This window comes from Myotis myotis, unplaced genomic scaffold (assembly GCF_014108235.1).
Source record: "Myotis myotis isolate mMyoMyo1 unplaced genomic scaffold, mMyoMyo1.p scaffold_m19_p_15, whole genome shotgun sequence".
Lineage (NCBI taxonomy): Eukaryota > Metazoa > Chordata > Mammalia > Chiroptera > Vespertilionidae > Myotis > Myotis myotis.
In genome coordinates, this window is record NW_023416319.1 from 30,155,991 (window position 1) to 30,300,169 (window position 144,179).

General features: G+C 37.6%; 1 pseudogene; it reads left to right on the top strand.

Moving 5' to 3' along the window:
* The first annotated feature begins 56,518 nt into the window (after window positions 1–56,518).
* On the top strand, window positions 56,519–57,860 carry LOC118670317 (annotated as a pseudogene).
* The last annotated feature ends 86,319 nt before the right edge of the window (window positions 57,861–144,179 follow it).

Genomic DNA, 144,179 nt, shown 5'->3' on the forward strand with positions numbered 1-144,179 from the left:
ACAGGTTTTCAATCAACTCATCTGCTGATGGGCACTTAGGCTGTTTCTAAATCTTTTTTTTTTTTTTAATATATTTTATTGATTTTTTACAGAGAGGAAGGGAGAGAGATAGAGAGTTAGAAACATCGATGAGAGAGAAACATCGATCAGCTGCCTCCTGCACATCTCCCACTGGGGATATGCCCGCAACCCAGGTACATGCCCTTGACCGGAATCAAACCTGGGACCTTTCAGTCCGCAGGCCGATGCTCTATCCACTGAGCCAAACCAGTTTCTGCTGTTTCCAAATCTTAGCTGTGGTAAATTGTGCTGCTATGAACATAAGGGTGCATACTAGTATATCCTTTCTGATTGGTGTTTCTGGTTTCTTGGGATATATTCCTAGAAGTGGCATCACTGGGTCAAATGGGAGTTCCATTTATAGTTTTTTGAGTAAACTCCATAATGTTCTCCACAGTGGTTGCACCAGTTGCATTCCCACCAGCAGTTCATGAGGGTTTCTATTTCTCCACATCCTCATCATCACTTGTCATTTGTTGATTTGTTGATGGTAGCCATTCTGACAGGTGTGAGATGGTACCTCATTGTCATTTTGATTTGCATATCTCAGATGATTAGTTACTTTGAGCATGTTTTCATATGTCTCTTTGCCTTTCTTATTCCTCTTTTGAAAAGTGTCTATTTAGGTCCATTGCCCATTTTTTGATTGGGTTTTTTATCTTTCTTTTGTTAAGTTGTATGAGTTCCCTGTAAATGTTAGAGATTAAACACTTATCAGTGATAACGTTGGCAAATATGTTCTCCTATGCAGTGGGCTTTCTTGTTGTTTTATTGATGGTTTCTTTTGCTGTACAGAAGCTTTTTATTTTGATATAGTCCCATTTGTTTATTTTCTCTTTAGTTTCCATTGCCCTAGGAGCTGTATCAGTGAAGATATTGCTTCAGCAGATGTCTGAAATTTTGTTGCCTCAGGATTCCTCTAATGTTTCTGTGGTTTACCGTCTTATGTTTAAGTCCTTTATCCATTTTGAGTTTATTTTTGTGTATGGTGTAAGTTGGTGATCTAGTTTCATTATTTTGCATGTATCTGTTCATATATTTAATTGATGCCATGAATTGAATGACTCCCCATTTTGTATTTATATATTTGACCACTAACCTGAATATCATTAAATTCTAATATTATCTCTGAGAGTGACTAGCTAGGCAAACTTTGCCCAAAAATATCATTTGTGCCATAGTTTCATTACCTATTATGTAGGAAGAAAAATACCAGGCTAATTTATCTAGTGAGTCTATTTTAATAAACTAATTAGAGGCCCAGTGCATGAATTCATGCACAGGTGGGGTCTAGCCAGCCTGCCCTGATTGGGGCCAATTGAGCCAGGCAGGCCAGGGGGAGGGGCCATCGGCAGTTGGCTTGCTGGCCCCGCCTCCTGCTCAAACTCCAGGTCAAACTCCGGGTTGAGGGGACAATTTGCATATTAACCTTTTATTATATAGGATAAGTAAATATATGAAAGATTTTGACATCTGAGAAATAATGCACTTAAGATAATTTATTCAGTGGTCCTTTAAGCATATGGATTTTTACTTTTCCTTCACTGAAGTAGACATTATTTCACAACAATGCCAATACCAAAATACTTCCTTGGAGGGCCAATAAGCAAAATTAATACTGTTGAACTTGCAACCCATGCTATTTTCTTGAGTTCCATTGTAATTTGTGGTTCTGGTGTGAGTCAATAGGTATATACTCAAGGAAGATAAGTAATACTCAAAGCTTTTTTTTCCCCATAAGTAAAATGAATTTTAAAAATGTCTTTTGGCAACCCACTGTTAGGAAGATGGTATTGGCAATGGAAAAATAGCTTCAGAAACATAACTATACACTTAAATCTTGTACCTGCAGTAGAAATAAATGACTGAATGCTTTAAAAAAAAAAAACTTTGCTCCCTTATAGTAATAAAAATTAAAAAAGGTATATGGAGCCAACTTTCCCAACTATGTCCAAAAAGATGGCTATATATCTGCAGGCTCGTAAACTCCAGAATAACAGATCACAGAGCATCTTAAAGAACAGAAGTACACACATTCCAGGCTTGTCACTTGAATTCAAAATTGCCCTGATTCCAAAGTTCTGCTTCTGCTTAAAACACACCAACAAAGAAAGAGTAACAATGACATAAAAGCTGAACATCTGAGGGGTACAAGGGCTTTGAATATTAACTTTCTTTCATAGGTTCCTAATATAGATTTTTACCCACAATGACAATTCTAATTTTATGTCACAAATCTAGGATAGGAGGCTGTAAAGTTACTATATTTTCCCCATAGTGATTACCATGTATTTATAAAATGTATTTTCTGAATTTTATGTTAAATTGTGGCTCCCATATCCCAGCAATTATAACTAGTGATTTTCAGTGGAGATCGTGGTTTCTTTGAAATCAAAATGTCTGAGGACTCTAGGATTTTAAGGGCATTTTCAGGAATTTTTTTCATCCTTGATATTTTGGGGATTTCTTCTTTCCTTATTAGCTGCCATCATAATTCCAGTGTTCGTGTATAATGGTTCTGGGTCATAGTGATAATTCTTCCTGGAAGTTCCAGAGGGGGTTGGGACGGGGAAGAATGAAATGGTGGCATACGCATCTGACACTGAGCCGGAGAGGAATAGAATTGTCTTTGATCCAAGATATTGGTGCTGGCCAAGGCAGAAGGAGAAAGCTACTTTGGCCTCCTGAGAAGCGATTAGGGGATTTTGATGATATTCATTTTCTCATTTGAGATTTGCTATTTTGGCAAGTCATATATGGGAATTAATGGATAACTCATTAGTGAAATTCACATTCAGAAATTCAGATAGCAAATAGTGTGTTCTTGACCCTTTTAACTGAAATAGATTGGGTTGAGCCCCTCATTCCACATTCCACTAAAAGTCCTGCATATTATTTCAGTATTACATTTTATTTTAATGGCCACTCTGGCTCTGAGTTTCTAGATCTCAGTAACTTTTTACGTCCCACACTATTTCCTTCATTTTACTCTGCTCCAACCCTTTCTGGAAATTAACCAATGTTCATATTTTTTCCCCCAAACAAAAGTCATGCAAGGCATTTGACTGGAGATTTCGTATACCACACAGCACAAATAAAAATAAATAAATAGCATTACATTTAAAAAGCCTTCAGCTACTAAGTAAAGGCTACAACCAGTCACCTCTTTTAAGGGTCCATTCTAGTTGGGGTGCTAGAATCCCTCTCTCCAAGTTAATACCCTTCCAATATTCCTTTACCGATCAGTTTATCTTTTCACAGTGCATATTTTTTATCTGATCCTTCATTAATATCTGTGTAAAATAAAGTGCCAGCAATGCTAGCTGTACATGAGAGTAGCACAGAAGAACAGGCAGAGGTTTTTAAATGTTGGTGTATCTTTGACCCCAAACTCCCAAACACTGAGACAGTGACTGTAATCACTATGGTGTAATTTTTCCCCACTTTACTAGCATAAGACCTAGTCATGCAAAGTTTTCAGAAGGGAATGATATTGGTCTGGAAAAATGTGACAGGTTTTTTCACTGGTCCTGCTGATTCCACATTTTTATTACTAAATTACATGTTCCAAAAAAATCTTAGAAAGGATGTAGCCTCATTGTGTCCACATGAAGATGCAGAAATGAAGAGGGCTTGATCCCTTTCCAACCCATCATACTGCAAATATGCAAAAGTCTACAAGATGTTCTGAAACATTTAGAAGACAAAACCATGCTAATAATATCATTGATTGGGTTTGCAAGGGAACTCTCAAAAGTAAGAGGTCATTTCCTCGGGCCCTTAAAATTATGTTATTTTTTTTTTTTCTGATGAGGTCAAGTTCTAAAATATAATAAAACTTTTAATCCTAATTCCCTTTAACCACCTCAGAAACCACTAGGAAGGCACTAATGAGTGAAAATGTATTCCCAGTAGTCAGAAAGAGCAACCAACTCTGAAACAATGTGTTGTAACTTCTGCAGCTGTTACAAACACATTGGAAAGTTGTTAGTAATTAATTAGTAGTTTATGAATATTTGAAGTAACATTTCAACCATATTTGATAAAATCAAGTTGTACTAAAGGCCTGGCATAAGAGAACATTAGCTACAGTACACATATAAAATATGTATAAATAAATTTGATTTTAGGGTGAGGGCACACAATACAATACACAGATGGTGATCATAGAATTGCACACTTAAAATATGCATAATCTTATTAACCAATGTAACAACTACATTTAATTTACAAAAATAAATAAATTTAAGTGTATTCACTGTAAGCCATGACTCATCAGTGAAAAAGGAATCAATTTACTATAGTTTTTGAACAAAATATTACCCTGTAGGATAGAAATTATCAGCATGTGTTTCACTCAATATGGTTTTGTGAAACTTTCCTTCACTTATATATGCTTGTCCTTGATTTGCTATGTCTTTTGAAAAGCCACACAAATGTTTCTCCATTACACAACTACATTTCAACTCAAAAATGTTCCCCTGTGGGCAAGTCCTAATTAAAAACAGCTTTTCCTGGGAATCTACAGTAAAATAAACTAATTAATATGATTTCAGATAGCTTAACTCCTTAAGTAGTTTACTCATGAAAAACAGTGTTAAAATTGTCACAGTCACAATATATTTTCTTTGTGTGTGTATATATATATACATAGAAACATGCATATGTAAACACACTATATATATATATAATATATATTTTATAGTATAATTGTCTTGTTATTTATAATATATGCATATTATTATACATGTTATATATATTTGATTAGTAAAAACAAGTAAAATAGACATTGAAATCACTAATCATTAAATGATATTCTAAGGCAACCTAAAAAAATATGATCAGCAACATTCAAATAACTAGGCTTTTGAATTCTTGAGTTGGGACCGAAAGCTGAGAAGAGCTGGATTACCAAGTAAATTGAAGAAAATTTGTTCCAGGCTATGCTGGGTATAGCTGGCTAAAAAAAAAAAAAAAAAAAAAAAAAAAAAAAAGAACAGGGCTTTTATTTTTTTTTTTTAATTTTACTTGTTATGACTATATTGGGACATTATTGGCATTATATTGCATCTACTTTAAGACTGCTGTTTGACAGTTGTTGACATATACATAAACCCATGAAACATCATCATAGTCAAGACAATGATTACATCCATCAACTCCATAGTTATTACTGTGTAGTGTCTTGCTGCTTTAAATATGAAAGTATGTCTCATTGGATGTCAGTCATTGTGAGTTGTACCTACAGCATCATTGCTGGTTTACTTGAGCATCATTCCAGCAAGCAGTCACATTACTTGGAACTAGTGTGATTCTTTCTGAAAAGGCTTTTTTTAAAATTTATTAGCTCTGTCCAGAGCAGTGTTCAGTCTAGGACTAGTTATCCCCCAGTACCAGATAGTTCCCTTCCTACCTAACCAATGTAGAGTTTCTTTCCACCCTGGAAATGAGAGTGTTCCACTCTGGTTAGATAGAATGTGAATTATTCTTGCTCCCTGTGAGCTCTGAGGAATATCCCTCTGTTCTTTGCAGGTTCTCCACAAAGCCTCAGGCTGTTTCTTTACATGCTGTGCCAGTCAATTTTCAACTGAAGACTTAGAGAGCACTCATAAAATCTTTTGGTCTGTTTCTTTGGAAGCTCTTTCCTGTCCAGTACTCTGTCCTGTGAACTCGAGCCGCCTTAGCTTTCTCAGTCATCCACCTGTTTCCTAAACTCAGAAGGGTTACCAGGCATTACCTGGCTTTCCCTGAGCAGTGCAGATTGGATACATCACTCCACATCCTAACACAAGGCAATCATAGTTCTCAATCTGTTCTCCTCTCACCGAAATCACTGTCCTGATATCCAATTTATGAAAAGTGGTGCTTTACATATTTCATTTCATTTATGAGTTGTTTCATGTAGAAGTATAAATCCGTATCTATTAAATTCTACTAGTTTGAAGCAGAAACCCCTCAGGTTGATTTAATTTTCAAAGAGGTTTTTCTTGTTTTCCTGTACACGGTGCAATGTAAAATCTTTCATATCTTCCTATTAAGTCTTCAGTGAAAAAATCAGTTAATAACAAATTGTTGATGGTAAATGTGTTTTGACAATGTCCAGGAACTCTTAGTCCTACTTCAATAATTAGGATGTTGATGCAAACTTCAAATGGGCAAGAAATTTGCCTTATCTATATATCTCCAGAATCTATAATTACATTTATACCTAATAAGCACTTAATAAATAACTGCTGAATAATGTAAAGATGGCTATGGCTAAAAAAACTAATCCCATAGAGATATATAAACTTAACTGTTCAGTTTAGCAGAGATTTCTAAATATAACTTGTCATTAAGATACATAATTAATTTAGCCCTGGCCGGAGTAACTAAGTAGTTAGAGCATAGGCCTGGGACCAAGAGGTCCCAGGTTCAATTCCAGTCAAGGGCATGTACCTGGTTTGTGCGTTCGTTCCCTGCCCTAGTCAGCGCCCATGTGGGAGGAAAACAATTGATGTGTCTCTCACACTGACCTTTCTCTCTCCCACTCCTTCCCTCCCTTCCACTCTCTCTAAGAAATCAATGGAAAAAGTATCCTCAGGTGAGGATTAACAACAACAACAACAAAGACATACAATTTAAAATATCTGAGAAATATTAAAGCTCCTCATACCTACATTTGCTGCAGTTGTGAAGCTAACAATCATACCTTGCCCCTGACTCCAGACACTTGTTAATTTCCTAATGTCACTAAACCCAGGTACACATGTACTCAAGAGGGCAAATTTTATAGGTCTAAGGAAGAACCTCTTTAGCTTCAACTTAGAACAACTCTGACAACTCTGCCCACAGGGCTTCAGTCTTGAAAAAATCTATTGAAGTTATTTTGAGCTAGACTGGGACAGTAATTCAAAATACATCAAATTACCATTTCATGACCTCTCACATCCTAAAGCACGATACGGCCACTTACGAAGCCATTTTTAAAATTGTTTGATATACATAATAAAATACGCATATCCAGTTAGTAAATACAGTTCTTAGGACTATTTTAAGAGAAGAAGGTGAAGTAGAACCGTAGAAAAATGACAGTGATGAATTTAAAATGATGGAATTTATAAAAGAAATATTCCACTATTAAATTTATAAGAGTGAATGCTTTGTAGACACATGGAAAAAAGATATAACTAATAAGTTAAGAAAAAAATGTACAGAACATGAAAATGTATTTGTGATGCTATGTTAGAATATATATGAATATGAATAAGAATTAGAAAGAATTGCAGAATAATAAAAACAACTGATTTGTCAAGGTGCACAGAAGGTGGACAGTTCTTTATACCCAAATACATATTTAGAGACTAAGTTGTTATGAAAAGGGCTGCTTGCACATCAAATATAGATTGTAGAGGTAGGTTTAATTTGGGTTATATTACAAATACAGAAAATTAGTTTTCACTACTTAAAATCTCTCTCAAAGCCATTGCTTACACATGAAATCAAATATTAACATTTTTCTAGGCTACATAAAACTATTCATATTTGTAACCCAGAGGTATTTTAATTTGCATGTATGCTTGGGGCATGAGTTTCACTCAAATAAAGTGTTACTATTTTGTATGGTTAGCCCTAGAAGGCTTGGAAAGCCTTGTTTTATGCTCCTATTTCATCATGTGGACTGACAATAGCTTCAGTATTGCTCAGGGTAAGTATAGGAAACAAGTGAGAGTAGCCAAGCTTCACCATTACTTATATAAGTGCACTGCTGAAGTGACAGAATTAGGACTAATTTACATAAAATGTGTGCCTTGTTTTATGTGAAGGAAATGTAAGCCTTACTGACAGCATGGCAGTTACAATCATTTCAGGGAGTAGCTAGCTTTAGATCACCAAGTTAGACCTTGAGAAAAGAAGCACACTTATGTGAGGAACAGATAGGCAAACAGGTAAATACACACACACACACACACACACACACACACACACACACACATATATCCACACACATCCACACACACACACATTGGGCACACTACCCCAGCTTGAAGTACACACAAACACACACACACACACACACAAAACAAATACACATTAGTAATACCAAAATAAAACTCCTGATTACTAAACTAATGTCTCTAAGAATCTAAAATAAAAATTATCAAGTGACTAATTTATGAGATAAATATACTACTTTAGCATTTATCTTCTAAACCAGAAATAAAGCAAATAAGCCACGATATGCTGAAGAAATTCCTAAAGCATACACATATGCACACACACACACAACAAAGGGACAATGGCATAGTCTGAGAGATGAAAACAAATATATTTCCAATTAAAATCACACATGGTAATTTAACAAACTTTGGTAAAACTCAGTGACACACAAGAATACAATTCAACAAATGGAGTATTACACAATTCAGCACTGTATACTTGTTGACTAAGAAGACCCCATTTATGTTGATACTATCTTATATAATAAAAGGGTAATATGCAAATCAACCAAATGGCGGAACAACTGGTTGCTATGACACACACTGACCATGAGGGGGAAGACACTCAACACAGGAGCTGCCCCCTGGCAGTCAGTGCGCTCCCACAGGGGGAGCGCCACTCAGCAAGAAGCCGGCTCAAGGCCGGTGAGTGCCTCCGCAGCAGCGCTAAGGATGTCCGACTCCCTGGTGGGCCTAAGTCATCAGTGGACATCCCCTTCGGGCTCCCAGGTTGCAAGAGGGTGCAGGCCAAGCTAAGGGTACCTTCCCGCTGCCCCCCCCCACACTGTGCACCAGGCCTCTAGTATGTCTATAAAACATATAAACATCTTAATGTGAAATATATGTGTTCTATGTTTTGCTTTAAATAGTATCCCCATGCACCCTGTTTCTTTCATAACATTGAAACATCCCAGCCTTCTATGCCTAATGAAATGCTTCCTTTGAACACAGTACTATACACGTATATTTCTGTCAAAATCCTTCAAAGTTGTAAAAGGTTGAGTAACTTCAGAATTTTGAGCAAAGACATACTCTTTAATATAGTTTACCTTTATCATACAATGAGGTTACCTGGAAATACTACAGGTAATGTTGAACTCGAAATGCATATGAAAAGTGAATAGGAATTTGAGAGATTGTTTCATGAATATTTATTTGGTTTTCAGGTGAATCTTAATTCTTGCCTTTATAGAATGTTTTAAAAATGGATAAAACTGCGTAACACAAGTACAGGTATACAATGGCATAGAATGGCTAAATGATGCCTCCAGTCAAACCTCACAAGGCAGGAAAAGCACACATCTTCATTGGGACATCCCCTAATAATGACTGATTCCATCAGTTAGTATTCTGAACAACTACTGCACGCTGAGAATTTTCCTACGGGCGCGTCACCAGCGTTCCGCATGGAAAAGAGGAATGTCTCCAGTGTAATATCCCTGGGTCTATTTGCTTCTTGTTCATAAAACAAATGCAAAAGGAGCAATGTTACTGCATATGTTGATCATTTGTAAACTGCCTTTTATTTTAGAATTTTAAAGATTTTTATTTATTAGGTGCCTACTGCAGGAAATTCTAACTTCACTCATTGAGAACTGTGTAATCTTGCACAAGTTACTTACATATTTTTCTGTTATATTTATATAACTTCAAAGAGATGTTAAAAAGTACATCTATAGTATATATCTCTATATAAATATGTTTATATTTTTATAAATATATATAGTATAAATATATTAATATTTGTAAGTAAATATATATATCCATACACACACACACACGTACATGAAAAACTCTTAATAAATTATAGTTGTTATCTTTTCCTTACTGTTGTCAGGAAACAGTAGAGTTATAGATGTGTGAACCAGCTATTCAAACAGTGTGAAATAATCGAAAGTCATACAAAGTGCTATGGGAGCACATAGCAATGACACAATAGAAACTAGTGGATGGATGTATAGCAAGTGGTGGGGTAAGAGAAGGCATCCTGGAGGAAGTGATTTAAGAGATAAACTTTGAAGACAACTAGTAGTTAATAAAGTAAATGAAGGAGGAGCGGGAGAAAAAGAGAGAGGGGAAGAATTCTTTTTTTTTCTTAAAAACAAGGGCGAGAAAGAGAGTGGCCAAGTTTAAGTGAGCTATGGTATATATGATAGAAGTGAACTGAAAGTTGAGTATGGCTGGAAAACACTGTGTAGAGCAGATCAAAGGAACATTTCTAGGAAACAAATAAAGCCCTATCCTGAATTTCCTTGGTATTTGTATACCTTGAAAATCAGCACACTGGGGATATCTGAATTATTAAATGATTACTTTGTCATTTGCAGGATTTAGAATCCAAGTTCTCTCTAATGGCATTGTCCTTAAGTTGAAGTGAGACATACAGGGTAATTCTGTACCCACACACTATCCCTTCCACCTGTAACTGCACCATGGAACTCCTAAAGTATATGACAACACCTGGTTACTCTGAAGTAAGCAGTCTCTTAGCCCAGTCATTATCTTTTCAAAATTATGACAATTGTCCGGATTTCACTAAATAACTAATATTGAAATTTGAGGAATTAGAATAAAATTGCTAGAAGGCTGAAAAATGATTTATCATTATTACTTTCAAAGAAAGAAACCCAAATGTCAAATCCAGTCTTAAAGTTAATCACAATATTGGTTCTAGAACTGCTTGTTTAAGGGATAAGTGACGCTGTAGAAAAATACACACTGAGAATTTACACAGGTGCATTAAGCATAAATTACCTCTAATTGAACTTAAGTTTTTCTTAAATAGGGTTAAGAGGTAGTAAGGTAATGAGAACACAATGAGTCCTTATGTATATTTATCATACAGGTATCTGATAAACCCTCACAGAAACATAACTACATAGGCACATGTTCATTTAGATCAATAATTTTCAGGACAATATCTAAAAGTATCTATATTATGTACAATTTCAACTGCAAAGAAGCCTCTTACAGCATTTATATCTCCTTACTCCAATTCTTCTCAACTTTTGTTATCTATGACATGAATTAATGCTTGGAAACATATCAATCATATATGTAAATATATTTTGATAATATATTTTTAAAAGAAACCTAAATGCATTAAATGAAGTAAAAGGATTTAACTAAATTTTCTAGTGTGAAACAGTAGGCTGAAACGAATAAAAATATATGTAAAAGACCAATATAAGATCCCACATTGAATCAAAAAAATAAGCGCACAAACTAGCAATTGTGCTTGTGAAGTGGGAGTTGGGCTTTTAATAATAGTCAATGAGTTGGCTATGTATTATAACAGATACAAACCTTGTATTCTAAATGAGTACTTAGAATTAGGCTCAAGATAATTTTATAATAATAAAACTAATAATAACAACAGTAACAGTAATGCCTGACAACTGCATGAGTGCTATAGTAAAGTTAATCTGCACACTGACTTTATGACATCTTATTATCACCCCCATTTTACAGATGAGAAAATAGGCACAGAGAGATTAAGTAACAGTTCAAAGTCACAGTTAATACTTAGCAGGGAAATTTGACTCCTAAGCAAAATGCTACATTTTAAACGTTAAAAGAACATTCAGGAATTATTTTTTATCATGATAACATTACGTGAGGAATCAATACTTGCAATGGAAATTATTGACGTTCAAAAGTGACTTCAGACTTTGAACAGCTCTCTTGGGAAAGAGGCTGGACTTGTTTCTATGGCTCCAAGGACAGATAAGGACTCAAAAAGAAGTACATTCTTAACACAGATTTATAAAGAGAGAGATTTATAATGTGCTAGCTGCATAAGATGAGTTTTGGTTAATGATAGATAAAATTGCAGAATTATAGAGTTCAAGGGATGAAGTGTAGATAAATGCATCTTCAATAATAGTGACAACATTTTTGTACTATACTTAATGTTTGTGAAATCTGTAATTGACCTCTTTAGCCTCTAAATGGGCAATGATGTGGTGGCCATCCATTATGGATTTAAAACCTTAACACCAACAGGCAATCCATTTCAAAAGGGACATTTATGTGCTCAAAAACCAATTAGCATGCTCCAAGTATAACATTTGCATATATCTGCATCTAATTTTACTTGATGTACTTTCAATTCAGCTAATGAAGATAAAGAAGCTATGCTCTTTAAAAAATCTTTTACCAGGCAGAACATTTCTTATTCTATTCCATATCTCATGCTATTGAGTTAACATCAAATCATTTCCCCTAAGCAAACAAGCAAAATCATATTTATTCTCTGTATTTTCCTCCAATATTATGTATTTAGTAATACAATTAGGCTGCCTACTTTGCTCAAAATATCTGAATAATTAATTATCCACCTTCCACTCATTTTTAAATATGATTTTGACACAATATATGCATTAATAAACTCTACACTTGAAATTATTTTTATTTTAGCGGCATTATTCTAATAGGTAATTTCTATAATGTATGTGCATTAAAATTCTACTATAGCATGCCATGATGACCTTGAGCTTGGTGTTTTTTTTTTACAGACTAAGGATACAGTATATTCAAATAAATGAAAATCTACTCAACTGTTTATAGAAACAAATTAAGCTCACTTTAAATATGAAATGAAACATGTAGCTCTTTTTAAAATATATTGATTTTAGAGAGAAAGAGGAAGGGGGATGGAGAGAGGGAGGTAGGGAGAAAGAGAGAGAGAGAGAGAGAGAGAGAGAGAGAGAGAGAGAGAGAGAGAGAGAGATCAATTTATTGTTCCACTTATTAATGCATCCATTGGCTGATTCTTGTTTGTGACCTGACTGGGAATTGAACCTGCAATCTTGGCATATGGGAAAGAGTCTCTAACTAACTGAGCTACTCAGCCACGTTTGAAACATGTATGACTTAATATAACCCAAATCCAATTGGGCCATCTAGAAACATGTTTCTATCCATCAAGATTTAAAAAAATAAATAAACAAATAAATATTTAATAAACAAATTGGACTCCAGAACAACTTGAAGGAAAATGTATCTATAGTATAGGTCTCCTCATTGGTAAACATAAAGGAGATTTACATGATGCATCAAACAAATACTTTAAAAAAAATCCTATTTAGATATATTTCCCCTTCCCAAATCTTCTCACCTATAACAAGAGAGAAAATCTCCAATTCCCCACCTACTATTATCAAAGTATTCCCTTTATGGGCATATTGCTCACCAGTTAAAATCCTTTTCTCCCTGCCATACTATTTACCTACACTATAATGGATATACATCTCTATCCTCACTTAGTTTACCCAATACCCCACTCCCTGGCAAATTCTGACAGATAAAGTTCTTCATCTTGTAACTTCTTTAAAGAGGTATTTGCAAGTTACCATTTGAACTTTACTATTTTTATATTCTGAAAACAGCTATGATATTAATATTAGTCAGTACCTCCCAAACCAATACTGGCTAATGTTTCAAAGTAATAAGGCTTTTTTTTATAACAAGCCAGAATACCAAGAGAATTGATAATTATATAAAACCATTAAAAGGCTCTCCTTAGAAAACCTATCTTAACTGTAACAAACTATTTCTTATATCAATCAATTCTTCATTTTTCCACAGAATCATCCTATCTAATAAAGAGTAATATGCAAATTGACCATCACTACAACACACTAGATGGCCACCCCCATGTGGATACAAGATGACCTGCAGGGGAAGGCAGTTGTACAGTTGTGGGCGATCAGGCCAGCAGGGGAGGGAACTTGGGGGGACCCAGGATTGCAGGGGAGGGGAGTTAGGGGGACCCAGGCCTGCAGGGGAGGGCAGTTGGGGGGGACAAGGCTGCAGGGGAGGGCAGTTGGGGCCGATGAGGCCAGCCAGGGAGGGCACTTGGGTGCGACCAGGCCTGCAGGGGAGAGCAGTTGGGGGGAACCCAGGCCTGCAGAGGGGACACTTAGGGATGACCAGGCCTGCAGGGGAGGGCAGTTGGGGGGGACCCAGGCCAACAGGGGAGGGCAGTTAGGGGTATTTGGGCCAGCAGGGGTGCAGTTAGGTATCAATCAGTCTGTCAGGGGAGTGGTTAGGGTGTGATCAGGCTGGCAGGCAGAAGCAGTTAGGGGCAATCAGGCAGACAAGCAGGTGAGCAGTTGGGAGCCAGCAGCCCTGGATTGTGAGAGGGATGTCAGACTACCCGTTTAGGCCTGATCCCACTGGGCAGTTGGACATCCCTTGAGGGGTCCCAGATTGGAGAGGGTGCAGGCTCGGCTGAGGGACACACACCTCCCCAGCTGTGCACAAATTTCGTGCAACAGGCCTCTAGTAACAAAAAATATTGTGATTAGCCACCAAGTTCTGCACTGTTTAATTTGTTTACATATCTATTTATTTTGCCTATCCCTTTTTATTCTTTCTGCCTCAATGCTGCCCCCCCCCTGTAAAAAAAAATTAAAAAAAAATAAGCATAGGGATATTTCAATGAAGAGCCACAAAACCATAACAATCTTGAACAATACTGTGCTCATACGTTCAAAATTATTATTCATACATTAAAGGGATTATAGATATGGTCCAAGCAGTGTGGAGAGAATAAATATGATCAATTCAATTTTGCTGTTTATTTTTTCTCTCAGAATTTAAGCATAATATTGATAATAATCTAACATATATATGTATATCCTATCTAATAAAAGAGAAAGATGGTAATTAGCGTACGACCGCTACCCTTCCCATTGGCTAATCAGGGAGATATGCAAATTAACTGCCAGCCAAGATGGCGGCCGGCAGCCAGGCAGCTGATTCGAACAGGGAGGCTTGCTTGCTTCAGTGACGGAGAACTCCGACGTGCCCCGCCTGACTTGCCGGCCTCTCAGCTGCAACTCTAAGCAACAATGTTGAAAATATAGAAGCTAAAAAAAACCCAGAAACCTGTTTTACTCAGCCGGACTTCAGCCAGCCGGACCGCAACATTGTATCAAATGCAGATGGTAAACAAAGGCCAGAAACCTGTTTTCAGCAGCCGAGGCCTCAGAGCTAAAGCTGGCCCAGAATAAAAAAAAGAAAAAAGAAAAAAAGGAGCGGTTGGGAGTTTCAGTCACCCGTGAGCCTGAAAACGGCCCTCAGCCCCTCAGCCAGACTGGCCAGGCACCCCAGTGGGGACCCCCACCCTGAAGGGTGTGTGACCAGCTGCAAACAGCCATCATCCCCTCACCCAGGCTGGCCAGGCACCCCAGTGGGGACTCCCACCCAGATCCAGGACACCCTTCAGGGCAAACCAGCCAGCCCCACCTGTGCACCAGGCCTCTATTCAATATAGTAAAAGGGTAATATGCCTCCCGGCACTGGGATCAGCGGAGCCGCGAGGCCTCCTGGCACCGGGATCAGCGTGACAGGGGGCAGCGCCCAAACCCCCGATCGCTCTGCGGCTCTGTGTGTGACAGGGTGCAGCACCCTAACCCCCTGATTGGCCCTGCTCTGTGGGTGATAGAGGGCGGCGCCCAAACCCCCTGATCTTTCCTGCTCTGTGTGTGATGGGGGGCGGTGCCCCAACCCTCCTGATGGGCCTTGCTCTGTGAGTGACAGTGGGGAGCTCCTCAACCCCCTGACCATCCCTGCTCTGTGTGTGACAGGGTATGGAGCCCCAACCCCCTGATGGGCCCTGCTCTGTGCATGACAGGGGGCAGCACCCCAACCCCCTGATCCGCCCTGCTGTGTGTGTGACAGTGGGTGGTGCCCCAACTCCCCTATTGGCCCTACTCTGTGCGTGACGGAGGGAGCTCCTCAACCCCCTTTTTGGCCCTGCTGTGTGTGTGACAGGGGGAGCTCCCTTACCCCCTGATCAACCCTGCTCTGTGTGTGACAGGGTACAGAGCCCCAACACCCCTGATGGGCCCTGCTCTGTGCATGACAGGGGGCGGCGCCCAAACTCCCCAATCGGCCCTGCTCTGAGCCCGACCAGGGGTTGCACCTAGGGATTGGGCCTGCCCTCTGCCACCCGGGAGCAGGCCTAAGCCAGCAGGTCGTTATCTCCTGAGGGGTCCCAGACTGCAAGAGAGCACAGGCCGGGCTGAGGGACCCCCTCTCGCCCCCCCGAGTGCACAAATTTTTGTGCACCGGGCCTCTAGTATGTATATATATATATGTATATATGTATATATGAAACCCTAATATGCAAATAGACCAAACAGTGGTGTAACCTAACAACTGTTCTCTATGATGTACACTGACCACCAGGGGGCACCCACGGAACATGGTGGGTGCCAGCAGCAGGCGGCAGAGCACAGAACATGGCAGGTGTCAGCCACAGTGAGATGGTGGAGCAGGTGAGCAGGGGTGCCAGAACAAGGTGGGGCACCGGTTGCTGTCATCAGGACGAGCCTCTGGTGGTTACTGAAAATTCTTTGCTCCTGCATGCCATGGTCCTGCCCAGCATTCACAATGGCTGCCAGCTCCAGCCCCTCTCGCAACTGCTGCCGGCGCCCAGCGCTGGCCCCGATTGCTCGGCACCATCAGTGAGTGCGAGCAGCAGCTGCCAGCCCTGATCACTCCTCAGGGTTTATCTACCTGCCCCTGCTCCTGAGGGGCAATTGGGGCAGCAGCTGCCGCTTGCACCTGGTGCTGGTGCCGACCCCAACTGCTTTGCATCATCAGTGGGTACGAGCAGGGCCATTGCTGTCAGCACATGGGGGCAGGGCTGCCAGCAGTCAGGGGACTAAGGGCTATGGCAGGAGGGGCCGGGAGGGGGCACGGAGGATGGGCTGAGGCCCACCCCTGTGCCCACCGCAGCATTGCTGTCCACAGTTCCTTTCAAGTTGCACGAATTCGTGCACTGGGCCCTTAGTGTATTAATAATTATGTGCTGGCCATTGGTACTTAACTTGCTCAAACTTCATAAAATCCCTAAAGCTACAATTTATTATCCCCCTTTAGATATAGAAGCAAACACTCCAACAGCTTGAGTATTTTGGCCCCAAATTGCACAGCTACTATGTTGTAGAGTCATATCACAATAGACAGTCTGATTTTATAACTCATATTCTGAACAATCCAGCAATGAGTTAAACTATCTGACTAGGTATGCATTAAACAAATGCTACCAAAAAAAAGCCAATTTAAATATGTGCTAAAACTAATGTGAATATTGCTCAATTTATATATCAACCCTTAAATTTGGGGGCTACTATTATCACAACTGCCACTTCAGGAAGTTATCGCCTTAGAATAGTCAGACATGAATAAAAGTATAATCGGGCAGTTCTTAAATTGATCTTGCTATTTCTGAACAATAATGATTCAGTTCTATGCCAAGGTTGAAATATGAAGACTGAATTATAATGTGAAAACCCTGACAAAAAGAAGAAATTTTGAAAAGATCCTGTTATTAAGTAGTTATTAAAAAATAAGCACTGTTCATAGTGTCTCATGATTTTATAATAAATAACACGAGGGGAATAAAATTTAGCAAAGCACTTTTCTTAAAAACAAATTCATTGTTCTTGGAATAACTGTGTTTGAGTATTCACAGCAATGCAGGGTTACTCATGATACATTCAGTCTCATCCATGAACCCATTTCTGTCAAAGTCTGAATTTATTGTTAATCTCACTAAATTCTATGATAACATCTGCAGATCATGTTGATGTAATTCTTAGAGTGTAAGGTAAGAGGATGCTGTTAATGTGGGCTGGTATTGATCATGTGAACTGATTCCAAATAGGAAGATATTATTTATTTTGGTTAGATCAAACCCCTTTGAAAGACCAGTTTCTAAATTATGAAAACTTGTGTCTCCTCTCTATACATCTCCACACCTCCCAGACTCTCCCTTTGCCCCATATAAAGAGAAAGAATAAAATTGATAGATGTGCTCCAAAGGACTCCACAAAGTGTAGTCCTTAGAATTTGCCTAGAGTCTGCTGTTACAAAGAGGCTTTTACCAATATGGTTCCTCCATACTAGGCTGAACCATATAAAATTGCATATATTAGACCATATTTTTAACTATAAAACAGGCAATTGCCTATGTTTCAGCTAATCAGCTGATGTGTAATATTAGACTTGTATAATGAATTCCATGCTTTAGTTGACTTTTTAATGATCTTTTAATAAATTGAAAGAAGGTAAGGGCTTTCAGCTAGTGGGAATGGAAGCTTGATGTACACATGTTCATATATGTGTGTTTGTGCACACATGCATGTGCATATATTTATGTGTAATAGATCTCACACACATAATGGTATATTTACATTTAAAAATAATATCATGAACACATTCTTACCATCTCACAAGTTAAAACAGAAAATTCTGCATTTTAATATTAATTAAAGATTGGTTCTAAATAGTGTTGAGCCATAGGAGCAGCTGATTTAAAATAAATAAGGTGAATTCAATCCATTTTTTAGATTCTTGGGGGATTTATTTTCCTCAGTAGTTTGTCATGTGGGAAGAGATTTGGAAGAATATCTTTTTGTCTTATGCTCACATGCAATGCTCTCTGCTCTCTTGAAAGGAATGCGGCCTTGGAAAAGGCTTGCGCCCAGCCCTAATTGACAGAAGGCATGAAAGTGGAGGCTGGGGGAGAGGCTTTGCTCTCTGGGACTCCAGGGAAGTGCAAGGTCGCTTTCTGCCAAGTTAGTTAAGTAAACAAGGCAAGTCTTGAATTTTCAAGTACCACACAAGAGCAAAATACTGCTAAAAATTGATCAGGCACTCATTATTGAGAAAAGTAACTTGAAATGTGTCTTGGAAAATATAATTCCCGAAGAAAAATATAAGAGAGAGTTTATTATCTACCTTTAGTGTAGTATTTCTCTAGATTAAGCCCTGAAAATTCAGCCCTGGCCAATGTGGCTCAGTTGGCTGAGCATCAGCATATGCACCAAGAGGTCTCCAGTTTGATACTGGGTCAGGGCACATGCCCAGGTTATGGGCTTGATCCCCAGTAGCGGGTGTGCAGGAGGCAGCTAATCCATGTTCCTCTCGAATCCATGATTCGATCTCTCTCTCCCTCTCTCATCCTTTCTATCTAAAAACAATTTAAAAAGAATAATAAATAAACCCTAAAAATTCAAAACAAATCTGGATGTGAACTGTTTAGTAGGAGAGTCAGTTTTTCTATACCATTGTTGGGGTTATAAATTAATAAACATATTAATAGATAGAAAATTGGCTAAGTCTATTAAGCAATTATCTTACACAAAATATTTAGGTAAACATATTAGTCATCTTAATTGCTCTTCATAACAACCATGTGAGACAGGTGCTATGCATATGTATATTATATAGGTAAAAAATCTAAAGTCAAACAAATTAGACAAACTCATGTGGATAAGAACTGATGAAACTGGGGTTCTATCTCCAGCAGGTGAACTCCAAAATTTTGTTTATAACCACAAATTTATAACATCTTGTAATTTTGATGTGCCTTGATGATATATCATGTATTTTTCTCATACTTATATGTATAAATATGTATATACATATAGATGTTAAATTGAAATAAAACTTACCATCCCTAGAACAACAAAGCAACAAATTTTAATTACCCTAGAAATATTTCACACCCTTCACATATATATGTATGTTAAATTCAATGTATACACATATATTCATGCATGTAATAGCAACAAATGTGAATATTCTCAAAAATATGTACCATTCTCCCAGAAATGCAGAATGTGTTTGATAAGAACTAGTCATGACTTTTTGAAAGTTGACATACAGAAGCCCCAGAGACATATGAAAGCATGCTCAAAGTCATTAGTCACCTGAGAGATACAAATCAAAATGATAATGAGGTACCAGCTCACACCTGTCAGAATGGCTATCATCAACAAATCAACTAACGACAAGTGCTGTTGAGGATGTGGGGAAATGAACCCTCTTGCACTGCTAGTGGGAATGAAGAATGGTGCAGTCACTGTGGAGAACGGTATGGAGTTTCCTCAAAAAACAAAAAAAATGGAACTCCCATTTGACCCAGTGATCTCACTTCTAGGAATATATCCCAAGAAGCTAGAAACACCAGTCAGAAAGGATATATGCACCCCTATCTTCATAGCAGCACAATTTACCATAGCTAAGATTTGGAATCAGCCTAAGTGCCTATCAGCAGATGAGTGGATTAAAAACCTGCAGCACATTACACAATGGAATATCATGCTGCTGTAAAAAAGAAGGAACTCCTACCATTCGCAACAGCATGGATGGACATGGAGAGCATTATGCCAAGCGAAATAAGCCAGTCAGAGAAAGACAAATAGCACATGATCTCACTCATTTATGGAATATAATGAACAACATAAACTGATGAACAAAAACAGATCCAGGGACAGAGAAGCATCGAGCAGACCATCAAACCTCAGAAAGAAGGCAGGGGAGTGTGTGGGGGATGTAGGAGGGAAGGAGAGATCAATCAAAGGACTTATATGCATGCGTATAAGCATAACCAATGGATACAGACACCAAGGGGGTGAGGGCTTGTGCTGGGGGGTAGAGTGGGGTGAGTGGCCAGGGAGAGGCCAATGGGGGAAAAAGGAGACATATTTAATACTTTAATCAATAAAAAAATAAATAAGTAAAAAAAAATTGTAAATAAAATATATGCCTGTCACTCAACAAAGGGTATCTGCAAATAAATTAAAAACAATCTGGGTGGGGGGGGGGGAGGAGAATCAGTCATGATAGTGTTTCTTTTTTAACTTGTTTTTGCAAAGAAATCACTTTTCAGTTTTCAGAATCTATGTAAGAATAAAGTTGTCTTGATGATATTGCTATGTCTATATTGCCCATATCATAATTCCTATTTTTCATTATTTTGAAATAATATTTTTATTATTGTGCTTCTCCAATTTATGTGTGATTTGGAAGTTTTTAATATATAGAAAAATTCAATGTATTGAAGCATTAAAAATATTGAAGGATTTGAAGTATGAAAATATTCAAAACATGAGAAGAAACAAGTTGTGAGCACAGTGTCTAGACTTTTTGTAACTCCAGTGTCACTTTCAATTTGATTCTTCTTCAGAACACTGATTTCTGTTTAGTCTCCATGTGAACTGGGAGAGGCAGTACCACATCTAGCTCTAGGATGAAATGATACATGATATTCGGCTAGTCAGTACATGCAGGTCTGTCACAGGAATGGTCCACAGCGGGCATGATCTCAGTCAGTCTAATTAGTGTGTATTTTGTGCTTTTGCTGGAAAGTTGGGGATATAGGTAGTCTTTCTTGATGCTGTGCTTGAAAATTTGGTGTGCAGATAATACTCCTGAAACCAACACTGACATTATTCTACACTCAAGAAAGCAGTCTGAAGTCAATGTGAATTCCAAGGAAAGGGATAACCAACAAACCACAGAAAATTAGAGTCAGAGCCCTAAACAAGCAATCTCGGAAATCTATCCAAATTCTGGATTATTACAATAATATGCATCAATGTATTTTGTTAATTGTTTAAACCTGTTTGATGGTTATTATTTTATTTAACTAAAAGCATGATAGATGTTAAAAGAAACAACTAGAATCTTGAAGATGTAATATTTGAAAAGATACAGACATGAAATTGGCCTCATTTAAATATAAAGCAATTTCAATATTCATATTCAATGCAAAAAAATAACTTTAGCAGTACATTTAAAAATTTATTATCTTCCTACACCTAGTAATCAGCATATATTATTTGAAGATGTACAATATGATCATTTGATATACACAAAAATTTTAAATGATTGCCACAATAAGATTATTAATAACTAGAGACCTGGTGCACAAAATTTGTGCAAAGTTATGGTCCCTAGGCCTGGCCTGTGATCAGGGCCATCTTCCCTAGCTGCCCGAGTTGGCCCCACTCCCTGCCTCCACCCACCCTCAGTTCCCCATTCCCAATCGGGAGATCGGAGCCTTATGGCCCATAGAAGTGTCCAAAAGGTGGTGAGTGCGCCTCATATTGACTGGTCCAGTGGTCATTCTGGTTATTTTTCCATTAGGGTCAATTTGCATATTACCCTTTTACTATATAGGATAGAGGCCTGGTGCATGGGTGGGGCCAGCTGGCCTGCCCTGAAGGTGGCCCCATATTGGGGTGAGGGGTCCAAGCTGGGGGGCGGGGGCAGCCTGGGCGAGGGGCCATGGGTGGTTTGTAGGCCGGCTACACCCTTGGCTTTGTCAGGAAGCAGCAGTTCTCAACCTGTGGGTCGCGACCCCTTTGGGGGTTGAACGACCCTTTCATAGGGTTCGCCTAAGACCATTGGAAAACACATATATAATTACATATTGTTTTTGTAATTAACCACTATGCTTTAATTATGTTGAATTTGTAACAATGAAAATACATCCTGCATATCAGATATTTACATTACTATTCATAACAGTTACAAAATTACAGTTATGCAGTAGCAACAAAAATAATTTTATGGTTGGGGGTCACCACAACATGAGGAACTGTATTAAAGGGTCACGGCATTAGGAAGGTTGAGAACCAATGGTCAGGAAGGATGTCCAAATGATATCCAGTCTATCCGGCCTAATTAGCATATTGCTCTTTTATTAGTACAGATGATTTTAAATGGCCAGTTTAATGTTCTTAATATCCAAGAATCTCAACCTTGAAATAATGTCTAAGATGGAGAAACTATTACTCAATTTTTAAAAATGGAGTGTCTATTATGAACAAAGTATTATGCTAGAATGGTAAAATAGACATAAAGATAAAAATGAAACACTAAATCTCTAATCCTATTAATTATATATTTTTTTTAGTTACAAATAAAATTTTGGTTTTGCTGTCTTTGTAATACACTGGCATCTCTCTCAGACATAAACATTCTGAAGGCTGGACTTTCTTCATTCTCATCTTCCTTTCTTCCTTCCTTCCAGTATTTAAAAATTCTATTCATGAAAGAATGTGTCATTGGCTGAAAAATTTATAATGGATAAAATTATTAACTGGTAGGAAAGGAAGAAAATGGCAAAGGATTAGGAAGGTAATCACAGAAAGAGAAACTATGAATAAGTGTTTGGTTTTGTTTTTTCTTTGATTATGAGAATTTAAAGTATAATTTTTCTTTATATAAAGCTAATTTCCCTCTTTATATTAATGCTGACCCAAGCAGCAATTAAATTGCTGTAACTTAGAAAAAAGTTACCCTTCAGATCATTAAGATTATATTACACATATCAATTTTATTGCTATGATATTTTATTGCCATATTCATTAACAAAATATTGCAGGTGGGATGCTGTTAACAGAGTTGAAGGAAAAGATTTAAAAACAAAAACACCCCAAATATCTAACAGGTACAACCTTATGTAAATAAGCTGGAATTTATTGCAGTTGGAAAATACAAATAGGTTTTAAAAACGAGTTTGAATAAAGTCAAACTACAAAATTCGATTTAAATGATATGGTCATGAGGTTTCACCTTTACCAAATATATATACAGATATCTTTAAAAGAGAGCAATCTACCTTCTTTTGAAAATAAAAATTCCATCCACATTCTAACTTCTCCTCTACCACAATGAGGTTATATAACTCATTGGTGATTAGATTTTAACGGGGAAACTGGCTTTAAAAACTGACCTACACTAGAACATATTCCTACCTGTTTAAGATAATGAATAGTGAGCAACCTATCTATCACTATGCAATAGCCTAAAAGACAGCAAGGCAGATTCAATCGAAAGCATCTCAACCTGTGGGTCTTAATGGTGGCCCGAGCTTCATAAACATTGGATAAACATTTGCAATGCTTTGTAAGTAGTCTAAGCACTAAATAAACAGTGTGAAAACACATCACAGAAATTCAATAAGGAGCTACTCAATGATGGATCATGTAAATCTATTTACAGAGCCTTTATGTTTATAAGATTTGTTGGAGGAATGTTGAGACATTTTGTTGAACAGCTTTATTTCTTTGACTGGTGTGTGTTTTCTCATTGTTGTTTAAGGAAAACCCCAAAGTATGGTTTGCAGTTATTTATATTAATTTCTAAATTCGGTAAAATGTTCCACACTATATAGTACAACTCCCCTAAAATCGAATTCTGAATGACCTCTAGCAGTACACAACTGGATATAATTTTTCAGAATATATGGTGCATCTGAGTAACCTTATCTCACAATCATTTGCACTTATTTTAAATTTATTATGTTTTTGTTTATTTTTGGAGAAATTATATCCATGCCAAATTCAACAATAAATAAATTTACATATGTATCTAAATATTTTTTTAGCATTTAATATAGGGATTTAGATTGTATCTGTTTTGGAAATCCTTTTATTTTTTTAAATTAATACTTGCCCTAAGTCTTTAAAATTAAAATAAAAAATATTAGAAGAATCAACTGTGTGGTGGGAAAGCGACAGTGAGTAAGGAATGGAAATATGTCACAGCATCAACATGTTTGTTTTATGGCACTGTTTGCATGTGCGTATGTAAGGGAATCAGAGTTCAAACTGACTATTCCCAAATATAGACTTTTTAAAAAAAATACATTTTTATTGATTTCAGACAGGAAGGGAGAGAGAGAGATAGAAATATCAATGATGAGAATCATTTATAGGCTGCCTCTTGCATGCCCCTACTGGGGATCGAGCCCGTAACCCAGGCATGTGTCCTTGACTGAAACTGAACCCGGGACCCTTCAGTTTGCGGGCTGATACTCTATCCACTGAGCCAAACAAGCTAGGACCCAAGTATAGACTTTTAAATAACTTCCCTGTTTTCTATCTTGAATAGCTAGGATATTCTTCCTTGTTTTCTAATTTAAAAAGAAGTTTAAGTTTTGCTCTACTTATATTACATAAATTATATAATTAGATAGTCACTAATATCCCAACAGACAGATATATTTATTTATTTTCTATCTTGTCTTTCCACTTTGCAATCCTAGTGCCTCCAAATTCTCAGCCTCTCAGTTTCCATAGACTGTCAGCCCATTTACCTGTTGCATTTCAGGTTGTGACTTCTTTCATCTTACTAAACCAGTTATGAATACCTTACCTTCCGCCTTTGAAAATAGATTAATTTCAATGATTTCACTTTTAATTATTTTTCTAATTTAAAAAGAAGTTTAAGAGGCTGCTATTATTATATGTGGAAATTTACGTATTTGAAATGACAAATGTGTGTATGCACACACACACATACAAACACACACACTATGATCAGGTAGGAACAGTATTAAAAATAACCCCTGTATATCAATTTGTAGTAGAAGTTGCAATCAAGATACAGCCAGTCAAAGGGTAGATTTAGAGAAAAGTGGTGAGAACAGGATCGAGTAAGACAATAACTAATTTTCCGAGATGGGGGCAGGCAGCATAAATTGAAAAATATCAGAAAGTACTTTGGGAGCCCTAGCTGGTTTTGCTCAGTGGATAGAGCTGAAAGGTCCCAGGTTCGATTCTGATCAAGGGCACATGCCCGGGTTGCAGGCTCGATCCCAAATGGGGAACATGCAGGAGGCAGCCAATCAATGATTCTCTCTCATCATTGATGTGTCTATCTTTCTCTCCCTCTCCCTTCCTCTCTGAAACCAATAAAAATATATTTTTAAAAAAGAAGTACTTGGAAAAAGCAGATAATCCAAGAGATGGGATTAAATAAAAATCCAACCTAAAAACACATAGCAATGGACTGATGTAGTAGAGGCATCATCAATGGAATAAAAATTCAAGTTTCCATGATAACAATAACTAATATGAGCCAAGTTTTGCTCTACTTATATTACATAAATTATATAATTAGATAGTCACTAATATCCCAACAGACAGATATATTTATTTATTTTCTTTAAATAGAGGCTGAGTTTCATCAGTCTGTTCTATGCTTCCATGTCTCTGGATATATTTTGTTTGCCAGTTTATTAAGTTCACTAGATTCCACATATACATGAGATCATGTGATACTCGTCCTTCTCTAACTAGCTTGTTTCAGTTAGCATAATACTCTCTAGGTACCTCCATGCTTCCTCAAAAGGTAAGAGATCCTTCTTTTTTTACAGCTACATAGTAAGTAGTCCCTCGTGTACATGTACCACATCATTTTTATCCACTCATCTACTGATAGTCATTTGGGCTGTTTCCAAATCCTAGCTATTATAAATAGCACTGCCATGAACACAGGGGTGCATATATTCTTTCTGTTTGGCGTTTCCAGATTCTTAGGATATATTCCTAAATAAATCTCAGAGAGAAGGGGGGTTAGGGGTAGAAAGAGATTAACCAAAGGACTTACGTGCATAGAGGAAGAACTCATGGACACAGACAATAGTGCCTAAGCCTGATGGGGATGGGGGGAGAAGTTGCAGGTGGAGAGGGTCAATGTGGGAAAAAGGAGACATCTGTAATACTTTCTACAATAAAGATACATTTTAAAAAATAAAAAGAGTCTGAGTTTAAAAAGTTAACTGAGATATAATTCCTCAAGGTATAATTAAGAAGAGGTAATTCATATAAACTTCTTTAAATATTCATATATGATCATATAAGGTCTCCTGACAGTCTTAATAGACTATGAAAAAAGTTGTATAAAATGCTTAGTCCTTTCATATAAACTGACCTACACAAATTAAAAACAACAAAGAACTAATGCAAAGCTTTCAGGCATTTTTAAAAAATTGAAATAAGAGAAAGATAAATATGTACCCTATGTACCGATAGTGAGATTTATTAGGAAAATTAGTTTATTAAATAATTTCATAAATTATGCAACATACATGTATCACTTCATTGATATCGGCATTTCCTAAACCAATGAGTAGAAAAAGCTTTTTCAATGACATATCACATTTCACAAAATAGTGTTTATAGACAAAATATATATCTGGATTTAGAAAATGCCCTCTAAATTATATTACATTTCACCTAATGATTATTAGTAATATGATTTCACATATGAATCCCAAAATAGGAATTACATTCATCTATATACTTAACATTCTCAACTTTGAAAAGAAAAAAGAAAAATAAATTCATACACTCAAAATAAGTTCTTGGTTTTCACCTTCCTTTTAATTTTTACCCAGTGTTATTTGTGCAAAGATGTTTTTAAAATTAGGTCATATATATTACATATTTACATTAACCGCCATTGCTAATTATAAATTTTGAGATAATCAAAAAGATGTTTACATCCCAATTGGGTACTATTTCAGTTCTGCATGGTTTCTGGCAAAATATAAGTCTCTCTTCCTTTTAGTATAACACTGGATTGGTCTCTAGTCAGGTGAATGACAAATTATTGAATCTGAATGTTAAGTACAAAGAAAAAAATACCCTAGGGATAGCAATGTTGTTTTAGTTCTTTTGTGGTAATTTAAGAAAGAACATTAGGTGGTTCCAGTTACCTGCTCTAAAATATTATAGCAATTCAAAGCTCCCTGAATAAAATCTACCTGGTAGCAAGTAAAAAATTTCCTAGCAATAATCATTTGTGAAATAAAGCTTCACAATATTCTTTGTTTTTATTTCTTGTTTTGAAGCCCCAATTTATTTTCATTTATTTTGCATTTTAAATGCTATTGAACATGATTTGAAATGACACTATGTACTAAATGCATAATTATTTGTGAATTTGTTGTAAAATCAATTGTATTGTCCAGTCTCTTTCATAAAGTTCTAATTCATTGCACAAAAAGGCAGTATCAATAAATGGGTGTAATTTGTCTTCAACAACATTAATTTAATCTAACAATGATAACCAGATTCATATGAATACAGTATTATACTCATTGAGTAGATGAACAAAATTATATGAGGAAAAGTTGTCTTCTCTATCTTAGAATTAGAGATCATTGAAGAAAGAAAAAAGAAAGGCATATTGACTATTTTACATATAACTAAATACTTTAATTTAATGGGTCATAAAAAGGAAACTGATATAAAAATTGAAATTGAAGACTATCTTGGCTTTGCAACCAATTATTAATTTCACACATACATGGTCACAGATTAAAAGATGGCAGACTGTAAGATGGATTTTCTGGTTTCCTGTCCTGTATTATTTCATCACAATGATGCTAATGTCTTACATGTTTCAGGCATTTTTCATTTCAAAAAGAGTAGCTGTGATAGGCATGTTGACCTTCCCAACATATCTATTATGGATAAATGAGAGGTGCAATTTGAGGAGGCTTACCTAAAATTACATCATTTATTTAGCAGTAGAGCTGAAAATAAAACAGATGTCTTTTAACAACTTTACATGAAAGACAGAACTGGATGTTCTCCAGTAAGACAGTCATGAATGGCTGCTGATCCATGTCCCTTGTGAGGCAGAGTCTTGAGGCATCAGCCTGATATCATTAATAACCTGGTTATTATTAGCAGGAAAGGAATAAGAAGACTAGACCACAGAGGCATGCCGTTTGTACAACTTTCCCAAAAGGCTACAGTCTAACACTCTCCAAGCTTATTTCCTGCAGGTGGATGGGGAAAAGGACTGACAAACACAATTTACTTGCATGCCCAGAAAGGTCCTGGTGATGTGGGAAAGTTCTTACCAGTAAATCACACCTGGGGAGCAAGCCAACGGCCAGAACAGGCATGGCCACTGCAATGGTAGGACCTTCAGGACAAAGGGAATACTCTCTCTTGGTTCTTGCGCTTCTGTGATCCTGATACTCTTGGTCTCTTAAGACTCCTGTTGAAGGGAATATACTCCCCTGAGTTCTCCCACATGAGTCACAAGCATGTGGAATACACTCAATGGACTGATGGACTTCAATTAGCCTGATGCTACATTGGACTCATCTTTACCATAAATAGAATCTCTGAACATGGGCCCTGGTTTGAACTCTGTTGAATTGCCAACTATCCCTTCTCCAGAACTGGTTTAAGGGACATTGGATTTTGCCAAACAAGAAATGTAATTCCCCACAAATAAAAATCATGCATTATCCTATGGGGGCATCTGGAAGTGCCCCTAAATTTCTACTCTTAGAATAACAAGGCAATACAGATATAGAAAAGCGATTCTAGGGGAGAACCTTGCTGAATTCCAATAGTTAAAATACAATTGAATATCAATTTTTATTGGCAAAAGAGAAAGAAAATGTGGTATACTAGTACATGGTGATATGTAAGCCATTATATGAGTGTTTAAAGAAAGAAAAGGCGACCAATTTTGTTGAACTCTGATGTGAGTACCAGTAAGAAGTCAGAGAAGTGTCTGTTGTATTTGACAATCTGAACACAACTGGAATAGTGGCACTGACACCAGATCTGAGTGGCTGAAGGATGAACTAGAGGTAAGAAAGTGGTAACAGGCAATACACACAACACATCTGAAGAGGTCTGCTATGAAGGAAAAAGTTAAGAGAAGAAATGCTGTTGGCTGTTAAAATGCCAGATACAAGATAATACTCAAAGGCAGCTAGAAAAGGTCCAGTAAAAGAGAGAGAGATCAGTAACTCAAAAAATAAGATAATCTACATTAAAATATATGAATTTTATAATTAAATAAGATAGATTTTACTTTAACTCATGAAAATATTAACCATTTCTCATTCAACAAAATAATAAAAGGTCAGAACTTAGAGCTAAAAGATGTTTCTTATTTATAGCTATTTTGAAAAGAACATTTTTTCCCAAAGTTTTCCATCTGAAATCTAGTGGGCCTCTTGTACATAATTTTGCTGTTATTTAAATTCACATTCACATGAAAGAAGTGAAGGTATAAACTGAAATGTCAAAAACATTATACCAAACACCAAAGAAAATCCTCAGAAGTTGAATCTTTTCAAAATTTAAAACTAAGTAGCTTTTAAAAATCTGTTTTCTTTCTATTCATTAGAATATTTTAGTCCCTCAACCTAGCTTCTTCTGACCCACTGTCATCCCTAATTAATGAGGAACTATGCACAGGAAGTGTCATTTTACAAAGGCAAATTCATAAAAGCAAGTACAGGTCTTTAAATTGTGATATTGGGGCATTAACTTTCGATGTCAAAAATAGAATCCTGGAATCTACAAAGCAGTTGTCTGATATAAAGAATCCTTAAAGAGAAAGACAGATTTTTCCTATAATATAAACATTTTAGAAAAAATATATAAAGAATATAAAGTATAATGTTCTTCACAGGTTATAAATACAGTACAATTAGTAGAGATCTCTATGAGTTCTTATCAATTTATTTATTTCCCTATTTTCAGGTAGGAAAAATGTGAAATAGAATTTATTTGAACTCAAGTGTTATTTCAACTGGCATTAAAAAAATTGGTTTCAATATCAGATAATTTCAAAATAAAATAAGAGTTTGTATAAAATGCATGTGCATGTATATATAGTTATGTATATGTAAAACATAACTATGCATACATATATACACAGATATAACTATATATACATACACATACATATGTACAAATACAAATATATGTATATACATCTATACATACACACACACACAACTATATACATACTTCACACAAACCTATACATAGATATCATTGTCTTGGGAGGAGAGTAGCCATTATCACTATGAGCACATGTACAATAGCAAATTATTTAGCATTTTCTGAAAATATTTTTATTGATTTCAGAGAGGAAGGGAGAGAGAAAGTCAGATAAAAATATCAGTGATAAGACAGAATCACTGATTGGCTGCCTCCTACATGCCCCCCACTGGGCATCAAGCCTGCAACCCTGGCATGTGCCCTTGACCTGAATGGAACCTAGGACTCTTCAGTCCGCAGGCCAATGCTCTATCCACTGAGCCAAACTGGCTAGGGCTGGTATGTATTTTTTAAGGAGAAAATAATCTAAGCTATAATCATTATGTAAATGTTTGCTATATGTGCCCCTTTTGCCTTTCTCACCTCTTTTCTTGAATTAAATTTCCATGGATTATATGTAATGACTGGTATTTCAATATACTGCAATATAAATTAATCATTTAGAAATAAAAGAGTGATTTTGTAAATTATATTCAAAATCATATTCTTCCACATAGAACTAAAAAAAAACAAACAATTTATGGTTGGGTGGTTTCTTCATGACATACATCCAGAGACAGAAAAGCATAGATCAGACCGTCAAACCTCAGAGGGAAGGTAGGGGAGGGTGGGGGTAAGGGGGAGAGATCAACCGAAGGACTTGTATGCATGCACATAAGCCTAACCAATGGACACAAACAACAGGGGGGTGAGGGCATGAGTGGGAGGGTCGGGAGGGGGGGTAATGGGGGGATTAAGGTCACATATGTAATACCTAATCAATAAAGAAAATTTTTTAAAAAGGTAAAGGTAGTCATAGTATTCATGGCATGGTATACTAGGAAAGGGGTTTAAGGTTATTTTAATTTTGGAGAGGATAAATTCTTTGTGAAGATTTTAGAGTTTTTGATCTGTTATACTATAAAAAACTCCATGGTTTAGGAGGATCATTTGTCCAATAAAAACCTTCTAATAAACCCTAACTAAATTTTATCAATCACAATTTTCATTATCCCTACATGTCTGGGGCAAAAACATTAAAATAGGAAACTAGAAATAGGTCCATATTTTATAACAAAACAAAACAGTATTTTTACATCAGGTTGGGTGGTAAAGTTTAAACATTTTACCTCACAAAATGAACATATTGGTATCTCCACATTATATGTTTTTGGAATCATAAAAATATTGGAATATTGTATTTTATCACAGGGCAATGATGAAGATAGTGTTGAAATTACGTTTTGGCATCATACATAATAATGGACGGAGCTTCTTGATAGACTGTATTTCTACCCCGCACTCCAAATTGCCCATTATTACATGACCACCACTATCTGATTCAACAGGAATCATATTTATACCAACATTCTCTTCTGTAGCAGATTATCACATGTTCCAAAATTAGTCTATTATAATAATCCAGAAAAAGATAAATTTAAGCTATTTTAGCAGAAGATAAAAGTTCTAGTCACTTTTGAATCCTCAAATTTGTGTGTGTTTTTTTGTTTGTTTGTTTGTTTTTTAAATATATTTTATTGATTTTTTTACAAAGAGGAAGGGAGAGAGATAGAGAGTTAGAAACATCGATGAGAGAGAAACATCGATCAGCCGCCTCCTGCACATCTCCTACTGGGGATGTGCCCGCAACCCAGGTACATGCCCTTGACCGGAATCGAACCTAGGACCTTTCAGTCCGCAGGCCGACGCTCTATCCACTGAGCCAAACCGGTTTCGGCAAATTTGTGTTTTTAAGGCATTCATTCTGAGATCCATTTAGCATCTACTTAGACACATATCCTTAATTGATTGATCCCTGGACTCAAATTCTTTTCAAAGGGGCTTATCTCTAATTAGTCATGAATTTACTCGTTCCCAGTTACATGGCTACTCCAACTGCATTTTAATTATCTACTTTGACTCCCAAATTTTTCTCTTTATTCTCAATTTTTCTCTTAGTTTACTCATTAATAGTCAGTATCACTAATTCTGATTTAATTATCTTCTTTCCTACTGAATAATCAAAACAGCATTTTAAAGTCATATCAGATATGATAACTTAACAAGAAAATAGATTGCAATTCAATCAGAAATACAGAGTAAGATATTTACCACAATTTTAAAATCTAGCTTGACTAGTCATGCAGTAAAGAAGGAATGTAGGGAACAAGAGTAGAACTACTTTGTCCTTTTCGTATTTCATTACCCTCCTCATCCAGATTTGCTTATCGATGTGTATTTTAACCTAATGCTTTACTCACTGAATTTATAGACATTGTGACCTCTTCAATGTCATAAAATTATTTACAATAGCACCTCAATGAAATGAAAATTCAATGTTCTCCTAGCAAAATATTATGAAAATAAAATTTAATAAGAAAAATCAAAGAGGATTTGAAATCTTCATTTTTACTGTAGGGATTTTTTTGGAGAATAATATATGAATTTAAACTTCCCTGGGTATAATTTTAAGCCATACAAATCAACCACCAAACGGATTTTATATCACAAAGATAAAACTTTAATTGCTTGATGCTTTTTATAACTACTAGGCATTGTTTAGTGAGGTGTACTCACGAACAAAAAGGCAGAATAAGCACACACTAGATTAAGAGTCAGAGGTAGACATTATTACTGTGGAGGAAATCCATCAACCAGCACTAGTAGAAACTATAATATCAACTCCTTGTTCTCAAATTAAACATTAAACCCAAATGTAAGCACCTTTCATCATTTCTCTTTAGGAGAAACCGAGTTACATTTCTTACTACAGAAGAATGCCATCCAGTCAAGGCAGGAAAAATAACAGAATTAGAAAATCACATTTTAAAGCCCCGCTCTCTGTTCTCCCATTATAGCTTAACAAAAGATCTATCTTGGCCTTCATAAGATGACGTGATTTAATTTTGATGAGTCAGATTTGCTAGCTTCAGTAACTGTAGTATGAAAAAGTAGCTATTGCAAACCCAAGTCACTGTGAAATGCCAGCTGATGTATGACCTAATAAGTAAGCCAGGAGCATGAAGAACTCTCCTCAGCTGTTAAAAGGAAAGAAACAACTTTCATTTTGTAATTGTGCTTGTGATGAGTCAAATAATTTCTGAAAAAGTTTTCACAGTCAATTGGAATTAATGAATATTGAAATTATTAAATATTATTAGTTCTAATATTTACTGATGCTCAATTCCTTGATCTTGGTGAAAAGTCTCTTAAGATTCATATGAACAGCAGAATGGGGGTCTGGGAAGAATGTCAACCATAGCTCTTTCACACAGTTCTATCCCTCTGAAAGAAAAACAGCAATGCCTCCCAGGGCCAAGAGAACTCCATGCAACCCAGTACTACATAAATCCACACTGGGCCACATGCACAACAAAACCTGCCTTCAATCTAAGATAGGACGGTACAAATTTCAAGTCATACCCTACCACTTTTATTTTCTTTACTCCTCCCCTGAGGACATTTTACCCATTGATTTTCAGAGAGTGGAAGGGAGGGTGGAGAGACAGAGAGAGAAACATCGATATGAGAGAGACAAATTGATTGGTTGCCTCCTGCACGTGGGGACTGAACCTGCAACCTAGGTATGTGCCCTTGATTGGAACGGAACCCACGGCTCTTCAGTCCTCAGGCCAATGTGCTAATGACTGAGCAACACCTGCTAGGGCCCCTACCACTTTAAAAATATATTTTTTTATTTATTTCAAAAAGGAAGAGAGAGAGAAAAAGAGAGAGAGAGAGAGAGAGAGAGAGAGAGAGAGAGAGAGAGAGAGAGAGAGAAACATCAATGATGAGAGAGAATCATTGATCAGCTGCCTCCTGCAAGGCCCCTACTGAGGACTGAACCCACGACTCAGGCATGTGTCCTTGACCAGAATCGAACCCAGGACCCTTCAGTCCACAGGCTGATGCTCTATCCACTGAGCCAAACTGGCTAGGGCCCTACCACTTTTAATATGGAATATGGTTTAACAAAACAGGTCTCGTGTTATAAACACAAATATTGTTTATTTTTTACTTTGTTTTAATTACACACTCAAACATGGGTGTGTGAGTACACACATGCCTGTGTATGTGTGTACTGGGTGTCAATGGATATTTGTCACGTTAGGGTATGGTTACATTTGATGGTTCTAATGCTTAACAAAGCTAGATCCTTTCTCTACTTTTTCTGTGCTAAGAAAAGGGGGGAGTTTTAGAAAAACCCATCTACCAATAAAACTTGAGGTTTATGAAATTTTTTAATTGCAACAGTTATGAAGTTCATAAAAATTCATGGAAGCCATATTCTCTTTCATTCACTGGGATGACAAACAAAAGTAGTAATGATTATTGTCAAAGTTGAATTTTATGGTATATAATTTATATTTTTGTATTAATAGTTATTTTATGTTGTGCCATTCTTCATATTATTTATAGGGTCCTTTTTATCTGTTTCCTGATTTTAAGACTACGAGAAATATCTATAGTATTAATAACTAGGGGGGGAAAATCTAGTTTAACCTTGCAATCTAAAATTGAAGAGTAAAACACATTTCTTGATTAACAAACAATGTTTTCAATTTTGCTTACAACAAAAATGATTAATTGTCTTCTAATGGGGAAATCAATACTTTGCCTAATTGTATCTGTTTCTCAGAATTATATACCTCCAGCTCATTAACTCTTTTAAATAATAACCTGCTTTGGAAAATTACACTATACTTGATGTTGCTTTAAAAGTCTTGATAAATCTGTTATTTGTGTCTTAGCTCTATACTCTCTGTATTAAAATTCATAAAAATATGGAGTTTAATAATCCTGACATATTTTCTATAAATAATATGAAAAAAAATACTGAGAAGACACTGTGCTTGTTTAAATCCTTACAATAGTGATAAGGTTAAAAATGGACCCCATCGCCCTAACTGGTTTGGCTCAGTGGATAGAGCATCAGCCTGTGGACTGAAGGGTCCCGGGTTCGATTCTGGTCAAGGGCATATACCTTGCTTGCAGCCACATCCCCAGTTGGGGGTGTGCAGGAGGCAGCTGATTGATGTTTCTCTCTCATTGATGTTTGTAACTCTCTATCCCTCTCCCTTCCGCTCTGTAAAGATCAATAAAATATATATTTTTTTTAAAAATGGACCCCATCATGCACTATGGAGTCTAAAACGTGTAACTTTGATGTAACAAATCATGAAGGGTGAAATTATAAACTACTATAGTCATGAATTCTGTCAATATGCAAAGAGACTAGAAGGCTAGTTTTCATTCACTTCATAAACATTCAAGGACCCTAACTACGTGACTGGCTTACATCTGTAGGGAAGAAGGCAAAGCCCCTGGGCTCATGGGAATTACTTTCTAGTGGGTGATTTAAACAATATAGAATCACATCAATAAATTAACAAGATAATTTCATTTAGAGTAAGTGCTATAAAGATAAAGAGTACTCAGGATAGGAGGCAGACATAAATGTGGCTTTCAGTCGCAGTCTCACTGAGGAGGTGGTGTGTTAACTGAATCAGACTCCAATAACAAGGAATCGGCTATATCGTTCAGATTGAGGGGACGGCAAGTACAAAGGCCTAACACACAAACAATCATAGTGCAAATAAGAACAGAAAGAGGGTAATCTTGCTGGTGCATGGCAAATGAGGGGAAGAGGACTAACAATTAACTTATCAATATTATATTATCAAATCTTTAAAATATTATGTGTGTAGTAGCTAAAACTACAGTTTTTGTTATTATGTGAAATTAAGTGTGACTCCATGTCCTCCATTGTACTTGGCTGGTGCAAAATTCAATCTTCATTATTGAGGTGTCTAATATATTCAGTGCGGTTCCTAAATAGCTGGATTCTCAGTGGTTCCACTGGGTTGCAATCACCCAAGTTGTACATGGCCCCTTGAGGTCTAACGACTACATCTTTGTCATGTACAGGGCATGGGTGTCTGTCAAGTGTGAAAACTCAGTGCCTAGGTTACAAGCTCCCCAGATATTTTGCAGCTGTTTTTGTTGACCCCGGCCCTAGGTGCCTTAAACTTTGTGGAGTTCAGCAAAAGGCCTATATCACCATCCATGTCAAAATATCAGACCTGCCTCATCTCTCTTGACCTCTGAGCTCTTCCTTTTTTTAAGGATTTTCCCTCTAGGGCTTGTCTTAATCTATTTCCTCCTTTTCCGCTGCAAATCTATATTAGATACTAAGTCTTCAAAAACAAAAGCAAGGGATGTAAAGTTAATGTCTTATACCCTAAGGGATATTATTCTCTTAAAGTAACAAAGGGCATAAAGCCTACACAATTTTTTTAAAGTAAGAGAATAAATAGAAAGAGGAGGAAAGGACAATAGGATAGAAAATGGAAATAAATATCTCAATAGATTTTCCTGACAAACACACACACATACAACATGAATGCACATACATTTTAGGGAATTAAAATATGATTAATTTAGGAGCTAGAAAAAGATGCAAGGCCAGATATTGAAAAAAATTTCAATTTATTAGGAATATGAAAAGTAGATTAGATATTACTAGAAAATGCAAAATTAAGCTTTAAGACAAGAAGATGCATTGTACAAATAATCAATGCTTTTATGGCTGAACTTGAGACAGTGTATAATCTTAAAACTGCTTAAGAAATTCAAACATAGAGGGATTTTCTAATGGTGAATATACTTAAACATGGAGATTAGTCAATAATTATAACTATGCATTATTTTTCTGGACATATAGAAAACTAAGAGTTCTTCTGTGATGTCTTCAGTACTTTCAACCCCCAATTCAAAGATTTACATATAGAGAATTCAAGTTTACTTTTCTTAAGATTTTAAATCAGTAATGCATGCTTTAAAACTGAATAATTTCTTAAAACTCAAGAATTCATTAGAAGGTATTCTTCTTTTTCTTTCAGATTTTAAATTAAAACAAAACAATATTTGGAAAGCAGTGGGAAAGAATTATAGCTATATTAGTAGAGATAGACCATGACCTCATGGAAGGAGGATTGGAAAATAAAAGAGAATATAATTTGAAATAGAATGAAAAGTTAGAGATCAAGAAAATAATACTTAGTGCGGAATGAAGAATTATATTACAGATTAACTCAAAAATAGTGTCATGATTAAAGTCTTAGCCATTGTGCATGAAAACCACGAAAACAAATGTAATGCTCAAAACTAATGTGAAAAATTAACTAGTCTATCCTTTGCATTTTTACTCATACCTATAAGTTATGCTAATGGTTGAAAAAGCTGTGAGGTTAAAAATTATGCAGGGTCATTTAGCCACGCAGTCACATATTTTGAAAATATATACTTTATAATAGTTTTTCTAAAAATCTTCAGAATTAGGAAAGTTGGATATAACTGGAGTTTTTAAAACTACAGAATTCTTTTTCTTCTTCCTCTTTTTTTTTATTGATAAAGATTTACTTTGTGAGGTATTGTCAAAGTGTAATTTAGCACCCGGCTGGTATGGCTCAACGATTGAGCGTCCACCCATGAACCAAGAGGTCACTGGTTTGATTCCTGGTCAGGGCACATGCCAAGGTTGCGGGCTCAGTCTCCAGTGGGTGTAGTACAGGAGGCAGTCAATTGATGATATTTCTCTTTCATCAATATGTCTATCTCTCTATAATTCTCACTTCCTCTCTCTCTAAAATCAACAAAAACATATTTTTAAAAAATAATTTAGCTATCCAAGTATCAATTAACATATATTTTTCCTCTAGGAGTAAAATATTTAAAATTTGTTTCTACTTAGCAATTTCATTTCCTACGTTTCAATGTAGTTGGTAGATTACTACAGTCAATAGAAACACCACTCACCAAAGTCAATAATGGTGTCTGTATTTCTAAATTCAGTGGTGTTTTTAAATACTGTCATATTGAGCTTTATTCAATGTTTGTCAAAATCAAGTGCCTATTCTGCTCTAGAATACTTCTCTTTGCTTCCATTAAATCATGTCTTTTTAAACAATCCTCTCAAGTTTCTAGCTCCTTTGAAGACTAAGTCATGCTATCAGCCGTTAAATGTTGACCTATATATCAAGAAACAATGCAAAACACATTACATAGAAAAATTTACACACAGTGGTGATGTTTTCGATACATAGATCTAGTCCAGACTTTTAAACCAGGGAGCAGAATAACCAACTGCCTATTAAACATCTCTTTGCATTTGTTAAAACTTCTCCAATTCAATATATACTAAATTAAACACCTAATATACCCTCCTTCATGAATTTAATAATCTCCAATATTCTCTAATTTGATATATAGGGGTACTATGGATTTATTTCCTGCAAGATTAAAACATAGGAATCATATTTGATGACTTCCTCTTTTTTCCAAATTAATCACCAGATCCCTTTGATTTTATTTTCAAACTACTGTACATATCTCACAAATACATCCATGTAGTCTCCATCTAGATTTTCCTTCCAGTTGTGGCCTTTAAGTGGGCAATGAAACTACACCCTAATGGACAAATGCTCATCCTCTCTTGGCCCCTCCAAATAGTCTGCACTTGGAAATATTTTTGAAATTGGAAATTTGGACTTGTCATGCCAATTTTTCTTGAGAAAAAAACACAAAACTCACAAAATTCTTATAAGAATCTAAGTTTCTACAAGAATCAGTACCTGGTTACTACTGCAAACATTTTGAACCTCTTTTCTGATCAATCTCTGTTTCCACCACTGTTACAATGCTTCTTCTCATATCAGGGTATTTGCATAAATCTTTCCCCTTAACTCTGAATATGTCAGTAATTTTGCCCGAATCCCTTTGCTTAGTCAATTGCAGTACTGATCACCTGACCTTAGCTCAGCAATCCCTTATATAATGTCAACTCTCCTTGTAGGATGCTTGCTTATATGTTCATGTTTTCCACTTAAAAATTAATAATGTATAATTAAATAGTTGGTGATTAATTGATTGACATCTGTTAGGTTCATGATGTTTGTTCAATTTTGTATCTATATCAAATATCAAGTATCAGAGTGCTTGGCTCAAAGTTAGTACATAGATATTTTGAATCAATAAATATGTGAAGAATTAAGAGATTAAATAAAAGAACACCAAATTTCAACCCTTGAACAATGTTAGACCTATTCATTACATTCCTAAAATTTTGGCTTATTAAATCTCATTGAATTTTCTATCCTCTATGAATTTGATTGCACCACTTAATTTCCTTTCAGATTTTAGGACTCATTAAGCTATTATGATATGGACATAAACTGAACATTTTATAATACAATATTGCTTAAAGCAAAATACAAAAATAAAAAGGAACTGGATATCACCCATTAAAATAGATTTACCATGTTTACATAAATGAGAAAACAAGTTCGTGTATTAAAAGTTGATTGAAAAACTTGTAATGGGTATTAAATAAGCCATACAGACCTAATGCTTACTATAGTGAATACAGAAAATAATATTGTCCTATATAATCCAATGTGATAAATATTGCTTCAATGGCAATCATAATGCAAACTATATATGTACTAAAGAAACACACTGTACACTTTAAATTTACAAAATTGTAACATTTCTAATTTTTTTTTAAAGTTGCTTGAATACTACTAGAGCTCCCAAAGAGGAAAAACAGCTTGAGGCAATATTTCATCCTATTATGAAGCATAACCTAGCCTTAGCAAGCACTCATCTACAGTACAAAAAACAATAGGTACGGCGAAACACTAAAAGTTATTTCCTCAACTTCCGCTTTTGTATCCTCATCCTTGCAATGTTTACCATTATTGTCTAGGGGCCTTTCACTCCACCTCGACTGGGGAAAATATTACAAATGATAAGTTCTGCTTTTATTTGCAAAATCTATAAAGAAACTATACTTAGAAACAAAACCATGTATCTGTTCTTTAATAAATTATTAGTGAGTGACACTTCTCTGCAGTGACAAAAATGAGAATGTCAGAAAAATAATTCATTTTGATATGTTATATTTTATGTGCCACAAACTATAGTATAAAATTTGTAGCCCCATGCTTTGTAATTCCTTCAGTAACAAAGGAATCCTCATGTCCTATATAATGGGAAATAATGTTTCTTCAAAAACACTCTAATTAAATACCAAACGAAGACAGATGGCACTTTACTATGCTTAATGACTGTACAACTTCAGAATATTTTTTTAATTGATGTGGGACCTCCAAGGACAGTACTATATAAACATTTTCTATTATAAGAAGTACTTCACTCTCTCAGGTTTCCATGTCCTCAGTTGTACACTGTCAGTACTATGTTTTCTCAGATTGAAAGTGTCCGTCTATTCTTACTTGGCAGTGGCCTCTGTGAAGGATATATCCTTTGTCTTTCTCCTACCACAGGGCTTACTCTACCCCAGTGCTTCGCTAGATATATTTACATTATTTACTAATTATAGAGACAAAAAACCTGGCAAACACAGGCATACTTTAATGAAATATAATCAAGCCGCTCATCTCAGTAGAGTATTTAGGAGGCGGCTTTGAGAGCCAGATGTTGTTTGATAAACTTAGGACGTCTGGTCAAAGGTGAGGAAAGATAGAGCCAAATGTTGGATATTTGGCAGCATTCTATCCTTTGGCCTACATCACTGACAAAGGAAGTATTTGTCAGGGTTCTGGCAGAAAAGTGTACTCAAACTGGGTAATTTGAGAAAAGTTTAATAAGGATACTACTTAAAAGCTATGGGCAAAGAATAAGAAAGCCACAGGGGAAGCTGCTATACCGACCCAGTTCTTTTCACCTTGCAGCAGATGTACTTGGTGCCAGATTTTACATCTCCTTAGCTACCTTTGATTCCAACCCATGCATGGTGGACAATTTTGTGCACAATGCCAGCCATTCTTATCTTGGCTTTGAGATTTTTTTCTAAAGCCAAAGGAGACCTAGGTGGATAGGAGCTTCATGGAAGGAGTTTACATTACAGGAGCAATGCACTTGAGGTGGGGTTTTAAGGTAAGTATGCAAGCTCTCCACCCTTCAAAATCCGGACTACATAGTTGCTTAGGGGGTCTCCATAGGGCTTGATCCCCAGTTGCTCAAAGTTCTAAGGAGCTTAATAATACATTTTTTTTTTCTGATTATTCCTCTTCTCTTTCCTGATGATTTGAAGGTAACTCTGATTAAACTACTTATACCTAAGTTCCTAAATCAGATATTAATAGAAGAAACCAAATTAAGGTAAACTGTCTCGCTGGTGTGGCTCAGTGATTGAGTGTCTAACCATGAACCAGGAGGTCACAATTTGATTCTGGTCAGGGCACATGCCCAGGTTTCCAGCTAGATTCCCAGTGGGGGTTGTACAGAAGGTGGCTGATTGATGATTCTCTCTCATCATTGATGTTTCTCTCTCTCTCCCTCTCCCTTCCTCTCTGAAATCATTAAAAATGTATATTAAAAAATTAAAATATTTTAAAAAATGAAAACATATATATTTTTTAAAAGTAAACTCAGGAGCCTTAAAAGGTAAGACAAGAGAGCAGCTGTACAAACTCACAGAGAGATAATTAGCTATAGAAAGCTATTATTTAGAAGCTCTCAGAAATAATCAAAGGAGGCATCTCCCTGTGTCTACCAGCGGGAGGATAAAGGAAAATAGAAGCCTCAACTTCACTTTTTTTCCTTCTCTCAAGTTCTCCTTGGTTGAGTCAAGTGAATTCCAAAAGGTAAGATAACTCATGTATAGTAGTTCCCATAAGTCAGCCACAGATGCAAGGGGCAAAAGCAATACCTTCAGCACAAAGGCAACTTGTTTTCTAGACCAAAATCAATTATGCCTCATTCTAGGCCTCGTCCTCCTTATATCTGTTTTCTCTCTAGCCCTCCTAACATAGTTTAACTTAGATGATGACACTAACGGGAATGTACCACATGTCAAAAATGCAATTTGGAAAAATAATACAAGAATTTTTGCATCTATGTACATTTAATAAATTTTGCCTATGTTTTATGGATGGCCTAAAATTCAATATTATCTTAAGACTACAGAAGAAAAAGAGTAGTAAAATAACAATTGGAAACTTCTCTTCTATAAAAATCACTTTTTTGCATGACAGGATAATATGTGGGTGTTTACATGTATTTAAATCATATGCATTACTGAATAAGCATGTTCAACAGCAGACCGTTCTCATTTGTGGCCAAGAGAATATATTTTTGTTTTGTTTTGTAGTTGTTTTTTAAAATATATTTTTTATTGATTTCAGAGAGGAAGGGGGAGAGAGAGAGAGAAACATCAATAATGAGAGTGAATCATTGATGGGTTGCCGCCTGCACGCCCAACACTGGGGATCAAGCCCGCAACCCCTGCATGTGTCTTTGATTAGAATCAATCCTGGGACCCTTAGGTCCACATACCAACACTATATCCACTAAGCCAAACCAGCTAGAGCCAAGAGAAGTTTTTTAATAATATGCTTCAGATCATTCAATAATCAACAAATTGTTATTCCGTATCTACAAAATGTAGCATGACACTGGGTAGAAGACTATAAAAATATAACATGAAGAAATTACTAACAGAAAGTTATAGCAGAATAGTGTATGCCAAAGGTCAATTTGAAGTGAATAAGAACTCATTATTCTATAATGCCAGTATTTCAGTGGTTTGATAGAGGAAGAAAACAATGTTACAGCAACTATCAAGCTTTAATTGTAAATCAGTGGCCAACTGACATTTTTCACTTTGAATTAGCTTATATGTATTGTTATCTCTAATATAATTTTTAATAGACAAAATGTATAAAAAGAAATAAACATCAAAGGAAATATCAATGTAGTATTTTTGTTTTTATTCCTACAACAGCAGTACAGAGTAGAAACTGGGAATCTGGAAATTTAAAATAAATCTGAGGTAAAAAAAAAATTATTTTGAGTAGTAAGAGATAAAATATTAAGTGTTCATGTTCCAGTGCACAAAAGCAAGGGAAGTATTTGATGGCATAGAGCACTTCGTAGAGAAATGGAAAAGTTAGAGGTTTTCATTAATCTGTAAACTGAAAAAGATCCATGTGCAAAAGCTTATCTGTGATGAACAGTTAGGAAACTATTATAGTAGTTCACAGATAAGAAAATAAATGGACCTGAATGAGAATGAGACAGGGGGAAAATAAGAGAGCCTGATTTAGGGCCAATCTTTAATTTAATGGAATAGTTGTTATTTCTAAAAACTGTAGACTTGGGAATTAATGTGCCTTTTTCCTCCACAATAGCAATTAGAATAAAATAATAAATACAACTTGTTTTGCAAGAACATTCAGGACTTTTTGTGGACTGTGATGCTAGAATTCAAAACATCAATGATGAAAGATAATCATTGATTGGCTACCTCCTGCACACCCCACACTGGAATCCAGCCTGTAACTCCACTCCGGTATGTGCCCTGACTGCGAATTGAACCGTGACTTCCTGGTTCATGCTCAACCACTAAGGTACCCCATTTTTAAGTTGGTTTGGATAGCAAATAGCTCTGTGAAAATAGGCAGATATATTTACTTTCCAGTAGAGTAATGATAATATCTCTCTCTGGAGCAAAGGAGGGGTTTGACTCCTATAGGTTATAAAACATTTGGGTTCCCTTAACTCAGTGTTCCTCTCCTATAATATAACTCACTATCCTTGCAAGTCATCTGGACCTCTTCACGTCACCCTTTGGAAATTGGAGATAGGAGGACTAGCAAAAAAATGCTAATGCTATTACAACACTATAGTGAGTGATAAACAGCCCTTAATCTCAGACCCAGGAATCTAATGTCTGTTACCAGTAACTATGAAATTGTGGCTGACCAACTCGTTAGCTTGAAAGTAGGGTGGCCCCTCAGACCTTCATAATTATTGGCATAATTCTCAATTAACCCAGTCTTATATTCTTAAACTAAAAATTATCTGTAATCTTATGCTGAAGTGAAATATTTATTGCTCTGATATTCAATGCATTAATAAAATGGATACTAAGAACAAAAAATAACTATAAGGTGAACATCAAATGCATAACTGGACTAATTCTTGCATCACCAACCAAATCAAAGTCATATAAAGAAGTCACACACAAAAATAATGTAGGTTTGTGGAAGATTTCCTTGGAGAATGCCATGCTTTGACTCAGGGAAAGGGTAGTGGGTTACTACCTTCTTATTCAAGCATAGTGTGAATATGTATTTTTGGACTTTCTTGAGAACATTTTCAGAAGGTGATGGTTCCTGTGAAATCAGTTGAGAAACTAGTAACTGCCTTTTTGGCAGCGGTAAATAAGTAGTGTACTTTAGGGGCTGCAGAAACAATTGCCTACTTCATAAAATGAGCCTTTCAAAAGAGGACACCAGACTGAATATATTTCAATTAAATATTTCCAACAAAACTTTATATTTTTTGACATGTCACCAGTCTTGTTCAATAGTATATACTACCTTACATAACCACCGGACACCACAACTCCAACAATAACCAGCTTTCATTTGTACCTTAATTTAGTCAGGCATTAACTTCCTTTCCTCCTTCTTCCTTCTTTCCCTCTCTTTTCTATAAACTCATTTCAACCTACCTAATATTATAACATTTAAATAATTTGAATAAAATTTTTATTCAAGAACTTTAATTGAACTTTTACCATGCAAAATACTCCATGCAAATGACCTACACAAACAAAGATAACAAACAAATCTGTTTTCAAACAGCTAATGGGGGAACCTGGGCGTGTAATAAAGATTGCTTGAAATATTCAGTATAGTAAGTGCTAAAATGAAACAAATATTTAGCAATGAGAATGCAACAGAGAGAAGGTTTGATTTCAACTGGAAGATAGGTGCTAATTTTTGAGGTGAGCTTTGAAGGCATTGGTTAGATTTCAAGTAAGATTGGTGTAATAGGATAGAAAGAGGCATGAAAGAGAAAGCACAAGATCTGAGGTTGGAGGAACTGTTTGATCCTACACTGCTGATACATTTTTTATCTTTAGATCATCTCTAAAGCTTTTTTAATTGGCCATTCTTTATATCTAATCTCATTTGTACCTCATATCCTGTTTTATACTAATCCACCTACTTCATCTTCCTGAACATTTTTTATAGACTATTTTTCTCCTCAAGACCTTAAAATAGTGCTGCTTGAATGGTAGACATTGTACCCTTTTTAGAGGGACATTTAGAACCCCACAAAATTGCATCCCTCCCTACCTTTCTGAAATTGCTTCCCGTTATTTTCTATCATGCATCACTGAATAAGATGGATGAGTTTGAAAGGTGGAGTAGAGATAAAAAGAGACTGCGAAAAGTAAGCCAGATTGGTGAAAAACAAGGTGCGTTTGAGTAAACTTCTCTCTAATGCTCTTTTAGAATTTGACTTTTTTTCAGGTTTTTCTCAGTACAACATTCCTTGCTTTAAAGTGCTCTTGCCTTTAAAAATACTGGCAGAATACAATGAAATTCAATATGTACATATCAAATTCCAGTGTAATTTTCCCCCAAAATAATAATATACGCGTTCTGTTTATTGGCATATGTGTTGGGTCCATGGGTAAGTTCAGTTTGTCAAAATGCAATACGCTATGAAAATCTTATACTTTTCTAAAGATATGAAATATCTATAATCCTTTTTAAAAACTACCTTCACAGATGAAGAAAAGTACTTTTAGAAATAATTAACAGGTGTGTTGCTCTTCTAAATGTTCTTATACCACAGTAAGTTAGTTTACATTGATAAGGGTTAGCTAGCTAGCTTAATTAGGCAGGGAGGAAGCGGGTGTCCAGGGAGGATAGAGGCATCACTGGCCTGAGCAATTAAAACAGCCATAAACCAAGGACAGAGGTATCTCTGGCCTGAGCAATTAAGGCAACCAAAAGTTAGTTCAAAAGCAGCCCTGACCAGAGCAACTGGGAAAGCCATAAGGGAAAACAAAAGCAACTCCAACCTGAAGAGATGAGATGACTAAAAAGAACTGTGGATTTAGGGGCCACGGGAACTGATTACAAGGCTGAAGTTCCAAGTTGGGAAAGGCACAATGAGGGAAAGTGTGGTCTCTAGGATATAAATCCTCAAGACAAAGAGAACAGTGGCCACCCTCTTTAGGGGAACCCTCTTTCTCTCCTTCCCTGGAGAGACAGAGTCTTAGAATTAGAAATTTAGGATTAGAGTTTTAGAGGTAGTATCTGCTTGCAATAAAGTTTCTGTACTTCTCACTTTTAGTTCATGGCCTCATTTTTCAAATCTGTCTCGACGAGAACCAGGGAAAGAAATCACCCTTGCACCCAGGCTCACCAAAAACAAAAACGTGCAAACAAAAAAACCCAAATCAACATCAAGTTGTCAGGACATATTTTAAAATAATTAACTCCAAAAGGGATTTAAGATTATTTTTTATTTGATAAATAATTAAATTGTAAATTTTAATATTTTTCTAAACTTTGAGAAAATTATGCACAGTTTTTACAGTAGATTTTTGTGAGAATTGATTAGGAGTAATGGCTATAATCTTAATTTCTAGCAGATAACTAAGTATATAACATAGGAAACTAGATAGTTACATCAAACAAAAGCAGCATGCATAAAATTCCAATTGAAAATAACATTTTAAAAACATTTTAATATTTTATTTTAAAAATAACTTATGTGTAAAATATTTACATGTAAACAATAAATAAATTTCATTATCACAACAAAATAAGCATATATTATTGAAAGATATTCTTGAAAGAATATCCTCCTATATAATAAAGAGGTAATATGCAAATTGACCATCACACTCTCATAAGATGGCTGTCTATGACCAGGCCGGCAGGGGGGTTAGTGCGGGATGACCAAATGACTGAACAAGCAGGCTGCGTGGGGCGACCAGGCCAGCAGAGGGCAGTTGAGGGTGACCAGGCCAGAGGGGGGGCAGATGGAGGTGATTAGGCTGGAAAGGGGGCACCAAGGTGTGACTAGGCGGGCAGAGGGAGGCAGTTGGGGGCAACCAGGCTGGCAGGGGCGGGGCAATAAGGGGTGACCAGGCCGGCGGGGGTGGGCAGTTAGGAGAGACCAGGCCAGCAGTGAAGGGGCAGTTAGGGGCAATCAGGCAGGCATGCAGAGGCAGTTAGGGGCAACCAGGCAGGCAGGCAGGTGAGCGATAAGGAGCCAGTGGTCCAGGATTGTGAGAGGGATGTCCAACTGCCGGTTTAGGCCCAATCCCTAAACCGGCAGTTGGACATCCGCCGAGGGATCCAGACTGGAGAGGGTGCAGGCTGGGCTGAGGGGACCACCCCCGCCCCCATGAACAAATTTTGTACACCAGGCCTTTAGTTATAATATAAACATCCAAGATTAAAACAAAACTAGGTAAACTATTACCTACTCTTGGGCACACACACAAACACATACAAACACAGACACACACGCATGCTAAGATTTTATTATTTGAAACTAGAAGCCCAGTGCACAAAATTCATGCATGGGTAGGGTCCCTAGCGGCTGCCGGATGGGGCCTCCCTTCTCCGGGCTTCCTGTCCCCACTGGTGAGGGAAGGGGCCACAGGCAGTTGGCCGGCCAGCCCCACACCCTGGTCGATTTCCTGGTCAAGGGGACAATTTGCATATTAGGCTTTTATTATATAGGATGAAAGAGCTATTTGTTAAAACTAAAATTCTCCAGTTAGATGCACTTATGAACACAGTACCAAATATCTTCTGGGTGTATATTTGTGTATGTTTGCATAGTCTTTTTCTTTGATTCAAAGATAAACTACAGACCCACATATCCAAATTTGTATTGGACATTATCACTTACATATCTCATAGTCACAACAAACTGAACAGGTTTAGAAGTGAAATCATCTTCCTCTTTTTTCTTCTTCTACGTACCTGATCTCAAGAAAGGTCATTACCATCTATTTGGTCAACTGATCCAAATATCTAGGAATTATCCTTACTCCCTTATATTCCTTAAAATCCACATCTAACTGGCACCTAATCCCATCAGATCTAACTCTATAAATTCACAAATATGATTCCCACCTGCCATCCCCACTGCTATTGACTCTGCTGTGTTCCAGGCTTTCATTACTTCTAATTGACAACCTTTTGACTTGGCTGCTTGCCAACAGTCACAGCTGTTCCTTTTCAATTCATTCTCTAGGCTGTGGCAAAATGCCGGGGTCCAACCCCAGCAGGTCCAGGGGTCCCTGAAGACGTAGACAGAGTCGGCGAAGAAGGAAGGACACGGAGACAGTGTTCAGTTGATCAGCAGCCTAGCCAGGATCTCCAGCCAGGATCTCCAGCCAAGTTCTGGTCTGGATCTCCAGAGAGGTTCTGCTGTTTATTGTCTTGTTACATCCGTATTTATACCAGTTGATTTTAATCCTGTCAATTTCTATTACAAAGGTTAGGGCGTTTCTTATCTCCATTCCAGGGAGTAAAGATTATGTAGCTTAAGCATGATTGTTTGTAGTGATTAACTACCCGCCTGGTACTTAGTTAAGGAGTTTCATCCCCTCCCTGACTTCAGGGAAAAATTCCTACCTGGGGAAACAACCTTTCTAGGAGAGGCATCCCCTCCCTGACTTCAGGGAAAAATTCCTACCTGGGGAAACAACCTTTCTTGGAGAGGTGACCTTGGTTAAAACACACAGCGCTAAGGGGAGCAAACATATTAAGAACAGTATGCTATATATGCCAGGTCCCTTGAAACATATGCTGTGCAGATGTTTCTATCCTGCAGCGACTGTGTAAAGCAGCAAGGATGGTCCGGCTTCCGGCAGCAAAACCTTTTTTTTTTTTTTTTTTTTTATAAAAATGAAATTTTTGAAACACCTCACTGACATCAGAATCAAATTATATAATCTATTACTTAAAATCTCCAATGTCCCCAGAATAAAACTAAGTCCTTTAGGAAGCATAAAGCTTCCCTCCTTGTATCTCCAAATTCTCTTAACTTTCCACTTTTCATGTTATGCTATAGTCATACTGTATGGAACTACTTTAGTATTCCATAGTCTCGTGTGTGTATGTGTGTGTGTGTGTTTGCATCTGTGTGTTGAAAGAAAGTGGCATCAACAGAGAGCTGGAAATATGAAGAAATAAAGAGAAGAGACGTGGACAGTCACAGATACCAACATGTTACTCTAGTTTTATCGGCTCATGAGATTTCTGGTGACTTTCTTTATTCTTTTTGTTCCCTTCTATAATGACCATGCTAGTTTTACAATTTGAATATATACTGTTTAAGGACTATTTCAAAACTACCTTATATTTTTCATTGTAAAGTTCAAGATATATAGTTAGAGCCCACCTTTAAAATCATATGTAAAAACCAAATTTCATTATTCTGGAAATTATTATAGTCACCTACTTGTAGAACATTGAGGTTCTTATTTTATAATTAAAGATAACTTCTCAGTGAATAAATATTGCTTTTGAAATAAAATGTATAGATTAATTATAGCTTAGTATCACTTATTTATACATCTTTTCAAGAGTTGAAAGATATGTTTTATCAAATATCATATTATTAGCATTCAAACCTAGCCTATTTTGACTTATTTTTGATTTTACTCAAGGGTTTCATGAATGTAATATTTTATTAAATGGACTATGTTTTTACTGTTTAATATCCTATATAATAAAAGCGTAATATGCAAATTGACCAAACAGCAGAATGACTTGTTGCTAGGATGTGCACTGACCCTAGGGGGCAGAAGCTCAATGCAGGAGCTGCCCCCTGGCGGTCTGTGTGCTCCCACAGGGGGAGCGCTTTAGCCAGAAGCCTGGCTGATAGCTGACGAGTGCAGCAGCATTAGTAGGAGCTTCTCCCACCTCCACGGCAGTGCTAAGTCAGACATCCCTCAAGGGATCCCAGACTGCGAAAGGGAGCAGGCTGGGCTGAGGGAACCCCGTCCCCAAGTGCATAAATGTCATGCACCAGGCCTCTAGTATCCTAAATAAGTGCTCTACAACATACTGTATAAAGATTCACACAATAAAGACACCAATCAAATGTAATGAAAATTCAGGGTCAGTAAAGATGGCATCTAGGTTATTTATTTATTTATTTAGCATATTATCTGGTTTCATTTAGACTTTGATACAATTTCTAAATTGGAAGCTTATCTGGGGCCAAAAATTCCCTTGGAAGTAACAAACCATAACACAAAGTAGAGAATAATCACAAATTCAATTTGAATTAAATTTGAGGGAAAAAATGAAAAGTATTAGATAAGTTTATAATTGATGAAGATCAAATTATAGAGGGCTGTAATTTTAGACAAACATGCTTTCACATTACTCTATAACATAATGTAAACCCTTTCAATATTTTCAGTAAGTTGAGGACAAATTTAACATTGCAATGCAGAAAGATAAAGCCCATACAACTACAGAAAATAGATTGCAGGATAATGGAGCTGACTGATTAATTATTCTATGATAATAACATGAGGTAACAATATTTATTAAATGCTTACATGTGCCCAAAGATACATATATCTATATCTATATCTATATCTATATCTATATCTGTATCTGTATCTGTATCTCTATCTATCTATCTATCTATCTATCTATCTATCTATCTCCACAAATACAAACAAACACACTGCCTGAGACACACATACCTGTTTAGTATTATATATAACTAGAGGCCTGGTGCACGGCATTCGTGCACTGGGGGGAGGGTGTCCCTAAGCCTGCACCCTTTCGCAGTCTGGGAGCCCTTGATGGATGTCCAACTGATGGCAGGGAGCAGGCCTACGCCGGCAGTTGGACATCCTTAATACTGCCATGGAGGCAGGAAAGAATTCTGCCATCTCCATTGTGCTCACCAGTCGTGTGAACCCGGTTTCTGGCTGAGCGCGCTCCCGCAGTGGGAGTGCATTGACCACAAAGAGGCAGCTCCTGCGTTAAGTGTCTGCCTCCAGGTGGTCAGTGAGCATCATAGCAACCAGTCATTCTGCCATTTGGTCTATTTGCATATTACCTTTTATTATATAGAATATTATATAATATTTAAAACTCCCAAAGAATTACTGTTTTTTCACTGGTTTTTGGATAGGGACTCTGACATAGCTGGGTTAATTACAAGTTCACCCAGTAATTGCTGCAGCTCATTTGAGGCACAACAAAAAAAATATGAATATAGATATATAGTGAGGCGAGTGAGGAAAATAATAGCCCAAGCAATGTAAACCTGAGCTAGGAAAATAGCCATAGGAATAGATAAGACATAATAGATGATAGAAGTTCTAAAACTTCAGTATTGGTAGCTTTAGAGAGAATTATTTTGCAAAACCAAGAGATGTTCAGGATCATTCCAAATTGTGTGGGTGTATTATATGGGGCAATTAGTATATCTTTGAATATAATGTCTGTGTAAAAAATGTGGAGAGAATTAGAAGATAATTTGATGCCTGAAAACTTAAAGGAAAAAGAAATTAATATCTGGAGAATGTGTGCGTGTGTGTGTGTGTGTGTGTGTGTGTGTGTGTGTGTGTGAAAAACAGAAGACATAGCCAATTTTCAGTTTTAGGTACCAAAAGAACATCCAGGTAGTAGACTTTTACAACATGAAACTTGAACTTAAGGAAGTGGAAGTAGATAGGATTGAAAGGAAAGGAATGACAGCTTACTATTACACAATTTAATTCAGGATGAAGAGTTATTGGGATGATAAAACTAATGTAGTACTAGTATATAAGAGGGACCATAATTGTTATGGGTCAAAAACAATTAACTAAGGAACATCTGCATTTGGAGAGTGAGAGAAAGATAGAGGAACCTGAAGGGTGAGTCATAATCCTATCTAATAATAGACAAACATGGTAATTGATCGTACCTTCGTTATGCCTCCCATTGGCGAATCGGCACAATATGCAAATTAACCGCCAATAAAGATAGCGGCTAATTTGCGTATACTGGCTGGGACCAAAGACTGAAGACACTGTAGAAGGAAGCCAAACAACGGAGCCGAGGTAGCAGAGACGGGCGTGGTAGGAGCCGCAGAAATGGGAGTGAAGCCCTATTCTTGCAGGAATCCTCCTGCAATGGGCCTCCAGTACAAACATAATGGGTTAAAGGCTAAATGTTACTAGGGAAACACACATAGCAAGAAACCTTTTAATAGCTTATAAATCATAGAAAAAAGGAAAAGGTAATACAATAACTTTAGAGATAAAGTATGAAGGTTACCTTTCTTTCAGTATAATACTGGGGTCATGGACATGTTTTTATGGTTAACTAATGAATACATTGGTAATGGGAATATTAAAAATGCAGACAGAAATAAGAGCCAATTGATAGAGCAGGATCCTAGAAGACAAGAGAGTAAATGAGATTAAGAAAAGAGTTATTGTGTTTTGATTTAAGCAGAGGATCTATTCCATTTTCTGAGACAAAGGAGAGTATAAGTAAAGATATACCAGGATAAGGAGGAAGGAGATGTTCCTGTTGCATGTCATCATCAAATTAGATAGATAGAAATCCCTGACATATGAAGGGAAAGTGGGGTTGGATTATCATTGAGGGCTTATTTAAGGAAAAATGTGTAAGTTGCATAATGTGAAATGTGGAAAGAAGCCTTCAGAGATGAGTTAAGATATATTACATACTTTAGTCTCATGAACTTTCTCCAGGCCTTTATCAGTATTTAACATGTGTAGATCATAGTTATCACAAAGTAATAGGAATATATTTTAGGAAAGTATTTTTAAACTATCCATAAGCTGTATACTTGTTGTGTTTATAATCCTTGCTTAAATAAATTTAATTGGCCATTTGTCATAATACCCTGATCATTAAGAAGCTAAGAGAGGATAATATCCTGTCAATAATTGCATATATATGTTCAATGTACTGATTCTTTCAACATGTAATTATTGAATGCATTTATCTGTGTTCACACTTTAAGTATTAAGAATGAAAAAGCACAATGTCTGACATCTCATAATGATTATAAATATCAGCTACACACTTGAACTCAAAAAACTCAATCTGTGCCAGATTTTACTTTAAATCTCTAAGCAAAGGCCAATATTTACAAGAGTAATTGAACTCATTTATTGATTACTTACTTGGTGATACATTTTCAGCTAATTGTTCCCATTCATTCAATGGGAAATATTCATTCTCTTATTTAATCCTCAGACTAATTTTATGATGCAGTGCTTTTATTTTTCTCATTTTAAAAATGAGGAAATCTACTTAAAGAGGTTAATTGTTCAAGATATTTTGGCTAGAGCTGGTGGAACCAGATTGAACCAAGGTCTTTGTGATCCCAAAAGTGGTACACTCCACTAGATAAATACTAAAGAAAATAAAAGGTAAGGAAAGCTAAGGAGAAAAAAAATGAATACCTCAGAAAAAAAGGTAATATCTGAATTCAACTACATTTCTGAAACTAAATACAAATGAACAAGCAAAACGCCCTCAGATACAAAAACACTACCTGAGAAACAAAGCACTTATACTTTCAGCAAAGACAAATGTTGAGCATTTGGAAGTTCAACCACCTGTTCTGACTTTATAAAAACTGTTATGTTCAATTTTAAATTGAAAAGCAAAATGTATCCATATATATAAAAGTCTAATATGCTGAGTCCAACCTTTTGTTCAACCATTGACCAGTCACTGTGACACGCACTGACCACCAGAGGGCAGATGCTCCCACCAGTAGGTTAGCTTGCTGCTGGAGTCCAGGTGATTGGAACTGGGTGAGATGGGCCAGACACACCCTGGCGCCAACCTCCTGCAGTCCCTTCCCAGGCTCTAAAATATTTCTTCTAATTAATATCCTTTCAGTGTGCACAAATCCATGCACTGGGCCTCTAGTTAAACATAAAGGCTAACCAAGGTCATGATTCCCATTTTTTTAAAAAATTGCAATCAATATAGTTCACCCCCTGCTGTTCATCTTCCAGTGTTGCTCATTTTAACATAAAAGTAATTGAATATATATACCAGGGGTCCTCAAACTTTTTAAACAGGGGGCCAGTTCACTGTCCCTCAGTCTGTTGGAGGGCCAGACTATAGTTTAAAAAAAAACTATGAACAAATTCCTATGCACACTGCACATATCTTATTTGGAAGTAAAAAAACAAAATGGGAACAAATACAATATTTGTATTTGCATGTGGCCCACGGGCCGTAGTTTGAAGACCCCTGATATATGCAAATGCAACTATATTTATGTCAAAGGCCTTCTAGAATATTTTCTTTAACCTTCTTTTGATCTGGAATCCTGTGCTATGTAAAACTTTTCCTACATGTTAATCTACTTCTAGCTATATCAGACTATTTTTCTCCACAACTTTCATATGTCACATTTGACTAGATTATGAAATATGATTCCATATTCTCTTTTGACACTTGTGTGTTTTTTAAGATAGTCATAGTGAAAAACAACACTTACCAGCTTTAAAGTTTTAGTCAAGTAATTTTTAATATTCACAAGAACTTGAAAAGCAATGAAGATGGTATTATTAATATTTCTTTCTAATGATAAGATGGTATTATTAATATTATTTTCTAATGATGAGATTGAGTGTGTAATCTCCTCTAAGCCCAACCTGTATCCTGTATTTTTTTAAATCTGGAGCTGCAATTAAACATCTAGGGCAGCATTCTTGCTCTGCAGTAGTGTTCTCCAAATAGAAATTCCAACTAGATTCCTGTCCTTGTGCCTGTCCCTAAAACAAAGATCCACAAGATAAGGATGCTAGGCTGTTCTTTGATGTATTTCAATTACTTCAATAGTGTCTCCATGTTTATATATAGAATAGTTAAATGTTTCTGCAAATCTAGGGTGGTGTTTGGAATCAAATATTTAAAAAACAGTGCACAGTATTCTGAAGGCAAACATATTTGAATAAGCACCTTTGTATATTAAATTAAAAAACAATACTCTGCTGCTGTAAAAAAGAAGGAACTCTTACCATTTGCAACAGCATGGATGGAACTGGAGAGCATTATGCTAAGTGAAATAAGCCAGTCAATGAAGGAAAAATACCACATGATCTCACTCATTTCTGGATAATAAAGACCATTAAAAACTTATGAACAAAAATAGATACAGAGGCAGAGCTGCCTGGAACAGATTGTCAAACTACAGCAGGAAGGCCGGAGAGGGTGGGAGGGCAGGCGGGTGGGGGGGGGGGGGGGGGGGGGAGTGTAAGAGATCAACCGAAGGACTTGTATCATGCATATAAGCATAACCAATGGATATAAGACACTGGGGGGTAGGGGAGGCCAGGGGATTGTCAAGGGTGGCGGGAAAAAAAAGGAGACATATGTAATACTATTTGTAATACTTTAAGCAATAAAATAAAATAAAAGTTTAAGATAGAAAGAACAAAATACAAAATACAAAAAAAATACTCTGTGCTGAGCTGAACTGGAGTAGAGATAAAACAATAGAGGAAAAACTAAAGAGATAGGGTAAATTTTGCTAACAAATATTAAGGGAAGAAAACCTAATGACACAGAAAGCACCCAAATGTAGCATTATCCAATCATCCTAATATATAAAAACCCAGGTTCCGTTAAGATCGAATGGATGACCAATTCATCCCCCAGCCCTCAGGCTCCATTGATCAGGGGATAGCTAATGGGGGAACCGGGGTCCCTCAGGCTCCAGTGAATTCATGGCAGCAGCGACATTTTGAGCGGGAGGGCAGAAGGCAGAGTGCTTGGTCGCTCCCCTGGCCCACAGGCTCCCATTGATCAGGGGATGGTTAACAGGGAACTGGAGTGAGTGGCCAGGGGACTGGAGAGCAGCTGGAAGGCAGGCCTCTTGGTCCCTCCTCCTGGCCCTCAGCCTCCAATCAATTGGTGATGGAGGCGGGGCCGAACTGGGGACTGGCTTCCTTAGTAGTCCCATAGGTTCAATCTCCAGAGGACAGGCCAGGCACCAACAGACCAGCACCTCTGGCGCAATCCCAACAGCGCTGCTGGCCTCCTGGAACTCAGCCTTGGGCACTGCGGCTACTTCCCCTCCCTAGACGCTCCCCTAGGAAGAAAGGATGCCACCAGCAGCACCGGGGGCGAGCAGCGGTGACTGACTGCTCTCCCAGTGCTTTCTCCAGGTCACTGGAGCCGGCCCCTGCCCGCCCTGCTCCAGATGAAGTGTGATCACTGCACACGGAAGGATTGTAGTAAAAAAAACAAAAACTGATGACCAAGAGAATGCCACGGTCAATGTCTAGAGTCTGGCTCAGGAGAATGAAGAGAAGGGAGAATTCCATAAGTTGGCCGATGCCAAGGTATTTCTGAGTGACTGCCTGGCGTGTGACAGTTGTGTGACCGCAAAGGAAGGAGTCCAAGTTTCTCAACAGAACACCCAGGACTTCTTCTGAACCTTAATAAGAAATGTGATACCTCACAGCACAAAGTGCTGGCAGTGTCCTTGTGTCCTTAGTCTATACCTTAATTTTCTGCTAAATTCAGCCTCAGTGTCACTGATGTGTCCCGAAGGCTCTGCGGCTTTCTCAAAAGCCTTGGGGCACACTGTCTTTGACATGAAGACAGTTGCGGACTTCAGCATCCTGGAGAGACAGGAGAAATTTGTGCGTCGGTATTGCCAGCACCATGAGGAAGAAGAGCCCCAGCTACCCATGCTGACCTCCGCCTGCCCCGGCTGGGACAGATATGCAGAGCGTGTGCTGGGTCACCCCATCACCCCCCACCTCTGCATGGCCAAGTCTCCCCAACAGATCATGGGCTCCCTGGACAGGCAGAACCTGTCCCCAGACAAGATTTCACACATCATTGTGGCCCCGGGTTATGACAACAAACTGGCAGCCCTTTGAGAAGATGCTCCCACAGCTTTACAGAGTTCCCAGGGTGCTGACTGCGTGTTAGGCTCAGGTGAAACTGCCCAGATGATGGAGCAAAGTGACCTCACCTTGGATGACGCCGCCGAGGACACTTGGTTTAGAGACATGAAGGAGAAGGAGGTGAGGCTCCACGAGGGTTCCGGCTCCGACGGGTACCTAGTGCACGTCTTCAGGCACACGGCCAAGGAGCTGTTCAACGAGGACGTGGGAGTGCTCACCTACTGCACCCTGAGGAACAAAGACTTCCAGGAGGTCACCCTTGAAAGGCACGGAGAGTTCTGCTATGCTTTGAGGCTGCTGACGGCTTTCCAAACATCCAGAAGTGGTCCTGAGGGTGTAGAGGGGCAAGTTCCCCTGCCACTTTGTGGAGGTCCTGGCCTGCACCAGGCATGCCTAAGCGGCAGGGGCCAGGCCCAGGCAGAAGACGGGTGTGCAGACAGGGCACTGCTGTGGCAGATGTAAGATAACTATGCTGCCATCCCCAGGTGGCCCCCGGAGACCAGCGCCCATGTGCAGGAGCTGTACCAGGAGTGGCTGGGGCAGGGGGGCAACTCCCCCTGGGTTCCAGGCGGCCCTGCACACCGCCTAGCAGGGCCCAGAACAGCCTGCCAGGACATCAAGTGGTAAAGGTCCAGGAGACGCCCGGCCTGCAGGCCGCCTGAAATGGGGTGTCAGACACTTGAAGGAAAGGTTTAGCATTTCAGTCATTACTTTGGTTTTCAGAATTCCCTGCTCCCCATCTGTAGGCTCCCTCCCTCTGAGGGGCAATGTTGTCATCACATGGGTGCAACTCGAATATTATATCTCAACAGGATTGCCCCAATGTACATATCCTTTTATCCGATGATGAAAATATCCCAAGAACAAGAATGGAGACAGACTACTGTACTTTAGGATTAAAAAAAACTCCGGAAGTTGTCCTGTAAAGAGCTGAGACTTGGTTCTGTCCATGTGTCTCAGATAAATTGGATGAGGAAATGGCCCGGTTTGGCCCTGACTTTACCCACTTATGTTACCCTTGAAGATGTCTTTGCCACAATGTGAATAAACTGCCACCTTTTGGAATAGGGGCTCATACGAAAGTCTGCATTCCCAACTTTTTTTGAAACAGATCTATGTTCTGCAGCTGTGGCCAACATCCTGAGATCAGGTCCGGTTGACCAGGTCCTACTGGGAATCAGGGGGCACTGGAGTGGATCCCCTCCCCACCTCTGTGCCCTTTTACATTCAGGGATTGAGATAAACTCCCTTTGGGGGAGGGCGACAAGGGTGACAGGTGTCACAGATGGAAGGATGGAAAATGGAGAGGCATACGCCCTGCTTGGTCCCTCCCTGGGTGGGGTCAGGCAGATGAAGGCCAGCCAGCCCACCCCACAATTGAGTGAGATAGCGTCCTCTGTATCCACCTGTTACCCTGTGGGCCCAGCCACTCCCCTCAGCTCTGGGTAGCCCTCTGCATTCCACGACAGGCACTCTGCCCACACCTGCTGCTCATTCTAAGTGAGAAGGAAGAGAGCAGTTGGCCTACAGACAACTACACAGAAAGATAGGGCTCACAGCTAGTAAGCACAGTGGCAGTGGCGGGAGCCTCTCCTGCCTCCATGGCAGCACTAAGGAGCAGCAAGCTGAGTGGTAAGGAGCAGTGAGCAGGCGGGCAGTAAGGAGCGAAGGGTCCTGGACTGGGAGAGGGATTTCCAACTATCAGCTTAGGCCCATTCTCCATGGGGAACGGGCCTAAGCCAGCAGACCGACATCCCCTGAGGGGTCCTGGACTGCGAAAGGGTGCATGCCAGGCTGAGGAACACCCCCCCCCCCCCGCCGCCAGTGCATGAATTCTATGCACCAGGCCTCTAGGAAATTATAATTGCCTTTAACTCCTATTCCTAGTGCCCATTATTTCTGTGTAGTTATAATTCAGTAAGTGCTGTGCCAGATTTTTTCTCCTTTATTTTTGCTACCACTTTGGGGACAATGGTAGTTAAGGTAACGTGAATGAAAAACTACAAAGAACTAGCCAAAGGACAACAGCTGAAGCAGCTAGTGCCCCAGAGGGATCTAGAAGAGGTTGGCTCTGAGAAAGAAAAGATTGCCAGGAATGATTAACACAAAAGAAAACGGAATTTCTTCATCTTAGAACAAGAGAAGGATGAGCTAACAACACACAAGACTTCAAACAAGTGATTAAAAGTTCACATTCAATGCACAATTTTATTACTTTTAGTTCAATTATTTTTTTAAGGAAATTGAAGGATTATGGGTTTGAAAAAAATTGTCATATAGAAGTTAGGCTGCCAAACTGTTTAAGATTTTATAATGTTTTGGTCACATAGGAATGAAGTCTCCTTCCAAAAATATAAACCAAATTTGTAGGCAGCTGGAGCAGATTGGCAGGCAAGTGCCAACATGTGTCTCTTTGTATTGTGCAATGCTGTACCTAATGCGAAGGAAAGCACAGAGCAGCCATTCTCACCATGTGCAGGATCGTAAATGGTACCAGAGGGCTGAAGACTGATATAGAGAACAGCACTTCCAGGTTCTTCAAATCATCTGTCTGTTTCACTTTTTCTTTGAGAGATTTCTTAAGGTATAATCTTCATAAATCTCTTACGGGTTGAAGGGTATCTTAAGGTATAATTCCAGAATTCAAAACTTTCCTAATGTTAAAATGAAATACAAAGAACCCTTAAATAATAGGGCATGGCAAACTGAGTTATGACTTAAGAGAAGCAAGATGGACTTTGAGCTCAGAAAGAAACTAGGAAAGACATAGGAAAGTTTATTTGAATAAAACAAAATCTTAAAAAATCAACTAAGAAATAGATAAATCATAATTCTCAAATTTATATTTTAAAATAAACCATATTAAAATTAGTTCTTTTTTAATAATATGTCTGAAATAAATCCCAAATTTCAAAAGGCTGCAATAATGTCCCATTATTTTTCAAAGGGATAGATTAACTCCATTAGAAGTAATAGTACAAAATCAAATGAGCGGATTAAAATTGTCATGTTTGTAAAAAGTTAAAAAAGATAAAATTATGTTCATATATATGGAAAAATAAATGTTAAAAGAAGAAGTAAATTATAAATTTAAACTTCCAAAATAATGCAATAATTGTGTATCTGAATACAATTTAGGCCACTGAGAATTAGGGGAAACTTACACTGTAAAATAAGGGCAGATTCTTTTTCAAACACAATTTATTTTTTACTTGAAGTAGGCCATAGGCACATAAAAGCTTGCCCAGTGGAAGTCCTGCACCTTAAACAAAGTGATAAAGTTTTAAATTGTTTATATTTACCATTTACAGTTTAGAAGTTAAAGGCAGAAATTAAGTTATAAAGCCTCTCTCTCTCTTTCTCTCTCTCTCTCTCTCTCTCTCTCTCTCTCTCTCTCTGCAATCATCCATCCCTAGTTTGCATTTTATTTAAATACTGAATTTTGAATGGGCACATGCATCATAATCTTAGTAATTAGGAAATCTGTTTAAGGATTTATCCAAAAATTCACTATATACATTTCATCACCACATGCATCAACTCAAAATCTAAATAAACTGGGTAAAATAGACACTATACTAGCTAGAATATTCCTGGAAAAAAATGAGACTCACTGACCAAATTAGTGCAAAATACAGAGAATTCATTATATCACCTGATTGGAAGCAGGGTGGTAAAAAAAAAATTGGTTGTTTCAAAGATCTCATTAAAGTCAAAGTCTTTCAACTTTCTTAGGTATGAGCCTTAAACTGGCATTAAAATGGGTACCTTAGGACTTGGGTCCATATTCAGGACAAGTGTGGTCCAGAGAAAAAAATAAACTATTTTTTTCTCAAATTACTTTTTTGGGAAGCAAGAGATTTACCCAATTGCCCAAAGCCCAACACTGAAGTGCTATAATGCATAAAAAATAATAACAATGTTTTTGTTCTGATGTGCCTGTGTGTGTGTGTGTGTGTGTGTGTGTGTGTGTGTGTGAGAGAGAGAGAGAGAGAGAGAGAGAGAGAGAGAGAGAGAGAGAGAGAGAGAGAGAATAGATTTGTTTTGCTGAATGAGAAAGCATTTCTAACTGTGAGATCTGAATGTTATTTTATGAAGTAAGGAAGTTGTACATCACCTAGCATTGATAGTGTTAGTTACTAATTGCAGATACTGTAGCTGATTTAAGAATATGAGAAAAGTATAGCAGTCTCCTTATATTATTTTGGCATACTTTCTTGCCTACATAATCTACTACTTATCCAGCAAATATTTATTGACTACCCATTATATACCAAACATTACAAAGACATTTATCTTTAGACATAAACTCAAGATAGACTGTGGGTATATCAATTCCTATTTGCAATGTCTAGAAGTTGAGGAAAATGAAAAATCAACTAGAGTAAATAAAATAGTATATTCACATTTTCCTTCCTATAATAAAACAGAAAAAAAGAAAAGTTCTACAGAAAACTACAGAGACAGCTGAGTGTTTTAAATAGAGAACAAAAGTAATAAAAAAAATCCACTTTAACTGGCCTCTAAAACTCGGGGTCATAGAAATTTCAATCTGATTACATGTTTTGTGAGAACTCACATTAGGCCTAATCTAAAGAAGTAAATGCTAATTTTGTCAAGTGCTTAAGAAATAAAGTTATGAAAAGGCAGAAAATAATTTACATCAATGGTCTAGATCTGAGAAAATTTCCAGACTGCTGACTTCATTGAATTGCAGACTCAGCAACACACTGTAATAAGTAGCTCCCAGATCAGGCACACTGAGTCATTTTAGAAAAGGCAGATGAGGAATCTGAAACTACTTTGGATTTGACATTTTTGTTGAAATTTAATTGAAAAAGTTATGGAAGTGAAAATAATGGGAGGAAGCAGTACATAAAATCATCTTTTTCTTACTGTTGTATTACATGGCCTCACTCATCACTTTCCTGAAGCACCATATCACTGTGATGTCCTGATATCTTATTTGCCTAGAATAACATAGATTACCGTATTTTTCCGTCTATAAAATGCGATGTTTTTTCTTTAAAATTGTTAGACTGAAAAATGAGGGGCGTCTTATATACTGAAGTCACCCAAGGAGGGAGCCGTGCTGGTGTAGCTGCCCACACCTTGTCAAACCAGCTTCCTACAATCATGAGCCTTATTGTTACTAGCAGCTGATGCCGTAATTGGAGGTGAAGGTGGAGAGTGTGCAGATGCAACAGGGACCAGAGCATTCTGAGCCCATAAAGATGTCAAAAAAGAAAAAGATAAATACCAGTAAGTGATTGTCTTACTCTGCAAAATTCAAACTGAATGTAATCAGCTATGCAAAAGAGCATGGAGATAGAGCTGCAGAGAGACAAGTTGGACCTCTTCCCAATGAATGTATGACCAGACAGTGGAGGAAACAGGAAGAACAGCTCCTTAAGATGCCAAAAAAGAAGGCCTTAACAGGAAAACCAGCAAAATGGGCAAACTTGGAGCAGAGGCTTAAGATTTGGATTATGGAGCAGCAACAGAGTGGCTTATGTGTGTCAACCAAGCTTATTCAACGTCAGGCAAGAATGCTTGCAAGTGAAAGGAACATTGTTGACTTTACAGGAAAAGCAAAATGGTGCTTCAGTTTCATGAGGAGAGAAGTGTTGGCCATGAGAATATGAACAAAGTTAGCTGAGAAAATGCCACAAGTTTATGAGGATGATCTCACATATATAGACAGTAACTCAGAAGACAGCAGTGATACAATAGAAGTTGAAGAAATTGATATGTTTGGAACTAATATGATAAAGAAGAGAGCACTGATGCAAGAGAAGCTGAATAAAGTGATATGCTGCATAGTATCATAGTACTGGTATGTAAACATTACCTACAGTAATTACTAAGAAAAATGTGTTCTGTCTTATGTTTAAAATATTGATTTCTTAATTTGGGGTTGGAAAAGTGGGGGGCCTTATACATGGGGTCGTCTTATACATGGAAAAAATGCAGTACTTCTCAATACATTACTAAGTGAAAGTAATGGGGTTGTAAGCAAAGATGAATGGCTCTTTTAAGATGTCGTCCTGGTACACCAAGGTTGTGGATTCCATACCCAATCAAGGCACCTACAGGAGGCAACCAATGAATGCATCAATAAGCAGAACAACAAATCCATGTTTCTCTATCTCTTTCTCTAATCAATAAACATAAAAATTAAGATGAAAATTTGTATTCAATACTGTCTTGTTTGTAAAAATGTGACAGCTTGTACCATTGTTTCCTCTCTCCTTTACCTTCTAGACAGTCTCATGCTTCAGTTGAATATTTATGATTAATTAGAAGTGGTTTAGTAAATTACATGAAGGAACAAAATGTTATATGACAAATATTCATCAAAAGTGTCAAGCTCCATTGTCTTTAAAATTAGTAAAGCTAGTGCATTATTAGTATACTTGAAATACTTTAAAAATGCTACTTTCTTACAAGTATATATCAAAGATTCATGCATATAGAGTAAAAGGAAATAGACCAAGTAATTAGATTTTTTAGCATCATTAAAATTATCTGTGGGTTGAAAGATCACACATCTAGCAAAATATATCAATTGCATTGATACTTATAATACAATTTTGTAAATGTTTTACAACTGTTGTTTAAATGTAAAAACATTTATCAATTTGAATTAACTACCATAGTATGTCTTAACCATATCAGATTATATCTTAAATTCACATATTATTTATTATATTTCAAATATTTTATATGAATGAGAATCATTCTACTTTGAAGAACTTACAATCAAGAGGAAAGAATTCTAAGCGCATAATTAATTAAAATAAAGTTAGAAAATGTAATAATGGTTGCATACACAATGTCCTTAGGAATAAAAGGGGTAAAGTGACTAGCATCAACGGTTAGAGAGATGCAATACGCATTGAAACATACAACTAAGGAACTATTATTCATGGAAAATTAGTGGAAAAATGAACTGTAGGTCACATGTTTTTGCATATAATTCCCCTGTCCTTCAAAACATAAGTATATTCCTTCTCACTTTTAATGAAATCTACTCTAAGCCTGCATTTTCTTCTATTTTTGAGTTTATAATTTTACACTGAAATTCCAGCATAATTTTAGTTACCAGAGAAATCTAATATGAAACTTATTTTTCTAATACTAGAAATAAGAGTATGGGTAAGATTTTAATTAATAATATATTTATTGTGTTTCCAAGTTGAAAAGTGATAACCAATGGCTAAGTCTTCATCTTACTTACAACCAATGATTTATCAGTTACAAGGTTATAGTAGAAAAACAGATATTGCACAGAGTAAATAAAGAAAAGTGCCATAAAACAATAGGTGGTAATTATTATTAGCCATTTCAATGATTTGCAACTTCTCAGACATTTAAGACAAAAGGTGGGAATAACTAAAAGCATAAATTATTCTTCCAAAAGAGGGTCTTTAAAAATGACAAGAGCTTAAAGATAAAGAAGTAAAGACATAGACTACTAAAAGCATGTTACATTAAAAGTTAATCTCTCCTATCCCCGAATTCCAGGAACTAAGTTTCTCTCTCCAGACCTAACTATTTACTACTTTCACTTTTGAAAGTTTAGGGTAATTATCTGACTTCAACTAGAAATAAAATCATAGAATTTCAGACAAGAAAGAAACTGTAATAATCACTACCCTGCCACCTTCTGTCAGAGAACACATATGTGTCATAGAAATGTTAAATGATTTCCCAATGTCAGCTGCTGACAAAGCTCAGGGTTTTCCTGAATCTGTTCAGTTACTTCTTACACTTGGGTGGGATCATCTATACCAGGGGTCCTCAAACTACGGCCCGCGGGCCACATGCAAATACAAATGTTGTATTTGTTCCCGTTTTGTTTTTTTACTTCAAAATAAGATATGTGCAGTGTGCATAGGAATTTGTTCATAGCTTTTTTATAAACTATAGTCCGGCCCTCCAACGGTCTGAGGGACAGTGAACTGGCCCCCCGTTTAAAAAGTTTGAGGACCCCTGATCTATACTAATAAAAGGGTAATATGCAAATTGGTCAGGATGCCCTCACAGTAACAACCGAACAGCAGGCTGCGTGGGGCAACCAGGCTGGCAGGGGGGTTAGGGAGGGACAACCAAACAACTGAACAAGTAGGCTGCATGGGGCAACCAGGACAGCAGGGGGGTTAGTGAGGGCCGACCAAATGACTAAAAAAGCATGCTGTGTGGGGCAACCAAGCCAGCTGGGGGGATAGTGAGGGCCAATCAAACAACTGAACAGCAGGCTTCGTGGGGGAGCCAGGATGGCGGGGGGGGGGGGGGGGGGGAGAGTAAGGGCAGTGAGGGGCGACCAAACAACCGAAGAGCAGGCGGTGTGGGGCAACCAGCCCTCCAGGGGGTGGCAGTTAGGGGCAACCAGGCTGGCAGGGGAGGCAGTTAGGGGTGATCAGACAGGCAGGCAGGTGAGCAGTTAGGAGCCAGCAGTTCCAGATTGTGAGAGGGATGTCCGACTCCTTGTTTAGGCACGATCCCGGGGACTGGGCCTAAACCAGCAGTCGGACATCCCCTGAGGGGAGGGTGCAGGCTGGGCTGAGGGGCACCCCCTACCTCCTGTGCACGAATTACATGCACCGAGCCTCTAGTTTTAACAATAAGAGAGATTTGAGCACATGAACAGACACCCAGCATACTTGTCCTTATTATCTTTCTGGACTTGAGAAATAGACTAGTGCCCTAGTTAGCCTGCTTCAGAGATGTATATCTATAGGAAGGATTAAGTAAAAATTTTAATGTGAGGGTACCTGGCAGTATAAGAAAAAAGAAAACACTTTAAAAAAGTCACTATAATAATGATAAATTGTATTTAAGAAATCTAGTAAGAAAACATCATAGTATCCAAGATGAAGCCCTTGGTAGTTCATCACATATAACATTTCAGCCTGTTTAGTTATAGTAACTTAAGGAGTTCCAAAAAATAGCATAACTTTGAATATTATAAAAAATCAAGTGAATATGGTAGCATTTGCCTAAATAGAAATACCATAGTTTTCTCAGACATCTCAACTGATAAATGATAAAACTTGATATGCAATCCCAAAGATAATTTGAATTATTTTAGGAAGGGGCTGTATATGAATTCTGACATTCTTTAAATGCAAACTACCAAGTTGGTAAGAGATACAGGGAACATTATCTCTATGGTACATGACAAGAACCTAGTATTCCAACAACACTCATCAAAGGGCATTATAATCCTATTATAAATGATAAATTCCAAACCTTCTGAGCTATAAAATCTGCAAGGCAAAAAAACAAAAATCTCTTCAACATGACCTTTTTATTCAAGAGCTCCTTCACTGCCAGCCTAATTAGATACGACTATAGAAGTCCATCGGATAGAAATCTTAGTTCAAAGCAGTGCTGTGAAGGTCTAGAAGGTATGCAAGTCTCAATTTCATAGCACTTCATTTTCAATTCCTCTTGTATTAGAACATGCTAACCCAGCACTGGCAGTCGGAGAGCTACATCAAGACAGTACATGATTCGGATTCAAATAAACCCTCTGACAGGCTAAATCACTGTCTGGTTCAAAGCACTAGTGGGAAGAATATGACTTCCACATTAACATAAGGTGAGGGACAGAAATGTCTTTGGTCAGAAAGAAAACTGCTGCAATCGTATACCTGTGTATTAACAGAAACTACATTATAAATACTGAAAGTGCTGAGTTACCATTTGGTGAGACAATAGACTCTAAATAACATTGGCTTTCTATTATTTGCATTTAAGTGTTGGTTCTGACGTTTTTTAGTTTTTCGATCAATTGACAGATTTTCAATCATTCTTAGCCTAAGTTTCTTTATGTGCACAGTGCAGGTGATCATGGTACAAAAACCTCACACGCCCTTACCGGTTTGGCTCAGTGGATAGAGCGTCACCTGCGGACTCAAGGGCCCCAGATTCGATTCCGGTCAAGGGCATGTACCTTGGTTGTGGGCACATACCCAGTAGGGAGTGTTCAGGAGGCAGCTGATCGATGTTTCTCTCTCATTGATGTTTCTAGCTCTCTATCTCTCTCCCTTCCTCTCTGTAAAAAATCAATAAAATATATTTTTTTAAAAAAAGCTCACAGAACTGATGAGTGTTAAATAAGAAAACACATGCAAAGTGCTCAGAAAACAGAGTTGTTGTCCAGTGCAGGTTAACTATTATGGTAAAGATGTTAAACAATTTCAAGTAAAAGAAGAACTGTTGCTACTATTCACAACTTATTTGTTTGTTAATTTACCTAGATTGATTTATGTATGTACTATGCATGTATTCATTCATTCATTCATTCATTCATTCATTTACTAGAGGCCCAGTGCACGAATTCATGCACAGGTGGGGTTCACCCGGCCTGCCCTGATTGGGGCCGATCAGGCTGGGCGGCCAGGCAGAGGGGCCGCAGGAGGTTGGCCAGCTGGACCGCCCCCCCCCCCCCGATCGGGGTGGGGGGTGGGCAATCGGGAGTGGGGCTGACCATAGGAAGGAGCCATGGGTGGTTGGCTGGCTGGACCCACCCCCTGGTTGAACTCTCATTTGAACTCCTGGTCAAGGGGACAATTTGCATATTAGCCTTTTATTATATAGGATGTCTTTCAAATCTTTAGAGAAAGGGGGAGAAAAATTAAACACTATGTGCAAGGAGAAAAAATAAAGCTTCTAGTGGTTACTGAGCACTAGTTCGTTCATTGAAGATGTGTGTAAAAGGTAGAAAGTCAGGTGACCAACTAATGTGTATTGGACAAGGACCAGCCAATGGATAATTATTGGCTGGGACATAGACTGGGCTTGCACAAGAGCGACCCTTGCTGTTTGAAAATAGAAGTACACTACATTTTCTAAATAGTCATCAGATTGTACACATATTGATAGAATACACTGTATATTACTTTTCCTACATGAAGAAAGGGTGGCCTAGAAATAAAATATATATTTGTAAATAGTTTTGCTTTTATATTGCTGCTGTAAAGAAAACCATTTTAACTCATGGTTTTCAAAACCCTATGGGTATGGCTATCCCTTCTCACTTAGCTGATATCAACTCATACAACTCTCCTATTAGTTCATTATAACCCATTATCCTATCTAATAAAAGAGAAACATGGTAATTAGCCGAACATCCGCTAACCTTACCATTGGCTAATCAGGGCGATATGCAAAATAACTGCCAGCCAAGATGGCGGCCGGCAGCCAGGCAGCTTGAAGCTAACATGAGGCTTGCTTGCTTCAGTGACGGAGGAAACCAACGTTCCCCGCCTGCCTTGCCGGCCTCTGAGCTTGCAGTTTGAAACATTGTTGCAAATATAGAAGCTAAACAAAACCCCAGAAACCTGCTTTCAGCCAGCCGGGATCTCAGAGCTGGAGTTGATACAGTGTTTCGATTGTAGAACCCAAACAAACCAGATAACTGCTTTCAGCAGCAGAGGCCTCAGAGCTGGAGCCAGAGCTAAAACTGGCCCAGAATTAAAAAAAAAAAAGAAAAAAAGGAGCAGTTGGGAGCTTCAGTCACCCGCCAGCCTGAAAACAGCCCTCAGCCCCTCACCCAGACTGGCCAGGCACCCCAGTAGGGACCCCCACTCTGAAGGGTGTGTGACCAGCTGCAAACAGCTATCATCCCCTCACCCAGGCTGGCCAGGCACCCCAGTGGGAACCCCCACCCTGATCCAGGACACCCTTCAAGGCAAACCAGCTGGACCCCACCCGTGCACCAGGAGGCCTCTATCCTATATAGTAAAAGGGTAATATGCCTCCCAGCACCGGGATCAGCGGAGCCACGAGGCCTCCCGGCACAGGGATCAGCATGACAGGGGGCAGCGCCCAAACCCCCTGATCGCCCTGGGGCTCTGTGTGTGACAGGGGGCGGGGCCACAACCTCCCTATCCGCCCTGCTCTGTTCATGACAGGGGAAGGCGCCCCAACCCCCGGATCAGCCCTGCTCTGTGCCTGATAGGGGGGAGCTCCCCAACCCCCTGATCGCCCTGTGGCTCTGTGTGTGACACAGTGCTGCGCCCCAACCCCTTGATCAGCCCTGCTCTGTGTGTGACAGGGTAGAGCCATAACCTGCCCCTCGGCCCTGCCCTGAGTGTGACAGTGGCGGTGCCCCAACCCCCTGATCAGCCCTGCTCTGTGGGTGATAGAGGGCGGCGCCCCAACCCCCTGATCTGCCCTGCTCTGTGTGTGACAGGGGACGGTGCCCCAACTCCCCTATCGGCCCTACTCTGTGAGTGACAGGGGGGAGATCCTCAAACCCCTGATGGGCTCTGCTCTGTGCATGACAGGGGGGAGCTCCCCAACCCCCCTGATGGGCCCTGCTCTGTGCGTGACAGCGGGCAGCGCCCCAAACCCCTGATTGGCCCTGCTCTGTGCATGACAGGGGGTGGCGCCGCAACCTCCCCATCGACCCTGCCTTGAGTGTGACAGGGGGCGGTGCCCCACCCCCCCAATCGGCCCTACCCTGAGCGTGACTGAGGGTGGCATGACAACCTCCGGAACCGCCTGCTCTGTGCATGACAGGGGAAGGCGCCCCAACTCCCCAATCGGCCCTGCTCTGAGCCCGACCAGGGGCTGCACCTAGGGATTAGGCCTGCCCTCTGCCACCCGGGAGCGGGCCTAAGCCAGCAGGTCATTATCTCCCGAGGGGTCTCAGACTGCGAGAGGGCACAGGCCGGGCTGAGGGACCCCGCCTCCCCCCTCGAGTGCACAAATTTTGTGCATCGGGCCTCTAGTAATCATTATAATCCAGCTAAACAGGTCTTTCCATTCCTCAGACGATATTCTAAGCCTCCACACTTTTTCTATCATCTTCCCATGAAAATCTTCCAAAATTCCCATAATTGACTATTTTTTTTTTTTTTTTTTTTTTTTTTTTTATTGCTTAAAGTATTACAAAGGGTATTACATATGTGTCCATTTTATCCCCCCGCCCTAGACAGTCCCCTAGTCTCCCCTACCCCCCAATGTCTTATGTCCACTGGTTATGCTTATATGCATGCATACAAGTCCTTTAGTTGATCTCTTACCCCCCTACCTCCTGCCCCGCAACCCTCCCCAGCCTTCCTGCTGCAGTTTGACAATCTGTTTGAGGCAGCTCTGCCTCTGTATCTATTATTGTTCAAAAGTTTATAATGGTCTCTATTATCCATGAATGAGTGAGATCATGTGGTATTTTTCCTTCATTGACTGGCTTATTTCACTTAGCATAATGCTCTCCAGTTCCATCCATGACGTTGCAAATGGTAAGAGTTCCTTCCTTTTTAGAGCAGCATAGTATTCCATCGTGTAGATGTACCACAGTTTTCTAATCCATTCATCTACTGATGGGCACTTAGGCTGTTTCCAGATCTTAGCTATGGTGAATTGTGCTGCTATGAACATAGGGGTGCATATATCCTTTCTGATTGGTGTTTCTGGTTTCTTGGGATATATTCCTAGAAGTGGGATCACAGGGTCAAATGGGAGTTCCATTTTCAGTTTTTTAAGGAAACTCCATACTGTCTTCCATAGTGGCTGCACCAGTCTGCATTCCCACCAGCAGTGCACAAGTGTTCCTTTTTCTCCACATCCTCTCCAGCACTTGTCGTTTGTTGATTTGTTGATGATAGCCAGTCTGACAGGTGTGAGATGGTACCTCATTGTTGTTTTGATTTGCATCTCTCGGATGATTAGTGACTTTGAGCATGTTTTCATATGTCTCTTGGCTTTCTGAATGTCCTCCTTTGAAAGGTGTCTATTTAGGTCCTTTGCCCATTTTTTGATTGGATTGTTTATCTTCCTTTTGTTAAGTTGTATGAGTTCCCTATAAATTTTGGAGATTAGGCCCTTATCAGATATGACATTGGCAAATATGTTTTCCCACACAGTGGGTTTTCTCGTTGTTTTGTTGATGGTTTCTTTTGCTGTGCAGAAGCTTTTTATTTTGATGTAGTCCCATTTGTTCATTTTCTCTTTAGTTTCAAGTGCCCTAGGAGCTGTATCAGTGAAGAAATTGCTTCGGCATATGTCTGAGATTTTGTTGCCTTTGTATTCTTCTAGAATTTTTATGGTTTCCTGTCGTACATTTAAGTCCTTTATCCATTTTGCGTTTATTTTTGTGTATGGTGTAAGTTGGTGGTCTAGTTTCATTTTATTGCATATATCTGTCCAATTTTCCCAACACCATTTATTGAAGAGACTATCTTGGCTCCATTGTATGTTCTTGCCTCCTTTGTCAAATATTAATTGAGCATACTGGTTCGGGCCGATTTCTGGGCTCTCTATTCTATTCCATTGATCTATATGCCTATTCTTGTGCCAGTACCAGGCAGTTTTGAGAACAGTGGCTTTGTAATACATCTTGATATCTGGTATTGAGATCCCACCTACTTTGGTCTTTTTCAGGATTGCTGCAGCTATTCGGGGTCTTTTTTTATTCCAGATGAATTTTTGGAGAGTTCGTTCTAGATCTCTGAAGTATGCCGTTGGTATTTTAATGGGAAGTGCGTTGAATTTATAGATTGCTTTGGGTAGTATGGACATTTTAATGATGTTGATTCTACCAATCCATGAACACGGTATGTTCTTCCATCTGTTTATGTCTTCCTCTATATCTTTTTTCAACGTCCTGTAGTTTTCTGAGTAGAGGTCTTTTACCTCTTTAGTTAAGTTTATTCCTAGGTAGCTTAATTTTTTTGGTGCGATGGTAAACGGGATTGTTTTTATAATCTCTCTTTCTGAAAGTTCACTATTGGTGTATAGAAATGCCTCGGATTTCTTGGGGTTAATTTTGTATCCTGCTACATTGCCAAATTCATGTATTAAGTCCAGTAGCTTTTTGATGGAGTCTCTAGGGTTTTGTATGTATAATAACATGTCGTCTGCAAATAAGGACAGTTTTACTTCCTCTTTTCCAATTTGGATGCCTTTTATTTCTTCTTCTTGCCGAATTGCAATGGCTAACACTTCCAGTACTATGTTGAACAGGAGTGGTGAGAGGGGGCATCCCTGTCTTGTTCCTGTTCTTAGGGGAAACGGTGTTAGTTTTTGTCCATTGAGTATGATGTTGGCTGTGGGCCTGTCATATATGGCTTTTATTATGTTGAGGTATGATCCTTCTACTCCCACCTTGCTGAGAGCTTTTATCAAAAATGGGTGTTGAATTTTGTCAAATGCTTTTTCTGCATCAATTGATATGACCATGTGGTTTTTTTCTTTCAATTTGTTTATGTGATGTATCACGTTTATTGATTTGCGGATATTGTACCATCCTTGCATCCCTGGGATAAATCCTACTTGGTCATGGTGTATGATCTTTCTGATGTACTGCTGGATCCGATTTGCTAAGATTTTGTTGAGGATTTTGGCATCTATGTTCATGAGGGATATTGGCCTGTAATTCTCTTTCATTGTGTTGTCTTTACCTGGTTTTGGTATTAGGGTGATGCTGGCTTCATAGAATGAGCTTGGAAGTGTTCCTTCCTCTTGAATTTTTTGTAGTAGTCTGAGGAGGATAGGTTTTAGTTCTTCCTTGAATGTTTGGTAAAACTCCCCTGTGAAGCCGTCTGGTCCTGGGCTTTTGTTTGCTGGAAGCTTTTTGATGACTGCTTCAATTTCTTCCATAGTTATTGGCCTGTTGAGATTTTTAGATTCTTCCTGATTGAGTTTTGGAATGTTGTATTTTTCTAGGAATTTGTCCATTTCCTCCAGGTTGTCTAGTTTGTTGGAGTAGAGCTGTCCATAGTATTTTTTAACAATCATTTGTATTTCTGTGGGGTCTGTTGTTATTTCGCCTCTATCGTTTCTGATTTTGTTTATTTGGGTCCTCTCTCTTTGCTTCTTGGTGAGTCTGGCTAGAGGTTTGTCAATCTTGTTTATCCTTTCAAAGAACCAGCTCTTGGTTTCATTGATTTTCTGTATTGTTTTTTTGGTCTCTATGTCATTTATTTCTGCTCTAATCTTTATTATCTCCTTCCTTCTGCTCACTCTCGGGTTTTCTTGTTGCTCTCTTTCTAATTCTTTGAGTTGTAGAGTTAGATGATTTACTACCATTTTTTCTTGTTTGTTGAGATAGGCCTGTAGAGCTATAAACTTCCCTCTCAGGACTGCTTTCATTGTGTCCCATAGGTTTTGGATTGTTGTGTTTTCATTGTCATTAGTTTCCAGGATGTTTTTAATTTCTTCTTTGATTTCATTGGTAACCCAATCAATATTTAATAGCATGCTATTCAGCTTCCAGGTGTTTGAGTATTTTGGGTTGTTTTTATTGTAGTTTATTTCTAATATTATGCCATCATGGTCTGCGAAGACGCTTTTTATGATTTCAATTTTCTTGAATTTGGGGATACTTTGCTTGTGACCCAATATATGGTCTATTTTTGAGTATGTCCCATGAGCACTTGAGAAGAACGTATATTCCCTGGCTTTGGGGTGAAGTGTTCTGAAGATGTCTATTAAGTCCATCTGATCTAGTGAGTCATTTAGGATTGCTGTATCTTTGCTGATTGTTTGTCTATAGGACTTATCCAGTGCTGTTAGTGGTGTATTAAAGTCCCCTACTATGATTGTATTGTTGTCGATCTCTCCTTTGATATCTTCCAGGAGTTTTTTTATGAATTTGGGTGCTCCTGCATTGGGTGCATATATGTTTACCAGGGTTATATCTTCTTGTTGTATTGATCCCTTTAGTATTATGAAGTGGCCTTCCTTATCTCTTGTTATGGCCTTCACTTTGAGGTCTATTTTGTCCGATATAAGTATTGCTACCCCAGCTTTCTTTTCCTTTCCATTTGCCTGAAAGATATTTTTCCATCCTTTCACTTTCAGTCTGTGTGAGTCCCTTCTAATGAGGTGGGTTTCTTGTAGACAGCAGATGTATGGGTCATGTTTTTTTATCCATTCAGCCACTCGATGTCTTTTGTTTGGAGCATTTAGTCCGTTTACGTTTAAAGTTATTATTGAAAGGTACTTGTTTGTAGCCATTTCTGTTTTTGTGTGGCTGTTTTCTTTCTGAGCTTTTTATTTCTTATTTTTATACCAGTCCCTTTAGCATTCCTTGCATTGCTGGCTTGGTGGTGATAAACTCCCTTAGCCTTTTTTTGTCTGTGAAGCTTCTTATTTCCCCTTCAAGTTTGAATGATAGCCTTGCTGGATAGAGTATTCTTGGATTTAGTCCTTTGCTTTGCATCACTTTGTAAATTTCCGTCCATTCTTTTCTGGCCTGATGTGTTTCTGTTGAGAAATCATTTGACAATCTAATGGGAGATCCCTTGTATGTAACTTTCCGTCTCTCTCTTGCAGCCTGTAAGATTCTCTCTTTGTCCTGAACATTTGCCATGGTAATTATGATGTGTCTTGGTGTGGGTCTTTTTGGGTTCAACTTGTTTGGGACTCTCTGGGCTTGTGTGACTTTTTTCTTCCCCACCTCAGGGAAGTTTTCTGATATTATTTCTTCTAATAGGTTTTCTAATCCTTGTTCATCCTTCTGTTGTTCTGGTACCCCTATTATTCGTATGTTGTTTCGTTTCATGTTGTCCCAAAGCTCCCTTAGGCTCTCCTCCTGTCTTTTCATTTTTTTCTCCAATTGCAGTACGTTTTGGGTATGTTTTGCTTCCTTGTCTTCTAAATCACTAATTCGGTCCTCCGCTTCTCCTAGTCTACTGTTGATACTTTCAATGGAGTTTTTCATTGCAGCTATATCACTCTTCATTTCTTCTTGGGTCTTACTTAAGTTGTTGATTTTTTCATCTGTTTCTTCTAGCTTCTTGCAGAGGTTGTCGATTTTTTCCTCCATCCGGTTTATGCACTCTAGGACCCTTATTCTGAATTCTTTTTCTGTCATGTTGCATGCCTCTGTATTACTTAGCTGCTTTTCTGGAGAGTCCTCCTTCTCTTTTCTTTGGGGGTTTCTTTGTCTACCCATGTTTGATCTCGCTGACATATCTAGATGTTGAGTCGTTCAGTGGCTGCTCCCTTGGTGGCAGTGACTCCTTGGTCTGTGGTTGCTCTTCTGGCGGTTGCGGTAGCAGCTGCTCTTCAGTTGGCAGCAGCTCCTCTGGTGGGTGCTGTTCACAGCTGTGGTGGCTCTTCTGGCTGGTGGGGCAAGGTTTCACGTACAGCTGCTGTTCCTCAGCAGAGGGTGTGGTGCTCAGGAGGTTGCTGTTGCTTGGATCTGCTGCATTGATTTAAAGGCACAAAATACAACACAACAAGGCACCACGTACCAGGCACTATACACAAATATATTCACGATATGAATAACCCCAAATAAAGGTGACCACCTGAATTAAGAGAATTAGGGGATAAGGAAGAAGGAAGAGAAAAAGAGAAAAGAGAAAAAAGAAAAGAAAATTAGGGACCAAAAAAAGGAGTGCAAAAATGAAATTGGGAAAAAGGAGGGGGGAAAATAAAAGCGAGAAAAGAAAAGAAAAGAAAAAAAAAGAGCGAAAAGAGAGAATGAAGTGGAAGAGGGGAAGAGACTTTTTTATATGAGGAGAATACTCCTATAGAACAGCCATTAATCCCAACAACTTCCAGCAACAGCTCCCTGGAGATGAATGCAAACTAGAAACAACCAATAATATAACGATGAAAATAGAATGGAGAACACTAATCCCAAAATAAAATAAACAGAAAATAAAATGGCACTTTAAAAAAAAATGGTAAAATGGTAGCAGTAATAATACTGGTTAAAAATAAGAAGGTAGTAATTAAAAGGGTAAAATCAGGTGATGGAAAAAAGAAGAAGAAAAAAAAAAAGCAGAAGAAAAGAAAAAAAAAAAAAAAAAAAATTGGTTTCTTAGTTAAAAGGTGAAAAAAGAAAAAAAAAAATATTGCAGTAGTGAAGGTCCTTCGGTTCTTCTATTCTTCAGTGTGGCTCGCCTTAGACCTGCCAGGTATTCAGGAGAGTGTTGAGTTTCCCTGCGATACACTGTTCCTCTGTGTTGTAAACCACAGTCCTTATTTTAAAGCAAGCCGCATTTGTTTCCCAGACTGCCTTATTTTGTGTTTAGCAAAGAGTCAGTTTGTGGGTCAGCCTCTGGGTGGCAGTGTTCTGGGGTTGGCCTCTGAGGCTATAGGGCCTCTCTGTCCAGTGGAAGTTCACTGCCCAGAGCTGGCTGCGTAAGAGTTACCAGTGCTGTGTTGTTGCTGGGATTGAAAATCCCTCTATAGGCCAGACCCTGTTAACTCCCAGGGACTGATCAGGTTATTTTAATCCTTGATCTCCTACAGGGTGGAATCTGGGTGTGGCTGTGCTCCTTGCCTGGGGGCTGGGGGGAGGAGTCTCACTCTCCGGAGAGAATGGCTGCCTCAGCCCTGGGCTCAGGGGTGGCTCAGCACTCAATTCGCTGCCACCTCTCCCTGCCCCCCTTCTCTCCTCAGTCTCTCCCCAGATTCCACTCCTCCGCACACTCTCCCTCTCTTCAGCACAGGTGAGTGTCTGTATCCGACATGTCCCATGAACAGGGTTCAGTGAAAACAAACAAACAAACGCCGGCCGCGGAAACGGGGAAGGCTTGGTTTCTGTAAGCTTCTTCTCTTACCGGGACTGCATGGTCTGGTCAGCTCTTCAGGCTGCCCCCTTTAGGCTCAGTCCTCCGTGATCACAGACCCAGCTCTCAATTCCCCCGGCGGCGCCAGGAATCCCGCGGTTCTCCTTTCCCCTGTTAGGGGCTGTGCCTGTCCCAAGGGACGCGGCTGTCTGCCACGCGGTCTCCCTCCGACTCTCTGGGCTCAGAGGTCTGGCGAACTTTCCTGCCCAAATCCCTGGTTTTTTTTACCTTTCCAGGGGAGTTCTGCTCTTCCCGGCTGCAAACCGTCTCGCCAGCTGAGGAATTTCGCCAATTCGGGGTGGATGTTACTAGTTTCAGCTGCTCACTCCATTTGCTCAGGGACACGACCTGGGACGCGTCTGCCTATACCGCCGCCATCTTCCCTCTCTCCCATAATTGACTATTAATTGTCACTTAATTTAACAAAGTCTTCTTAATTAAAAAATTTATTTTCCTGATTTCACAGTATAATTTTACCTTCTGTGTCTACTCAACAATATCATTTATTTTTTCATTGTTTTTATCACTATGTGAAATGACCATATTCATACAAAACATGTTTATGGTGTTTCCTTGTATTTTTCACCACACTATACACCTGCACTATATTACAGCTGTTAAGTAAGGCTGAATTAATATACTATAGAAAGAGTGAATAAACAATAATCTGAAAGAAATGAACAAAAGAAAAAAATAGAATATATATTCTGTGTTATCATCAGACAAAGACCTACATTCTAGATGTCCTATTTGTTATCAAGGTCCCAGATCCTTTTTCCCCATTCCTCTTCTAACTTACTGTTTAGTCTTTAATCTTTAAAATTGTAATCTTTAATTTTTCTTTAGTGATTGCAATTCCCCTTTTTTATTTGTGTACTCTGGTATTTCATAGACCCTGGTATTTTTATTCTGATAATACTATTTGGGAATCTGGAGGTTGTCATTATTTTTATTACCGTTTTTCAAGTTATTATGAGGCTAATGAGTTTTTGTAGGTATTGTCAGAAATTTGTTTTTACCCACACAACAATCCAAGCACTAATGTTCTTCAAAAGTTTCTTGATAGCATATCTTAAAAGTAGATGTGGGAAATTTGAAGACTAAAATGTGAAGAGGAAAGTAGAAATGTACTTAGGCCTGAAGGCAAGCCCTTTCTCTTTCTAACTACCTCCCAATCCCAGGTACTAGATTCTGTTTCTTTTCTCCCCTTTCCTTACAGTCATAATTTAAAGATTTCTCCTACCTCACCGACTAGCCTAATTTACTTCAAGTATTGCAAGAGTTAATGTGCAGGGAGCTCTGAAACGTGTGCCTAGAGGCAAGTGACCACAATGATAAAAGGAGACAACAGTACTTTAAAAATCTTCCTACCTGCCCATACAATTGTGCAGAAACTTACTACTATACATTTTGAATTGTCATTTGTTTTGAAAGATTTTTTAAAATTTATTTTTAGAGAGGGAGGGAGAGAGAGAAAGAGGAGAGAGAGAGAAACAGGGATGTGAGAGAGAAACATCAATCACTGCCTCCTGCAAGCCTCCTATCAGGGATCAAGCCTGCAACCCCAGCCTATTCCCTCACTGGGTATTGAACAGGCAACCTTTCGGTTCACCAAGATGATGCCTAACTAACCAAGCCACATGGGCCAAGGCCATTGTCACTTTTAATGCACATAGTTTCTGCTTTAATAATAAAAGTTTCTCAACGATGATCTTTCATTTTTGTGCCTGCCACTAAACTAATTCTGGGCATAGATTGTAACAGGTGCCAAATTACGTGACAAAAATGAATCACAGTATTACTATTATTTCAATTTTAATCCTCTATAGTTGCCTACTTAGCACCAACTGTAATAAATTAGATGCATGCTATAAGGAAGGAAGGAGTCACATGTACAACAGATGGAGTCAGTTAAAAATCTAAATATCCCAAGTTACATAGAAGGCTTAGTCTAGGGTATGTCTCTAATTAGCTCTGTGATGGCCTGGAGAATACTAGAAAATCTGTTTAGGTCTCAAATTATCTGTGCTTATATTTATAATAATACTGACACTAATCTATATCTACGAGGACTATAATGATTATGAGGATAACGAATGTAAAATGCTTAGCTATTTCCACATTAACACCTAATACATGTTGCTGGACATGCAGTGACACCTAATAAATGTTATTTAATGTTTTTGGATACAATTACAATGACATTTTATATAAATGTAAAGTAACTCTATTTTGAAATTATGTCTCTAATAAAGAAAAAATAGAGCAATAATATTCATCATAAAGCTATTGCTAAAATTTTCATTCTGTAAAGTAAATGTTGTATTTTTTAATTCAGTGGCATATAACAAAATAAAAAAGAATTGGGAAAATTAAAACAATTTATTCCTTTCTTCCTTATTTCCAGTCTTCAGCTCTATTGCACATTGTATCGCTAAAGAGATTGATGTAATAATAAAGATAATAGAATTCCCATAACGTGAAGCACTAATAGTCGCATCTGATTACTTGAGATATCAAGCTTTTGGGAAATTTCCTTCAAGGTGCATGGAAGTATTTACTGACATCACTACTCAAACAGCATTCTTCCGGTACTGACTTGGTTTGTAATATTACCAAGACTGTGAATTTGGGATTTGAAGACTTTGAATCCCTACCTTACTATTGCCCACTTATTATCTGCATAACCTAGGGCAATGCCTTAGTTGCCATATCTGTAAAATGAAATGCAAAAAAAAAAAAAAATTAGTTCAGGTTTATAGTCACAGTCAAATGACCTGATTTTTGTTAGTTCATTTATTTTGTTTTTTAGATTCCACATATAAGTGAAATCATATGATATCTGTCTTTCTCTAAGTTCATTCTTTTAATTATTATGATTTAACATAGAGGTATAGATTTTTATTAAGTACAAAGGTATATCGTTAGACAATCCTAATAATTTTCTGAATAATCCTTTCTGTAACTCAGGAAATCTGTGTGTTTATAAGTACAGTTTTTTCCCCTAGTAAATTAACTCTTTCTTTTAAGTGATGCCATAGTACATCTGGGCACCGCTAATTCTTCTTTCCTTTTTGTCTTACATTTGAATTCTGAAAAAATGTCTGTCACTTGTTATGTTAATAGTGAGAATATAATTTCATAGCAACACTGATACCTCCGTAAAATAGAATTTTATTGTGCCATTGCTTTCTTTACCTAGTTGCAAGGCAGGGGCAATTGAAGATGGGGAGAATTATTATTTTTTTTCTGTAAAAAAGGGTATGTGTTTGTTTCTCTGTGTGTGTTTCTTCTGAAGAGGACATATTTTTGTATTATTAAATTTAATTGGCAGACTTGCAGAAAAACAACGCCAACATATGTGTGTAAACATTATAAATCACATGAAAAGTGTTCAAATCAACCTGTTTACTTCATTTTATAGCATTACAAGTTAAGCTCCCTATAAAACTGTCCAATTTCTACATTCACACATACTTCATAACTTGACATTCAAATAGAAGGAATCATACTTCTGGGACTAACAAAGGTATAAGAAGATAAACAGCAGATAAAAATATCACATTTTTTTCACACAAAAAAGCTGTTGGCTTGAATATTCCATGTTTTGCTGGTATTGTCATGAAGTTAAATATTCTACATTTCATGCATTTCAGATGGTGTAATTAATACATAATAAGACAAGAATAAACTTTGTGTTCCACATACTCACAATTGTAAACCTACTATTGCCCCACCCTGTATATAAGTAGTACCAGTACTAGAAAAAGATTCTTGAAAGTAAGAACTCCATCAGAGATTCTTCTTGACTCTTGACATGACACAAACACAATAATCATTAAAACACACACACACACACACACACATTTAGGTGATTTCACAGGATTAGATGGACAGATCTTGTTTTTAGAGTTAACAGATTACCTACCATCCTATAGACAAAAACACAGCCTGCCTCTACTTTTCATCCATGATGGTGACACGTGTGATAATCATCCATGTGCTCACACAAACACTCACAAGGCGGGAGCATACAATCTCTATCATACCTCTGAGAAAAAGTTCAGTGTTAACCTGTTAATAGGTGCTTAGTTTCTTGGAATCTGTTTCCTAAAACAGAGTCTTCTCCACTGAGTGGATACCTAGTAATATGAAAATAAAGCTGTCAGGAGCATGTTTTTCTCCAAAGGTATTATGATCCAAAAGATACAGGATATGAAAAGCAAATCAAGGAAAATATAGTAATAAGTTTTCCTTTACTTTTGATTTGCTTCATCAAGAAAGGCTCATGATAATTATCACACTATCAATTTATATCTGTGAAGCAGATGTAAACACAAAGACATTTTAACTGTGAACGAAAACAACAAAGGTGCTAAATAACTCTCCTTTGAGACATCACAAGCACAGTGCTTATTTTTGGATGAATTTTTAATAGACTCTCAAATCACTCTTACAATAGACAGACATTTTAAAACATATTTCAAGGAGGCACAGTTTCCTTTATCATCACTCATCTTCCTGCATGCCTATAGCAAAACATCTGGATGAAAAGTGAAAATATTCAACAAGCTAATGGGAAGGGCTGTCCACAGGAAGCTTAGCAATTGGATATGTCTACAGGTACGAACGTAAGAAATTATACAAGAACCATAATTTTAAAATATAAATGAGACTATATCACCCTCCTGGTTTCTTGCTGCATTTAAATAAATAGAAATTCCTTACCTAGTCCTAAAATTCCCTGCCTGACTCACTCCGACCTTATCTCCTACCATCCAACTCTACCTCCTATTCATTACCGTTTGCCACCTGGGCCTGAACTGCCCCTCAAATTGTCAAGCTTCCTTCACTTTTTCCTCTGACTATAAACTGAACACCTATCCTTCTCTCCAATATCTAGCTATCATATCTAGCTCTGTAGTTTTACTTTCTTCAAAAAGCCACTTTAAATATATTTTTATTGATTTCAGAGAGGAAGGGAGAGGGAGAGAGAGAGTGAAATGTCAGGATGAGAGAGAAATATTGATCAGCTGCCTCTTGCACCACCCTACTGGGGATCAAGCCTGAAACCCTGGCAAGTGCCCTTACCGGGAATGGAACCATGACCTCCTGGTCCACAGGTTGATACTCAACCACTTAGCAACACAGGCTGGTTCTAAAGACTACTTTAAAAGTCATGTTGATGTATCTGTTCATTTATTTATTAACTATTTTACCCCTGTATTTTAGAACCCAAGAAAGCATGGACCTTATTTTCTTACCAATGCCTATCTGCCCAGCACATAGAAGAGATCCTAGTATTTATAAGAACTGAAAAGTATCTGTTAAATAAGTGAAATTTTAAAAATGTAAACTTTAGACTCATAAAAATTAAACTCAAGACATGTTGGTCAGTTTCTGTACAGTCTATACTATTTATTTATTTTAATTAATCATTCAGATCTTTCCTCCCATTCTTAATCTTTAAAATTATCTAGACTACTATCAAATATACATTGTTTCAGACTAAGAATAATTTGATCAAATCAACGTTAAAAACAATGCTATTGTGATTGTTATTTAATTTTTGTTACTATTATTGATGTATTTTTTTGGGGGAAAGGTCATTTTATACATATGAATCTTATTATCCAAAAGCAATACTTTTATGATTTATCAGCTTTTATTTAAATTTGACAGAAAAGTTTTTAGTTTTATTTATAGGCAAATTATCACAAAATCATTATTTTGATATATTTTAAATACATGTAAATCATATTCTTTTTTTTTTTTTAGAAATTTTCTCCTTAAGAGTGGTTCTTTCTTATCTGTCCTTGAATATCCCTTTCTTTTACCAGACTAGAAGTATGCCATTTTATTTTAATTTTTTAATCTAAGCATCAATTCTTTGGTTAGTCAGTTCTGTGTTTACTATTTTAACTTATTGATTTCTATTTTTATTATTTTTCATCAATTTTTATTGGATACTTGAGATTGTTTTATGCTATAAGTTATGTATATGAATGCAAAGATAATATATTTTATTTAATTATTCTTTTAAAATTGGAGATGTGTTTCTGATTCAAGTTTCACTGTATTTAAATTTGGAATGCAATGTTCTATATATTACATATTATAAATATTCTGGTACTCCTCTTTTTATTTTCCTTGATTCTCTAAAGTAACTTTCATTTAATTTTTATCGGTTATCTAAATTTTGTGTTGTTAATGATGTATGAATTTATTTTTAGTTTTATGACATTTTATTGTGTTAAATAATATAAACATCTGATTGTAGATAAGAAGGTACAATCTTTAAAGAATAAAGAGGGAATATGTGTGTTTGTGTGTGTGTGTGTGTGTGTATTTATGTGAACAAGATGTTAAATGTCACATTTCCTATTATCTTAGCATTTTAGGTAAAGCCCTAAATCTGAAGAAAATTTTTTAATATGTACAGCTAACCACTGCACTGCATGGGGGTTAGGGGTACCAATACCTATACAGTCAAAAATTTGTGTATAACTTAAGGTTGCCCTCCACAGTTCCCCAACCACAGGACAAAAATACAATTGTATAAGTGGACCTATCCAGTTCAAACCCATGTTGTTCAAGTGTCTAATCTACCAGCATCCAGAGAAGTACAAATAAATATATGTAGGGCATATTAAAAGATAAGAAACCAGTCTAGCAACATCCATGCTATTCTGATCAAGTGAAAAGATGTTTCCATCTAATAAAAACCCTCACAAAGACTTGTGCATTAGTTTTCTATTGTTGTCATAATAAATAACCATACGCTTAAAACAATAAAACTGATTCTATTTCAGTTTTGTAGAAGTCAGGTGCCATTTCACTGGGCTATAATCAAGGTGTTAAAAAGGCTATGCTTCTTTCTGGAGGCTCTAGGGAAGAAAAATGTATTTGCTACTCAATCGGCCACCCACATTCCTTAGTTCAGTGCCCCCTTCCTCTATGTATCAAGTCAGCAAGGGTTGTCCTAGCTGGTGTGGCTCAGCAGATAGAGCACTGGCCTGCAGACTGAAGGGTCCCAGGCTCAATTCAGGTCAAGGGCACATGCCCAGGTTATGGGCTCAATCCCCAGTACAGAGCATGTAGGAGGCAGCCCATCAATAATTCTCTCTCATCATTGACGTTTATATGTCTCTCTTCCTCTCCTTTCCTCTCTAAAATCAATAAAAATATATTTTTAAACAAATGTCCCACAGGAAGTTCAATAAATAAATAAATAAATAAATAAATAAATAAATAAATAAATACATAAATAAATAAAAGAGAATAAAGTCAGCAAGGGCAAGTCAAATCCCTACTACACTTCACATCTCTCCTCCCTCTTCTTCTGTCATTGCATCGCTCTCTGATGGTGGCCAGGACAAGTTCTCTATTTTTAAGGACTCACGTGGGCCTCCCAGATATCCAGGATAAATTCCTCATCTCATTACCCGCATCATTAGTCATACCTGCAAAGTCCCTTTGACCGTAAAATGTAATATATTCAATACTCCCAGGGGTTGGGGCATAGGTATCATTGGGAGCCCATTTGGGGCGAGTCCATTAAAGAAGCAAAGGGTCTTCACACTCTAAGGAGAGGCATGATCCGGGTAGCCCGTTAGGTATTCTGCCAGACTGAAAGGCTAGGAATGCATCCTGCAAGGTCTAGGCTTGTTTTGGATTATTGTTGACATGACTATGGCGCAGAGCAGTAAGAGTCTGCTATGGTAAGCAGGTGCTGGGGAGATGAAAGCAGGTGCTGACTACTCTCAGAGGAAAAAGGCATAATACATTTTCAACCCTGCAGTGGCAGAACCAGAAGATATTGATGATTGAGCGAGAAATGTCAGTGGACCACAACAGGATATGTGAAGCACTGGAAATCAACGGAGTCTAGCAGTCCAGAAATATTTTGGAGTTGCAGAGAAAAATGAATAAACTCAAGGAGCAACTTTGCTTTCCATGTCTGACTTTAAAAATATAACAAAGTGCGTGAGTTAATTAGATTAAATTTGGGAAATAAAATATTGGTTTTTATCTATGTATATGTAAATGAGCTATTTTAGCTGACTGCAATGACACATTTCATAATTATTGCACAAATATATTAAGTGATTTGACAGTGATTGACAAAATTGCTATAGAAGCATTTAAAAATCATTTTGTATAGATGGTGACATACAAACTGCTATCAGACAGTAAACATATTATTAGGGGTTTTCCCTTAAGTGTAGTTTGAGGACGGCCACAAAACAAAAGTATTGTAAAATTGGAATATATATATATGTATAAATATATATAGATATGTGTGTGACTGAGTATACTTAAATATCCATTATATGTTTTAAGGTTACATGAGTCTATTTAGAGTGTTGAAATATAATGATAACACACATAACTTAAGTAATATATCTATAGATGTTAACATATTGAACAAAAGAACTCTAATGGTTTTTCATGTCCAATTTCCCAAAGTGGTCACTTTCCATATAGAAGTCAACCCATTAATATTCATAATAGTTTGAATTTTAAATAACTATAACCCTAAAATAAGTATTTTAAAATTTGTATGCAAGCCTTAAAACATGTGTTTAGTTTGTATTTTAGAGAAATAGATATAAAGATAGGAAATTAAAACTCTTCAATTAATAAAAAATTACTTTATGCTGATTAGATATTTATCTTCAGAATATGAGTGAAGAGGTTAAAAATCTTAAATAAAGCTACATGACTGAAATTTCAATTTTCCTCAAGTCTCTATTATGCTGTCCGCTAGTGTATTTCTTTACAAAGCCAAATAATCTATTTTATAAGATTTTAATGTTGAAATATTAAAATATATTATTGCAACTAGAATCAATTGAATAAAAACTTGACCCTTTTCCACAGTGGTGTGACTCAGTTGGTTGGAGCATAGCCTCATGAACCAAAGGTTATGAGTTGGATTCCTGGTCAGGAGACATACCCAGATCGTGGGTTCAATCCCTGGTCAGGGTGTGTGCAAGAGGCAAACAATCTCAATCTCTCTCTCTCTCTCTCTCTCTCTCTCTCTCTCTCCCTCCCCCCCCCCCAATACTGGAAAAACACACACAGACAGACACACACACACACTAACACCTGAAACTCGTTGAAAATTAATTTCTGTAAGGACATATGAAGGTCTAAATCTAAATTATTTTGTCACTTTATATTATTAACATTAAGTTAAATGACTCTAGTTACCTTAGCAAGTAAAATAAAAAGGGAGAAAAATACTACTTTTTCTTCTTAATATATACCTGAAGTAGAGTTGCCATATTGTTTTTCCCAAGTATCTAACAAAAGTTCCATTTAAAAACAAAAGAAAAAAACACACCTATAATTTGAAATATGAAACTAACCACTGACTCTGAAATCTTATTTTGTATTTCCTGGGGATTGATGATTTTCATTTAAATAAACAAATCCTACACCTTACATATAATCCGAATAATTTGTATCATTCCAAATTGAAAACAATTGGCACTCTGCTTTCCTCCCTGGGTTTCTGTGCACATAAAATGGGGGAATATTTGGAGAAAGCCATTGAAAATACAGAGTTATTTTATTTCAGAGTTTTGCACCCAGAACTACAAGCTGATCCCTGATCTACACTTCCACGGGGGAGCCTTTAGCTCATCAAGAAAAGTGCCCCTGCTTCACAAAGACATAAGTTCCTGGAAAGCGTATTCACGCAGGACGTAACTGTCCTTACTGTTGCTGGATATCGAAGAATAATAAGCCTTTTTCACAACATGACTTTGTAAGTAACTGTTCAAACTTTTAACGAACTCATATCCATGGGACATTTAATGACTTAGGTCTTCACTTTACTAGAGGGTATAATCATAAGGATGCATTCAATTGCTGCTAAAAGCGTGACAAATTATTGACTATTTTTGTAAAAACTAATTTCTGCAAGAAAATTATGCACCTTATAATGCTGAGGTCTTCAATATTCTGACTATTTATTTAGGTTTAATTAATTTGAAGGATGTTTCCAATATGAAATATAACTGTTAAAATAAAAATGAAACTTTATTAGCTGCCATAGAAAAGCATTAAGCTTTTACATTTTTTACCAGTTCCTCAAGTATTTGGGTATGCAACTTTAAAATATATAAGAACCAGAAGTGCAATACTCATTTCAGCAGAGGATAGAGGCTTAGGGAGAAGTTCTGCAATAATATAGTCATATGTTTTGCTTGCTGTTTAAGAAAAAGGATGAAGTCTTATGCTCCAGCATGCCCCTGACCTCCGCAAGAAGAGGGCTAGCATCACCGGCTCCTTCAGATCTTGCCCTGGAGCTAAGGCAGTATTTAATACCTGAGTGAAAATGTTGTGACTGTAGGTAGCAGCTTAAGGGGCACATTAAAGTGATATAGATGTCCTTTCCATAAGCTGCAGGAGGTGAGAACTATTCACCTTCAGGGAGAGATCTCCCATTTCATGCTCTTGGGGGGAAAGTCTGCCTGATTCCATTATCAGTCAGCTACCTGACCTTACACACTTCTGTGCATGTGCATCAACAAAAACACAATGTGGAAATCATAGAGAAGAAAACATTCAAGGAATTTGAAGAAACACAGAGGTCAGCATTTTCCACATTATTTCAACTGTATACTGCTTGCAAAAATTCTGCATTCGATTGATTTGGAAAACACTGCATTCTCTATCCCTTTTTCTGAGAGCTAGACATTAAAATGTTAAAGGTGCTAAAGTATCTGTGGTAAAAAAAGCCTTTTTAGCCATTTCAAATCTATTTTCCTTATTTTTTTCTCAGCACCGTAGTCTTTTATAGTGGAAACATATATTAGCATCCCACAGAGGTGCTCTCCATAGAACAATCTCTGATATAATTATACATGATGTTTCTTTTGTAATATATGATATTAATTATTTCTACTATGGTCTCACATCTTTTATATGCAATGGATAGTTTTAAGAAATAAAACAGAATGGCAATATTCCTTAAAAATAGTCATAATAGGACAGGGTTTTGTAATAAAATTATTCAAAACATTAAAACCTGCAACTATCATTTAGGTGGAAAAACACACATGTATACAATGATAGTTAATGATCCAATATTTTATTTGCCAAGACTGTTGTTAATTGTATTAAATATTGAAAAATCTCACTTGTGATGTATAATTCTAAAGAAACAATCTAGGGTTTTACTGATGTGAAAAGCAGAAAGGGGGAAAAAAAACGATGCCTAGTTTCTCATTCTATATAGTTTGTTAATAACATTTGACCCTGTTTCCCACAGTGCTCCCATACCAAAAGTTGCAGTGCACCTTTTAAAAATGCTAATGCCATTATAGAAGTCTAAAGTAAAGTAAGTTAATCCTTATGGGTAATACCTTAAGTAGATTAAGTGCTCAGTGGTGTATATCTTTGGAGAGTTAAAATACAAAGGGTACAATTATTAAAACTAATATAACTTCATTTAAAATGGCAGATTAAAGTACTAAACTTCTTATTTTCCTATTTCTATGAAAGGTAACTCTAATTTAAATATAAAGAGTAGTTATGCTATTTGTCGAGTTACTATGCAAATTAATCCACTCATTTAGAACTTTTAACAATTTATTTTACTACATGTTTTTGGGACTGCTGAGTGGCACAAACAAAATTTAATTATTAAAATTCTTATTTCGTCTTCACCTTTAATTACTTACTTTGGTTCTTAGTCCTTACCGCCCCTCCCCCTCCACAAAAAAAAAAAAAAAAAGTTGGGGAGGAATAAGAGAAATGCACTATGGACAGGCTATCTCACCACTAGGGGTCGGTGTCAGTGCATGCCAGAGCCAGCAAGCCACAGAGAAGATTTCAGTTTTAAGGAGGTCGTAATTTTGTACTAAAATATGAAAATAAAAAAGATTGTATTCTACCTTCCCCACTTCAGGGCTTTCTATGTTTAATATGACTCATCAGAGATACAATATATAACCGATGATATGTAATATAATAAGATAGGATAGGACAGGATATGATACCTAATATACTGTCATATACAATCTCTAGAAATGCACAAAGACTAAAATTTCAACGTATATCACAGTATAGAGTAAGTTTGTCTTAATTTTTATCGCATTGTTATTAGCTCAAAAAAAGAAAGAATGAAGTCAAAAATATCAAACTAGTCTTTCTCCATATGAATATACTCTTTACACTTAATACCAATGCCTTTGTCAATCAACTTTATAACCAGAGACAGTAAAGGTGTCACCTCAGGGTTCTAGAGGAACCCTATACACTAACTGAAAGGTTAAAGTCGGTGGTGCACGGGCAACCTAAATAGCTTTCTTAGACAGTGAATAAAGAAAAATTGATTACTTTTTGGGGGGATGGGGATATCAAAAGGGGAGGGCTACACAGCACTGAACCAAAGGGTACTGGGTCCATGATGCCAACAAAAATATACTTAGACCCTAACCAGTTTGGCTCAGAGGATAGAGCGTCAGCCTGCAGACTGTAGGGTCCTAGGTTCAATTCTGGTCAAGGGCATATACCTTGGTTGTGGGAACGTCCCCAATAGGGACTGTGCAGGAGGCAGCTGATTGATGTTTCTCTCTCATTGATGCTTCTAACTCTCTATCCCTTTCCCTCTCCCTTCCTCTCTGTAAAAAAAATAAAAAATATATATATATATATATATATATATATATATATATATATATATATATATATATATATAAATATATATAGACACACATACTAGAGGCCCAGTGCATGAAAATTCATGCACTGGAGGGGGGGGGTCCCTCAGCCCAGCCTGCCCCCCTCACAGTCCTGAACCCTCAGGGGCGGGAGACAACCTGGAGATCAGAGGAAGGCGACGCCCCATCACACCTTTGCTGCTGCCAGTTCCAGCAGTGCCTTGGCCTGCCCTGGTTACCTGAGCCTCAGGTGGACCTGGGCGGCTGGGCAGCCACCATCCAAGGCTTGCCTGTGCTTCAGGCCGGTCCTGGGTGGATATGGGGGAGGGGACTGGGGGACTGCAGAGGCAGGCACTCAGGATGGGCCCGGCCTTGCCACGTGCCTGCCACCCCGGCAGGGCTGAGGGGACTGGGTGCTGCCATCTTGTGGCTGTGGGTCCTGCCATCTTTGAGAGAGGGGCATTCAATTAGCACATCTCCTCCTTATTGGCTGTGGGCACTGCCATCTTTGAGGGTGGAGAGGTCAATTGGCATATTCCCTCCTTATTGGCTGTGGGCACCACTATCTTTGCGACAGCATGAGGGTTAATTAGCATATTCCCTCTTTATTAGATAGGAGATGGGGGCAGTGAAACAATGAAGGGCATAGAAGAAAAAACAGGAGAGCAGGAGAGCCTTGGCTGGGCTGCTTTGGCTCACTGGGAAGTCAGAGAAAAGGCGCTGCTGCTGCCCATTGCTCCCCTGATTGCAGTCTCCTGGAATCCCTTGGAGGGAAGAAGGGGGGAAGGAAATGGTGTTGGCATGCTCTGCAGGTGGCAATCTTAGGGGAGGTCTCAGGGAAGGGTCTTAATAGAATATTCATCAGCTTTCCAGGTGTGCTCATTCAGGGTGATCATCTCCACTAACTGGTTGGTGCCCAGACAAGGGATCATTAGTCCATGTAGTGGTCCTGAGGCAGCCATAGCATCACTTGATTGGTTTTGCTGATTTTCTGGGCCAGGAGCTAAAATATAACTGAAGCCCAGATGTTATCTTTAGGGGGAATAAAGATCAAGGGGGCCTACATCGCCTGACCAGCCATATGAAAGATCAGGAGTCCAACCTGATGTGCTAGAGAGGATTGGTTTGCCCTAAGGGAAAGGTTCTTATTTTCCCAGTTTTGCCCCTTGCTAGGCATTCTGGGATTTCTGCTCTGGTGAGTTTCTGTACCTGGTCCATTTGTCCTTTCTCTGCTCATGTCTGTATAACATTTTTTTTTTAAAGAAGAGGTTGTGAAAACTCACTTAGTTTTTATAGAAACTGGAAGAAAACATCCTATTCTTTAAGGCAGTTTAGTATATTACTATCAGGGATATCTTTAAATTCCAAATCTGAATTCTAAACCAATAATGAATGAAAAATATCTATATTATATTTAAACAAGCTTATTAGTAGTATAGCACTACTAGTAGTAAGAAAATAAATGTTAAGAAATTAGTAGCAGTATTTCAAATTAACTGCCTGTTTCACCATAGAGGAAAATGGTTCAAGAAGGGCTTAACTGAGTTGAGAAGAAAACAAACCAATTATAAAATGCACATTTGAATGCACTAGTAAAAAAAAAATCTATACCAAGGATTTATTTTAGGAAATATGTTTATTGAGCTGTGAATTTATACATGCCCACAGTCTATTTATGCTTTGCTAGGTACTGGAAAAAGCATTCTCTTCTCCAATGCAGATTTTTTTACTGATAATAGAGTATATGTCTTAATATAGATAAATATAAATTTAAAATAATGGCAAAGCATTCTTTGTATATGAGATGCTATTAATAATTGCAATCTTGCACTTAGATAACACAATGAGGAGGATAAACTGGTACCAAAGAAAATGCTGCTGAACAAAAATGTATTTTATATATTATGCAAATATAAAATATTAAATATTCTAACACTTCAACTACAGCGGAAATAGTGTTTAGTATACATTACCGTTAAGACTGCCAGACTTAGCAAATAAAAATGCTACTACTGGAGACATATTTACACTGAAAAACTTTGTTTTTTATCTAAAATTTAAATTCAGCTGGGCATCCTGTATTTTATCGAGTGATTCTAGCTACAATATAATGCATGGCAAATTGTAAGCTGATTACATTTCTTTTGTTTTACATTTCACCAAATAACCAAATAAGAAGGTTTTGTAATGATACCAGAAAACACTAAAAAATAAAATTTATATTGGCAAGAGGAAAATAAGTATGTTTTATGTTAGAGTTAACAATGTCTTTTTTATTTATATAAGTCATATACATCTTGCCACACACACACACACACACACACACACACAAGCTGTAACATACTTCAATGTTTTTAGTATCACTGGAGATATTTTACTATTGGGAATCTTCCCAATACTAAAGTCATATGACTCCTTGATTAAAAAACAAATAAAAAACTCTTGGAATTGAATCTATAAAACCACCATAGGATGACAAGATAAAATTCTCCATCCTGTCTAAAGATTGCCAGTGACAAAAACAAACAACAAAAACAAACAAAAAACCTCCATCAAGTGGAGAAAAAAAGTTTACTCCCAACATCTCTTAGAATTAAGTATATTTTCTTAACTAAAATAAATTTTTCTGAATTCTACTCATTGGTTTGAGTTTAGCTATTTGGCTGTATTCTTGTTACATTCAACAAGTATAATTTTAAAACTTGTTTCTAATCTTTTGCCTTTCCATCTTCTACTTTAAAAAATATAAATTTCATAATGTTAGCAAACATTTAGTATCTGTTTAAATTGTATTTGGAAATACAATAACTATTTCAACCTACAGCCCATATATCCCAAGAGGAAAGGTGAAAATGCTAGTATTCTATCACACAATAATATACATCTCATTACTGTTACTCTAAAAATTGAGCAATTAGTTGATCTGATACAAGGGATGAGTAAACTCTTCATTGTCATATATTTCTTAGAAAAAAACAACAATTAACAACTTGTGTGTAAAGTTTTATTATGTGACCAATACTATGATAAATAATACAATGAACCACTATATTAGTCTATACACAGTCTAGAAATAAGATGTGCATATTGACAGTATATGCAGTTTAATTCAAATAACAGCACTATGAGTGGTGTTTTTTACGTCATTAAGTTTGATAAGAAACTAGAGCCTAAAAGGTGAGTAACCTGAATTCCAGTGAGTAACATAACTGGGACTCAGGGGAGCTGGGATATAAAATTGGGTCCTAAAGTTCTAGGTACAGTGCCCAACATGGAACCATTAAACTGGAAAGCAAAGCTCATGCTGAGATCAAGTGATGTTGCAGCCTCTGAGTAGTTAATCCTCTCCAGTGTGAATTTTTTAGTGAGAAAAAATAGTATTCCATAAATTAAATGATAGATAACTAACAAAGGACGTATTTCTGAGAGTACACCACCGCAAAGCCACTTTTCTGTAATGTACAAGCCACAGACCATTTAAGAGGCCACTTTTCAGAAGAAACGGAGAGTCAGAAAAACCAAAAGGAGATGCAGCAGGATGCTGAAGAGTTACATCTGAAATTTTTCCGCTGAACTTTATCCTGAAAGGAAAATAGGTGTTTTTGAACACTTTGTGGTTGTGATAGGGATGGTCTCTACTTTAATAACTAACCTCCATTATTTACAGAGCAATGGAGTTCTCGGTAATATGTGTAGTAGCAACATCCTAGATATGATATAAGTATTCAACATCCCTCTCAGGAGGAGAACAAGAGATGGAAGAAGAGAAGGAAGTGCCAAGAAAAGTATAGAGGCATTGTCTGGTCACTTATGACAGAGGATTTTATAGAAAACTGCGAGAAAAATTTTACTTATTTTTTATACATGGGTTATACTGATACTATCTCTGCATAATTATTTAATATGCATATAGGATATTCTGTATACTAAAAATGGCTTAAATAACTACTTTCAACCTCATAAAAACATGAAGAAGATACTATTATACTCTTCATCTTCAGATGAATAAGTTGGGGCAATTAGAGTTTATGCTGTTACGTGTCGGAACCAGATTCAACCTCAACAATTCTTAACAGGTATTTTATTGTCTTCTCCTATGAAAAGACTTGCCATAAACTTCCATTAATTGTTATGGCTTCCTCATATTCCAGATTCATGATTGTCCAAAACACATACAAGTGGAAATAGTTATTATGCTTATTATTCCTACAATTGCAGGAATTTGGGGAAACATGGTGTAGATTGAAGAGATTGAGCTTATTTACCAAACACAGCTGCTACTAAAATATAATTACTTTAATAAATGAACAGGTAGTGTCATAGGAAAATAATGAATTTTAATTGTACAATATGTCTCATCGCTTGGTGAATTATTACTATAATGTATTAATCATCTGATACAAAGTGTTTCAATCACAACAGGCATCAACTTTTGAAGGATATATTGTGGTATTCTCCCATTTAAGTACTAACCAGGCTGGATCTTGTTTAGCTTCCGAGATCAGGCATGTTAAGGGTGGTATGGCTTCTGACTGGGGTTTTCTCTTTATTACATTACAATAAGTAAAATTTAGAACACTTCCTAGTTATATGCCCTGATAACATTAATTTTGTATAACAGAACCATGTCCACAATATACATCAGTTAGTTTGCTTATAGTGAAAATTGTAGTCCATAAAAAAAAATGTTGCTTTTCAACCAATAAAATAAAGTGAGGAGCAATAGAAAAACAAAGCTACTAAACTAGAATGCCAAAAACAACCCCACCTCAGATGATTATTGTCTTTCTCATTATCAACTTTCTTCCGTTACTCAAAGCAGTGAGTGTTCACAGTTCCCTTCAGAAACAAATCCTAAGTGAAATGTAAACCAAATAGTAGAGATAAAATTCACACTTTTATCTTTGTTAGAGAAATATCTGCTGTCCTTAATGACTTCATACAACAGGCAAGGAGCACAGGTTCAATACAATTTCCTAAAAACAATGTTATTTCTCTCTCGCTCCCACTCTCGCCCTCTCTAAGCATGCCCTTAAGTGAGGGGGAACAGCTGGGGGGAAGAAAGACATGGGAAAAAGTAGTCTCCAAATCCCCAAGCTGATATATTAATACTTTTTAAAAGCAAGGGGAAATTATTAGCATAGCAAAGGCCTTTCAGTGCCCCTCATTTGCATTCTCTCTTTCTGTGTAGGAAGAGAAGACCTTGAGTTTTAGCAGAGCACACAGCTACCCAGCTAGGGTGTGTATTACCAGCCCCTCTGTAGTAGAAAAGGCAACAAAACTGAGTCAGGCCGAGCTGGCATGAAAGAAAGCAACGGTGAAACAGAGTCTAGGTCACCTCATTCAAATCCAGGCTTGGGTGCCTTCTTTCTCCTTTCCGTGGGCTAATGAGCTCGCTGTTCTCAACACGGATGCCACAAATCTAGGATATGGAGGAGCTATGGGATTCAAGGAATCTGGACCTCTCAATGCCCTCAGGGAACAAAGCTTATTCCACTTGCCTTAGACTACTGACCTCTGGGCCATTTTAGAAGAAAGAAATAAACTTACATATTCTTTACACCCTTAAGATCATGAACCTCTGTTAAAACAATTTATCATGTGCCATAACTGATAGATAACACAAAATATGGGTAGATATTCAAATTCTGATGCACAAACTAAAAATATTAAATTTAGGAGACTTAGTCACAAAACTATCATAATAAAAGTTACTGTTGTTACATCAATAATATGCAGTTTTTTTAGTGTTCAATTGAAAAGTGGAGAAAAACAAATTTAATTTTATGTAGAACCGCACCTGAATTTCTGCAAGTGAGAAATGCTGTACTTGAACTATTTGTTGTTTTCCTTTTATCATTATAAATGTATAAACCAGATTTATTTTCAAATTAATTCCAAAATTGCCTTGCTTTTTTAAAATTAATTTGAAAAAGTGCCTGTATCTAAATCATTATTTGCCCTAAAGTAAAAGGCGCTCTTAGAAAACAAAGATCTTAAAGCAGGAAATACTCATAGAAGAAAAGATCTTCAAAACGGATAGAAATCTATGCAGCTTTCTAGAGTAAAAGCTCCCTGCTCCTTCATTAAATATTTACTTTTCACATGTACAGCAGTAGTTGGAAGCATTCAGCCTTGGAACAACATGCATAAAAACATAGGGTGTATTAGACTGTATATGTGTTTTGACTGTATATTGCTATGGAATCATTTGAAATTCTTCCTGGGTCTTATATTGGTACTATGCCTGAAGCTACTTAATGGGTTGCATAACCCAGGTATCAGCGAGGGGGGACCTGCTCCTGGAAGAGCTAAAGTGAGTCTGAAAAAAACAACCTGATGGTCTTGTACAAAGCCTTCCCCACAATCTACTGGTTTCGAGGAACATATAATACGGAGCCTAATCTGCTTCTATGACTTAATCTTCCACCTGCCTTGACACCATAACAGGAATCTCAGCCCTTTTTCCCAGTTTTCATAAGAAATCCAAATATATTTTTTTTAGTTTTATCACATTTTTTTAAGAGTTGTGGGAACATAAATAAAATAGATCACATAGCAGACTAAATGGCTTAACACTGCAACTGCATTATCCCTTTAACCTCAATATATGCAGGGTAGCATAACTTTCACTAGCTCTCACATACAATATCCTAACCTCTTCCCTGTTTCAATGTAATTAGGGTAAGTTGCAATTTTAAAGGTTTTTATTGGTGAGGACCAGTGATTTTAATCAAAGGATAAGCAAAACTTATAAACAAGGCGAATAAATTAAAGTAATAATGGTAAGCCAAAATATAAGCAGGTGACCTAGATATGTGGATAAAAAATTGCCGGGAGCCGGTCCATGCTTGCTGTTTCAAGGGACCTGGCATATATGGCATACTGTTCTTAATATGTTTGCTCACCTTCTTGGCACTATGTGTTTTAACCAAGGTCTCTGAGAAAGGTTGTTTCCCCAGGTAAGGATTTTCCCCTGAAGTTAGGGAGGGAATAAAACCTCTTAACTAAGTGCCAGGCGGGTAATTAATCACTTTAACTATGAACAATCATGCTTAAGCTACATAATCTTTACTCCCTGGAATGGAGATAAGAAACGCCCTAACCTTTGTAATAGAGATTAATAGGATTGACTCAACTGGTATAAATACAGATGTAATAAGACAGCAAGAGTCAGAACTCAGAAGACAGAACTTAGAACACAGAACTAGGAGAGACGGAACCTAGGCACAGAACCTACACAGAACGTTCTCTAGAGACAGAAGAACTTCGCTGGAGAGAACATGGCAAAAGATCCTGGACAGAAACTGGCCTCAGAACCTAGAGACAGAACCTAGCGAGAGAACATGGCAAAAGATCCTGGACTGAACCTGACTACAGAAATTGGCAAGAGAACCTGACTAGAACCTGGTGACTGAACCTGGCTGGAGAACCTGGACAGAACCTCGCTGGAGAACCTAGCAAGACAACATGGACACAGAACTTGGCTGGAGATCCTGGCTGGAGATCCTGGATAGGCTGCTGATCAACTGAACACTGTCTCCGAGTCTTTCCTTCTTCGCCGACTCCGTCCACACCTTTGGGGACCCCTGGACCTGCTGGGGTTGGACCCCGGCAAAAAATGACTTACATATTAATACTTTAATTAATAAAAAATAACCCTTAGCTATCCTGGATTCAGTAGCTAAAATATATTAATACTAGAGGCTTGGTGCAAGAAATTCATGCACTCAGGGGCAGGGGAGCTGTCCCTCAGTCCAGCCTGTGCCCTCTCACAGTCTGGGAGCACTCGGGGGATGTCCAACTGGCGTGTTAGGCCTAAGCTGTCAGTCAGACATCCTTAACACTGCTGCGAAGGCGGGAGAGGCTCCTGCCACCGCTGCTGCACTCACCAGCTGTGAGCCCAGCTCAGGGCTTCTGGCTGAGCAGCACTTCTCCTGTGGGAGTGCACTGACCACCAGGGGGCAACTCCTGCATTGAGGATCGGCCCCCTAGTGGACAGTGTGCATTGTTCCACCATTCGGTCTATTTACATATTAGGCTTTTATTATATAGGACTAGAGGCCTGGTGAATGGATTCGTGCACTGGTGGGATCCTTCGACCTGGCCCGCGCCCTCTGGCAATGTAGGACCCCTCAGGAGATGTCAGATAGCCTGTTTCGGCCCAATCCAGACAGGAGGGAGCCCAATCCTGTGCGTTGAGTGTCTGTCCCCTGGTGGTCAGTGCGCATCATAGTGACCAGTAGACTGGTCTTTCGGTTGCTTAGGCTTTTATATATAGAGATTCTTTATAATAAGTACGGTATGTTATTTACTTATTTGAATTTTTTGTTTGCTCATTCAATTCAATCATATTTCCATGTCATTTTTAAATATATTTTTTTTGATTTCAGAGAGGAAAGGAGAGGGAGAGGGAGAGAGAGAAACATGAATGATGAGAAAGAACCATTGATTGGCTGCTTCCTGCACGCTCCCTACTAGGGATTGAGCCTGCAACCTAGGCGTGTGCCCTTGACTAGAATCAAACACAGTACACTTCAGTCCACAGGCTGACACTCTATCCACTGAGCCAAACCAACTAGGGCTCAATGTCATTTTTGATTCCCAAATTTTCTTTCTCTTCTAATCCCTGACTTTTTTTTCTTATGTTTTTATAAATATATGTGTATGCTGCAAAGATTCAGTGCCCAAAGTTCAGGGAAATGATGGAGATGAATGTATCAAGAGAAGGTAACAGTCAGGTTGATAATAAAAAAGAACTGGATGTTGAACGAAGAAAGACATTACAGGCCAAATACACGCTGTAGTAATTCTGCTGCTCGGATGTCAGATAGAGTAAGTGCTCTGTCTAGCTGTCACAATAGACCCATGGAAAAGGGAAATACAGGCTCTCCTTCATTTAATATAAAACCATTATTGTTATTGTGATGAATCTATAGAACACCCAGTCCTCTACTGTATATAAAAAAAAACCTACAAATCTTTAATAAATCCTACAAACTTTATCAGTAACTGGAGTATTCTTTCAACAGGAAAAGCACTATTAGCATCTATCTTTCAATGGAAATACCCAAGGTTACACTCTTCAGGCCAAAGAAAAACAAGGGTCCTTGCAGTCATAGGCCAATTACTGTGGCTTAGAGGTACAATTTCCCGGCTGCAAAAAAGCAAAGTCCTATCATGCCCAGGTCGTGTGAACAGTTTGTCCAATTGCATTCTGGCAGTGTCCGCATTTGAACCTTGGATGTCCTGAGGGAAACAAAACAGTCATTCCTACTATTTAGATTCAAGAATCAGTCTGAATCTAACATCAGTACCTGACACCAGAAAGGGTTTCAAGGGAGATAAAGGAGCTAACTTGTGAAGACTCTGCAAAGCAATAGAACTTGACAAATAGGGAGAAACAAACGAAAACAGGGCATCAACAGATGAAGTCATAAAACAACATAGCAGGGTGCCATACATGGACTGCTGGGCAGAGGTCAATTTTGACTTTGTGTCTCATATTGTAGGTTGAATGTTTAGATGAATTGAGCTCTCAGAAGGAACGAAATCACTTTGTACCAGATTTCCCCAGGGTTTCCTCAAGAAAAGAAAAGAGAGAAAGAACTCATGGAAAGGAACAGTGTGCTGACTTTCCAGGGGTGGGGAGTGGGGTGGAGGTGGAGGTGGAAGAGGGTATAGGGAAGTTAAATGGTGATGGGGGAAACATAGAATTAAAAAATATGTTTTTTCACTTAAACTTTTTCTGTTTGGAATTTCAACCTAGAAGCAGGTTGATTCTAGCGGGGGAAAGAAAGAAAAAAACTATTGAGGAGTTTCCTTCAGTTATGCAAATATAGACATTGTGAAGTCCATTTATCTGAAAGAAGGCTATAACAAATTCTTATGTTCAAGTACCTCTTTCCAAATGGAGATAGTTAATAAGAGAATATTAATTAAAATTATAACCTTCTGAAAAGGAAAAAAAACACAACTAATACCCTGGCTCCCATTCTCTGAGATTAGAAGTTGGGGAGCACTGTCAGATAGGCATGCATTGTCTTAACCAAGACCAGAGCACAGAGAAACTAGAGCAGGATTAGCTACAGCGCTGAAGTGTCTCTGTGGCCGACCAAATGCCTGGGTCCCGGGTGCCAGAGGAAAACCGGTGCCGGCAGCCAGGGGAAGGAAGGTCTATTGCGCGAATCTTCGTGCAACGGGCTTCTAGTCCATGAATAAGTGGAATCACAGGGGTTGGTGGGTGATTAACAACAAGGGTATGGGTAGCTGAACAAATCCTAAGGAATGAAAATAGAAGCAACTGTTCTTGGGAGAGAATAGGTGACAAATAGCACATACATACACAATTAAATATGCTCAGACACTTGCAGAGAAAATAAACTTACAGAAAACTATCCTAAGAACATATCCAGAAAAATGCATAAAGGTACACTTAAATGTTCATCAAGAAGAAAATAATGAAACAAACTCTGAGGAAAACAATGATCTTGTATACCTAAAATTTATATACTGGTTGAGGAGATAGACTATTTACACAATAAATATACAACGTTATGTGATATACAATAAACATAAGGTACATTCCTGGCTATGCATTGGAGTTACTGGTGACTTTTTTTAAAATTTAAATCTATTTAATCACCTTCCTATATCAATTAATTTGGCATGTCTGCGTTGACCCTGGATAATTCTATCATTTTAATGTGCAGCTCAGCGGAGTCTGATGCAAGTAAGGGTTATGGACCATTGCAATGCATTTGTTATAAAGAAAAACCAAGCAGGATGGGGCATGTAGAGAGGAGTTGGGGTGAATGTGAATAGGAATGTGTGTTATGTCAGGCAGGTGGTCAAGCAGACATAAAATTTAAAGAGAATGCTGAAAGGATCTGAATGAGCCGATCATGATCATATCTGGGGAGGAGCCCTCAAGGCCTAAGGAATAGTTAAAGCAAAAGCTCCAACACAAAGGCTGCTAGAAATATTTGAGAAAGAGCAAGGAGGTCATATGAGAGTAAGTCATCTGAAAGGGTATTGCTTAGTACTCAAGAGCACAGCTTCTGGAACAAGACTGTTTGGTGTGAAAGCCCCGCTGTGTCAGCTTGTAGCAACATAATGCTGTGAAAATAACATATTTGTGACTCATCATCCTCATATGCAAGGTAGACATAAAAAAAAGTACCTAAATCTTTGGGAAATTGTGCGGATTGAATTCGTTAATTCACATCTTACACTTTAAACACGATCATGGTATATATGCTCTCAGTGAGAATAACCATAATTAATATCCAAGAGTCGGACCCTGAAGGGCCTTCTAGAACTCGGGAAGATGGTTTTTCACAGAGGTACCTTTACAGTTCAATGAAAATCTAATAATATAGAGAGTCCCCTATGTGCGGTAGGTTTCTAGTATCTAGTATCGAGCTTTAAAAACCTTAAAGTAAGGTAACAGTAGTGTGTCAAACAACAACAACAGCCCTAGCTTGTTTGGCTCAGTGGATAGAGCGTCGGTCTGCGGACTAAGGGGTCCCAGGTTCGATTCCAGTCCAGGACGCTTGTCCAGGTTGCAGGTTCACTCCCCAGTGGGGGGCGTGCAGGAGGCAGCCAATCGATGATTCTCTCTCATCAATGATGCTTCTATCTCTCTCTTCCTCTCCCTTCCTCTCTGAAATCTATAAAAATATATTTAAAAAAAACAACATCAAAAACTGTTTGAAAAAATTTTTCAAATGGGTTTCATTTTACGGGGTTAAAATTATTATAATACAAATATTTTAGGAATTAAAGTCATTAAATGTATCATTCTTCCAATTGCCAACATCATAAAAGTCAAATAAGTATTATATCTAATTTAATGTATGTTATACATAATATTGCATATATGTATGTAAAATCACATATATACATAAATACACACATGATAAGCCACACCTAGGCATTTCTGGAGAGAAATTTAAAAAAATACTTATTATTATTTTCAAATATATTATACTAACAAAAGGCCATTTTGTATGGTTCAGATTAGTGAGAAAAAAAATAGACTTAATCTTGGTGGGAGAGGAAATGAAAGGATTACCAAAAAAACCTGAGTTCTAAAGAAAGATTTAATATGGACCAGCCTGAGTGAATTCAACTCCACAAAGAAAATTCATACTTTCTCTTTCAAAGACAGTTATGGTAAAGTTAATTTATAACACAATAACCTTCTTTGTTAATTAGATTTTTAAAAATCACCCAAAAGTCCCTACTTTACATTAGGGTTCACTATGGACATTGTACATTCTATTGTTTGGATAAAAGTATAATGGCATGAACCACTCTCATAATATCATACAGAATAGTTGCACTGCCCTAAAAATCCTCAGCACTCTGCTTGTTCATTCCCCCTCCTCCCGAACCCTGGCAACCACTCGTCTTTTTATTGTCACTATAGTCTGGCTTTTCCAAAATGTCACATAGTTGGAGTGATACAGTTTGTAGCCTTTCTAGGCTGGCTTTTTTCACTTAATCATATATACTTAAGGTTTCTGCATACCTTTCCGTGGCTTGATAACCTGTTAGCGATGACTGTTATTATATTTTATAGATGTACCAAGGTTTATTTGTCCATTCACCTAGAGAAGGACATCTTGGTTGTTTCTAAGTTTGAACAATTGTCAATGAAGCAGCTATAAAACATCCATTTGTAGGTTTTTGCATGGACACAAGTTTTTAACCCCTTTAGGTAAATTTCAAAGAGCAAACTTGCTTGATAGCAAGTCTAACTGAATTTTTATCCTGTTTCCAAAACATCCGAAGGGAGGCTTATTATTTTGCATAATCACAAAAATGGTTTGTTGCAATACAAGTTTCAAAATATTAGGGGGGAAATCACTAAAACCCTTGTTGACCATAGATGAGGAGCTGAAGGACCATCAGAAGAAACCTCATTTTGCTCTCTGTAAAAAATTAATCTCCACCATTGGCTAGTGTAAGACAGTGGTAGTGTTATAAATTTTAAAATAAATGTATCACCTACTGCCTACTGACTACTGTAACAAGTACTCAGGCAGTTTCCTGCAAATCACCCTCTTACATATCCTTGCAAATCTAAAGCATTAGTTTCCACAATTTCAAACTTATACATCTCTACCACAGTTCAAAAAATAAGGCAATACTTTAAAACAAATTTTACTCAAAATAGATAGGGATTGCAAAAATAAACATAAGGAACGATTGAAATATGGATCATTATAGTATTTCATGAAAAGACTGATAGTAAATCAATATAAATAAAAAAAATACCTATGGACATAATTTCCTGGTTACACTGAAGTAGGTAGGTATACTGAATTCTACTGATAAATAATGTTCTGAAATGTTCTAGTCATCTTCATTTTACATCATTTAATTAGATTAAGACTGTAAGCATTTACTTTCCAGAGTAAAGCCAGGAAAGTTCATGCTGTCTGGGAAGACACTAAAAGATTATTTTAAATTTCTTAATAAGTCCTTGCTGATTTTATTGTGTCATTAGTTGTTTGGCTTTAAGTCAAATGTTGATGAGTAAAATAATATATCATAAAAAAAACAACTTCAGGAAAAATGTAAAATACTCTGTGCAAATCTTAGAAGATAATTTGGTGTATGAGAAAACCATGGGCTTTGAAAACACATAGATCAGGATTAAATCGATGCTCAATTATTTACTCTCACTGTGTCCTTAAAACCTTAAGCCACTGGAGTTTAAGTTCAGTTATCAACAACAGTTGTTAGAAAGATTAAGTGAGGTAATGTGCAGAAAAACTGCCCTGGTCAAAGTCACTGATTGTGTCAAGATTGTCAATTATTTTCACACCAAATTCAATGGTAAATTCTCAATCTTCAATGTATTTAAAGTAGCAGTGACTTTTGACACAGTTGACCACTCCTTCCTCTCTGAAACCTCTTCTATATTAGGATTCTAAGATACCTATTCTCTTTGGTTCCAGCCAACTTGTCTTACCACACCTTCCCTGCCTTTTTATCTGGTGTTTCATCTCCCTAATCAAGGAGGTGTTCCATTCCCTATCTGGAGTCACAGCTCACCAATCCTATCTCTAGCCCTAGCCAGTTTTGCTCAATGGATAGAGCATCAGCCTGTGGACTGAAGGTCCCTGGTTCCATTCTGGTCAAGGGCACATGCCTGGGTTGCAGGCTCAATCCCCAATAGGGGACATGCAAGAGGCAGCTAATCCATGATTCTCTCTCATCACTGATGTTTCTATCTCTCTCTCTCTCTTTCTCCCTTCCTCTCTGAAATCAATAAAAATAAAATAACATAAAAACTATCTCTATGCTGATGAACCCTTATTTACATTTCTAGCCCTAACCTCTTTCCCAAACTCTCATACATATATCACACTGACTTTTACTCATATACAATTTGGTGTCTAATAGATATCCGGGAGGTAGCTAAAACTCAATATTGCAAAAACAAACAAACTGAATTTTTGACATTCTTCCCAAAACAGATTCCACCTGCTGCCTTCCCCATCTTAGTTTTGGTCAACTTTAACCCTTCAGTTGTTCAAGGCAAAACCTGATAGCTTCTCTCTACACTTTCCCCCCTGAAAACATGACATCTAACTCACCAAGAAATCCTGATAAAGCCTGTTGACTTAATCTTCAAATTATCCCAAATCTTACCATTTCTTAGCTCCTCCAATGCTGACCTCCTATCCAACCACCATCCTGGTTCCTCTGGATTTCATCATTAACCTCTTATCAGATTTCCCTGCCTCTACCCTGTTCCCCTTCAGTGTATTATCAACACAATAATTAAAATAATGCTTTCAAATTCACATAAGATCATATCATTTTTCTGTTACATACCCTGCAATACATCCCCATTTCCTTAACAGTGAAGACCATTTCCATGCAATGGCCTATACATCCCTACAGAATAACTTCTTCCAATCCTCTGTCTTTCCTCTACTAGTCTGGCTGCAGGGCCTCATAGCATAGAGTTTACACATTATTATTAGTAGGCAAATCATTCTTTCAAAGGAAAAAAAAATACTAGTGTCTGTTAAGGTTACAGAAAGCAGATATCTGTTATCTCAGGCTCAGAATGTTGTGCCTACTTTTTTTTTTTTTTTTATCAGCATGCACCTGGGATATTGTGGTGTCTCTGTAATGAAGAACAATGTAATTCTCTTTGGTAGTTACAAAACAGTCACGAGGATGTAAAGTGCAGCCTAGGAAATATAGTCAATAGTATTGCAATAACTATGTATGGTGCCAGGCACTGGGAATACCAGGGGAACGCTCTGTAAAGTATATGATTGTCTAACTACTATGCTGTTCCCCTGAAACTAATATAAATAAAATTGGTAGGTAATCTATTTAATTTAGTGGTGTTATTAACTAGGTTGCCATTTTGTGATGGAAGGAAGAAGAGCTCTTGGGGTGCTGCTGTGAAAAGAATTTCCTGAGGCCGCCATGTTGCTGCATGGAAAGCTTTATTGATGATATCAAATTAAGGGAGTTTCCCTCCAAGGTGCCACGTCTGTCTGTCTGGCTATGGAAGAAGTCCAACATTGTCTTTAGCAGAACTAGGATGAACACCACTGCCGATAATTTCCATTCTATATTAAAATTAATGTAAATTATCTTCTAAGATTTGCTAGCTTAGTTTGTGTTCCCAGTTTCTGTCAATTGTGTGTGGGGTTCTCCTGACACCGGGCCACATGGCTATGTAAGGCTATATGGCAGGCAAGCACAGGTCATGGAGCAAAAAAGAGTAAAGGGGAACCAGAAGGCAAGAGAAAGGGAACTCTTTGTCCCAGAGATCTCAACTTTCCAAGATTCCCCGTCCTAGCCCCTGATCTTTTCCTCAGGCTAGACTGAAAGACAAGCGCCTTCCCTATGTCACCCCAACTTCACTGCACATGCACCCATAGCCCCCTTCATTGCATCCCTTCCCCCAAGTTATCTGCAGGGAATGGAACAGTGGTTCCTTGGGGACCATGAAGCTGTGGCTTCCTAGTGAAGAGGCCCCAGATGGCCATGTTTATCATGTCTGGCCTCCCTTTTGCTCTCTTCCTATTATTAATACTAATAAACTAGCATTTTGTGAGAACTTTAAAACTGAGCTACACTCAAGTCTAAGGAGTTTTCCATGATCATTCTAATGATTGAGGGACTGTTTCTGCTATGCTCATTTTTATTTTTAGAATAATCTCACTTAGAATGGAACTCATGCTGACAAGACCACAGGTAAGATTTTGAAAGCTCTCAGGTGTGATACTTATAAAAAACATGCAAAATTTCTTAAGGAAGGCAGATTTGGCATGTTTATCAGTTATTTAGTAAGCTTAATAAGGAATATAAGCTTCTATACATTATGAATTAAGGGACAAGATCTTAGCTTTACTTATGTGGCCACTCTTATATAAATGCCTTCAGGAGATGTGGCCTTTATTCTTATAACAATAACAACTCGCTGTCTTGGGGAGCAAGGAAAATCGATAAGAACATGTTGTCCATGCTGTTTGCTCTGCTGTAAATAACAAAGCTCTTCGTCTCCAAAAAAACAAATGTACAAAATGTACAACAGTCATTTTAATATTGAGATTATATTTTATCTTCAATGTCACTTAATGTCATGATTATATTGATTTGACAATAAAGTATTTAAAAGTCAAGATAAATGATATTAGCTAAAGTCCACAATAGATAGGTTCAAAGGTTTAAAATGTGTATTAAACTGTACTTTAAAAGATGGTATTTATAATGCCTCGTGTCACTTGAAATAACAATTATTTTGGAAAGACAACTAACATATTAACCATCGGCTTTCATCTTTTTAGTTTCCTCCTAATTTACATTCTAAAGTTGGCAATATATTATTAAAATATGCATTGTATAAATATTGGTATAGCCCTAGTCAGTTTTCTCAGTGGTTAGAGCATCATCCCATGGGCTGAAGGGTCATGGGTTTGGTTCCAGCCAAGGGCGTGTACCTCAGTTGCAGGCTCGATCCCTGCATGCAGGGTGCATACGGGAGACAACCAATTGATGTGTCTCTCTCACATCGATGTTTCTCTCTCTGTCTCTCCCCCTTCCTTCCACTCTCCCCCCCCAAAAAAAATAGTCAATGAAAGAAATATCCTCGGGTGAGGATTGACTATATTAGTTATAGTACCTTAGAGATTGAACAACTAGTACTATAACAACAAAGAATTATAAAGAATGTAATCAGAGTTGTAAAAAAGGATATGACTCCATTTTTGATTTCTCACTGCTCATCGCTCTCAAGACCCACCACTCCCTCTTCAATTCTGCCTCACATCTGGGAAAGCAGATATGAGAAGTAGGGGGCTCCCTCCTTTGGATCTGGTATTAAGTTCAAACCATGATAACCCTGGCCCACGTGCAAACAGGAATCCTTACTCCAGCCCTGGCCTAACAATAAGAGGAAAGTTGGTATCCTTTCCCTGCTCTCAAACAGTGACTTTTGTTGAACCAAGCTTTGGCCTACAAAGAAAAAGTTTTTTATTGTCAGAGTTTTCCAATATCCATTAAAATAATTTCCAATGGCAATGCTAAATATCATTGTCATTTATCTAGAAAGTTTGAAAAGTTATTCCAGTGGGAGACAGTTAAATGCTTTCTGTATTTTAATATAGATTCTGAAAGTTAAATAACCGTTTAAATAAATGCACTTTAACTGTTAATCCACTGGATTAATTTTTGTAAGTCACTCAACATTAAAGGATAAAAATAAATGGTTATGTAAATTTCAAAAAAAAAGAGAATGCCTTTGAGCAAAGCTATGCTCATTAAAAGAGCCATATTCCACTTAGAGGAAGAAACTGCTCCCCATAGGAAAAAGGACTATGATTTCTTTACATTCCCCAGTAGCTTTTAAGACATGCCTTTTGTGGACAACAAATCCAGTTTTAATAGCATCACAGAGGCAAGCCATTATTCAAGAAGACCACATTTGACCTTTTATTGTATTCAGAGGGTTGATGTTTTGCACAGGAACCTAAATCTTCATGCTACACATGAGAAATGGGCAAATGCGTTAGAATTATGAGAATGAGATTACGGAAACAGTCTGTTTGGAAACAGTCCTTGTTGCTGTAGCCCAAAGTAATGCATGTGAAGAGCAACCACCTTAAAGCGGTTATCTTTGCCTCTTTATCTTGGAGCCTCCTGACTGATTCGCCCTGAAACACACCTACTTTCCATCCTTCTAACTGTTGTACTATCTTATAGAAATGAGAGGAATAAAAGCTATTGAATTTCCAACTGACCTGAAGTTATCACTAGGAATCGAGAACATTAACAATTTAGGCAGGCTTCAAAATAAATTTAAAATGCAATTTTGTTGTAGACTTTATGAAATACAAAGAATATCTTCTCCCATGATAATTATTACTACAGATATAGATTCAGATATAGCTATAAATAGATACATACACAGATAGCTCCTAAAGGAGCACTTACATTACTAGGCATTTAGTGATTACAACACCCTGGACTTGAGTATATGTGATTTGGACCCGCAAACTGTGCAGCTGAAGACAATGATAAACTGAAGCTGCATTTTTATTTTCTTCTTCATTTTTCTGCCTATTTGCTGTACCTTGGAAACTCTATGATGAGATAGTCCAAAATAAAATATGAGACAGTGCTCACAGATGAGACTCCCAGGTCAGAAAGCACCCAGTTACTGGGGAAGAGCCGAGAACAAGATTGAACAGCATCATCGCGATGACACAACCAGACCAAAGCTGGAAGGAAGTGTAGAGGCTGATGTGGCACCAAGGCGAAAGGAAACGTCAATGCCACACCATATGTACAAGCGGAACATGGGATGAACCAAGAAATGGAACATGTGAACTTTGCAGGGGGTGGTGTTAGTGAAAGAACGTGGACTGGGATAGGCCACTCCCAGTCAGGCAACTACAAAGTGTTCTATGCTGGAAAGGCAAGAATAAACGGAGTGGGTTCGGTCCTGAGGCAAGATGCAGCACAGGCAGTTAGGAGCTACAATGCAAGATCAGACCGAATAATATCAATCAGACTTCTAGGAAAACCTAATAACATAACCATCAATCAAGTTTATGCTCCAACTACAGAGGCTAAGAAGATGAAATTGAAAGGTTGTACGCAAGTATCCAAGAAGTTCATCACACACCGAAACAAAACATGTTGCTAATCATAGGTGATTGGAACGCCAAAGTGGAAAATGAAACAGCATCAAATGTAATGAGAAAAATTGGAATAGGGGTTATAAATGAAGGGGGCAAGCTTTTGGATTGCTGTGACACCAGCAATCTGTACATCACAAACACATGTTTCAGACAACCGAACAGATAGATGACTGTGCACGTGAACATCACCAGATGGCCAATACAGAAATCAAACAGACTATGCCCTTGGAAGCAGGCGATGGCAAAGCTGCATTGTCCCTGCCAAAACAAGACCAGAAGCAGATTGTGGTACTGACCACGAACTGCTAAAATCAAACGTGACAGCGCAGCTAAAAAGGAGGTCTAAAACAATCGTAGTGCCAAAATGTAGCAAAAATAACATTCCTGATGGATTTGAAGCCCACGGCAAAATTATCTGCACTGTTAAACTTAACTGACCGGGAACCAGAAAAACTCTGGACGGAAACTGGAAATACTATTATGGAAGAATGTGAAAAGATAATGCCAAACATCTAAAGGAAAGAAAAATCAAGATGGATGGACAGAAGAAACATTAAAACTTGTTAAAGATAGGCAAGAGGTAAAAACTAAAAATGACAAAAAATAGGATTGGAATCCTGAGTGCAGTTTTTCAATGGCTGCCATGGAGAGATAAATAAAACTATTAAAATAGTCAATGTAAGGAGATAGAAGAGAGCAACAAAAAGGAAAAATAGATCTCTACCAGAAGATTAAAGAAATAAAAGGGAAATTCAAACCTAGACTAAAAATGCTGCATGGCCACTAAGGAAGCACATTATCTGACCAGAAGGAAATAAAAGGAAGGTGGAAACAGTACACTAAAAATATCTATGGAAGAGATGAAAGGATGGCAGAAACCTCTGATGAAGATTCATCTGAGGAAGAACCTGTGTCTCTAGAAAGTGAAGTGAAACCTGCCCTGAAAATATTGAAAGAAATAAATCACCAGAGACAGATGGGATACTGATTGAGTTGTTTCAAGCCAGAGACTGAATCTGACAAAATCCGAACAAGAATATGTTAATAAATATGAACAAAAGACTGGAAATGTTCGATAATCACCCCAATTTTTAAGAAAACCAAGGAGTGTAGTAACTATTGCACCATTGTTCTAACTTTCCATGAAATAAAGCAATGCTCAAGGTGATGGCACAAATGCTTCTACATTATATGGAACAAGAAATGCCAGGTGTTTAAGCTGGTTTCCGAAAAGGAAAGAGGTACTTGAGACATAATTGTGAACATTTGTTGGATACTGGAGTGCTACAAAGAATTTCAGAAGAAATTCAATTTATGTTTTATAGACTATATAAAGCCTTTTACTACATGGATCATGAAAAGCTATGGGTTGCTTAAAAGAAAAAAAGGGGAAAAAAGGACTTGGCCATCCCTAATGTGCAATCTGTAATGCAGAGAGGAAGACACTGTCAGGACAGAATATGGAGAGAGAGATGGTTTCCTAAAGGCAAATGTGTGAGAAAAGGATGCATTATATTTCCCTACTTGTTTAATCTATTTGCAGAACATATACAAAAAACTGGACTCAGAAGAAAGAGGCATAAAAATTGATGGAAGAAATGGGCAAATGATATCAGAGTACTGGCAGAAAAGTAGCAATGATTTGAAACATCTTCTGATGAAAGTGAAAGAAGAAAGTAAAAAAGGCAGGACTGCATCTGAACATCAGGAGGACCAAAATCAAGAAGACAAAACTACAAACGAAATGCACAACTTTTTAACAGAGACAATGAAGAAAACAAAATTATGAAAGGTTTTGCTTACCTTGATTCTGTCATCAATTCAACTGGAGACTGCAGCCAAGACATCAAGAGAAGGCTGAGACCCAGAAGGACAGCAACCGGAGAATTAGGAAAGATAACCAAGAGCAAAGATGAGTCACTAGAGACCAAGATCAAACACACCCTCATATTCCCCATGACTGTGTATGCATGAGAAAGTTGGACAGTGAAGAAGGCTGGCATTAAAAAAATAATCCACTTGAAATACAGTATTAGAGTAGAGCGCTGCAGATATCTTGGATCACAAGAAAAACAAACAAGTGAGTCCTAGAGAAAATTAAGCTTGAAACATCACTGGAGGCAAAATGACAGAACTGAAGCTGTCCTACTTCAGGCACATCATGAGAAGGCAGGGTTTTTTGGAAAAGGCAATAATGTTGTGAAAAATAGAAGACAGCAGGGAAAGATGAAGATCAAATAATAGATGGATTGACCCCATAAAAGAAGCCATAGGCATGAATATACAGGAGCTGAGTGGGGCTATTGAGGACAGGACATTGTAGACATCACTCATCCACAGCGTCATAAGGAATCATAACTGACTCAGTGTCACATAACACACACACACACACACACACACACACACACACACAAACACACACACACACCTGGATAGCAATATAGATGAGTATACATGAACATTTAAGTTAAATATATGTGCATATATTCTCATTCAATTATTTCAAATGGCAATAATGTAATTATGAAGATTGATACTTTTCTAGATACATAGATCTTTTGCCTATAGCAATGTTTATATATTTGTAGATCTACAATACTTGATTTTATAATTATTTAAGTGTTGCTACATAAATATATCATAAAAATATAATTTTATATTATTAACATCTGAGTGTTTCTAGATGTGTTTCTTATTTTGTTCATGAAAACAATAATCAGGCTTGTCATATCCAAGTATCTTATTCTATCAACCCTCTGAGAAACATCTTGCCTTCTCTTTGTTTGTTGCTATGCCAAATCTTTTTTGGGTGTTGAAGTTTAAGAGATCTGAGTGTGGGAGTGAACAAAGTTAATTGAGAAGGAAGAAATGCAAAGTAAAAGTGAAAACAGGATATATGTGTATTTAATATAAGAGAAAAAGAATGATTTAAAGATGTTGTTAAGGATGAAGTTCTACTAATATAGTATTTGATAAATATTTTCAAAAAGAACTTAAAGTATTTCTGGTTAGTGAATAACATGGTATAGTTTGTCGTTACTGAACTTTTTTCTTGACACACTTAAATTGTACAATGACTCATCCAACTATCAATACTTTCAATTAACATAATCACTTTACTTTCCTATTGAGTGCTCATTTTCACTATGACTGGTGATTTATCATGATGCTTTGAAATAAAATTAGATTGACGAAGAGACAATGTGAGATTGCATTAATAATAAAATTGTATTTTTGAAGAGACCGCAGATGTAAGGGCTGTAACGTTTCAGGTAGGGAACTGTAATTACATGGCAGTTTTTTGAGTTCACTAACTCCATTTAGCCTACCAAATAGACCACAACATTTTCAGCTAAATATTTCTTTTTAACTCTGTCAAACCCAATTTGTTAAGGATCTAAAGTCCTATCTGGCATGTAGGTGAGGAAATACTGGTTCAAGTCTGTTGAAATTAACTTAATTCAGAATTTCCTCAAATTCCACAAATTTAGACCCATGCCTCTGGGAACTTAATCCTTACTGATGACTTAAAGTAAAGCATATTTTTGAATTACTGACACAATTTTCACTAGAATCTAGAGGAATTGCACAGAGTTCTGTCTTAGAAGTAGGGGTGTGGGGATGGAGAGACACTTCTGTGTTGCAGATAGAAAATACCATAGTAATGATAGGTGTATGGGCACACACACACAAGCCAGAAAACATTGCTGCATATTAGAAAATTTTCAAGTCTCCAACTAAAGGCTGGCTGTCAAAGCCAAGATATCTTTTTTTTTTTTTTTTTTTTTCGGTGTGGGACTCAATCATGACCTAAAAATGAATATATTAAAACTTTTGAAATGATTAAAATTCTACATGGCAAATCTACTTTTGTATTGTAGATGATAATCAAAAGAAATAAATCTACCATGATATACATTCTGTAAATGGAAATTATACCATTTCCTGAGGCTCAAAGGCATCCATAATTTGTCTGAAAGGGAGTAATATAAAAATTGAGAACTGGTAAAAGCTATTGACATTTTGGCTACTCAGAAATCTCATTTTTAGGAAGCTTAATTAGGGCTAAGTATAAGGTGGGGATGAATGCATCTGTAGGACGACCTAATGAGAGTTTACCAAATAGAGGGAAATAACCAAAAACAAAACAGGACTGATGCAGTGATTCAGATATAGCTCCTGTCCTTGAATCAGGCTCTTTGGAAAAGAGAGCCAGAGCCAAACTATGTTTTTGGGTTAAGATTGTACAGTGCAGACCATAAGACCAATTGCTATAGTCAATGATTAATCAGTCACTGTCTTTTGCAGATTCCCACTATAAATATAACAAAATCCAAACCTGTGGAATATTATTGACATTCCCATGTACTTTAATTTTGACAAACAGGAACATACTGGGATGTTTGTTTTTTGGTCTCAAACTTATATTTATTTGCCACAATTCATAATATATATCCTGCTTAATTTGGGCATTCATTACAGAACTCCAAGTTTTATAAGAAGAGACTGAACATTTCTTTCCATAGAAATTTATCTAGAGCCATATGAGAAAAAATAGAGTCACTCTTAATGAAAGAAGGAAAAAAGAAAACTATGTGTTTGGATTTTAAATAGAAGAATCTTATTTTTAAATGGCATATATGAAGAGTGGACATCTTTTTGGGGAAGGTTATGAAAAATCGACTTCTCCTGAATATGTAAAGCAAATTTAGATTGGAACAATTCAGTTCTCCTTTCTTTAATCCCCAGCCCCCACATACCATCTACCACCATTGTTAAGAGGAGTGCTGGGTCTTGCTGAATATTTAAAGGATCAGAAGCAGACACAGGAGGAAAGGGAGGGGCTAGGTAAGTTGAGGAGATAGGAATTAGGGTTCCAGGCTACTACCATGGGGACTAAAATTTGCATGTACAAGAGAGAACTATGCAAGGATCAAAATTGAAAATGTGTACAGGTAAGACACACACTGGGAGGAAATATTCTTAGCACATATACCTGACATAAGATCCATCCCAATCAATCATAAAAAATTTAAAAAAAAATTAAAAATGGGCTGGGCATTAATGAGCACTTCACAATGAGAAATTTGTTAATGATTAATAATCACATGAGCCCTAACCGGTTGGGCTCAGTGGACAGAGCATCGGCCTGTGGACTGAGGGGTCCCGGGTTCGATTCCAGTCAAGGGCGTGTACCTTGGTTGCAGGCACATCCCCAGTGGGAGGTGTGCAGGAGGCAGCTGATTGGTGTTTCTCTCTCATCGATGTTTCTAACTCTCTATCCCTCTCTCCTCCTATCTGTAACAAAATCAATAAAATATTAAAAAAAAATAAACACATGAAAAAGTGGTCAAATTTTTCATTATTAGGGAAAAGGAAATTAAAACCACTATGTCTTCAGTTCCTCTGCCCAGTTTTTAATTAGATTGTTTGCTTTGTGTTGAGCTTTGTGAGTTCTTTATATATTTTGGATATTAACCCACTATTAGAACTGTCATTTGCAAACATCTTCTCCTATTTGGATGGTTGCCTTTTGTGTTTTGTTGGCAGTCTCTTTTGTTGTGCAGAAGCTTTTTTGATATAATTCCATTCATTTAATTTTGCCTTTTTTTGAATTTTTTTTCTTTATTGGTTAAAGTATTACATATGTGTCCTTATCCCCCCCATTGACCCGCACCCCCACCCCACTCCCGTTCATGCCCTCTCCTGGTGTCTATGTCCATTCGTTATGCTTATATGTATGCATACAAGTCCTTTGGTTGATCTCTCTCCCTTACCCCCACCCTCTTCTACCTTCCCTCTGAGTTTTGAGCATCTGCTTGATACTTCTCTGTCTCTGGGTTTTGCCTTTCCATCCCTTGTTTTTGATGTCAGATTCATAAAATCTTCTCTAAGACCAAGGTTCATAATTTAGTATCTATGTTTTCTTCTATGTAATTTATTTTTTCAATTCTTATATTTAGGTTTTTGATATATGTTGAGCTATTTTTCATGTATGGAGACAAACTAGATATAGGAAGAGATGCTCAACTTTACTAGACATTAGAAAAATGAAAATCAAAACTACAATGAGATACCACTTCACACCTGTGTGAATGGCTATTATCAACAAGAAAAGTAATAACAAGTGTTGGAGAGGTTGTAGAAAAAAAACGGACCCCTTATTCACTGCTGGTGGGAATGTAAACTGGTACATTCCACTGTGGAAAACAGTATGGAGCCTCCTAAAAAAAATTGAAAATACAGTGACTGTAGAATTCAGCAACGCTTCTTCTGGGTATCTATCCAAAAACTTGAAAACATTTATTTGCAAAGATATATGCACCCCTCTGGTCACTGCAGCATTATTCATGATTGGCCAAGACCTGGAGGCAACTGAAATGTCCTTTGATAGATGATTGGATAAAGAAGACATGTACATATATACAATGGAATACTACTCAGCCATAAGAAAAGATGAAAGACTGCTATTTGCAACAAAACATATGGATGCTAAGAACATCATGCTAAGTGAAATAACTCAGAGAGAGTCAAGAACCACATGATTTCATTCATATGTAAGATATAAATCTGAAAGCAATAAATGGACAAACAAACAAAAACTCATAGACACAGATAACAATTTGGTAGTTACCAGAGGGAAGGTAGGGGAGAGGGAGAGTAAAGAGCAAAGAGGATTAAATATATGGTGTTGGAAGAATATTTGATGGGGTGGTGGGTACACAATGCAATGCACAGATAATGTAGCACAGAACAGTACTCTTGAAACATGTATAGTTTTATTAACCAATGACACCCCAATAAATTTAATTAAAAATAAATTACATAAAACCACTATGTGACCATACTACATAGCCCTTAGAATGGCTACAGTTAAAAACTAACCTGATAAAGATAGGTAGCAAACTGAACTCTCATAATCCTAATGGGAATGTAAAATGGTAAAATCACTTTAAAAAATTGACAATTTATTTATTTTAAACATGCATCTACCTTATGGCACAATAATTCAAAAAATTAGAAAAACAAATTTTGACCCATCTAAATATTTATTCATGAATGTTTACCAGCAATATTTTTAATAGTCTCAAACTGGAACAAAAAGAATGCTCATCAACATGAAAATGTACAAACAAATTGTGGTACTATATGGATACAGTGGGATTATCCTATAAAATAAAAGGGTAATATGCAAATTGACACCACCAGCTGAACAACTGGGATCGACCAGTCACTATGATGTGCACTGACCACCAGAGGGCAGACGCTCAGTGCAGGAGCTGCCCCCTGGTGGTCAGTGCGTTCCCACAGGGGGAGCTCCACTCAGCCACAAGCCCGGCTGAGGGCTTCGAGTGCAGCAGTGGTGGTGGGAGGGCTTCTGGACTGCGAGAGGGTGCAGGCCAGGCTGAGGGACTCCAGAGTGCACGAATTTTCATACACCAGGCCTCTAGTACAGTTTTAAAAAGGAAAAGACAACTGATACATGCAGCAAGATGAATGAACCTCAAAAACATGCTGAGAAAAATACTTCAGACCTAAATGAGTATATCCTGTATGTTTCCATCTATACATCATCATAATACAGGCAAAACTTCTACACAATTTGAAAAACTTGCAGTAGTTGTTCCATGGCAAGAGGAGAGTTTTGCTACGGTAATGTTCTATATTCTTGTAGAAGCAGGAGTTTTATGAGTGATGAAATTATCAAAAGTGATCAAACTATATACCTTTAGACTGAGTATTTCACTATATGCAAAATATACATTAAATTAAAAACACACACACACACACACAAAAACCCTGGCTTGTGTGGCACAGGTGGTTGAGGGTCATTCCTTGCACTACTGAAAGGTTTCCCGTTTGATTTCCCAGTCAGGTCATATGTCCAGGTTGCTGTTTTGGTACCTGGTAGGAGTGTATATAGAAGGCAACCAATCAATGTTCTTTATCTCTCCCTCTACCATCCTCTATCTCCAGAATCAATAAAAACATATATATATATATATATATATATATATATATATATATATATATATATATATATATGTATTTATATGTATTTATATACTAGGGGCCCGGTGCACGAAATTCGTGCACTGGGTGTGTGTGGGTGGGGGGCGGGGAGTGTCCCTCAGCCCAGCCTGACCCCTCTCACATACTGGGAGCCCTCAGGCATTGACCCTCATCACCTTCCAATCGCAGGATCGGCCCCTTGCCCAGACCTGACGCCTCTGACAGAGGTGTCAGGCCTGGGCAGGGGACCTTCATTTCCCCCCACCACTGGTTCTGCCCCCAGCCCAGGCCTGATGCCTCTGGCCCAGGCATCAGGCCTGGGCAGGGGACCCCCAGCTCCCTGCAGTTGCAGACTCTGCCCGTGCCCAGGCCTAACGCCTCTGGCCAAGGCATTAGGCCTGGGCAGGGGACCCCCAGCTCCCTGCGGTTGCAGGCTCCGCCCCTACCCAGGCCTAACGCCTCTGGCCTAGGCGTCCGGCCCGGGCAACGGGGACCCGCAGTGGCAGTGGGGGGCGCCGTGATCACGTGGGCTCCGCCCCTGCCCCTGCAGGACGCCTCTGGCTGAGGCATTCGGCTCGAGCAGCGGGGACCCGCAGCTGCAGCGGCCCTGCAATCGTGGGCTCCACTTTAGGCCCAGGCAAGGGACCCCTAGCTCCCGGGACTGCCAGCTTTGACCGTGCCCAGCTCCCATCGCTGGCTCCACCCCTACTTCCTGCTATCACTGGCCAGGGCGGCAAAGGCACCTGATTCTCTGATCATGGCTCGGGGGCAGGGCAAAGGCGGCCTCAGGGCCGCCTTTGCCCTGCCCCCCAGCTCTTAGCTCCCCCCTGGGTTTCCGATCACTGTCAGTGGCAGGGGGCTTCTTCTTGCTTTCCCTTTCGCCTCCCTGCATTGTGCCTACATATGCAAATTAGCCACCATCTTTGTTGGCAGTTAACTGCCATCTTAGTTGGCAGTTAATTTGCATATAGCCCTGATTAGCCAATGAAAAGGGTATCTCCGTACACCAATTACCATTTTTCTCTTTTATTAGTGTAGATATTTATATTACACACACACACACACACACACACACACACACACACACACACACTAGGGGACTAGGGGCCTGGTGCACAAAGATTCATGCACTGAGTGGGGGGAGTCCCTCAGCCCAACCAGCACCCTTTCCAATCTGGGAGCCCTCAGGGATGCCCTCTCCAATCTGGGAGTTTCTGTCTGTCTTTGCAATCCTATGAGCGAATTGTCTGAGACCCCCCCCAACCCAGTTTGGTTTGTTGCTCACAAAATAATAGAGGCATTTTTTTTTTCTCCATTGGTGGAGATTAACTGGAAGTTTTAGGATAACTTCCCTTTAATTTTTCCTAGACACTCTGATTTTACTTATGTCTCTCACCTTTGCTTTCCCTCCATCCCCAACCACAACAGTGCTCCAGGCTCACTTTGCTCTAGTGCAGCCGTGGGCAAACTACGGCCCGCAGGCTGGATCCGGCCCGTTCGGCTGTTCTACCCGGCCCGCGGAGCCGAAAGAGCGGAGGGTTCTCTAGCTCTCCCCTCCGCTCCTTCACCAGCAGCAGTGTCAACATGTATTAGTTCACACAAACACTCCATCCATGCTTTTGTTCCGGCCCTGCGGTCCAGTTTAAGAACCCATTGTGGCCCTCGAGTCAAAAAGTTTTCCCACCCCTGCTCTAGTGTTTAGGAGAGCCGTCTGCCACCAGAACTACTATTCCCAGAATTCCTGGTGCTCCCCACACTCTGGGTTTTTTCCTACCGAGGGAGCCACATCCCCCCAAGCCTCTGGCTCTCCTGTTCTGCTCTCCGTCCTGTGACCAAGGGAGCCACGTCCCCCCATGGGAGCGACGGAGGGAGCCACATCCCTCCAAGCTGCTAGCTCTTCCCACTCTGCTCTGTGTATGCAAATTACCCGACATCTTTGTCAGGTTAATTTGCATTCCCTCTCCTCATTGGCTGGTGGGCATGGCTTGGGCGAGGCAGAGGGATGCTAATTTACATGTTTCTCTTTTATTATATAGGATATATATATATATATATATATATATACACACATATATATATACATATATATATATGAATAGAAACTACACAATGCTATTATTAGTTGTTAGATTTTAAATCTACTCATCCTTTTCTTTCAAGTTTTACCTTGAACATTTTACCAGGTGAGAAAACAATATAAAGCTGTAACATCATATGTCTAAATATAGAGTTTGAGTTGTTTTTCATATCAAACTTTTCAGCAGGCACTTAAAAATCTATAATTTATAGATTATATTTAATGATCATATTGTATCATTAAATATAATCTATAAATATGTGTGAATTATAATAATAAACTTTTAACATTTTCCTAACTGTAATATGTGATTATGAATGAATAAAAGACTAGGTTATAAATATGTTACTGCTTTTGTACATACTAAATATATTTTGAACCATCAGGATTATGAGAATGCTTTATTTGAACCACATTTGTAAACAATAAGCACTAATAAGTCAATAGCTAAAATGAAAACATCTGTAGTTGTTAATAGAAAAAAAATATTCTGTTTCTTACAGATAGTAATGGGCTCTTCCACTCCCACTCTTCAAATATGGCCAAAAATTCTACTTATCATCCTATCTCTTCTGCTTCAACATTCTCCAAAACAAAACTATTTATTTCATTTTAGGAAAAGAATGACAAAATACTTCATTTGAGGGGAGATGTTAACATCTGTCTATGAATAGATTGAGATTATGTCAAAATGTAAGAAAAACATTTATGAACTTACCCAGAAGATAGTAAGTTATAAGCAACCCCCATCCAAAAAATAAGGTATATAAATAAAGATTATATACCACATTGACAAAAGTATTAACATTTTTCAGACATGGAAAACTAGATCTTACAGGATACATCTATTACACAAGAGATATATATCAACATATTAATTCATTTAAATTAATGGAGAACATTTAAATTTACAACCCAGGGAATAGTTGACCTTCTTGGCAAGATCAAAGCTATGATTTCATAGTAGCTGGTTAAGATTAGTATTAAAATTTAACCTTTCGGATCTACAATTAAAAGTAAATTACAGTCCTTAAATTTGGTAGCATATGAATTTCACTATGGAAAATGCATTTCAACTTTTTATTGGAAAATCCATTTCGGTAAATTGTCTGAAGGGCAAAGAAACAGTAACCTCTTTTAAAATTTTATTTCAGCCAGTATTTCCCTTAAACATATCTCTGAAGGTCATATAATACATACAAATGATAAAATAATCTTTATAAAGCAGCCTATTTCAACCAGTTTTTACTAAGACACATGTGAGAATCCTTGGAAAGAAATTCAAAGCAATGAGTTACTGAATTTTAAAATAAATACTGATTACATTTTAGAAACTAAATAAGAATAAAACTTATAAAAACTTGTCTGTATCAGTATGAGCTTTGTTATCTCCTAGTTGGGAATTCAGGGCTCATTTTGTCATGAATGATGAAATTATCATGCCATTGATAAAGAACATTGATAAAATGTTTAGTATCTCAGATTTAAGAGATAATACAAATATATAAAATAGGTTGTTTAAATAATAGGTAATATTGCTCAAAAACATTCAGTAGAGTTAGCCAGTTGGTACTAATTTCAATGACCATAAAATAATGGTTATTTGAAAGTATTAAAAATGAAGAAGTCTCTCAATTAGTACTTCTTAACTGATTGAAAATAAATAAAATTTAAAATACTCAGTATAATTCTAGCACTTAATAATTTTCATGTAAAATTAATTTATCTGTATTCAATAAAAGTCTTAAAATCTTGGCTGTAGATATGACATAATATATCAAAAGGTATACACTTACAGGTATAATAGAATCTCAAATTAGGTGATAGAATCTATAAAGAACAGCTATGAAGTAAAATAATCTTATGAATACTTTGTGATAAGAATAGACATCATTAATCAGTGAAAAACTCAACTCCCTCAGTAATAGTTAGGAATCTATATTGAAAGTGACAGAAAGAAACAACTAAAATTGGTTTAGACAGTCAAGATCATGGCTTTATATAACTGAAGTTTCCAGATGTAAGTTATCAGAAGGCTATTTATTGAGTAGTTTCAACGTTGTGACCAGGGCAAAGTACATTTCTCTCTTTATTTTTTTTCATATCTGCTTCTGCTATGCTCATGTCCCAGAGAACGTCAACAGTTCCACAGTTCCATGTGCCATTATGTTTAGTCTAGATTCAAAGCCCCAGAATTGAGACCAATTGACTCTGACTGACCTGAAAGACAGCATGTTCTCATTCTTGAATTACCGCCAAGGGGATGTTATGCACATACTGAATTACATCTATTAAACTACTCAGGGCCCAAAATGACACTGAAAGAATTTTCATCCAAATTAAATGCTGGAAAAGCTGAGTCCAATCTGGGCAGGGAAGAGGAAGACAGACAGAGAAGGGGCTGAATGGCTGCCGGAAGCTATAGATATCTACTGAAGCCTGCCAATCCATAGATGTTCAGAACAACAAAAAAAGCATTTTAATGACAGAAGAGCTTTAGTTCCTGGAATACAACATTAAGACAATTTTATACAAGATAATTGACCTACTAAAACAAAATTTCTGAAAAAGGTGTCTAATTTTGAAGTAGTTTGCCTTTTGGCAGCAGCAAAGTCAAGATAAACAGTAATTTATGCCATTTAAATTCCAAACTATAATTATAGGTGTGCTCTCAAAGAAATACATTGATCCTTATTTTATAGTTACATCATATTTGCACAAAAATATTCCATAAGTGAATGATTTAATTAAATGCACATATTAAGGCTGTGTAGTTGTCATAGTATCACAACCAGAGGGGTAAATTATAGATTTTGTTAACCAGTAACAGACAATAACACACAATATTGCAAAGATGGTATACAACTAAAAATAAGAACGTCATGATATTTCACTTAATTGGGATGAGTCCTTAATGGTAAAGAAATAGAAATAAAAGTGAAAACATCTTTTTAAAAAGTTAACTATCGCCCAGCCAGTGTGTCTCAGTGGTTAAGTATCAACCTATGAACCAAGAGGTCACAGTTCGATTCCTGGTCAGGGCACATGCCCATGCTTAAGACTTGAATCCCAGTGTGGTGCATGCAGGAGAAATCTGATCAATGATTCTCTCTCATCATTGACATTTCTATCACTCCTTCTCTCTCCCTTTCTAAAATCAAAATCAAACAAAAAAATTTTTTTAAACTGTTAACTATTATGGGTATCCAAGTTTTACTAGTAGTTGCTTAGAAAGAAAATTCAAGCAGTGAATATAATATTGTTAATGCTTTGCACAGCAGGAAGGAAAAGCCAAGAGCTCTCAGTTACAGTTTGAAGTTGTTGAATAGTAAAATAAGAAAATCAAATGCAATGCATGTTTGAATGGTAACTGAGATTCTTCAGAATTCCAATTTCACATTTTCAGTCAATTTACCTCTTCATGCTTCTGAAGTAAATAAATTGAATATCTAACAGTAAATGGTAGCATAGTGTTTTTGAATAAAGCCAAGATTCTATTAAGCAAACCTTCATACGCTGTTTTTGCCTTCCATGAGATCCTACCATTTCTTTTAATAAGAGCTAAAAAACTCAGAAGATACAAATGTCAAATTTGCTAGAGTTTTTCCTCTTTCAGTTGCCTTATATAATAGGGAGTAATTTCTATTACATTTAAAAATCTAGATATTCACTTTACTTCTATTAAAAATTTACATTTTAATCATTAAGGATGGAATAATTTTTTCTATAAGTAACAAAAATGCAATTTACTAATTTACTTATAAATAAGGATTCTACATCTATAATTCTGCAATTGAATCTTTATTGGCCTGTATAACAATGAAAACAGTGACTGAAAACAGATAATGACAGCAGAGAGTATAGCAAGTGCTAGAAATCATCAAGTTCATAAATTTGAGAGTCAAGGTTTGAAAATGAACGTGATTAACACTCACCTTCCCTGCTTGATGGCATTTGTCTTATCTAGAGGATTGCATGAATCTAAAACATCTTTAGGGGATTACTAGAAACAGTTCCAATGAGAGATGATGAGAATTTGAACTCTGACAGAAAAGAAAGGCTCAAAGAAATAGGAGAGTTAAATATCTTCAATATATATATATCTAAACAATTCACATTTGCCCTAAGAAAGCAGCTAGAACTTGAGTGAGAAAAATAATTGTAATATTTTAACTTAAATTCAAGTTATCATAAAATAAAATTGTGGGGAATTCGTGATTACAAATGTGTGTGCAGTGTGTGCATGTGTTTCTGTATACACATGGGTACACAGACATATCACACATGCAATACTTATTCCCACATATTGCTTAGAGTTGGAGTTACTTCCCTTCCACCACCATAATTTCTTTATTTTAATAGAAATATGTAATCTTATGCTTATAGAAGCATATACTGATAATCAAAATGCATAGAAGTGATTTTAAAAATTAGAAATTAGGGTTAAAATTCACAGGAAATGTAGGTAGGGGTAGTAAAGGGTAAAGGGAGTCAAATATATGGTGACAGAGGATTTGACTTTGAGTGGTGGGCACACAGTGCAATATACAGATGATATATCATAGAATTGTACACTTGAAACCTATATAATCTTCTTAACCAATAAATCTTATTTTATAAAATCCAAAAATAATCAACAATGATTTTAACACTTTACTTTGAAAGTAGAGTTATCTTTAGGGTATATCATCTAATTTAACTAATTCATCTGATTACCCACATATATGGCTCACATATCTGAAATGTCTCTATAAATGAAAACAAGATAAACAGAGAAAGATAAACACATACATAAAGGCACTCATAATTATAGACAGGGGTAGGAATATAAAAATATCATTGAAACATATTACAGCCCTAGCTGGTTTGGCTCAGTTGATAGAATGTTGGCCTGGGACTGAAGGGTGCCAGGTTTGATTCCAGTCAAAACCATATAACCAGGTTTTAGACTCAATCTCCAGTAGGGGGCATGCAGGAGGCATCCGATCAATGATTCTCTCTCATCATTGATGTTTCTCTCCTCTCCCTCTCTCTCTCTCTCTGTCTCTCCCCTCCTTCCTCTCTGAAATCAATAAAAATATATTAAAAAACATAGTATAAATATTATGCTAGTTTCTGGTAAATTTATTATACTCTATCTCTTCAAAAGCACTTATATGTAAAACCATGTATAAATACATATGTGTCTGTGTGTGTCTGTGTGTGTGTGTTTGTGTGTGTGTGTGTTTTCTAGAGTAGACACTCAATTTTTTAAATATATTTTTATTGATTTCAGAGAGGAACGGACTGGGAGAGAAAGATAGAAACATCAATGATGAGAGAGAATCATTGATCAGCTGCCTCCTGCATGCCCCACACTGGTCATTGAGCCCACAACCCTGGCATGTGCCCTTGACCAGTATTGAACCCGAGGCCCTTCAGTCACAGGCAAACACTCTATCCACTGAACCAACCCAGCTAAGGTGACACTCAATTAGCTAGTGATAATGAGTGCTGATTTGGACTTCTGATCTGATATGTTAATACAAATTCTTTGAGGTTTTATTGATATGATTGGTATAAACAGATGTGAGACAAGGGTAAGTTGGAGAGAGGAAGAAATACCATTGACCTTATAAATTCCAAAGATTCATAACTCCTCAGTTATCTTGTAAAAAAAAAACTCTTCTTATTCTTAATAACCCAAAAGTCATCCCAGCTATTAATTATCTTCCAAGACAAAAGTGCCTCCCATACCAGTTTCTCTAATTTTGATATACGCACTCAATGTTCAGACAAACAGAATAATAGCTGATTATATCTGACAGGCTTTCAGAGTGTCTGGGGTCAGAGAAGAAAGCTTTTGAAGTGAGAAATAGATGTAATCATTAAAGAAGCAGCACCTAATGCCGTGACTCAATTTGTTCTTAGTAGGGAAAAAAACCCACAAATAAACTGAGTGACAGCAACTATCAGAGAAGCCCTGAATATATCTCTACGATGGCATGTATCATCTCAAGGGGAGAGTTTTGTGTGTGAAAATATATGAGAGGGAGATAAGGGGGAAAAAGGAGAGCTCAATGCCTGAGGCTGTTCTGCTGTCGATGAAACCATTTTTAAAATATCAGCTCATTTGGGTCTTGCAACAAACCTACACAGTGTGAAGGGCAATTATTATTATCCTCATTTCAGAAATGATGACAGGAAGGCTGATGTCCTGCGTGGCTAAATGACTTCAGTGCAGCCAAATTGCTAGCAAATGGTGGACTTGGGATCCCATTTCATAGCCTCTCACTGAAAATCCTCAGAAGTTTTATTCCACCTCCATATTATAATACACCACTCACAAACCACAAATAAGTATTAAATCAAAAAAGATGCTGATATAGTTTCAAATGGGAAAGCTCAGAATGTTTTGTCACACCCAAGTCTAATAGGTTTCATTTGTATCACTTGGATCTGATATATCTTTGTTTACCCTATTTCAAAAGACAATTTTTTTTCTTTTTCCTCTCTCAATAAATGTATCAGATTATAGCTACCCATCTTGGAAATAAATATAAAATACACAGCCTAACACCAACGTTTTAAATTTTTTTGTAAAATACTAAAAATTCCTGTAGCTACCTGTGTACAAATATAAAGCCACTCTGAATCCTCCTAACCATTTCATTTCCTACATGAAAGAGAAGGAAACCAAATAGTTGTTTTCCCCATTTTCCTTGCAGCAAGGAGGGTCCATTTGATCCATTTCTGAGGCACAAAATATCAGAGGGGAAACCTGGTTGGTGCTTTGGGGAGGTTTGGCTGGCTTTCCCACGGTAAAGAGGGTTGTTACCAACCACATGTGGGGCAGACTTTCCCCTCTTCTTGCTTTAAGTTAGGGCGCCATCTTTGCAGAAGCAGTGCCAATCCTACCACCACAAGGGAAGGTGAAGACAATTGGAGATGACAGGCCCCAGCCTTGACATGTCTGCGCTGCTGAAGTCATGCCAGCGACTGCCAAGCCCTGGATTTGTTCTGGGGTGAAGGGTTGGGGGGAAAGGTGTTGTAGGTTTTTTTGTTACCTTTCTTCACTCAATCCCGAAATATCCAGATAATGCCTTTTATTTTCCCCCCTGAAGCTCTCAAAACTATGTAAAGCATGTTAAGGACAATACAAATAGCATCATCAGACAACATAGGCATGCATCACTCTTGGCAGGGAGTGTGCAAATGGGTATCCCTTAAGCAAAGAATACATCTGTCTCCACCTTGCTCATATGCCAGAGGCTTAGTTTTTCTCTTGGGTTGAGTACCCTGTTGACAGACTTTTCAGTCTTATACTGGATGCTCCTTCCACTTGACCATTTGCTATAAAAAGGAACATGTAGTCCCCATGGCCTTGGCCTTTCCCTCATTCATGATCTTCCACCTACCAAGAGTGCTTCCTGTTTATCCTCTATTCTGTATAACAGCCTGTTGAAGTGTAGGTATCATCTTATCTGCAACAATATCTCTTATATGATACCAGCAATAAAAATAATTTTCCCTTTCATCTCATTGGAAAATTTTACTGCTCATGTGATATTAATATTATACATTTTATCATACTTTTGTGTACTAATTCCATTCCTTGTCCCTGCAAAATTATCACCATCACTCCCACTAGACCATAAAGCTCATTGAGGGGGCGGGAGAGTTTGTGATTCAAGATATCTGTGCAGTTCCTAGATCGTAGTCTACTGATGTTGGTGTGACAGCCTCAAGAACCAACATTAATAGAGTTGATTTCTCTATAAAACATGGTTCCCTTCATCATGCCCTTCCTTATGTTCCATTCTTGTCAAAAATGATGATCAGAAAAGAGGATGGGTTTATGACCTTAAAACTTAACTTTAAGAGTGTTTGGTCTTTATGAATAAAGAAGCATCTCAGAAATGGATTTCCAAAGCCCCTCTGTATGTCACTAGCAGGGTTATTAGGCCACTGGCTGTTTTGGCAAAGTTTTATTGGCATATAGCCACACTCATTTATTTATGTAGGATCAAAGGCCAGGCCGCTTTGGTACTAACGGTAGGGTGAGTAGTTACCACAAAGCTCAGACAACCCAGAAAGCCTCAAATATCTACCATTTGCCCCCTTATAGAAAAAAAGTTTACAAAATCTTGTTACTGGGAAAGTTAAATGAAATAGTAATTTGCAAGTCAAATAAGTTAGAGAAATAAAATTTTTAAGTGTCCTTTAAGTCAGGACCTCCCTGAGCCTATGAGTCCTATTATGTATTACATACATTCCTATTATTAGTGATTTTCATATCATTTCCTGCCCCTCCCCCCAATTTTTTTGACCACAGGAATATTTTTAAGGGATTATATTTAGGCCCAGTGATTTGAGGATTACCAGTTTGGTAAATGTTGCTTAAGAAAAGTGCAAGAAAAAAAAATTAACTGAACTGCAATTTTTCTTTTAAAATATTGCCCTCATCTGATAATATTTAACTCTCTGTGAATTCACTTACTATACTCGTGATTTTTGTCTGATACAATTGAACCACTTAGCAAAAGTCCCTGGCCCGTGAATAAAGGACCACTTAAGCTTCCTTGGTGTAAAGGTTATAGCATACCTAGTATTATAAACAATTTAGGTGGTAATTATCAGAGTGAAGTGGGTCATTAACGTCCAAACAGCCACAAATGGACTTGAAGGAAGAAACTTTGATCTTGGATTTAAAATTGTTTTATCTCACAACTAAGATTTGGAAACAGCCTAAGTGCCCATCAGTAGATGAGTGGATTAGAAAACTGTTGTACATCTACACAATGGAATACCACGCTGCTGTAAAAAAGAAGGAATTCTTACCATTTGCAACAGCATGGATGGAACTGGAGAGCATTATGCTAAGTGAAATAAGTCAGTCAGAGAAAGACAAATATCACATGATCTAACTCATTTGTGGAATAAAATCAACAATATAAACTGATGAACAAAAATAGATCCAGAGACAGAGAAGCATTGATGAGACCATCAAACCTCAGAGGGAAGGTAGGGCAGGGTGGGGGTAAGGGGGAGAAATCAACCAAAGGACTTGTATGCATGCAAATAAGCATAATCAATGGACACAGACACCAGAGGGGTGAGGGCATGAGTGCGGGGGGTGGGGGGGGCAATGTGGGGATAAGGACACATATGTAATACCTCAATCAATAAAGAAAAAAAATAAGATGCAGGAAAAATAAAAATAATAAAAATAAGTAAAGAAAAACAACACTAGACAGAACATGAAAATAGGTAAAAATGTGGTTCTATAACATTATCAGGAGCAATAAAAATAACTACATTATAAAAAAAATAAAATTGTCTTATCTCATCTAAAGGGAGCCAGAGATACCAGGCTTTAGGTACATTAATGTGATTGATTATACAATTATAAACCCTGTTAGATGTAATACTACTTTCTATATCGTCTTATAGTTCTTAAACTATTGCTTCCTTCAACCTCAATATGCCCATAGAAAACAGTTTGCCTCACTTATGCCCCTTTAAACAAAGTATGTTTCTTCAGTTTGAGCAAACATGTTGATGATATAAAAAGGCGCTAAATCAAAATGCATTATTTTCCCTGACTTAGAACTGTACACAAGTTAATGAGTTACTGTCTCCATTTAAGCCATTAGTAGATATAAAAATAATTGTAGCTAAAGTGACACATGTATGTGTCAGGCTAAGATGATCTCACAAAAGTAAATTCACTATATCAAGATTCACCTCAGGTTCAGCAATCATCCAACTCATTTATTCAAAGCCTCGCCCAGAGCCTTTCTATCATCAAAGGAGAGACAGCACTGTACAGTAAAAACTCTGCTGGCTTGGGAGTCAGCTGCTAGTTTGAACCTCAGTTTCTCTGTTTGATGTTATCCAAAATAAGCTTTTAAGAGAGCAAAATCTCTGACAAGCCCAGACTGAATATGCTAACTACTCACGAAACTTTATCCCCCTAGTTTGGTAATGGTATTAATAAACTGAGAGTACTCTCATCACTGGCTTTTAAAATGTTCTCTTTCATCAATATTTCCCTTCCTTGTCCTATTAGTGTGATTGAAAAAACAAACAATACCCATACATGTAAATATTGCTCTGAATAATTTACATGGTAAGTGTATTTATTTAATATAACACTTAATAACAAAAAATGATTTGAAATAGTTAAATAAGATATACAAAATGCTTTAGGATAAAACAAATTAAGTAATGAAATCAGAGCATATGGAAGACAACATTTTAGAAAACAGGTAGTTGAAATATACATTAAGGATTTTTCTGCAAATTTACATATAAGCCTTTTCCAACTTGATTGTGTTCTTACTAATTTGTTACATAATAGTACTAAGGGTATACAGATTGCTCAAAGAGAGAAAGATTTTCTGTATACTAAAGTCAGGACCAAAACAAAAAGAATTATCCTAAAATCTCAAAAAGGGGAAACTAAAATGTGTCTTCTTTATTATTTATCTTTATTGTTGAAAGTATTATATATGTCCATTTTCCCCTCCATTGATCCCCTCCACCCGCAGTCCCGCCCTAGGACTTCACCACACTATTGCCTGTGCCCATGGGTTATGCATATATGCTTATAAATTCTTTGGGTAATCTCTTCTAGCCCACCACTCCCCACCCCACTTCCTTCTGAGATTAATCAGTTTGTTCCATGTTTCCATGTCTCTGGGTCTATTTTGTTCATCAGTTTACTCTGTTCATTAAATTCCACATATGCATAAGATCATGTGATACTTTTCTTTATTTGATTGTCATATTTCACTTAGCATAAGACTCTTAAAATATGTATTATACTGTTTAAAGATATTTTTTCACCTCTCATGAAACACAGTAATAATAGCCTAATTTTTATTAGTCAACATTTGAACACACACCTACAATACAAGTGGAGTGGAGTGGGTACATATTAAGAATACTTATTTTCACCTTTCAAAGAATTTATTATGATGAAAGAGAACAAATAATTTTTGGATATGAGAGCATTTGTGCTGGAAACTTTGACACTGCTTTAGAATTATCTATCTACCTATCATCTATCTATCTATCTATCTATCTATCTATCCACCTCCCCACACATACATACACACATATGCAATTAGGTGAATCAATATGTTAATAACATGTTAACAAGACTTCAATAATAAGATGGTTACACTATATTTTCTTTGAATGGTCTGAGAGGTAAAACTAATTGAAATTTACTTTGACCTTTAAATAGAAAGTTTTGAACATGAAATTAGTCTTTTCACAATGATCATTTTCATGTTTCAATGTGCTCATCAGCAAGATAACATTTTGATTTTTTAAATCACATGTTCTTTTGCAAGAAAAATTTATTATATGGAATATATTGTTCCATAGAAAATTATGAGTGCATATATGCAGAATAAAGCTATGGATGGAAATATAAGACCCCACGTGCATTTATATCTACACAACATAGACATATGTTATGTACCATATATTTAAAAAACTAGAGCGCTTTTAAAATTGAGCAAATTTTTTAAAAATGAAATTGTAATTACTGACAAGAGAAAATCATTTCAACTGATTTTCAAAATTCTATAAATTTTCAACAAAATTTTTTGTCACATTTATAGTAACATAGTAAAAATATAGCATTCTAAAAATATTGCTATTTTTAATATTTTACAATATGGAGGTAGCAAATAATTGTGGAGTGCCTCCTATGCCATAGCATTATGTTAGATGCTGTAAAGTTGATGGTGAACAAAAGAGACAGGTTCTTTACCTTTGTGGAGGCTACATTTATCTGGGAGTGAGAGTAGGCATAAGTATGCACACAATATTTTTTTTTATAAGTTGCAGATCACAACTATGTATTTATTCTTTAAAAGCATTTATTTTTCTGAAATATCATGTTCCACGTATAAATATAAATTTCACTGTCTTCTATCTCAATTTGGAAGACACTGTCTATTTCTATGCCAACTTCCAGAAGTTCCTATTTCTGATTCTACTTCAATGGATTTAAAATATTATCAGGCCACTCAAATATATCTATCCTTGAAGATATTATTAGTCAAATTTGATCTTAATTCCTATTTTGTTACTCTAAACTTCCAAAAACCATTTCTTCGGCAATCAAAGCATAAGCCACACTTCAGTGACACATAAAAGAAAATTGATTTTCATTCTGAAAATGTCAAACTTCTGCTTAGAATACTTGGCTACAGTGTTCTGAAGCAGCAAAGTTCAAAAAGAGCCTTCGACCTGACAGCCCTTTGACACATGATGATGGATGCAATGTGTCTACTTCTTTACTGCCAGAATGTCTTCCATGAAAAGGAGGTAGTCAATGAAGAATAATAAATCTAAACTGGGTAGAAGGTTTGCTTGTGTTAAATGTACTAAAGGAGAAAATACTGGTACTGCACTTCCCTAAGAAGAAACTTTTATAAACTCTGCAATTAACTATTTTCTTTCTTTCTGCTTATGTGAATCAGAATACATATACCTGCATAAAGCAGTTGAGCAATACCTTGAAGTTAAACTCCATACACAGTTAATGAACTGAATGTAAAATACAGATCCTCAAAGGAGAAGGCAAACTATAAAGAATATAATTTTAAGAAAAATGTAACTACTACTCACCCTTGTGTCTTGTCCCACTGTCAATTACTGGTTCTGGCAACTTCAACTGTTTCTAGTGAATGCCATTTCCATTTTCCTATATAATAGAGATATTGATTCAATGCCACATCAAAAGCAAAGACTTTATTAAAGTACAGGACATAAGAACAATTCATTTTCTTACAGGTTATACTAATGCTAGTGATGAATTATCGCAAATTCTGAAAAGTAAATCTTGTATTCATCAATGTAAGTTTTGGAAGCATCCCAGTTCTGATTTAACACTTAACTCTCAGAATGCTTACTCTCATACATTCTCCAGCTTAATTCTTTTTTTAATCTCTTTATTAAGTTATTACATATGTGTCCTTATCCCCACATTACCCCCCCCCACTCATACCCTCGCCCCCCTGTTGTCCGTGTCCGTTGGTTAGGCCTATATGCTTGCATATAAATATGCTTAATATAAATTAAGTCAGTTGATCCGACTTAATTCTTTACTTAGGAAACAAAGAACGCTTCCACCTGAAACGTTTTTATGCCATTTGACCAGAGTCCTAAGAAGTGTGGTATGAATTCTCCCTCAATGACACTTTAAAAATGTGGTGTTTTATATATGGTAAATAAATACAAGGGAATTAAGAACAATTATACAGACTAAAGGTTACTTTTGAGTCAACACAATTTTAGCACTCAGAATATTATACCATACCATTATTTCCTTAGGTTCACAAATTTCATATCTGTGCTTTTCCATATGAGAAATGGATAATATTAAGATAATTTAATGTAAAATCTTAACACATTTTTGGTATTGCTGATATTCCTACTTATTGCTAATAAGTTCTTCCTTAATGTTAAAGAACTTATCTGAATTATTCAAAGCTCTTAGTTTTGTACATAGTACTGCACAAAGTATATACATATCAAGAAAAAGGTTCAGAAATAGAGGAAAATAGCTATAGTTTCTTTTAAATGCATAAACAGGTTCCCCTGAATCTCTGGAGAATATATGAGGTTGACAGATGCACTTAATTTATGAAAAAAAATAATTATTTGCTTCTCACAACCAAACCTTGCCTGTGAACTACTGAATAAATGGAGATAAATATACAAACACTAAAGGCCTGGTGCACGAATCCGTGCATGGGTGGGGTCTGGACGGCCGGACACGATCGCATCTGATAGGGCCAGTCCGGCCAGAGGGAGGGGACATGGGAGGTTGGCAGGCCAGCCCCACCCCCTGGTCAAACTACCAGTCGAACTCCTGGTAGAGGGGACAATTTGCATATTAGCCTTTTATTATATAAGATTTTAAAATAGTATTTCTAAAATTATCTATATCAAATAGCAGCAAGTAAACAGTATCATGAGAAAAGAGATAATTATAAAAATCTAGAACACACAATTCAAATTTTGAAAATTTGTGTGCATATATATATGTATATATATACATATATATATGTATACACACAAAGTAAAAATCAAAATATGTGTAAAAGTAAATTTTATAACTCTTTGGAGTTTAGGAAATATATAACTTTAAGAAAAAAGAAAGGACAGTTTTCTAAATTTTTTTAAAAAGTAAGCTTATATTCCTCTATTTTTTTTTCACAATAACATGTAAACTTAACATCTTTATATAAAACATATCAGCTGAACAGTTCCCAGCAAATTATTGATAGAGTAAGGTAGGATATTCAAAATTTGTACTATCTATTAAGCCCTCTCTAGCCCCCTGGTACCATCTGAGACATTTTTGCACAACTCCAAGGAACACATTTGAAAACTCTTGGTATAGAAAAATTTCTTAACATACTGTAATAACAGCTACAAAAGGATATTATAGGCTGGATAAAGTTGATTTTTCTCAATTATGTATTCAAAATAACCATAATAAGTAAGAAGATAATTATATAGTGACTTCTTGGCTATACATGGGTCTGAGTATAGCTTCAAAAACAGAACTTAGGAGTTCTTTATATTCCTGAAAAATGATGAATCTGCAGTGAGTCCCATTCTAAACAAACCATTCTGCCCTGTACTTTGGTTCTATCTGGTAATACAGTGGGGTTACTCACCATTATTACTGAGTAATGATTACATGTGTTATAACATAAAGCAGACACTGTAGAAGCTTTGCAAATAAACTCAAAGTGTTTAATGCCTCCAATGTGAGGAGGCAGGGATGCATGAAACAGAAGTTTGTATAATTTCAGCTAATTATAATTATGTAGAAAACTTAATTTTATATGATTGTGAATATACTTTATAATTATAGTTCCAAAGACCAAATAATTATTGAAAATTATACGTTTTTTTTTTAACACATCACCAACCCTAGATTTGGGGAAATATAAAACAGAATTTATGTCTACAGTGTAAGATTTAAGTAAATAGTTTATATATTTCAACAATTAAGAGGTAGGGTAAAAAGTGACATGTTAAGTTAGTACCAGTTCCTAGGTTATTTCAGTTATTGTGAATATTAATTTAAAAAAACATGTTTTTCTGTATCAATAATTTCAACAGTACTCCCTTTAAGGTTCCTGTAGTACCAAGACTACACCCATGATTTTCTGAATTCTCTGGACTTTCCCAATATTGCATACAATCTATCCTATCTAATAATAGACAAAAATGGTAATTGACCATATCTTCGCTACACCCCCATTGGCTAATCAGCAAGATATGCAAATTAACCACCAACAAAGGTGGCGGTGAATTTGCATACATAGGCGCGAAGCGGCAGAGCGAAGACTGAAGGTGGCTCCGGCCAGAGCAGCGAAGACTTGAAGGCGGCTCCAGCTGGAGCAGTGGAGACTGAAGGCAGCTCCAGCCGGAGCGAAGTCCTGGGTCTTGGGTGCTGGAGGAAAACCGGTGCTGGCAGCCAGGGGAAGGGAAGGCCTACAGCATGAATCTTTTCGTGTAACAGCCATCTAGTATATATATATAAAAGCCTAAGCGACAGAATGACCCAATGACCAGTCGCTATGATGCACACTGACCATCAGGGGGCAGATACTCAATGCAGGAGCTTCCCGCTGGTGGTCAGGGAGCTCCCAAAGCCAACCTCATGCATAACTTCCACGTTCCCTCGCCCGGCCCGGCCAGCCCTGATTGGTGGCCAGGTCGAGAGAACCCACCCATGCACAAATAAGTACCTGAACACTAAAAACGTTGAAGAGTAAGGAAGGTAACAATTTAAATAATATATTTACTTTGCTACATAAAAAGTTTTATCAACCATTAGTTGACATGAAAGTGGACAAAAGTCTAATTGGACAGTTGTTTAGAGTTTATTAATTAAACTCTAATTAAAGAACAAAGGAAGAAGAAAAGTAGGAAAAGTAGGAAGGGAGGGAGGGAGAAAATGACGAAGAGAGGATTGACAGGGAGCAATCACACTGAGAAAAAACAATAGAAGATTATTTGTTTTTTACAATGTGACAGAACTTTTATATCTAGTGTAAATATTTTTTATAAGGTCGGGAAAATAGCTAGAGAGAAAATAATACCACCATCACCAACTATCACCCACTTGAGTGAAAGATTTAAAAAAAAATTGGGGGTAGAGAGCACTGCATACTAAGAAATCCTATATAATAATAGCTCAGCGACAGAAAAGGCAGAATGACCAGAACAACTGTGGTCCACTGCCCTGGATGGCCCCGCCCCTCAGCAGGGCCCCACACCCCAATCTGGGGTGGGGCTGGCTGGCAAACCACCCTGGCCCCTGGCCCCAGATGGCCCTGCCCCCCCCCAGTGGGGATTCCCACCCCAATCGGGGGTGTGGCCAGCCTACAAACTCCCCACAGCCCCTTGCCCCAGCCAGCCCTGCCCCCAGCTGGAACCCCCCCACCTACATTCGAGGTCCCCATCAGGGCAGGCCAGCCGGTCCCCACCCATGCACCGAGTCTCTATCCTATATAATAAAAGGATAATATGCAAATTGATCCTAACAGCGGAACAACCAGAACGACTGCTCGACCAGGCACTATGAGGCACACTGCCCACTTCTCAGTCCCTCCCCCCATCCAGCAGGCTCCAATTGCACAATAGCGAATGGGGAACCGGGGTGGGTGGTGGCGGGGGGCAGGGCTGGCGAGTGGGCGGAAACAGCTGACCTCTCAGTCCTATCCCCCAGGCGTCAGGCTCTGATCACCTGATGGCGAATGGGAAATCAGGGTGGATGGTGGGGGGGGGGGGGCAGGCCCAAGTGAGCTGGCAGAACTACTGACCTCTCAGTCCCTCCCCCCAGCCAGCTGGTGGCGAGAGGGGAACCGAGGGTGGGAGGCTGGGAATGTGGGTAGAGCCAGGCCAAGGCCCCTTCCCTGCCAGTTGCCCTACACACAGAGGGCGACCCGCAGCAGGGGGTGGGCCCGGTGAGCAGGTGGGAACGGACAACCTCTCAGTCCCTTTGCTTGGCTGTCAGGCTTCAATCACCTGATAGGTGAATGGGGATCAGGGTGTGGGTGGCGGCAGGCAGCAGGGCTTCCTGCAGGCAGCCAGGGAAGATGGCTCTGATCACAGGCCAGGCCTAGGGACCATACCTGCACATGAATTTCGTGTACCAGGCCTCTAGTAAAATCATACAGTTCCACTGGTAGAAAGTGTAGGTGATTTTTCTCTCTTACTGAGGATGTTTTATTGTTTGGGTTCCAAGATGCCACACCTCTGGGTTTCTCTCCTACCTGTGTCTGCTTCTTTGCTGGCTCCTTCTCATTGCTCTCCCTCTAAATGATGGAGGTCCCACGGCGCTGACACTAAGTCACTTATGCTTTCTACACATAGCAAATTTCTAGATATTTTATATCTAGTCTTATGGAATCAAGTATCACCAAAGCTGACATCTTCAGTCACATTTCTCTAGATTTTTGGTTTTGATTTTACTTGAATGTCTATAGTCATTTTAAAATTAACATAGCCAATGCCAAGCTCCTCATTCTCCCTTCTTCCTCCAAATCCCTTCTTCATAGCTCTCCCTTTTTCTGTAAATGACAATTCTATCTCTAGCTTATGCCAAGAAAATGATGCATTCCACACACTATATCTCAAAGTTAAAATTTACTATTTCTCCATCTTACATTTTTCACCCGTTTCTAGGTTCAAGATGTGTTCTCAAATTTCTAATAAGTCATATGCTGTTGTTTGTTTCATTTTTCTTACCATCACCCTAACAACTTCATTCCGTTTCATAAAATCTTAACATAGTTTAAGCCATGAACTGATAAAACAGAGTGATACAATGGAGGAGACTGGAGTTTTGGGGGATTTTTATGTGAATAAGGATATGATTACTCATCTGGGAAAGAATGCTGTTCAAGATGTGGAGGGGCTGAGTAGTGGTGATTGTGTGGCACAACTGTCACATCTGCAGTACATTTAACCAAACAGGGAAAAATGAAATAAGAACTCAGACATAGAAAAGACCTTGAATCTAAGAGATAAAAGCCATTTAAATTTCATAACCATCTTAAATATTACACTTAATTTAACCCTTTAGAAATAATAAAATAAAATTTTCCTGGTTTCTGTGGAATAAATTTTATGACTACTTACCTTCTTAAAAAATCTAGAGATTCTCAAAAGACTAAAAACATTGCATTGGTTTTCCCTAAAAACCTTAAGAACTTGATTTTTAGTGACATAAATATATATGTGTATTATCAATCAGAATAAATTTACATTTCAGAAAAAATCACCTGTACATATTAGTAAATTAACAAAAATATGCTTTTTAATTAATGGGAATGATAAGACCTTATTATTTATTAATAGCATTGCTTAAACCTAAGTGTTCATCTAGTCAAAATACTACAACATTTTTTCTTTCATGATAAGAGAATGAAAATGTTCAAATGAAGGCAAGGTCTTTGATTTTTTTTTAAAGCAGTGTTAGCTTAGGAAAAGACTGCCATGAAATCCTAGAGAAAGCCACTAAGAGAACAGGGTTTCATTTGTGACCAAAGTGATTAATATGACTTTGCAAAAAGCTTAGTGACTATTTTGCATAACAAAATGTTCAATGAATGGCCACTTCAGAGCACTTGGATATTATAAATCATTATAATACCAGTTTGAAATCTAAAAGGCCTTCTACTACCCAGCATGCTACAGTAACTCCATGAAATCATTTTCAGCATAGTTCAAGAGTATGCATCTTGTCATTACTTTTCCCTGCTTAGATAGTGCACACAGAACACACCATTTTTTAAATTGCATTTTATAGAATATTTATGGCATTATAATGTAACAAAAATTTAAGCGTGCAAAAATGCAGAGATAAAGCACTATGTACATTAAAACAAAGGCAGGATTTAAATATATGTATAGTTAAAAGATGTTTTTCTTTTAAATAGTCCTTGAGAAAGTTTTTATTAGAAAAAGGCATTGTTCTTCTGTAAGTTGCAAACAGCTTTACAAATTCTAAAAGCCTTTGAAATATAAAGATCTACAAAAAAGATCTACAAAAAAGCCTTTGAAATATAAAGATCTACAAATTTAAGCAACAGCCAGCTTTGTAAAATGCAGAGACCAGAAGCTGATTGCTTTCATTCAGATTCCAGTTCACACTTTCCCATCCAATCAGCCATTTAACTACATTTGACAAGAGCTGGAGAAAAATTCTGTAGATTCTAAGTATGCTTTGTAATTGGTAATAAATAAACACTGTAGAATTTCTGCCTACATTTTTAATGTTTTTCTTTGCCTCCAATGGCCCATTAAAGCTCTGTATTCCACAGTGGCTGCACCAGTCTGTATTCCCACCAGCAGTGCAAGAGGGTTCCTTTTTCTCCACATCCTCTCCAGCATTTGTTGTTTGTTGATTTGTTGATGACAGTCATTCTAACAGGTGTGAGATGGTACTACATTGCTGTTTTGATTTGAATCTGGTGAAGACACTGTGGAAAACAGTATGGTGTTTCCTCAAAAAATTAAAAATGGAACTTACATTTGACCCAGTAATCCCTCTTCTAAGAATATATCCCAAGAAAACAGAAACACCAATCAGAAAGTATACATGCACCCCTATGTTCATAGCAGCACAATTTACAATAGCTAAGATTTGGAAACAGCCTAAGTGCCCATCAGCAGATGAGTGGATTAGAAAACTGTGGTACATCTACACAATGGAATACTACTCTGCTGTAAAAAAGAAGGAATTCTTACCATTTGCAACAGTATGGATGGAACTAGAGTGCATTATGCTAAGCAAAATAAGCCAGTTAGAGAAAGATAAATATCACATGATCTCACTCATTTATGGAATATAATGAGCAACATAAACTGATGAACAAAAATAGAACCAGAGTCATAAAAGTATTGAATAGACTGTCCAACTTATGAGGGAAGGCGGGGGGTGAGGGGTTAAGAGATCAACCATATGCATGCATATGAGCATAACCAATGGACACAGGGAGAGGGGGTGAGGGCATGTGCTGGGGGTGGGAGCAGCCAGGGAGAAGTCAATGGGGGAAAAGGAGACTTATGTAATACTTTAATCAATAAAGAATTTAAATTTTTTAAAAACTCTGTAGTTAAGTTGTCAAAGCACAGGAATCCTTAGTGAACTACATTGTTATGAGAGGAAGATGACAAAACAGGAATTGAGTCTCTAGGTAATGTGAAGGGATATGGGTGAAGGGTGAGCATATAAATACCTTTCTTAAAGGACTGTAAAAATTTACATGCCATGTATTATTCTTCCACCTTTCCAGATTTATCCCATCTCACAGGAAATTATAGTTATATTCAATTGCTGAAAACTGTTAAATCAATTTTACAACAAGGCCATTGGACTGAAGTGGCTCTAAGGTTCTGATGGCCTATGTAAGGAAGAAAACAAAAATCTATGCCTGTAAACACCTTAAATTTACAAAATCAAAGGCTAAGAGCAACCAATCATAAACAGCCATTAGGCTCTAAGCTATATCCAAGCAATACTTTCCTGACTTTGTTGTATGTCTTTTCTCTATAAATATTTTCCCTGAGCTCCTGATGGTGGAGCACTCCTAACCATCTCTGGTTGGGGCACTGCCAGCTTTGAATTCATAAATGCTCAAACAGACTCTCAAAATTATTAATATGCCTCAGATGATTTCTTAGCAAAACTATTATGGCATTTTTAATTTGGATATTTTAAATACTTATAGAGTTGAAGGTTTTAATGAGCTTGCTCTTCTTAAAACTGTCAATTTTGTCAATCTATTCATTGCTTTTATCTAGAGTAAGTCCTACATAATCTCAGGTAGGTACTTGGAAACTGTGCTTTTAAGTGAAATGCATAACAAAACCAATTTTACCACGAGGGTAATGCATATAAACAAAAGTTAAGTTCTTAAATCATATTTCTGGTCACAAAAGATGAGACCAAGAGAATGCCATAGAGGTGACCTTGTTAAAATTATCTGTTCTCCTATTACCCTCCTCTCATAGTTACTTTTCCACACTTGTCTCTCTTTGTTCAATCTACTGTAAAAGCATGTAGGTTTCTACATTTCTTTGGGGCTTCATTTCCTTATAAGGACCACTATGTCATGTAAAATTTATATAAATATGTGTGTTACTTCTGTTAATCTGTCTGCTGTCATTTTAACTCTCAGGCCCAGATGAAAACACCCTAAAATGGTAAAGGCAAAAATCTGCCTCCCCTGTTCTTGCGTCTTATAGCATTTGACATAGATGATAAATGACTATCACCAAAAACCTATCTTTTTCATTTTCATTTACTTTTCTTCCTTCAAAACTAATTCTTTAGTACAGAAATTAGATATTGATTTCTATTTATTTTTATATTAAGTAAATTTATACCAAATATTTTCATCCCTATAAAATTATTTTGATGTGTTAAGAGATGCAATTTTGAATTATTACATTCAGAACTTTCTATTTCACATATTGTACTGTAGTTTGTCAACACATCATGGAAATCAAAACATCCAATTTTACAAATAGTTTTATCTTTGTTACAAAAATATAATCATATTCTCAAATCCTCACTAATAATATGTTATTGCATAACTCTTCTTGAGTACCGTGACATGAAATCTATTTTAAAATTGATACTTGCTTATTTTAATTATTAGAAGGTACATTTTGGTTTGGAATTTAGATGTGAAAAGTGCTATCAATTTCAATCAAATACTAGCTATAAAAGTATGTCAAAATTGTGAAAAAAAATATGAAGAATAACAGACACAAATCCTTGTTCTGGGAGAGTTTGCCAGTGTAAGAGATCAGTTGACTCCAGCCCACATATAACTGTAAATTAAGGGAGAATGTAATAAATACACATAATACTTTGAATCACTGAGGAGATTCAGAGAGTGAAGCAGTCTGGAACAAATCATGAGATGGCTTCACAAAATACTGAGAGAGAGGAAGAGAGAACTAATGGCCACTTACCCAGAAACTAGGGCTCCAGCCAATGACAGTGAAGGTCTGTCACCACTAATAGTCTGCAGCAACTAATCACTTTTATCCTCCATGACAACTAGAACCACACAGCTGGTAGACTGGAACCAAATTCCCTACAAATCTTTATAATAATTTAATGTCCACAATAGTCAGACCACACAACAGACAGACCACAGGTTTTCCTGGCACCCGGACCCACCTCTCTAAGTGGTCCCAGAACATAGCTGGGCTTCACCATGGCAGACCTGATGGCCAGCTACCTAGGAAGACCACACAATAGCCACAGAGCCCCTGGTCCTTAGGCCCTAGGTCCTGAGACCTCAACCCACCACACAGTCCACCACACCCACAGACCCCAAAATGAGTGAAGTCACTTAATAGGACTGATGCTCTTAGGTCCCCCTCAGAGATTTATGGAGCCCATGCTTTCACATTCAATTAGTAGAGGAAAATACACTCAGAAAAAAATAGAGAGAAAAAAATCATTTGAAGGAAACTGGCTTTTCAGCCATCATGCCTGGGCCTAAAATAGAGACTTGGCTTGCGAATTTGGACTTAGTTCAGATAGTTTAGCAAAGCAGAGTGGTCTGCGAAGTGCTATTTAAGCTGAGGCCTGACATATGGGAGATGATAGAAGTTGGAGGAAAATACCATTTCAACCAGCAAGAAAAAGACAAGTTAAAAGCAAGCTGGAGTAAAGGAAATAGTCAGAAATTCTATGATTTACAATTCATTGAGTTTCATTAAGCATATTTAAATTATTGTATGCCTTTGTTTTTAATTCTGAAAGTTTAAAATTATTTTGAAAGAATGGCTTCAAAAAGCATTTACATCATAGTGTCTTTGCAGCTGTAATGTTTGAAATAGAAAAACCTGATAAGACAAGGTTTCTAACAGTTGTGAAAACAAAAGAGAGAAAACAAAAATAGGCATAGATATTATGTAAGGAAGACAAATTTCTATTCTAATATCTTTAGTTTCAAAGTGGTGTTTTATATTAATGTTTGTAGTATTTAAGATATTAATATTTGGCAATAATGAGTTCACCAGACTCTTTAGCTTATAATTATTAAACAAATGGGTTTTCCAAAGTAATTGACTGAGTTCTATTTAAACTGTGTGTTCAATTTGTACTCTCTTATGAAAAGATACTAATATATGATTCTTTTCTATTTATAATGCTACTGAATTGCAGGTCTTATATTAGGACAAAACTGGTATCTTGAAGCAAAATTACTACAGACCGCGTCTGTCTGAATACAAGCCCTTGTTTACAGGACCTTGAACATTAGCTGTTTTCATGTTAGTTTTTAAGAACTACATTTATGTTATTGACAAATAATTATCTGAGAGTACTAATATTTTAATTAAAAAAATTGGAAGCATTAAAAGAAAGCAAAATTTGAGGTCCCTAACACCAATCAGGTACTATATTGTATATAATTGCACACAGGGCATTATAATGATTTCTCTATGATATTAGAGGCCCAGTGCACAGGATTTGTGCACTGGTGGGAGGCATGGCCTGCAGGGTCGGCCCGCTGTGGGAGTGCCACTCATCCCAGTCCAAGCAACTGTGGACCCACCCTCTGAGCGGCTGCTCCCACTGTGGGAGCACACTGACCACCAGGAGGCAGCTCCTATGTTGAGCGTATACCCCCTGGTGGTCAGTGTGTGTCATAGCAACTGGTCGACCAGTCGTTCTGGTCATTCTGCTGTTCAGTTGCTAGGCTGTTATTATATAGGACTAGGGGCCCGGTGCACGAAATTCCTGCACTGGGTGTGTGTGGGGGGGGGAGTGTCCCTCAGCCCAGCCTGCCCCCTCTCACATACTGGGAGCCCTCAGGCGTTGACCCCCATCACCCTCCGATCGCCTGATCGGCCCCTTGCCCAGGCCTGATGCCTCCGCCAGAGGTGTCAGGCTTGGACAGGGGACCCCCATCTCCCTCCGATCACTGGCTCTGGCCCCCGCCCAGGCCTGAGGCCTCTGGCCCAGGAATCATGCCTGGGCAGGGGACCCCCATCTCCCTCTGATCGCTTGCTCCACCCCCCGCCCAAGCCTGACGCCTCTGACCCAGGCTTCAGGCCTGGGCAAGGGGACCATCATATCCTCCCGATCCCCGGCTCCGCCCCCCACCCAGGCCTGATGCTTCGGCCAGAGGAGTTGACCCTCATCACCCTCCGATCACCAATCACCGGATCGGCCCCTTGACCAGGCCTGAGGCCTCCGGCAGAGGTGTCAGGCCTGGGCAGGGGACCCCCAGCTCCCCGCGGTTGCAGGCTCCGCCCCTGCCCAGGCCTAACGCCTCTGGCCTAGGCGTCCGGCCAGGGCAGCGGGGACCCGCAGTGGCAGCGGGGGGCGCTGTGATCGTGGGCTTCGCTTTAGGCCCACGCAAGGGACCCCTAGCTCCTGGGACTGCCAGCTTCGACCGTGCCCAGCTCCCATCGCTGGCTCCACCCCTACTTCCTGCTATCACTGGCCAGGGCGGCAAAGGCGCCTGATTCTCCGATCATGGCTGGGGGGCAGGGCAAAGGTGGCCCCAGGGCCGCCTTTGCCCTGCCCCCCAGCTCTTAGCTCCCCCCTGGGTTTCCGATCACTGTTAGTGGCAGGGGGCTTCTTCCTGCTTTCCCTTTCGCCTCCCTGCATTGTGCCTACATATGCAAATTAGCCGCCATCTTGTTGGCAGTTAACTGCCAATCTTAGTTGGCAGTTAATTTGCATATAGCCCTGATTAGCCAATGAAAACGGTATCACCGTACGCCAATTACCATTCTTCTCTTTTATTAGTGTAGATGTTTTATGTTGTATGATTTAAGGAGAGTTTGTATAAAATTAAGTTTAAAATTATTTTATAATTTTCAGAAGCTGAATATTGATTTAAAGTTTTTTTGTTAGGAAAAAATTTTTTTATTAAATAGGCATTTAAGCTGTATCCTATCAAATCTACAAATTTTAGATGACATAATAAAATGTTTTAGTATTATCACAAATATACTATCTACCTCCCACCCCTCACTAGATTTAAATCTACAATGACCTCACTTTCTTTGGTAGGACTGTCCTTCTTTCAGAGGTCGTTTGTTATTGAGAGAAGGCCCAGAGTTTTGGCATGATGAAGGTGGGTATTATAATGTATAGAAGCATCTGGCAAAAGATCTTTGGCACTCTGAGGTTCAAGTTTTTCTAGTAAGGAAATACTGAGTTCATATGTAGGAGGTATATTGCAAAGTTAGTAATTCTATCCTGGCCAATATTTTATTTTGTCAATATTTGAAGACAAAGCAAAACAAATGACACCAACAAGAATCAAATAAAAATACTACAAAAAAAAAATCTGACTTTAGGGTGTGAAATTTAGTCCTAATTATTTTTATTTACTATTAAGACACCTACCTTTTACCACCACACACACACACAC